At 41.7% G+C, this 144,179-nt stretch overlaps 1 protein-coding gene across 1 annotated transcript; it reads left to right on the top strand.

The window, feature by feature from the left end:
* Window positions 1-291: 291 nt before the first annotated feature.
* Window positions 292-102,104, top strand: MYOM2 (myomesin 2; the record flags this gene model as incomplete). Its single annotated transcript, XM_084624909.1, has 36 exons — window positions 292-402; window positions 3,084-3,217; window positions 7,750-7,888; window positions 8,084-8,241; window positions 10,696-10,788; window positions 24,966-25,054; window positions 26,781-26,831; window positions 27,123-27,287; window positions 32,493-32,654; window positions 36,448-36,589; window positions 37,617-37,816; window positions 39,087-39,140; window positions 44,387-44,514; window positions 50,949-51,132; window positions 53,353-53,527; window positions 53,959-54,080; window positions 56,909-57,096; window positions 60,302-60,428; window positions 64,318-64,496; window positions 64,727-64,841; window positions 65,780-65,936; window positions 66,051-66,157; window positions 69,912-69,956; window positions 70,342-70,478; window positions 74,656-74,800; window positions 74,912-74,971; window positions 76,826-76,893; window positions 83,197-83,310; window positions 84,701-84,788; window positions 85,584-85,622; window positions 86,345-86,450; window positions 89,254-89,417; window positions 89,745-89,781; window positions 89,882-89,904; window positions 90,646-90,701; window positions 101,427-102,104. 36 exons carry the CDS (start codon window positions 292-294, stop codon window positions 101,790-101,792), a joined length of 4,428 nt encoding a protein of 1,475 aa, XP_084481035.1. The 3' UTR covers window positions 101,793-102,104.
* Window positions 102,105-144,179: the final 42,075 nt, after the last annotated feature.

Genomic DNA, 144,179 nt, shown 5'->3' on the forward strand with positions numbered 1-144,179 from the left:
GTGAGGATCTGCATTCGAGCTGGTTGGCCATTTGTGTTTATATTCTATATAAAGTTTGGACAAACACTTTAGAATGTCTGAACCCTAATTATGAGGAAGTCTAGGAATTGAGCCATTTGGAATAAAGGGAAAGAGATACACTTCTCTGAAAAGTTAATTTTGTTTTTAGAAGAGAATTATGAACTTCAAAGTAGCAAAACCTGATCCACCAGCCACATGCATCTGATTCTGCTGACGTACATTTGGTCTCAGTAGGAGTTACATGCATAGAAAGTATAAGAATCTGGGACCATGTGGGTTCTGGGCCACCAATGCTTCTGCATCACCATTGGAAGCTTAGGCTATGTTCTGCTGGAGGATCCTGTGAAACTAGACCCTCCAGGAAGTACTGCCCAGCAGGATGTAAGTGGCAGCCTTCTGCAGGCCACTGATTGGCTCATGTTGGTATATAAACCAGGAAGCCATCATGGGCAGCTGTCTGAGGAATGATACAGACTAGCTGCTTGCTTCTGCTCCAAACCTTGCCTTGCTGTGACTTAGACTGTGCTTAGACTCTGGCTTCTGACCCTGATTTGTCCCTGATTCTGCGACTTTTCTGCTGTCTGTAATCTTGTGCCTGGCCCTGACTCCCTGGTATCCTGACCTGGCTCAATCCCAACTCTGCCACTTGCCTCCCACCTGCAACTTGGTGCCTGGTATCCTGACCAGGTTTCACCCTGATCCTGCTGCTTATTTCCTGACCACATCTTGATAGCTGACTGGTGCACACAAGCTGCCCACTGCCTGACCCTGACAGAAAGGATGCAGGATTGGGTGCATGACAAAGAGCATGTGGGGATATTCACAAAATAGCTTAATTGGACAAATGTAGCCTGAAAGCAAACACAGGTTGATCTTAACACAGCTGTGTCAATAGTGGAAGTGAGGGGATCCAGGAGCTTGTTTGTTTGCACCTACATGTCTCTGTAGAAACTAATTGTAAAAAGAGCTAGAGACATCAATCAGAGACTTACTAGAGTAAGAACTGCAGGACGGACTCCTTTTATCCTTTGCTTCCGGAAAAGCTCATATGCTACCTGAGAATTCTAATTCTATTTTTCCAAGACTTTGTTGCTGCAATTAAACAGTTATAATGATTTCTTCAACAAATGAATGAATGAATAAAATAAAAATAAAAATACTTAAACAAGGTATTATTAGAGCTGCTTGAAAATTTTCATAAGTGTCAATTTTTTATAAAAATGTTATCAAATTTTTGTTTACCATTTATTTTCCATTTTCAAACTAAGACATTTTTACACATGAATTTTTACAAATTTGAAATAATTAAAAACAATCTTACCATGTATTGAAACTGGCAAAATCAAAATCATTTTGTTTAAAATGAAAAAAGAGAAACAAATGTTTTCAACAAATATTTATATTAATGCATTTTGTGTGAAAAAATTAAAAAAAATGAAACTAACATTTGTTTTTGTTTTTAATTGTGATTTTCATTTTATTTTTGGCTTGCTCTAAGTTACAGGACTCCTGTATTTTTCTTGAGATATAATATCCAGTTAAGTTGAATAGATGTATTATTCATTTCAGTTCTAAAATATAGCTTTGCCTGATAGTTGATACATTTCCTGATCTACAATGTGAAACAGAACATGGATTAAAATATGTCCCTACCACTGCCTTTGATTTAAATAAGAAGTTATTTTGATGCGAGTATCTGAAGGAGTTTACAAGATGCATCTATTTCTATTTGACCTCCTTTGAGTTTTGTACTCTATATACGCAGTAATAATGGCTACTTGTTAGATCTTCTTGAAGTTGGGGAAAATAATTGATTATGATAGGTGGAAACCTGAGGACCATACCTGGGGACAGAATTTGCTGGTCCTGGTGTGGGCACAGTGAAGATGAGGAAGGTGCAAGGAGTCTTCTTCCCCACCTCATATGGCCCACAAAAGACCCAGTCCCTCTGTACGCCTTCGGGGCAGGAAGGAGGTGGACCAGCATACTGTGGAGGAGCAGGCTGGACCCCACAAAGGGATGTAATGGCTGGCACATTCCCCCTGTACTCCAGGGATCTAGTCCTTACTAAGGCAAATACTCACTGACCTCACTGGGAATTTGCCTGACTAAGGACCTCAGGATTTGGCCCAAAGTGCTTTGCAAACTTTATATATAGGAATTGCTCCACTCACCACTGAAATGCAACCACCTCTACTGTGGAATGTGGCAGCTGTTCAGCTGCTTGCAGCAATCCTGTGTGACCATTTAGGGTAGGAGAACAGGAAGTGAAGAATCCCTGTCCAACTGAAACTGCAAGAGGAATTTAGGCAGGCAGATTATAATTATGCTATCTGTAATATAGCATATTTATCCAGGACACTGGATAAATATATTTATCCAGGACACTGGTGGTAACATCCCTACTTTTTCAAAAAGGTGTCATTGGATTTTTAGTGAATACAAATGGATAATACCTCTGGGAGCACAATAGCTTTTCCTGACTCCATGCATGGGAATTACTTTAGTTTTGAGTTAGTGGGAAGTATGTCATATGAGGTCTCCCATCCAAGTACTGATCATATCCAGCCAGACTTAGGGCTGGTCTACAGTGCGGGGGGATTGATCTAAGTTATGCAACTTCAGCTATATGAATAACGTAGCTGAAGTCGACGTACTTAAATCTACTTATTGCAGTGTCTTCACTGCGGTGTGTCGATGGGAGAGCGTCTCCCATCAATTTCCCTTGCGCTTCTCACTGAGGTGGAGTACCAGAGTCGATGCTAGAGTGACCAGCAGTCGATTTATCGCATCTATACTAGACACGATAAATTGACCCCCGCTGGATGGATCGCTGCCCGTAGATCTGGCTGGTAGCGTAGACATGCCTTTAGTTAGTGAGATCACAGCCTGAGGTGGCTATATTAATCAGATATGACTTTGTCATTCATAAAATGGAATTGCTCAGGCCATAGTAAAATCACAAATACTTCAGCAAATAACAGTATTGTAAGGTTCTCAGGAAAGCATCATAATGGGTTGAAAGCCTTGGCTAAATATGACTGCCACTACTTATTTTGTAGGAGTTGGGGCCTGGAGGAAATTGCAGCATGTCATCGAAGAGAGCTCCATTTTACCAGAGAAGGCATAAACACTTTGATCAGTCCTACCGCAACATTCAGACAAGATACTTGCTCCAAGAATATGCAGCAAGAAAGTAAGTATCACACATTTCCCATCAGTGTAGAGGAGCTTTTGTTGCAGAGGAATCCATTTCAAAATGTAGAATTTTGTAAAAGAAAAAAAAGTGACTTTGTTCTGAATTTCAGGCGTATGGAGAGCAATGGTTCTCAATACTTTTTCATACTGTGAATTCTCTGTCCCATGATCTCCCTGCTATCTAGCTGGGACCCTCTTCTATTTAGCAATATGGAATGGTCATGGCTCCCTGATAGCTGTTCATTACTTCCAGGTTGGAAACTCCTTCCGGAAAGCAAAGTAATGACTCGTAAAAACTCTCTTTGATTTTAGGGATGACCATTGCTCTAGCATATATCTAAGCATGGGTGCTGTGTTTTTGTTTTTAAAATTCTTCCTGCCAAATCTGTTCCTTGAAGATGTTCACTGCCTTGAAGGGGGCCTCATGCATTATGGGCTATTCCAGGTTGTGGTCCTTGGGATTCTTATTTCCCCTTTTATACCAAGTTACAATTTCTCCCATGTTCAAAATGCCTTTTCTTACCCATGGGTTCAAGGAACCATATGCCTCAAGTTCTGTTGCTAGGGCTACCTGAGATCACCTTTCTCCCAGGGTGTTACTGCAGCACTTCAGATCATCTGAGATGCTTGAGTTGATTGGCCCCACCTGCTATAAATGGAAGGGGGGCTACTGTAAGAGTGTTCACTGTAAGGGGTACATGCTCCTGGAATACATTTCATTCCCTGGTTAATCAAGCCATTTGGTGGCCTTCAGAACATGCCACAAGACTAGCATGAAGGGTTAGAAAAGTGGGGTTGGGAGTTGTTTAGAGGTAGGAAGATACTGTAGGAGGCCTATGCTCTCTGTTGGATGTTTCATAGGAGGGCTTATTGGCCCTGATATTTTACTGAAATTGTTTTTATAAAATTGTGCAATATGGTCAGAGTTTGGGATGGGCACAGTGAATAAAGACACTGTATTAAATTACATAAAAGGGCTGACAGCCTCCACTGAGATGATAACACTACTAGGCATTAGATACTAAGGATGCATGGGAGTGAATGTAACCCAACTTCAGTGTGTGAGACCCCATGTGTAGCTTAAAGTGTAAGTTTCTCACACAACACCGCACAGTTCCATTCAGCTGCTTGAATATAATTTCTTTGAACTTTGTAATTCCATGCTTTATCCGTATAGCCATTTTACAGTAATTTCTTTTTGTTTGGAAGGGTCGCTTCTAGACAGGCAGCTTCTTTTAAGTCCTCTGCCAGTACAGAAAGAACTACATGTAGGCTCTGTGCCAGGAGGTTGCACACCTCAGCCGAAGAAGAGTCACAAGAATACAGGAAAAGGTAAACTTGCATTGGCGCCTTTAAATCACTTTGTTGGGTCAAATGCCATGGAACAGACACTTTTTTTTGTCAGTATACTCTAAGGGAAAATTCCTGGCATTGTTGAAGTCAAGGTCAAAATTTCCACTGTCCTCAGTGGAACCAGGAATTCACCATGAAAGTTTATTGTAAGACACAGCACTAAATTTGCAGTTCAGTAACAAGACAGTCACACGTTTTCATGACTGTTGACAAAAAGCTACCCAGGAACCTCTGAAAGGTAGCAAGGTGGCAAAGTAGGTTCACTGACAGAGCTGTCAACAAGGTGGGAGCCTTCTATGACACTAGGTTCTTCATTAATGTCTCATGGCTAGAATACCAAAGGGCTGTGTGTCTCTTACATTTTATATTTCTTAGACCTTCAGTCCAGGATTTTACTCCAAGTTGGCTGTGAAAACAGACTTAAAACAAGAAGAAATTGAAAACTACACTGAATCTGGCACTTTAAAAATAAGAGAAAATATACTGTGCCCTTACTGAATACTAAGATTACGTGTTGAGGACAGCTTAATTGTATTAGAGTCATCTCCCTAACATCCTATTTATCAAGAGGATAACTTGCCTCAGTTACAGCATTGATATGAAGTCCTATAATAAATGTGCTGACAACTATATTCCATTTCATCAATTTGAGTGGCTGTATATGTCCTGACGTACTCCACAGTAAATACACCAAAGACTCAGCCAATGTCTGTTATGAAGGCTATAGATAGTGGAATGCATTCTTCTTTTTCCTTTGAAGATAATGTGAAGGATTACAAGCTATCCCTTTGATGCCAGTTTTGCCATCATCAAGAGACATGTGCCCTGGAAGCAGGGTGCAGTTTAGAAAAAAATCTTAATCTGTTTTGAATTTTTAACCTATTTCATTATTTAAAGAGATACAGCACATGCTGAACAGTACAAGGCAGAATAATCCTGGAGCTCACATTATGAAGAAATTATACAAAGAAATAGCTTAAACAACCACACAAATAAGGGCTGGATTCAATATTCATTGAAGTAAATGGGAGTCATAGAGTTGAAGGTCAGAAGGGACCACTGGATCATCTCGTATGACCTTCTTTGTATCACAGACCACAAACACCACCCAGCACCCACACGCTAAGAAAACTGAAATGAGACCAAAGTATTACAACCCACAGGAGATTAGACTTTTATGTGCCACAGGCAGAGAATAGGAGGGACAGAGGTACACCAGTGCTCAAGGTCCCTGCATTGGCAGGGAAATGACTAAGTGAGATATACTCAGATAATCCCAGGAAGTGACACACTCCCCAAACTACAGAGGAAGGTAAAAAACTTCTAAGTTCACTGCCAGTCTGACCTCACATAAGGTGATGAGCATGTGAGCTAGAACCAGCCAGCCAAGCACCTGAGAGAGAGATTGCTTGAGGCTGCCTCAGATCTCTGGCTCTCCCCCAACAATGTTCCATCTCCTGCCATGGCCATTCCTGATGGTTCAAGGGAAGGAGGTGTGTGTGTGTTTGTGAAACGCTCCTAGAATACATTGGATCCCTGCTGGTGGCTGGCTGAAACCCTGAAACATGAGCTTTAGGAACATAAGACATAAACCAGAAGTGAGCCCTAGGGCTGTTGAGGAGTTTTTTCATGGGTGGTGGATTGGGTCCTAAGTTCTTATTTTCTGTCGTGAAAGTCATGGAAGGGGCACATTATGTCATACACTTTGTGAAGTTCACCTTGTTGGAATTTCCCTTGAATCAGCCCATTGGCAAGGCAAGCAGGTGTGGATTGCTTCCTGGACCATAACCATCAACAAAGAGGAAGGGGCTCCTCCTCCTAAACATGTTGATGATCTAAGATAATGAGGAGTCTTGGGAAACCTACTGAGAACCAGTGCCTCCACATTGCTCACCACCACTCCCCATTATTCTCCATGGAGGCCTGGCTGCTTCAGGAGCCTTACTCTCTACTGGTGGTTTCTCCCAACACCCTTTTCTGAGATCAGCATTATCAAGGGGGAGATGGGGGGGGAAGGAGAAGAGAGAGGTGCAGAATGACAAGCCTTCTCCTGACCTGGGGTGCCAACACCCCGGTTCCACAGTAGGGACATTCTTACAGCTATTCCTGACAGGTTATGCTAGGTTTGCCCCTCCTGCTCACACTCCTTCAGAGGAGAATATGGTTCAGAATACTTGTATCTTAGGCGTGAAGTGGGAGTGTGAACATGGCCCTCCTCCCTGTGTCTGAAGGACTGCCGGGCGGGGGGTAGTTCATGCTACACCTTTTTACAAAGGTGCATAAGGGCCACTGTTGAGCACATTACTCCTCATGACCTGGCGGCATTATGCTCACTCTTGGTTTATACGGGCAAAATGTCTCCAGCCACTGGTGTACCTCCCTAATTCACTAATCCAGCCTGAGCTATTATGGTTTTAAAGGGTCTCTTGGCCTAGATGCTGGTACACATTCCCTGCATGGTGTGTGGACTCATTCTGCATGAGCTCCTTACACAGCAGCAGAGGATAGGGCAGAGGATCTGTGCAGGGAGCCTGCAGAAACCGCTTCTGCCACGGGGGTGAGGCAGCCTCTACTGTGTGCTTCACTGCCTGAGGGGAGGATACTGCTGCTTTTTCCCCCCTTGGTATTTGAACAGGGTAGTGGCCCAGGATTTGATCTCCAGTTCTTAGAGTTACATGTTGGTGGTTTTTGTCTTCTACAAAATATGGGGTATAGATAATGATACAAATAAGAACAAACAGAAACTGAGAGAGGGGAAACCAATAATACACAAACCACAAAAGGGTAGAGAAAGGAAGGAAAGAGCCTGGATAGTCTTAGGAAATTTGGTATTTGATTTCTGTAGATTTTGTTCTTATAACTTAACTCTATTTGCAGAATCCCTGGGCCACCTCCTCAGCTGGGGTAAATCAGCAGAGTTCCCCTGACTTCAGTTAATTCCCACTGAAGATCTGGCCTCATATGCTCACAGGGAAGAGAAAGCAAACAGAAGGCTCATTCATTTGCAGTTTTTAAGATGTTTGTTTTGAGATCGGGAAATGGTTCACATGATCGAATCTGTATCTGTGTAATGCTGCTAATAGGACTTCCAAGCCCTCATCTGCCTGCTGTGTATCAGTGACAATAATAAAGCCTTGACGCTGGGCTAATCCTAAATAGTTTTCTCTTACCATACAGGACTCATGAGCAAAAGTCTGATATAAGTGAAGAGAAGAGGATCCGGTTTGCTGCCAATTTGGCTGATGTGGAAGAAGAGCTTCGTTCAGCCAGGCTCCTTGCAAGAGAACAGCTGGATAGAGTTACCATACAAAGGATGGTACTGTACCAGAACAATTTAATTTCTTTTCCAAGCAGAACTGTAAACTCAACTGCAGTTTAGAACTGTGCTTCACAGAGCCAAACAGCGGGTTGCATCTGTTAATATTTGAAGATAGCTTTCAGACTAAATCTCTGACTCTGGTGCTAGATGATGCCCCTTCTCTCTGCTTTTTATTTCTATCCTGTGCAATAGGTAGAAGAACAAATGGCCTTGGAAAGATACACCATTGAAGAAAGTATAAGTCGAGCTCCTGAAATTTTGGTACGACTGAGGTCTCATACTGTTTGGGAAAAAATGTCTGTGAGGCTTTACTTCACAGTACAAGGATTTCCTACCCCTGTTGTACAATGGTAAGAGTTTGGCCTTTCCAGTCCTCTAAAACTGGTGTTAAGCTTGTTTTCCATTTGGTAGCTCTGACAGAACTATTCAGTGTCATGTACATAATGGTCATATTAAAAACCCTTCATAATTCTCATAGATATGTGGATAGTAGTTGTGGATACTGCAGTTAAAGGACAAACTTTTTGTAGTGTATCAAGTAAATATATATTTCAGAATGCTAACTGCAAAAAATGGTCATTAATTTAATTGATAATAACCTAGCAAGTGGTAAAATACACTGAGTTTTGCTAAATGTTTTATAACAAGACAATAATATCTAGTATCAGGGGGTAGCTGTGTTAGTCTATATCCACAAAAACAACAAGGAGTCTGGTGGCACCTTAAAGACTAACAGATTTATTTGAGCGTAAGCTTTCGTGGGTAAAAACCACACTTCTTCAGATGCATAGAGTGAAAATTACAGATGCAGACATAAATATACTGACACATGAAGAGAAGGGAGTTACCTCACAAGTGGAGAACCAGTGCTGACAGGGCCAATTCAATCAGAGTGGATGTAGTCCACTCCCAATAACAGATGAGGAGGTGTCAATTCCAGGAGAGGCAAAACTGCTTTTGTAATGAGCCAGCCACTTCCAGTCCCTATTCAAGCCCAAATTAATGGTGTAAATTTGCAAATGAATATATGAAAATATCTAGTCGTTAAACATTGGACATTGAGAGAGAATGCCTATGCTTGATGAGATGGGAGTGCATTCTTCTGTCAGTTACATGGTGCAACCTCACTAATGGGATTAAAACGATACAACTGGCAGGAGAATTTGGCCTTTGAAATTTATCATCAAAAGTGTTGTAGCTGGGGTAAGTTATCAGGGGTCTTGTCAAGAATCAGAAACCACAATAAGAGGCAAATTTCCACAAAAATCTGAGAATCGTGTTATTCTTAGGCTACAATTCAAAACAGATTTTTAGACCTTTTTGTCAACAGAAGAAAGTTGGGATCTCTTTCTCTGTCTCTAGAAATCCTTATTGAAAGGAAGAGTCAGGTTAACTGGTGGATTTAAAATGATAAAGACGATATCCTAGATGACATAGCCATTTTCAGCACTTGAAAGAAACTCAGGCACATATTTTAAAAATTGGAAATGTAGCTGATAAAATATTTATTCCCCTATGTCTAACATCCCCTACCACTGACTGAGCTAGAAATATGGAGTCTGATTCTTAGCTCCCCTTAAGTTTCTTTTGCACCACTCCAACAGTGCAAAGGGTACTCAAAGTAATTTCAGTCTGCAGCTGAGGATTCCCCTAGAACAGATGAATCATGAGCAGGTCTAGGCTTGGAATAGCCAGACATATGTCAACCCCTCCTGGCACTCCTTCACCAGCATCGTGTGTGTGTGTGTGCCATGGTGGGCTGAAAGCATGCCAGAGTGGGAAGGGCAAAATTAGAGCATCATGCTCTCAGGTGATCCTGGCCAGTACAGCAGCCCTTAGGGGACCATTATCTAGCAGTGCAAGTTGTTCTAACTCATGCAAGGGATCAGTTTGACTGCGCGGACTGAGGAGGGGCACATAAATGGCATGAAGCCACCTCTGTCCTCTTTGCTAGGTACCCAAAATTGCTACTCTGTGGATCTGAGAGCAGAGTGTACTAATTGGGCCCAATTCTGACCTCATTCACAGTAGTGTAAATCAGAAGTCACTCTGATGAAGATATCAGACTGTTGTGAGAACAAAATTAGGACCATAGTTTTTCTGCACTCAGCCCACCCTGTAACCCTCGCCCGCCCCATCACCTCCCTTCCATACTGTGCAAGGCATTTTTTTTTATTTGCATGTGGCAGTAATGACCACGCACACCCTGTCTGGGGCTTTCACTACTTCTGAGTTATGTGGCCAACCTTCGCTCACGTGAATAAAAAATAACATTATGGTACCTAACCTCATATATTATCTATGTGTACAGCATACACAGAGAGATAGCTGTAAGATTTCTAGACTGGGCTAGACTGAACTGTAAGGTTCAGGCCTGAGAAAGGGGTGGCAAATTCTGTCCTAGGGGAAGCCCGGGGGAGAATTGTCTCAGTCACAATTCTGTCCCTGCTGCTCACCCTTTTTACATGAAGTGACTTATAGAGCTAATGAGGATGCAGCTTACTTCTGTTTATGCCAGTTAGCTCTGACGGCTAGTGGGCTGGGGAGTTCAACACACTTTCTCTCATCTCTATCCCCTCCCCACTCACCTGCTCAGGGTGGGTGTGTAGCTTCACATGCCACCCCTGCCCAAACGATAACTACTTCCTTTCATTCCATTGCATGACCATGTATGGGCAGGTCATGGTCAGGCTCTCTGTATCTGTTTATGTATACAGAGAGAGCTCAGTTATTAATACATGACATCCTGTTGGAATAATCTATAACTTTTACTGTGGTTTATTTATTTTTTTCTTGATTGTTAGGTATAAAAATGAGGAATTGATTTCGCCTGCAAGTGAACCGGGAAAGTACAGCATTGAAAGCAAATATGGAGTGCATATGCTGGAGATACACAGGTATATTATTCTGATGAATAACAGAATGTTATTTAGATTATGACTTTTAACTGAAATAATTTCCTGCAAATACATCTGAAAATTTCTATAATGTATTACAAAAGAGTCACAAAATACAGCACACTTAACTTCTGCTTAGCTGTTACTTTGGTTTAGGTGGCAAGATACTTCCCAAGTAGTCTGGATATGGGGTCAGTGTAATGAAAAGCTAGGGATTTCTATCACAGCACCCAAACTGTCAGCAAGAAAAAAACAAATCTAGAGGTAAGTGAACAGAAAAAAAAAGGATCAATTTAAAAAAACCCCTCATTATAATATTTTAATCTCATCATTCTGGCAGCTAGAGTGGCACAGTTTGTTTTTCTTTAATAGTCTATTCCACCATGGCAGCAACTCTTTGTTCAGAGCTTGAAGCTTAGAAAAGTTTAGCTAGTCGTGGCTAGAAAATTCAACGGACGGTATTTGGCTCTGTTAGCAGGTTGTCATGTTTTACTTACCTTATATATTTGTTTTCCTGTGGTTGGGAATGGGAGAGTCCAATGGTTTCTTTAAAAGGTTTTAAGTTCTGAAAATCTATATTTATCTATTTTAAACCATTATGTCTTGAAGACAATTTAAAAGTCATGGCATGAAAGAAAAACAAATGTCGTAACAGGTGTCAGCACTCAAAACCAACCTTCACTAAACCTCAGCTAGGACACAGAGTTGCAATACTGTATTTCACATATAATATATGACTTGGTACAAGTTTAAAAAAAAACAAAAGCAACAACAGTGTGGATGGAACAATGGTGTCAAGACAGAAAAATAAGGGTCTAAATATTTTCATCTGTCCTTACTAATTTACCAAAAATCTGACCGCAGGCTACATTCAAACAGTTCAAATATTTGTGTGTGATATTTGGCTGGCCACATATTCACTCACCCATCCTGTCTCCAGCTGTCAGCCATAGCCCTGAGCTAGGCCAGCCAGAAGTAGAGGAACAGTAGTGCACCATTCCTTCTGCTTGAAGCAGGAAGCCCTGTCCCCAAATCTTTGGCTTCTGTGGAAAGGGATAGCTAATCCCTAACCTCCTTCCTTTGGCTCCAGTGGATAGTGGAGAAATTTATTCCTGTCTAGGAGACTTCCACAATAGTCACTGGGCTCTGCCCCACTTATCTTTATTCTTTACTCCCCTTCCTGGATGAGGGAGGAAACTATTAGCCTCTTCCCACATCTTCAGAATTCAGTTTGCTGGCCACTTCCCGCACCCTTTAAGGGCTCAGATCATGGCTGACTCATACCATCTGTCCTGGCCCTTTGGGTGTCAGGAAAGGCTGGTGAGAGACAGCCTGTTCAGAAGTGAGAATGGAAAAACTCTTCCATTGCTATTTGGGAGGGTGAGAGTGGTTGCTAGTGGGTGATGTTTGGGTGACTGAGTCCCAGTGGGTGGCACCTCGGGTGAGTGTGATGGTACCTGGGTGCCTTTGTTGGTGCCAGCAGGTGGCTGTGTGCATGAATGTGGGTATGGTTGCCTGTGAGTAGCATGGGGGCGAGTGGAGTAGTTTTGTGAGTGTCTTTTGTTGTGCCGGTGGATGGATGTCCAGGGGAATATGGGTGGACGTGTTGATGCCTGGCTGGGAGGGTGCTTGTTGCTGATCCCCTCCCCAAATATTTCCCCCCTCTCCTCCCTACCAGGCACCCACACTTGCCTAGATAGCCACCCACTCCCCCATAGGCATCCATACCTACTCACACTCACCCAGACACCCCAACAGAGTCATTGACTGGCACCCACAAACGCTCCCACACCCTCTGGCATTCCCCCTTGCCTAGCCACCACCCACTGGAACCTATGCCCATCCATACTCACCCAGACACACCCACACTTATCCAAACAGCTAACCCCTGGCACCCATACACTCACTTCATCTTTCCTATTCTCTGCCAATACATTCTTTTCCAAGTGAAGCTTCCCAACTTCTTCCTGAATTATTCACCTTTTCCTTGTTTAACAGTTGTTTGCCAAAACGATCCTGTCTAATTGGGGCAGCTTCATGACTGATTCTAACTCCGAGGCATACATTGTCTTGAACTAATATTTTTAAACTCCACTAAGCCACTTTATTACCGCTTTCTTTCATGTGAAACTGGTTTGTGGACTGTATGAAAATGATAGAAATATGACATGCACAAGGCCCTTCTTGAATAGTGAGATGATTGTCATAAAATTGTGGCTGAGGTACGGACAAGCCATGGAAAATTGTGGAAAAGTAATAATGGACCTTGTTATATGTGGTAATAAAAGTCCATTATTACTTTTCTGTTATTTTCTGCTGTTGGCCACCCGAGGCTGAGAGTGGGGGCTCCCGCTGTCAAAATTCAGTGGAAGTCTAATATTGCAGAATACGCAGTTTCTGCAATATTGTAAGTTAAGTAGGGCCTTAGACATGCAAGAAATAAAAGCCCACTTTGATATTACTAGCTATACCTTTTTAATACAAAAAAAATCCTGCCTATTTCTTGTATTTGGAAGGAGAAAAAAAGATGTGGTGTAGTCCTTAAAATGGATGATCCAACTATCTGAAATGTGCTTATATTATTTTTTGGATATAGAACAGCTAAGATCATTTACCTAGCCACTTCTGTACTCTTCTCAGCTGTCCATACCAAAGTGCTGAGCTACATGTCATCTGAGCTGTGGACAGTTTTAAAATGGCTTTGGAATTTCTTGGCTGTCTTCTTAGCACTTCTCCGAAGCTTATGTAGTGAACTTTTACTTATGATGCAAGTGTGATATTTATTCCTATGAATATACTGGGTGTTTCTTGTCCCCAAATAGAAAAATTCTTGAGATGCCAAAAACAGAGCATCACCTCATTTTAAAATTGTAACTGGAAACTTTCATCTGCCCATTTATGTCAGAGGACTCACAACCTGTACAGTAACCCAGATCACCTTCATAGCTCCGTCTCAGATTTTTAAGACATCCTTTGGTCAATTTACCATATCTTCTGGATTCACATGACACAACCCTTTTCATATACTGTTGATTTCTGGCTGCTTGGAGGGGTCTTATGCTAGCCTTTCACCATTGGGGACCTGAGTTCAAGTTCTGTCTTGAGTAGTAACGACAAATGGTGTTGATGTTTGCATTGTAATTCTGACTTGTGCACTTCCCCAAATCCCATTTCACAATTCTCAGAAACATAGGAATTGCCATACTGCATCAGGCTACTGGTTCCTCTAGTCCAGTATCCTGTCTCTGACAGCGAGCAATAGCAGATGTTTTAGAAGAAGGTGCAATAAACTGGGAAGAGAGGTAGATACGCTGGAGGGTAGGGATAGGGTACAGAGGGACCTAGACAAATTAGAGGATTGGGCCAAAAGAAATCTGATGAGGTTCAACAAGGACAAGTGCAGAGTCCTGCACTTAGGACGGAAGAACCCCATGCACCGCTACAGACTAGGGACCGAATGGTTCGGCAGCAGTTCTGCAGAAAAGGACCTAGGGGTTACAGTGGACGAGAAGCTGGATATAAATCAACAGTGTGCCCTTGTTGTCAAGAAGGCCAATGGCATTTTGGGATGTATATGTAGGGGCATTGCTAGCAGATCGAGGGATGTGCTCGTTCCCCTCTATTCGACATTGGTCAGGCCTCATCTGGAGTACTGTGTCCAGTTTTGGGCCTCACACTACAAGAAGGATGTGGAAAAATTGCAAAATGTCCAGGGGAGGGCAACAAAACTGATTAGGGGTCTGGAACACATGAGTTATGAGGAGAGGCTGAGGGAGCTGGGATTGTTTAGCCTGCAGAAGAGAAGAATGAGGGGGGATTTGATAGCTGCTTTCAACTACCTGAAAGGGGGTTCCAAAGAGGATGGCTCTAGACTGTTCTCAATGGTAGCAGATGACAGAACAAGGAGTAATGGTCTCAAGTTGCAGTGGGGGAGGTTTAGGTTGGATATTAGGAAAAACTTTTTCACTAGGAGGGTGGTGAAACACTGGAATGCGTTACCTAGGGAGGTGGTAGAATCTCCTTCCTTAGATATTTTTAAGGTCAGGCTTGACAAAGCCCTGGCTGGGATGATTTAGTTGGGGATTGGTCCTGCTTTGAGCAGGGGGTTGGACTAGATGACCTCCTGAGGTCCCTTCCATCCCTGATATTCTATGATTCTATGAAATGGTTTAGGGGACCATTGGAATAGCCTACCTTTAAGGGAAATTTCTTCTTTACCCAAACCAATTAGAAACTGCAGTATGCCTTGGAGCATACAGGTTTATATCCCTTCTATTTCTGTAACTGATCTAATGTAAGTGTGGATGTTCTCAATTACCAGTATAAATGTCCTATTCTTGTGTTCATCTGATTAAGCTTCAGTGATATCACATAGCAATGTGTTCCCATGGTCATTATAAAGTATTTTCTTTTCACTCTTTAAACTTCTGCTTTTTTCTTTCATTGAATGTCCCCTTGTTCTTGCAATAGAAGAAATAGGATCATTTCCCTATACTAGTCACTAATTTTATGTCTTTATTCCCCCCTAGATGGGCTTCCTTAGTTAAGACAGAAGGCCAATCTTTTCAATATTTCTTCATATGGAAGCCTTTCCTGGCCTCTGATGATTCTTTTCTCCTGGCTCTAAACAGGCTCTATTTCTGTTCTATTCATTTGAGCTAGGATGAACACAGTATTCCAGATGCAGGTGTACCACTGATTTATATAATGGCAGACTATATTTTCTGTATTATTTCTATCCCATTCCTTATACATTCTTTTTTACTGCTGTTGCACCTTTACTTCTACTGATCAGTGGTTTTTGTTATTGTCCACAGTAACATTTAGTCTCTCCTCTAACTGTTTACAGTTAATTTAGACACCGCAATGTTTGTGACTAGGTCAAAAGATTTCTTCCAGCATGGATGCTTTTGTCAAGACTACAAAAAGAAAAGGAATACTAGTGGCACCTAAGAGACTAACCAATTTATTTGAGCATAAGCTTTCGTGAGGTACAGCTCACTTCATCGGATGCATTCAGTGGAAAATACAGTGAGGAGATTTATATACACACAGAACATGAAAAAATGGGTGTTATCATACACACTGTAAGGAGAGCGATCACTTAAGATGAGCTATTACCAGCAGGAGAGTGGGGGTGTGGGGGGAGAAAAACTTTTGTAGTGATAATCAAGGTGGGCCATTTCCAGCAGTTAACAGGAACGTCCGAGGAGCAGTGGGGGGTGGGGGAAATAAACATGGGGAAATAGTTTTACTTTGTGTAATGACACATCCACTCCCAGTCTCTATTCAAGTCTAAGTTAATTGTATCCAGTTTGCAAATTAATTCCAATTCAGCAGTCTCTCGTTGGAGTCTGTTTTTGAAGTCTTTTTGTTCTAATATTGCGACCTGTAGGTCTGAAATCGAGTGACCAGAGAGATTGAAGTGTTCTCCGACTGGTTTATGAATGTTATAATTCTTGACATCTGATTTGTCTCCATTTATTCTTTTACGTAGAGACTGTCCAGTTTGACCAATGTACATGGCAGAGGGGCATTGCTGGCACATGATGACATATATCACATTGGTAGATGTGCAGGTGAACGAGCCTCTGATAGTGTGGCTGATGTGATTAGGCCCTATGATGGTGTCCCCTGAATAGATATGTGGACACAGTTGGCAACGGGCTTTGTTGCAAGGATAGGTTCCTGGGTTAGTGGTTCTGTTGTGTGGTGTATGGTTGCAGGTGAGTATTTGCTTCAGGTTGGGGGGCTGTCAGTAGGCAACGACTGGCCTGTCTCCCAAGATTTGTGAGAGTGATGGGTTGTCCTTCAGGATAGGCTGTAGATCCTTGATGATGCCTTGGAGAGGTTTTAGTTGGGGGCTGAAGGTGGTGGCTAGTGGCGTTCTGTTATTATCTTTGTTGGGCCTGTCCTGTAGTAGGTGACTTCTGGGTACTCTTCTGGCTCTGTCAATTTGTTTCTTCACTTCAGCAGGTGGGTATTGTAGTTGTAAGAATGCTTGATAGAGATCTTGTAGGTGTTTGTCTCTGTCTGAGGGGTTGGAGCAAATGCGGTTGTATTGTAGAGCTTGATTGTAGACGATGGATCGTGTGGTGTGGTCTGGGTGAAAGCTGGAGGCATGTAGGTAGGAATAGCGGTCAGTGGGTTTCCGGTATAGGGTGGTGTTTATGTGACCATTGTTTATTAGCACTGTAGTGTCCAGGAAGTGGATCTCTTGTGTGGACTGGTCCAGGCTGAGGTTGATGTGGGGATGGAAATTGTTGAAATCATGGTGGAATTCCTCAAGGGCTTCTTTTCCATGGGTCCAGATGATGAAGATGTCATCAATGTAGCGCAAGTAGAGTAGGGGCGTTAGGGGACGAGAGCTGAGGAAGCGTTGTTCTAAGTCAGCCATAAAAATGTTGGCATACTGTGGGGCCATGTGGGTACCCATAGCAGTGCCGCTGATTTGAAGGTATACATTGTCCTCAAATGTGAAATAGTTATGGGTGAGGATAAAGTCACAAAGTTCAGCCACCAGGTTTGCCGTGACATTATCGGGGATACTGTTCCTGACGGCTTGTAGTCCATCTTTGTGTCGAATGTTGGTGTAGAGGGCTTCTACATCCATAGTGGCTTCCATTGGTCAAACTGGACAGTCTCTACGTAAAAGAATAAATGGACACAAATCAGATGTCAAGAATTATAACATTCATAAACCAGTCGGAGAACACTTCAGTCTCTCTGGTCACTCGATTTCAGACCTACAGGTCGCAATATTAGAACAAAAAGACTTCAAAAACAGGCTCCAACGAGAGACTGCTGAATTGGAATGGAATTAATTTGCAAACTGGATATAATTAACTTAGGCTTGAATAGAGACTGGGAGTGGATGTGTCATTACACAAAGTAAAACTATTTCCCCATGTTTATTTCCTCCACCCCTCACTGCTCCTCAGACGTTCCTGTTAACTGCTGGAAATGGCCCATCCTAGGAGTTCCCATCCTAGCACATACAAGCTGAGCTGCAAGAGCTAAGAAATATGGAGTGAGGTAAAAGACAAAATGACTGACCAAGGACCATGTGTTGTGGCTACTCCTGCAGTGAAAGAAGGACAGAAGGACTATGAAACTTCATGAGTTCAATTTGGTAGCATTTCTGACAAAAATCTTCCTTCATGAGGGAGGCAGTTAGTGGAGGAGGCTATAGAGGGGACTGCAAACACCATAGGGGCTGTTATGCACTCCAGCCACACCCCTTCTCACACCCTCCCCCAGCACAGCACTGACATGCCTCCTAAACTGGGAGCATGGATAAAGCTGTTCTACTGGCAGAGCAAAACTGAAACATTAAGCACCCCAGCTATGGCCCCTCCGACCCTCAGCCACCCCTACCAGGCCACCTATACTAGGAAGCAGGTGTCAAAATCTTACGCTGGGTCTGCGCTGACTGGAGAACCATCCGTTTCCCCAGCTCCATACTAGAGGAAGAGCTGATTAAAATAAAGCGTGTGTGTGTGTGTGTGTGCGTGTGTGGGGGGGAGTCAGGAAAAATTTTTGGGGAAAAATCTCCATGGTCCACATTTTGAAAGTTAGCAAAACTTTGACCATCTCTACCAGAGGGTATCCCCTGGGGATCATCTACAGCCTTTTATGCCCAGGCAATGGAAAAGGTCCTCAGCATAGGAGAGACTCAGGACAACTGAATTCATACCGAAAGTGGGTGTCTTTAACCAAATGCGTGGTTACTACAGTCTCCATTCTGTTTTTGACATGGGTTGAAATGAATGCCAATTCAGGCAAAAATGTTATTTCACTCTGCACTCCTGTGGCGCAATCTATGCTAGCCAGACGGATGAACATGTGCATTTTAAATGTACGTATCTGCCAGTGTAAAGGTCCCAGTGCAAATATTAACACTCAAGAACATGATAAAGATTCAGGGCAGTTTTACCTTCACACAAACTATCATTATCTTGGGACAGACCTAATTCTGCATTCCCATCTCATGCTATTGAAGATAAACTGTATGCATTTCATCTGACCTTTTCAAAGTTTAGGAAACACATTCTTGACCAGAATATTAGGATAACTGATGAAGAAACCACTCCCCAGCCTCTGTAGACACCAAGAATCCACCATAATTTTTACACAAGATCCCGTATACCTTGGACTATCACTTAGGAAATTTAGTTTTGTTCAGATGTCCAACCAGAATAGATGCATTCAATAAAATTGATAGTTTGCTCACTGATATTGAATCTTAGGGCCTTATTCAAAGGCGAATCATTAGGAGCTGGTATAATCTGCACCTTTTTCTGGCCTCCCTCAAAGTACAAGTTAAACCAACATGATATGTAACTTACACCCACTGACCACGTTACACATTACCTTGATTTTGGCCCACTGAATCTAAAGACATTCAAAGGTCTCTCTGCACTGCATTCAGCTGTGTGATTGCAGCTGCTTTAGCTTTAATCTACTAGCCCGGCTGAAAATAGCAGTGAAGACGTGGCAGTATAGGCTTTGGCACAGGCTAGGGAATGCGTGTATGTATTCAATATCATGGACAGGCATGTACAGTCCATGCTGAAGTCCATGCCACTGTGTCTTCACTGCTATAGTTTTAGCCATGCTAACCAGATTAAAGCTAGCACGGTTATACCTAGCTGAGTTGCAATCACATCTTCACTTGCAGTGTAGACGTATCCTAAACTGGTGTAACGCATATGAGGCAGAACTAGATTAGAGAGACATAGCCGGAAATGGTCAATTGTCAAATTTCAAAGTAGTAGTCTCTAGCAAATGTGTAGACCTTATCTTCAAGTTACAAATTGCACAGAAGCCGGATTGTGTCACAAACCACTCATATTTATATTAATATAAATATGTCTTTTGCATGTTTACATACAACTGAAGAAACCTGTATGTACATATAAGCTCAAATAGCTTCCCTCCTCTGGGGGTATGTCTACACTTTGAACTGGAAGTGTAAATTCTGGCTCAAGGAGACTTACCCACTGTAGCTCTGAGCGATCATACTAAAAATAGAGCGTAGCTTTGGCAGGGCAAGCAGTAGGTGGGGCTAGTCACCTGAGGTACATCCCTACTGTCTTGGACAGGATCGTACTCGGGGTGGCTAGCCCCTTCCACCGCTTGTGTAGCCGTGGCTACACTGTAATTGTTGTGGGCTAGCTCAATCACAGCTCACATGGGTATGTATCCTTGAGCCGAGAGTTGCACCCCCAGCTATAAGTGTAGATTTATTCTAATCTAATGGAAATTTGTCAGCTTGAAATCTAACCAGTTTAAAAAATTGAATGATTCGTAGAGCTAGTGAATAACCAGCTTTTTGGATCAGTGGCTGAACTGCTGAATAGGAAAAAACCAAACCAAACCAAAAAGCAGTTTAGATCTATCTAAAATAAGCCCTGTTCAATTTTTCAGGCATAATGAAAAAGTTGAAAATTTTTGTTTTGGGGTCAAGCAAAACATTTTCTTTGACCCTAAATGTTTATTTGCCAAGGTTGTTTACCTTTATAAAGTGTATTTTAAAATAAAATTGAGTGAAATTCCAAAATAAATCATCTTTACAAACAAGAAGTTGAAATGACTTGTGTCAGAAATCCTAAATGAACCAGTTTGACATTTCTTAATTTTTTTGTGTTTGACTGACACAGTTTGCCAAAATTGACTTGAATTTGAGAGTTGTTTTGGTGGAACCAATGGAAAAAATGATTTTTACAATTTTTTTTGCCCAGCTCTAATTATTAGTAGTAAAAATACTTCACCCACCCAAATTCCCTACCAATACTACTGATTTTAAATCACATTATGCTATTTTTATAAATGTTTTTTCTGTCCTTTTGTTGTGTGAAAGACTTTCACAAACAGGAGAAACTACTATGGGCCAAATTCTTATCACTTATAACAGAATAAGCCAATCAACTGGGGGTTGCACATGTGTAACCGAGAGCAGAATTTGAGACAGTACGTTTATATATTCGTTTGACAAATTAATCGAACATCTCACTGTGCTTTCTTATTTCATGGAAACAATCCTGCATTTCTTGCATTCTGATTTGAGTCAAACAAAGGTTTGAGTGGCAAAGGAAGACAGGATGGGGCCCTACATCAGTTTAAAAAAGACATTTCTACAGTTTCCTGATTACTTGCATGCCATATGGTGGTAACTAAATAAATCATGGTTCTGAATACTGTGTAATTTTGATAACTAGCAATGTTTATTAACTGGTTACCAGTAATCAAATACATCCCACTAATACAGCGGTTCTCAAACTGTGGGTTGGGACCCCAAAGTGGGTTGGGACCCCATTTTCATTGCGTTGCCAGGGCTGGTTTAGACTTGCTGGGACCCGGGGTCAAAGCCCAAACCCCACTGCCTAGGGCCGAAGCTCGAGGGCTTCAGCCCTGGGTGGTGGGGCTCAGGTTACAGGCTTCAGCTTTGCCCCCACGCCTGCTTGGTGCAGCAGGACTCGGGCTTTGCCCCCCCTCCCCCCGACCCAGGACAACGGGGCTCGGTGAGCTCAGGCTTCAGTCCCCCCTCCTGGGGTTGTGTAGTAATTTTTGTTGTCAGAAGGGAGTCTCCGTGCAGTGAAATTTGAGAACCTCTGCACTAATAGGTATGAAAGCAAATGCTGAGTAAAGATGACGAATCCACTATTTTTAAAGTGGTATTTGGTTAAAAGTTATCCTTTTGATATATTATTATTTGATCCTCCCGTTATCAGTACTAAGTCAAGTAAAAATGTTTAAATAATAATGAAAGCAAAGAAATCTAAGATTAAAGCTCTCAGTTCATTCTTTGCTTGTTTCATTATACCAAGGCATTTTGGCGGTGGGTTGTGAAAAGAGTGTGAATCCTATATCCCATGTATGTTTCAATGCTTAGGCATTATTGGGTGGGTTAAGAAGAGAGTGGAAAACTTACTGCAGGTTTTCCTTGCTTTTGACATTTTGCATCACACTGTTAATGTTATTTTATACTGATAATTTTATATTATATTTTTTCCTGTGTTTCTTATAAAGTCTAAGTACAGAAATATCATATTAACAAGCTAAGAATTAATGTCCAAAGTTTCGTGAGACCAGATACCATAGCAAAGGATCAGTTAAACTTTAGATATATTTGTGAACAATTATTGGTTTATATTTTGAGCGTGTATTAAAAAAGCATCTATTGTGAGTTAAAATTTGCTTAATTTGTTTTCCCAGCATACAATATTTCACCGTAACCCTATAGCGCTGTCATGTTTTTAGGGCACTATCCTGGGCTTTTGTGGTAACACAAGCCAGTCTCGGGGTTGTTGTTGTGTCTTTGATAATTAATTGTAAAATATACTCTGTATTATTCCACTTTGTTTTGTAAAATGCATGGCTGAAGATCTGCCTTTAGGGGGTGCTGTGAGCCCTGTACATTTATAGTGATGTAATTCCATTGCTTGACCCATCATCTGGTCATGTTTACTCTCACGAAAAGGCAAATTTTCTGAAAATAAGCGGGATGGGTTGTTCCACTTTGTGGCATGTCACAGTCCAGAGTATATGACAAGGCTCAAAAGCAAGTGTGTGACATGCCTGCTATGTGAGCAACACCCATGCTGTATGCCACAAAATCTGCAATCCTTTTGGGTATTTTGCATCAAACTTTTTTCAGTTTGTTCTGTTCTTTCACACTTGGTGTCCATCATCTTGTAGCCATATTTTTATCTATTTCATCTGTGAGTTTCCAGGATGATGCCAAATTATTCTTCTGAGATGAAAGTGAATGCAGGCATGTGCAGGGTTGCTTCTTAAAAGTCATGGTCTCCAATAAATGGAGAGAGCTTCTCTTAAATTGCACAAAGTCCTCAGATCATGAACCTACTCACGTGTCATGTATATTTACATAAAATTTATTTTTACGCAACCAAAATACAAAGAGCTATTCTCTTTTCCCGTACCACAACTTTACATCAGTGTAACTCCAGGGGAGTTACTCCTGTTTGAACTCGGTGTAAAAAGAATCAGGCCCATTGTCCTTGGATGTGGAAGTTTGCACTGGAATCTTAACACGAACAGATATGCAAACATGTTGCCAGTTCCACACCAAAGAAGGCTCTGAAGAGTGAGTTATTCCACCATTGGACCCTCTGCTGCTGCACTAAGGATCCTTTAAAAAATAAAGTTGGTTGGTCCTTAATCAACTTCTTTTCTTAAATAAAAAAATATCAGGTCAAACCCATTTGTCTATAGCAATATTAGGCCAGATTCCCTGGACTGCTCTGTTACCTATGTGTTGCCTGAGTGGTACAAAGGGAAAAGAAACGGCTTGCAATTTCCTGCAATGTGATATATGCCATCATGTGCCAGAAATGCCCCTCTGCCATGTACATTGGTCAAACCGGACAATCTCTATGCAAAAGAATAAATGGACACAAATCTGACATCAGGAATTATAACATTCAAAAACCAGTCGGACAACACTTCAGTCTCACTTGTCACTCAATAACAGACCTAAAAGTGGCAATTCTTCAACAGAGCTTGGAGTGGTGGTCATGGAACCCCTATCCCTAGGACAATGCATCTCATGCCTTCTGGTTGATGAGGTTTCTTTCTGATACCTTCCCTCAGAGGGCTCTTCCAAATCCTTCTCCACAGTAGTACCTGTGGAGAGAGCCTCAAAACAGTTTCGCCCCTCTATCTGCATTGGGGGTACATAGGTTCTCCTCTTTCTTCTGGAGGTCACCTGCTGCCAATACTCTTCCCCGTTCTGTACTGCACACTCTGATTCTTTGGCATGTTTTGCTTCCAGAACCAAACACTGACTTCTATCCAGAAAATCTTGATTTTCTCTGATGTAATGGAGGGTTGATACCTGGTTCTCTAGTCCTCTAACCTTCTCTTCCAATATACAGACCAGCTTGCACTTTGTACATACGAAGTCGCTTCTGTCCTCTGGGAGAAAGACAAACATGGCACATTCTGTGCAGGTCACAACAGCTGATCGCTCACTATCCATGTCTTCCTTCTAAGAGGCTCCTCAGGTGTTGTATGTACTATTCACAGGAGCCTGAAAGGCAGAAACACTCTGCGAACTCCCCCCAGGCAAACTCCCTCTGTTTGCCTGACCTCGGTTTGCTGCTTATTCGTTCACAACTGACTGCCTTTTTATAAGGCTGCTGGCTTGAAGCAGGTGGTCTGGCTCAAAGCCTTTCCTCCAATCAACCACTCAAGGCCCACCTGGAACAAAGCACTCCCAATTCACACTTTTCAATCAAACACCCACACGGTAAAACAGTCACACTATTAGAACAAACAAACACATGATCAAACAGTCACACTATCTGAACAAACAAGCACGGGGTCAAACAAATGTTCTGCAGAAAAAAACAAGCACACAGTCAAACAGTCACACTGTTCAAACAAACAAGCACAAGGTCAAACAAATGCAGAAAAGGACCTGGGGATTACAGTGAACAAGAAGCTGGATATGAGTCACCAGTGTGCCCTTGTTGCCAAGAAGGTCCATGGCATATTGGGCTGTATTAGTAGGAGCATTGCCAGTAGATCAAGGGAAGTGATTATTCCCCTCTATTCGGCACTGGTGAGGCCACACCTGGAGTATTGCATCCAGTTTTGGTCCCTCCACTACAGAAGGGATGTGGACAAATTGGAGAGAGTCCAGCAGAGGGCAACAAAAATGATTAGGGGACTGGAACACATGACTTACGAGGAGAGGCTGAGGGAACTGGGGTTATTTAGTCTGCAGAAGAGAAGCGTGAGGGGGGATTTGATAGCAGCCTTCAATTACCTGAAGGGGGGTTCCAAAGAGGATGGAGCTCGGCCGTTCTCAGTGGTGGCAGATGACAGAACAAGAAGCAGTGGTCTCAAATTGCAGTAGGGGAGGTGTAGGTTGGATATTAGGAAACACCATTTCACTAGGAAGGTGGTGAAGCACTGGAATGGGTTACCTAGGGAGGTGGTGGAATCTCCATCCTTAAAGGTTTTTAAGGCCCAGCTTGACAAATCCCCAGCTGAGATGATTTAGTTGGTGTTGGTCCTGCTTTGAGCAGGGGGTTGGACTAGATGACCTCCTGAGGTCTCTTCCAACCCTAGTATTCTATGATTCTATGATCTTTACTTATGAATTTTGTTTATATTAACAGTACTTTATTTTCCTCTTTTCCCCACAGAGCTAATTTTGATGATACTGCTACCTATACAGCAGTTGCAACAAATATCCATGGGCAGGTGTCAACCAATGCTGCTGTGGTTGTGAGGAGTAAGTCCTATATAGCAATTAAACCTGGAATAAATATAATAAAAAAATCAGTCCTCATCCTCAAAGGAAACCTGCATAGCACCCTCAAAAGATGAGCCTGGGGACAAACATTCTTAACTCTGCTAGACACTAAAAACCACGGACTTAATAGAGACACTGTTTTTATGGCTTGCTACAACATTTTGTAGCACACACTACTGCCTGCCAACCCTTGATTGTCCACGTTATGCGTGAAACCCTTATGCTCATGTAAGCGGGGGAATAGTCCCGCTATTGTGGGGAACTTTCCTGGCTTCTGCACTACCCCGGTGAAGTGGGCTAGTGAAAGGATCCGAGTCCTCACTCCCACTTCTTTTACCCAGTGGCCTCCCTGCCCTTGAGGACTCCCCTTCCACTCTCCTGTCTGGCAGAGGCCTCGTAACCCCAACAAGGCTGGGCCCAGGATTCCTGGGGGGCTCGACCCCCAACCCTGCTGTGGTCACCTAGGACAGGAGCTAGGGTGTCCCCACTCCGGGGTACTTTCTCTGCACTTGGCACTTCTCTGACCCACTGACCATTATATACAAGTTAAAGGAAATGCAAGTTATTTAATCAACAATTAATTTTAAAAAGAATAAGGAAAAATGGGAAAGGTTAAAGGAAACACATCAACCCGCTCTGTGGCAGGGAATATCACAAACGGTGTCTCTGGAACGTCAGGGCAGTTCACAGTCTGTTCCTTGTAAGTCCCAGGCCTACTTCTCAGGCCCTGGCTGTGCTGCAGGGATGCTGTGGGTTGGACGCTTGCTCTGGTGGTGGCCACACGCTCTCAGGCTCTAAGTGGTAGGACCCTTCTTCCCAGTGTCGCCCCCACCCTGTTGGGGTTACGATCCAAGCGTGGCCTGCAGAGCCTCTTGGCTGAGGCGTCTCCCTGTGCTGGGCCCACTGCCCAGGGTCCCCCTCGCTCTCCCCAGCTGCTCACCGCACCCAGCTCCGGACTGCTCCAGTCCCAGCTCCACCACTCTCTCTCTGCTACTCTGCCTCCAGCTCCCTGGGCTGCTTCTCTGGCCCCTTTGCCTCTGGTTGCTGCAGCTCTGCTCCCAGGACAGGTCTGCTCTGCAGGCTGCTTCTGTGACTCTGCTCCCAGCACTGACCTGCTTCGTGGGCTGCTTTTCTGGTCCCTCTGGATCTGGCACAGCTCTGCTCCCCAGCTTAGCTTGGGCCCCTGCTTTCTCCTTAGCTCGGCCCCACTCCGTCTGACCCAGGCAAATCCAGCTCACACGGAGAACGGGACCTCCTTTGCTTCCTGACCCTCTGATTAGCCCGCCCGCCCTGTCATTCAGGCTGACCTGAGAACATTGGCCTCTCCCCATTGTTCCTGGGGACCATCCGTCTCAGGGTCCTGGTTTCCCATAGACCTTTCCCCTTTTAGTACTGGGAGCTAGCCAACCAAAACACCGCCACTGAATGTTAGTAAGAGGTCAACAGTCCCCTTACACTCAGTAATCTGTTCTACCTTGTATTGAGTTCAGACACTCTGGTTATTTTCTCCAGAACTGAAGAAAAGTGCTGTCTGAATCTTGAAAGCTTGTGCCTTCCACCGACAGAAGTTGGTCTAACAAAAGATATTACCTAACCTACCTTGTCTCTTTCATATGCTGGTACCAGCATGGCTACAATACTGCTACAAATAAGAAATAAATATCACACTCGTTTGGGTTGGATCTTAACTGTCCTTGTTTTACAGGGTTCAGAGGGGATGAAGAGCCATACCCTGCTGGGATATTACCCATCAATTGTAAGTATGTTTTCCTGTTTGTGAGAAAAAGTAGACACGTTATGCAATCTTATCATTGTCAGGAGTCCGAGGAATATTTTTTCAGCTCAGAATAATAAATATTGCCTCTGGCTTTGCTTAAGATGTCACAATGTAAGATGTCCATATGCTTTTAACTTTCCAGCTACAAGTATTGACCAGCAGTATGTATCAGCTTTGGATTCAATCTACTGCTTTTATCTGGACAATAATCCTTTAGTGCCAAGTATCATGTACTAGTGCTCAATAGTCTCCTGATTTCTCTGTGTGCAGTGCCCCTGCCATCAGAAGTTTGCTTCACCCATATTGATGTTCAGTTTTTGGAGAAGTTTGGTGTCACGTTTGGGATGGAAGGTGAAACAGTTACCCTCAAATGTGCTCTGCTGATCACTCCAGATCTGACAAGGCTTCGACCTCGCGCTGAATGGTACAGAGATGGTAAGTGGATTTGCACTGAGATAATGTACATGCCTCTATGTAACTGAGTTTTAATTGTTCAGGTGTGGATTCTCTCCCTCAAGTCTGTATGTAGGCTTAGAATTCACCTTCCTAAGAGAAAAAAGATTGATTGTAACACAGTTCCCAATATATCTCCTTTTACCTCCTGTCATTATCTCAGATGAGAGATATTTTCCTTCATAGTCCAACTCTTCTGGAGTGAGTGTTGTCCAAAATGACCATGTTTGAAGAGTAAGAAGAAGTAGATGCCAAAATAACTTGGTAAGGGACACAGAGTGTTATGGAGAAGCTAACCGGGCAGTTTGAAGGAATCTGAACTTAGTGTCAACTGTCGAGACACAGATTCATCTCCTGAGGATTTGCATAGGTACAGTAGAACCTCAGAGTCACGAACACCTCGAGAATGGAGGTTGTTCGTAACTCTGAAGAAAACATTATGGTTGTTCTTTCAAAGTTTACCACTGAACATTGACTTAATATGGCTCTCAAACTTTACTATGCAGAAGAAAAATGCTGCTTTTAACCATCTTAATTTAAATGAAACAAGCACAGAACCAGTTTCCTGACCTTGTCAGATCTTTATTTAAACTTTCCCTTTATTTTTTTAATAGTTTACATTTAGTACAGTAGTGTACTATACAGCGTTTGCTTTTTTCTTTTTGTCTCTGCTGCCTGATTGCGTACTTCTGGTTCCAAATGAGGTGTGTGGTTGACCAGTCAGTTCGTAACTCTGGTGTTCGTAACTCTGAGGTTCTACTGTGCCTGTAGGTAGTGCCAACCACACATCATTTGACAGAGGCATCTATCATATTAATTGTTTCAGAAGTGTGGAGATTTACAAAGGCCCTAATAAGCCCCCCCCTCACCCAGAATATCATTGGTCTCTTGATGGCCCCCTCCTCCTAACTCCATTCTGTTGCTTTCATCTGCATTAAAATGTGGGGATGTTGGGTGGAGGATTTATCTGCTGTCATAGTTAATCGGACTTCTTCCCGCTAAACTCTTGACATACATGTGGACACAGAAAACAGCCTCTCATCCACCCAAAGAAACGTTATAAGCAAACAAATATACCTGTGAAATAATAATTCCATTTCTCCTACAAGCTAGGAAGGAAGAGACACAGAATGATTTTATTGTTATTTCTATTTTTAAATACTTGGGAGGTGATCACATACTATAGTGATGGAGTCATGTAAGTACATAGAAGAAACCTGGTTATTGGAGAAGGACATTTGTGGAACAACAGCCCCATGTGCTCAGAGAAACATAACCACAAAGGCATTCAAATGTTTTGTATTACTGTACTGTCACTTCAGTAGCCAAGAATTCCCATTGGGCACTCCAGGCTGAAATTCTTTGGGTGGCTGTGTGTTAGAAACCTACAGGAACACTCTTTAATTTATACCTATTAGTGTAATTTTAGGTATTTTTTGGGAGGGAGGAGGAAGGGGAGGATATTTATTTGTAAGTAAATCATTCATAAAACATAAAAGTAACTAATACAAATATGTTCATTGGCTGTTAGGAGGGATCACTAGAGATTTCTCTTGCCAACGTACCTAGATACCCTCAAGCAGGACTCTGAAGAGGACATCTTGGATGTAGTGAGATGTAGTGAGAATATGGATCATTTGTCACGATCACTTGGGGCAGCCTCTCTCTGAAGTGCCCACATTTTGGAGGGAGGATTCCCACACAACTGTTGCTGGAATTGTGCCCCTGCCAGTCTGATGGAAATACTCACAATCACCAAGGTGTATGTGTGAAAGTGACAAACAACAATGGGGCAAACAAGATAGATAGGAAAAATACAAGACTATTTGTTTACATAAAGCAGGAATGGATTTTGGCTGGAAATGCCACTTTTTAATTTCAGATCTATGCTACGTATATATCTATTCTTGTCTGATCCTTTGGGGCAGGGACTGCTTTTTTGTTCTGGGTTTGTCAATGCTTAGCACAAGGGGTCCTGGTCCAAGACTGGAGCTCCTAGGTGCTACCACAATACAAATAATAAACAATAACTACAGTTTTATTCACTGTGAGCCAAACCCTGATGCCTGTATTCTGGGTGCTGAACCTGCTCCCACTGGGAGCTCGTTTCAGCCATCAGTTTTCACATTGTTGTTAGTCAGGCAAAACTCTGACTGGGCCCAATCCAGAAAGGTGCTGAAATATATAGCAGTTGCCACTGAAGCTAAACGGAATTGCAGGTATCCAACAGATGTCCAATTGTACTCAATTTTTAGTTCAATGGGAATTTTCCTTGGATTATGAAAAGTGGAAAAGGACTTCAAGATTTGGGCCTGTAGGTTTAGTCCCTAAGGACACCAACATATTCTCATTAAGATACGTGAAGATTTGTACGGTTGGTGTAACTTCCTCAAGCACTGGGATGAGAATATCCTCACTGAGGTGAAGATTGGGGGTGAAATCCTGGCCCCACTGAAGTCAATAGGTGTCTTGCCATTGACTTGAATGAGGCTAGGATTTCAGTCCAATATCCAAATGATTTAATGAAAAATAAAACGGTATTGTTCTCTTGAACACTAGCGGTAAAAACTGACCTGCGCACATGCGTATCACACTGACATCATGGGGAAGCTTACGTGGCGAGATTTCCTCAAAGAATAGCAGGGATTAATGTGATTATTATATTATTGTAGTGAACACCTGCTATATGCTTCAAATTGTGGCAGTGACAGGAGACCCACTGCATAAATTTTTGGGGGCAAGAAGGTTAATAATGGAACTAACATGATGACTGTCTTTTAAAGTGCTCTAGTTTCAGAGGGACTCTGGCCTTGAACTCAAATCTTGGACTAACATTTATTATTTCAGACAATTTATATTTAATTTTGGTTTGGTACTAAAATAATTTCTATTTTTCTTAAACGTTTACTGATTTTATTATGCAAATGATATACAACTAAAGACACGAGATGGCTCTCTGTGGTTTACTTATATTAATTATACGCAAGAGAATGTTGTGTTTATTCAAAATTAATAAACTTCAGAGTAGTTGTTGGTCACTAAACTCTAGGAGATATGTAAATCTATTGAATCAAATCCTCTGAAATGGTTTCAAGGTTCTGACACTATAAGCAGTACATATAAAATTCCTACCTTAATTTAAACCGGTTTAAGATGCTAAAGAAACTGAAATGAAATTATTATTGAAGATTGTACATCTAAGTCCAGTTTGGATATGATTTTGTCTGGTTGCAGATTTTTTTAAAAAAAATTCTAAAGTAATAAATGCATTATAAAGATGTAGGGTCAGATTCTTCACTCATTTGTATGGGTATCTGAAGAACTCCATGGAGGTCCAAGGAGTTACATCAGATTTACGCAAAAGTGAGTGAGTGCAGAATTTGGCTGATGTTTTAACATAACATAATATGTAACATGGGAAATTAATGTGAGGGAAAAACCCGAAACACAGTAATTTCTATCAATGCATATATGATTTAAATAGAAACAAGCTGCAACTTTTAGGGAATGTTTGGCCTAATTAACACATGGCAGAGTTCTGAGTTTTCAGGGTACCTTGAGTGAGTCAAGATCCCTGGCACTTCCAGACTCATTCTCTAGCAGATTCTCGAGGAATTGATAGCATATAGTACATGGAGAAAGAGGCACATTCGAGTAGTTTGAGAACAGAACGGAGAGCCTGGAACTCAGATATTATGGTCATAGCAGACCACATAACTGCCTAGACAGACAGAACTCCTGAGTCCTATTCTAGGCTCCAAAGCTGACTCCCTTTCTGGCCTTGCTTGGGAAGTCACTGAAGCCCCTATATTTTCAAACTTGAATGCCTAAAGAAAGGAACCCATATCCACATTCAGGCACCTAAGTAAGTGGCCTGATTTTCAGAGGAGCTGAGCACTCAGTCTTGAACTTCATTGTGATCACTTTGCTCCAAGTTTTTCATAAACTGGAAATAAATTAAAAAGAAAATGCAAAAGTTCTAGCTGCAGGGGGCTTTCAGCTTTCATCGCAGACTGTTCACACAGCTCTATACAATGCAGTGAGCACAAACTGTGCAAGATGCAATAGAAAGGGGAATTGTAGGTATGTCATATAAGGAGCCCATGATTAAGAGCTGGAAAGAGATCTCACTGCAATTACCTTGTACAAATCCTGAAAAATTCCCTTAAGAATCAGGCTTGCAGGAAATACCTGGGTAATGGTATAACTTATTGCTTCAATTTATGTAGTCAGATGGCCAGATATTCATTACCTGGTCCTTTACTGTCAGCTTTATCATCTGAAGATTTGTCACATTTTTTTCCACCCCCTGTGCTTCACCACTGTGGAGCTCTGTCTTCAATATATATATTCATTGGCTAAAATAATTTGTCTGCAACCTTTTGAACATCTACTCCAAGTGTATTTGAGCAACAGGGTAATAACCAAGCATAGCGCTGTGGCTGAACTTTGAATGTAGTGCTGCTGCGTTGATTTGAATAGCACTCAGTGGGTTAAAAATCAAAAGTTCTCCAATCAATGATTAAAAGAAAAGAAGACAGAGGGACTTTCTTGGCCATCATAAAATATTCTGCTCATTCCATTGCTCCCAGCTCACTAGTCAATCAGACTAATTTACATTAATCGTGGGGCGCCACCTCTGACCTGTGAGAAATTCAGATTTAATTGGATTCGCTGCTCAGCAGGCATGTCTGGAGGGTTTAAGAGTCAGTGGATCTTTACAGCAAGGCTTCAGATTAAGCCTTTAAAGTTAAAGAAAGAAATCTGACTAATCTGACATTTGACCTGAATAGGTAGAAAAGGGTATTTAAAAGCATAAACATTACACATTGCTGTCGTTATTGTGTACTTTAGATTTTCAGCATTGTTTCAAAATGGGGCTTAAAATATTTTCTTTTCAGTCTATTAAAAATGATGGTGAAGGGAAGTCATTCCCTTTGCTGTAGCAGGTACAGCACAGAATAGCTAAATTGTACACTCCTCTACCCATACTCATTGGTCAAATGAGTTTTCATGGGCACAGCTTAGTTCTTGTAGATAAATATTTTCATAGCATACTAATACTACCATGTTGAGTAAAGCTGGCATAAACAGCAGTCCATGCCACTGATTAACACAGAAGTGAGCTTGGATGAAGATTGCTATTGCTAATTCAGTGACACATGCTTGATCACAATTCTCTTCCAGGTGTGCTAATAAAAGACTCCAAGTGGACAAAAACGTACTTTGGAGAAGGCCAGGCAGCACTGTCTTTCACGCACCTGAACAAGGATGATGAAGGCTTATACACCCTGCGCATAATCACAAAAGGCGGGGTGACCGAATACAGTGCATTCATGTTTGTCAGAGGTATGCTTTTCATTCTTCGTTGGGAGAAGACTTAGCAAATGCAATTAGGAAAAGTCACTTAATTTAGTACCATAGTATAATAAAGGAAGCCTAAAAGAAGTCCAAAGCATGGCATTATATAGATGTGAAATTTATCCACTGGTCTCTGTCAGGGACAATATAGTCACACTGCACCAGGAGAAGCTCAAGGTGTGATTGTGCTCCTGAAAATATGATCCTTTCTAGAGACCCAAGGAGGCCATTCTTCATGATGGTGCAGCCTACTCCTTTCTTCACAGAGGGCCATCTTTTCTGACTGGCACGCTACAGCGTAACAGGGTGCTGTCTGCTCCTGCCTCCTCGCACCACAGAAACTTGCTCAGACTCCATGGTTGTGTACCCACACCATGCCATTTGTTTACATTCCTTCCCCATGCTTATGGGACTTTCGGGACTCGAGAGGAGCACAGGTCTCCCTTTTATGAGATCTCTGAGACTGGCCTCAGTTAGGTCTGTTCCTCTCTCCCCCTCACTTCCTTCCTGTGCCTTTCTTATCAGTCTCCAGCTGATGGGCTATTTGACTCTTTAGCTCACCCACCCCTCACACCTGATTAGATAATTAACTTCAATTGCACCAGTCTACCTTCGCTGGGGGAACTAATTGGTGTAGAATGATCAGCATGTAGGATCACTGGTTAATTCCCTACACTCTGTCACATAGAGCCTTGAACGTGCCTGCACCAAACCCCTCCTCTTTGTGCTGGCTTTTGCTACTGGGCTCACTTGGCTGGGTCAGGCCATTTACGTTCTCAAGTTCAGGGACTGTTATGCCTGACCCTTGCACAGAGGGTGGGGGGGGAGGGGGGAAGAAAGATTCCAGTACCCTCCCTTCAGTGTATCAGAGCCAGTCACAGCCTAGCACTTTGTTTAACACTTGGGGAAGAGACAGAAAAAGTTGGCTTGCCAAAGGACTGTGTTTTTCACAAGAGACATAGATGAAAAACAGAGGAACATATTAAAATAGAATACAGGTCAGAGTTTGCCCTCATATTTGCATTCACAACTCCCACTGAATCAGCCTGAGCTCCCACATGCATCTGTGGGCAGAGCATGGCTCTACATTTCTTTTGTTTTTAAAAATGAGTATGTTTCTGTCTGTGCGGTTCTTTAATTCTGATCCTCAGCACTGGTAAATTGGTGCAGCTCCACTGAAGTCAAGGAAGCTATGCTGATATACTCCCACTGAGGATCTGGCCTGTTCTGTTTACAAGTGTACCAGCGTGTGCATATGGTCTTCCTCACAAAGATTTCATCCAGACAGTTCCATTTGTTTGGTGGGGTATGGGTGGTGGCTCAGTGTTCATCATTTCCTGTGGGGCTAGCGCACAAACTGCATTGGCTCTATGGCTACACTGCATTTTAACCCCCACACGGTGCGAGTCTCAGAGCCTGATTCTACTGACTCGAGGTCTCACTATAGCACTAAAAACTGTGTAGACATTCAGGCTCAGACTCTGAGGCCAGGGAGTAGGTGTGTTCTAGAGCCCAAGCTCCAGTCTGTGCCTGAATATACACACAGCTATTTTTAGTGCCATAGCATGACCTACGTGAGCCTGAGTCTGTAAACCCAGTCTCTGAGACTCAGCCCCATGGGTTTTAAAATGTAGTATAGACGTACCATCTGTCCCTGGCAGCCACACTCCCTGCTCTCACTAGAGCCAGGCTACTAGGCTTTCCTTGTTCCTAGTCCACTCCCTTGGAGGGAGAATCCCACTTGAAAAGGTCATGGAAAGCATATTAGCATTCTTGGGGAATCTCCGCTGTGCAGGTAGGTGAATAATGAGCATATCCTTTCCCCACCTACACTTTGACCCCTTCTCACTCACAGGTCCCTGGATTTGTGGAGAGCCCTCCATGAGATCCATATCAAGGGGAGACAAAGTGCTAAAGTGGTACCTGATCCCCGTTTTCATGTGGGCCGTGATCTGAAGGTAGAGGGTAACCTCTGTGTATATAACATAAGAGTTCAATCAGGCCCATAGTTCTGAAATTTCAAAGGGTGGGATCATATAGGGGCCTGGCCCTGAGCATCTACCTCTCAACACCATTGTCATTGCAATAGGATGGCAAGTTGTGGACAGAGATACAGGACTTCTCTGACTCACCCTAAACTCAGGGGCTAGAATCCTGCATAAAGATACAGCATAAAAACTTCAGCAGGTGGATGTTTCTTGAGGTGCAGTATGTCTCTGAGAATACGCAGAGTAAGCCTTAGGAACAGTCAAGACTTGGGAAGAAGCTTTGTCATAAATAGAAAGGGTAACCACCTTTCTGTATACAGTGCTATACAATCCCTCCTGGCCAGAGACAAAGTCCTTTTACCTGTAATGGGTTAAGAAGCTAAGGTAACCTCGCTGGCATCCGACCCAAAATAACCAATGGGGACAAGATACTTTCAAATCTGGAGGGGGGGGGGAAGGCTTTTGTCTGTCTGTGTGATACCTTTGCCAGGAACAGATCAAGGATGCAAGCCCTCCAACTCCTGTAAAGTTAGTAAGTAATCTAGCTAGAAAATGCATTAGGTTTTCTTTGTTTTGGCTTGTGAAATTTGCAGTGCTGGAGGAAATGTGTATTCCTGTTTTTGTGTCTTTTTGTAACTTAAGGTTTTGCCTCGAGGGATTCTCTATGTTTTGAATCTGACTGCCTGTAAGATTATCTTCCATTCTGATCTTACAGAGTTGTTCTCTTATCTTTTTTTGTTCTTCTAATAAAGTTCTGTTTTTTAAGAATCTGATTGGGTTTTTTGGGTCTTAAAAATCCAAGGCTGGTTTGTGCTCATCTTGTTTATTCTCAAGCCTCCCCTGGAAAGGGGGTGTATGGGCTTGGGGGGATATTTTGGGGAAATAGGAACTCCCAGTGGTCCTTTCCTTGTTCTTTGTCTAAATCACTTGGTGGTAGCAGCATACTGTTCAAAGACAAGGTGAAATTTATGCCTTGGGAAAGTTTTTAACCTAAAGGTGGTAAAAATAAGCGTAGGGGTTTTTTCATGCGGGTCCCCACATCAGTACCCTAGAGTTCAGAGTGGGGAGGGAACCTTGACAAGTTTAGATTGAGGTTTCTGTTGGGTGGTGGTTGTTTCTGTCAACAGTAGAGACAAAACCAGGAAAGACGAAGTTTGGAATTTATCCAATAGCTGTATATGCCTTTCCAAGCAGAATGAAAACTCCACCTGTTAATAGTCTTCATTAGGAGTTGTGGGCACTCAACACTTCTTAGGATCAGGCCACATATAGGTGTCTCATCTGAGAAACATTAATTACTTATCGGTGTCTGTATCTCAAGGTTTGAATTAGGAGGTACCCTTAGAAATATAGCAAATGCTCCCACGCCAAATAGCCTTAGGAAATGTCTTTTTGATGACCACATGATCTTCAGTGAGTGCCTCTCTCTGACTAAGGAATGAATGAAATCCATCTTTCTGAGGGGTGACATTTTCAGAAGCACAAAGGGAAGTTAGTTGTTCAACTCCTATTGAAAGACAGTGAGAATTTGGTGCCTATTATCTATTTCAACCCTCCAAAATTTTCAGCCAGGTTTCTAAACCTATAGATAGACCTCACTGGGCTTGCTTCACCACTGTGTTATTCCAGTGTAACCTCAGGGAAATCACTGGAGTCTCACTGGGATAAAACAGGAGTAGTAGATGGATTGGGCAATCTGTGTAATTCATCTTTGTTGTGCTATACAACGGAGTCTCTCTCCAAACCTGAGAAGTATTGTAGTCAAATCTGATTTGATTTTTTTTCTGATCTAGATGCTGACGCATTAATTGCTGGGGCACCTGGGGCACCAATGGATGTTAAATGCTATGATGCTAACAGAGATTATGTCATTGTAACCTGGAAACCACCAAATACAGCCAGTGAGAGTCCAGTCATAGGATATTTTGTCGACAGGTGTGTGTAAATTTGTTTTTGTGTATCAACCTGTATGTACTGAAAAAAGTCACTATTTTTATGCCCTGCATCCCAATACTGAGTCTATTTGGGGCCACTGTAGTTCCTGGAACAAGTTAGAGCAGCCTTAGGGCTGTTCTGATTTGCATCCTATGGGAGCAGCCCTCAAGGGGTTGTTCCAGTTGCTGGGGAGCATTACGTGAAGCAGTGTTCCAACCATACCCTCTTCTCCTTCACGTTATCTTAAACTGGTGTTTGTGTACTCCAGACAGTGATTCATCCAAACCAAGGGACTACTCAGCTGGCAGTTTAAGCCAAATTATAGCCCTTTTGTTCCTGAAATCTGCTCTAAATTATGTTGGAGGTCCTGCACAGGACAGGAAAGTCAGGATTAGGGGAATCCAAGGCCACCTTTGCACTCCTCTTGACCTGCAAGGAGTGCTCCTCAGCTGTAGTCAAAGCCCAGTATCTCATCCTTAATATTTAAAATGAGCAATGTACTATACACACAAATATTACTGATATAATTTCAGGATATATAGTATTCTATATTAAAAATAACAATGTACCCACTGTTGCTACATTGTTGTATCTGATACACTGTAGTTATGTCCTATCTCCCAGACTTCTGGGAACTGTAGGTAAATGTTGATTTTAAAATGGCATTCACTAGGGTGAAATTCACCACTCTGTTGAGGGCTTTACTATGTCTATGGACTATTTAAGTTCCATTTAAACAATCAAAATAAGGCTTTACATAGTGCGTGGACCATGGGTAAATTTCACCCATTAAGTGTATAATCTAGTGTATCGTTCCTTTTGATATAACACAACAAATTTTCTCTCCGTAATAAAGTATTATGGGCCATATACCCAGCTGACATCAATCGGGGTTTCTCCATGAAAGTCAATGAAGCTACACCGATTTACGTCAGCTGTGGATCTGGCTCTCTGTTAGTAGGCACAATACTAATTGCGCATGTTCACTTTGGCACCCTGATAAATGATCTCCTTTTCTTACTCCTAGATGTGAAGTGGGTACTGAAAACTGGGTCCAGTGCAATGATGCTCCAGTAAAAATCTGCAAATACCCTGTAACTGGACTGTTTGAGGGACGGTCTTACACATTCCGTGTGAGAGCAGTGAACAAGTCAGGTATTAGCAGGCCATCTAGAGTCTCTGAAGCAGTTGCAGCTCTTGATCCTGTTGACCTGGACAGATTACAAAGTACGTAATGCAACCACGAAGAAGCTGTTCCACATTTACACTGTAATTTTTGAAAGAAAGGTTTTATTTTCTGGTTCTGTTGGTGGGTAACCAAATGGGCAGTGCCAACCTCTTCATTTTAGATCTGCTTTTCAGCTTCCATTCTTTCCCAGAGCTCATCCACTTGCTAATTATAACAAGGACACTCCCACTGTGACAGCAAGGTCCACACTAGCAACTTGCCAAGAGCCCAAGGGTGCCAATTCATTTACATATATTTGCACAATTTTTAAATGTAAAAGAAATGCTTAAAGTCATAATGGATAACATTTTCAAAGGCACATAAAGGCCAGATTTTGAAAGGTATTTAGATATTGTTCTGCTCTGTGTTGCAACACATAAGGGCCAGGCTTTGGAAGGTATTTAGGGGCCTATTCAAAATCTGGTCCTATGTTTCATTTTCAAAGGTACTGTGATGCTGAGTGGAACAGTGCCTAAATGCCTTTAAAAATCAGGACCAAAGTCACTTTTGAAAATATTACTCTATGTCTGTGTTAGCTGAATGGAATTTGCTTGTTTGTATTCACTAGCAGTAAAAACCTACAGTCTATCATCTATTTTTTCACATGCAGTTGTTACAGGAAGAGGCCAGCCATTGGCTGCATATTGCTCATCTATCACACCCTGGGCACCCTTGATATTCTGGTCTGTAAGGAACACTGTCAGTGCTGCTCAAGGTCTAGGCTATGGTACCTGCTGGAGAGCAGTTAGATGGACATTCACTTTGACTGAAATTTAACACTATGCAAAGGGTCAGCATAAAGGCTATGGATTTGTGACACCCTACTTAAGCTCTGTTTTGTGCTGGCCTTCTGTCCAGGGGTGAATTTCACCCATTATGAAGACCAAAAATTCACTTGTTCCTTGTAACATGTTGTGCCTCAGTTAGCTCACTCACGTACCTTCATGTCCAGTCCTCAAAAGTCCAGTTGATAACACACATTGCCATGGCACTGATTTCATCAATTAACAATAGGATTCTTTTTTTCAGTTAATCTTTAAATGGTCCCTTACTGTTTGTGAGTGAGTACTAGTCAGTGTGAATAAAGGTGGAAGAATCAGTGTGTAACAATGAATGAGAATCCATATGTACAAAGCTGCAATACCGGCGTTGAGATAGCAGACACTACAGAAAAGTGTTTGTCAGCACTGATAAAAGAGAGTCTTCAAAATCTGTAAATACTCTTTATTGCACAGAGAACTAACTGTAAATGAATGTTTTGGTCTACAGCTGTTCATCTGGATGGAGGCAGAGAAATTGTAATATATCAGGATGACCTTGAAGGTATGTAGCGCTACCATGATTTCATTTCATCTTTTTATATCCAAGGAATTTAAGATTATAATTAGAAACATGAGATCTTGAAAAAAAAATCCACCCCTTAAGAAAATTAAATAAATGCAAAAGTCTGAGGGGTAGCATAGATTCATAATTTTGATTGTGCCATTTTCATTATGCATTTCTCCTTCTTTCTTTCAGTAGTCATGATCTGAGATTAAAACAGACGAAACTCGTGTTTGATTATTGCTAATTTATTTCTTATCCCTGTCCTATGAGCCTAGTGTGGCTTTTTGGTCAAAGTTTGAAGCTTTGGTAAACATTGCGTTTGCCATTTTTAATAGAAGTACATTAATTCCATCTTTATTCAAAGATATACTTTTCCTGAGAAGTGCTAAGTGTTTGCCACAGCCAGCGATGCCCGGAAGAGTTAGCGATTCTAAAAGTAATTCTCAGGATGAGATCCTAGATGCCTTCTACCTTTAATTTTGTTCTGGTAGAGTATTTGTGCTGCTTACTTTGCCTAGCAAGATACAAATGTTAACTAGGATAGCGAGTACTGTTAAAGATAAAAGGGTCTGATTAACCACTCTCACATCAGTATTAAAGTGGTGGAACTGCACTAATAGTGTGACATAGTGGAGTTTATACCTGTAATGGAATGCAGAGGCTGGCTAAGAGATTTGTGATGCCTTTGTCTGTAGGCATTCTGAACTGCAGAATGGAAAACTTTAAAGGTCCTTGATCTTGACAATGTTTGTTACTAATGAAATGACAGTGCTACTAGACCGTCCAATGTTTAAAAATAATCACAATTAATAGCAATTTTAATTGCAGTGTTAATAATAGAATAATAATTATTTAAATTTATCATAAATATTTTGGGATGTTTTTCTACATTTTCAAATATATTGACTTCAATTACAACACAGAATACAAAGTGTACAGTGCTCACTTTATATTATTTTTGATGGCACTGTAAAAATTATAAACAAAAGAAATAGTATTTTTCAATTCACCTCGTACAAGTATGGTAGTGCAATCTCTTTATCGTGAAAGTGCAATTTACAAAATGTAGAATTTTTTTGCTACAGAACTGCACTAAAAAACAAAACAATGTAAAAGTTTAGAGACTACAGTTCCACTCAGTCCTACTTCTTGTTCAGCCAACTGCTAAGGCAAACAAATTTCTTTACGTTTACAGGAGATAATGCGCGCTTCTTATTGAAAATGTCGTCTGAAAGTGAGAACAGGTGTTCGCATGGCACTTTTGTAGCCAGCATTGCAAGGTACTTATGTGCCAGATATGCTAAACATTTGTATGCCCCTTCATGCTTCAGCCACCGTTCCAGAGGACATCCTTCCATGCTGATGATGCTCATTAAAAAAATAATGTGTTAATTAAATTTGTGACTGAAATCCTTGGAGAGATTTGTATGCCTCCTGCTCTGTTTTACCTGCATTCTGCCATATATTTCATGTTGTAGCAGTCTCGGATGGTGACCCAGTGCATGTTGTTCATTTTAAGAACACTTTCATTGCAGATTTGACAAAACCAATGTGAGATTTCTAAGGATAGATACAGCACTCTACCCAAGGTTTAAGAATCTGAAGTGCCTTCCAAAATCTGAGAAGGACGAGGTATGGAGCATGCTTTCAGATATCTTAAAAGAGAAACATGCTGATGCAGAAACTACAGAACCTGAACCACGAAAAAAGAAAATCAACCTTCTGCTGGTGGCATCTGACTCAGATGATGAAAATGAACATGCATTGGTCTGCACTGTTTTGAATCATTGGTTGAAGCAGGAAGGGACTTATGAATCTTTAGCTCATGTAGCACATAGATATCTTGCAATGCCAGCTATGACAGTGCCATGCGAATGCCTGTTCTAACTTTCAGGTGACATTGTAAACGAGAAGTGGGCAGCATTATTGCCTGCAAATGTAAACAAACTTGTTTGTCTGAGCGATTAGCTGAACAAGAAGTAGGACTGATTGGACTTGTAGGTTCTAAAGTTTTACATTTTTTAAATACAGTTTTTTTGTTACATAATTCAACATTTGCAAGTTCAACTTTCATGATAAAGAGATTGCACTACAGTACTTGTAATGGGGGAACTGAAAAATACAATTTCTTTTGTTTTTTACAGTGCAAATATTTGTCATAAAAATAAAGTGAGCACTGTACATTTTGTATTCTGTGTTGTAATTGAAATCAATATATTTGAAAATGTAGAAAAAGATCCAAATATATTTATAATAAATTTAAATTGGTATTCTATTATTGTTTAACAGTATGATTAAACTGTGATTAATTATGACTATTTTTTTAAATCTAGTTAATTTGTTTTATGTTAATTGCTTGAGTTAACCGTGATTAATTTACAGCCCTAACTGTTACACAAGATCACATAATCAGAGGGTTCTCCTCACTTATACTGGTTTTACATGGGTGCAATTCCAGTTACTTCAATGTACATCCATGTGAGAAGTGAATCAAGCCCAGGGCTTTGTATTTTGAATTTTTCAGGCACCAGCAAGGGTATTTAGATTTCTAAATACCCGACTTGTGGGTACTAGCCAGGAATATAGATATCTAAATGCTATTAATTATAAACCTATTTACTTAAATCGGCAAAATTGGAGGCTAGCTTTAAAAATGTTGGCTCCTTAGATCACATAATTTATCTCTGTCACGGTTCCTCCCCCACTCTGAACTCTAGGGTACAGATGTGGGGACCTGCATGAAAAACCTCCTAAGCTTATCTTTACCAGCTTAGGTCAAAACTTCCCCAAGGTACAAAATATTACACCTTGGACTGGCCGCTACCACCACCCAAACTAATACTGGTTACTGGGGAAGAGCTGTTTGGACGCGTCCTTCCCCCCAAAATACTTCCCAAAACCTTGCACCCCACTTCCTGGACAAGGTTTGGTAAAAAGCCTCACCAATTTGCCTAGGTGACTACAGACCCAAACCCTTGGATCTGAGAACAATGAAAAAGCATTCAGTGTTTTACAAGAAGACTTTTAATAAAAAATAGAAGTAAATAGAAATAAAGAAATCCCCCCTGTAAAATCAGGATGGTAGATATCTTACAGGGTAATTAGATTCAAAAACATAGAGAACCCCTCTAGGCAAAACCTTAAGTTACAAAAAAGATACACAGACAGAAGTAGTTATTCTATTCAGCACAATTCTTTTCTCAGCCATTTAAAGAAATCATAATCTAACACATACCTAGCTAGATTACTTACTAAAAGTTCTAAGACTCCATTCCTGGTCTATTCCCGGCCAAGACGACTACAGACAGACACAGACCCTTTGTTTCTCTCCCTCCTCCCAGCTTTTGAAAGTATCTTGTCTCCTCATTGGTCATTTTGGTCAGGTGCCAGCGAGGTTACCTTTAGCTTCTTAACCCTTTACAGGTGAGAGGAGCTTTCCCCTGGCCAGGAGGGATTTCAAAGGGGTTTACCCTTCCCTTTATATTTATGACAATCTCCCTACCAGTGTCAGATGACCTTGCAATCTGTAAGAAGAGGTTGTTAATTGTACCAGTACAATATTACATTATATATGATGTCATCTTTGGAATTCTAAGGGGTGAATATTTACCACACACTGTGGGGATTTAGCTATGTGAATTCTCCTGATGTTCATGGGAGCCTCTTGGCTCAATCCTGATTCATTCTGCTGAAAATAGATCTTTTAGAGCTTAAAATAATTTTATTTATGATACTTCAGCAAGTGTCTTAAACTCAACAGATCAATGTGTTTATCCAAAGAACGCACGTGCCATTTGCAGAGGATCAAACAAATAAAAAATACATTATGAACGACAATAAATGATGTCAATTGTTAGATGCAAACTTCAAAGCTTCTGATTTTGATTGGGGAAAAAAGTATCATAAAAGAAAATAACTTCAACTACATAGCAGGCTGGCTCACGGATCTATTGACATTGCTTAGAATCATCTAAAGATTCATTTTCATGATTAATATTGTCATCTGGAAGAGACATTTTCTCTCTTTTTTTAATTTCAAATTCTAAGCATTTATCTATGCACTGTGCTTGCACTTAGAAAAAGAAAAATGACAAAATTACCTTAAAAACCACAAACAAAAGCTACGTCACACTGTATGTTTTAAACCAGGAGAACAGGATGTGCACAGACCTATGTTGAATTACCATTTCTGAAAATTACCATTTTTGCCTGTTGACATCTTATTCAGAGCCAGACAAATATGATTGAAGGTGACGTTGCTAGGCCCTAATCCTGCTCCTCATTACACCAGCGTGTAACTCCATTGAGACAGATCCTAGCCCGTTTGTATCCCTACAGTGACAGAGTGGCCCTAAAGCTGCCCTAACTGGGCAATGTAGGATTCTCTCAGGTTGGCACAGAGCTATACTGGCTCTATGCTACCATCCTTGCAGCCATTGGTGTGGCAATGGAAAGGGGTGAGGCCAGACCACTGCTGCACCCAGTTGATCCCCAGGAGGCATAATGGCCTGTGAAGGTAGGATCAAGGTGGCTGTGCAATGCATTTGCACTCCTCTGATCCTGAGCCTGTATGGCTGCTCTAAATTATATTGGCTGGTCATGTCACCCATATGGTAGGAGATATCATGAATACCTTTTTCCTGCCCACTTTACAGTAAGCTCCTTTTGTGTTTAAATGCTCCAGTCTTTTGAGTGAATCCTCCTTCTAGTTCAGTTTTCTATAGTAACTCTTGGACTCATCAGTTTTGATCAAACATGCAGGGCCCGCTCCAGGTACCGGCGGCAAGTCGGCGGTGAGCCCTGCAGTCCCTCTCTTTCTCTTCGGCGGCAGCTCAACCAGGCTTGTTTATTTTTTTTTCCCCCTTCGCTGCTTGGGGCGGCAAAAAAGCTGGAGCTGGCCCTGCAAACATGTCTTTTATATGCATATAGTGAGTAGGTTTTGCCAAGGCATTTGGCACATCAGATTAAAGTAATTCAAACGTGATCAAGGAAAAATCACGTGAGACAAATGAAAAGCTTCTATCTATGTGCTATTGAATATGTTACTTTGGTTGTGAAAATAAATACCCTGCTTGTAATTTGCATGCTTAGTGCTTCAAAATAGAAATGACGCAAACCATTAAACTGTAAAGCGGATACTTTAGCCCTTAATAGGCTCGAGTTTGGAAAGATGAGCTGTAGCATAAATGCTGACCTGGGGTTAATCTCTGGTTTAACACTGACTAAGTTTATTACTCCTCCAGGCGATGTTCAGATTCCAGGACCTCCCACCAATGTACATGCTTCAGAAACCAGCAAAACATATGTTGTACTCAGCTGGGAGCCACCTGTTCCCCGTGGCAAAGAGCCATTAATGTATTTCATTGAGAAGGTACTGTATAGTTGCATTGAGCTGTAAGCCATATACAATTTAATTCAAATAATTTTCAGAGCTGCAAAATGAACAATAAGACTAGCACTCACTGAGGTCTCGCAGGACTTGACCGTGGGACTTTAGAGAAGGCATTGACAATCGAATAAGTTCAAGAGCCATAAAAAATTGCCGCTGTGCTATTTTGTTACTGCTATCAAAAATGATAACAAAACTACAATGTATTGTAACAATTTAATAGAGAGCAGCACCTTAATCTTCTCCTCCCTCAAGGCTGGATTGGTACTTTGCAGTCTGCCCTTATTAAGGGGCAGCACATAGTTTCCCTTCCCCAGCAGCACAGCAGAGATTGAATTGTGGCTCACAGTTTGGTCCCTGGTTTCCCTTTTCTCCATGGAGGAAGTAAGCTGTGCCAGCTCCTTTCCTGGTGCAACTTATTTCCCCCTCTGCAGTGGCTGAACTATGCTAGCCTGTACATTGAAGCTCCACCCACTCCCCATTCCTGCATGTTCACTCCCTGTCCACCAGAGCAGGAGGAGATTTTGCTACCTGGTAGTGGTTGCTCTCCTTCCTGCTCTGTTACTCGTGATACAGATAGCCTGTGCTGGTAAGCAAAGGATGATCACCCCCAACATCTGCTTCTTTTGCTCCTGTTGTCTAACTGGGAGACATCTCTGGTGGAATTCCCATGACCAGGTTGTCTTCCTCCACTACAAATTCAGTCTCTCCTCCTTCAGTTCTGCCATCTTCCTAACAAAACAGCTCTCCTTCTCCAACTTTAACTGAATCTAATGTCAAAAATCCTAGCCATATTTCACCACTTTTGCCTCACGCCACACACCCTGCCCTCCTCCTGACTCCATTTCTGTCTCCACACAGGATCTCATTGGTGAAAACTGAGAAAATAATATGCGACCTGCCTTCCCTTCTCCTCCAACTCTCGCCCCCCTCTTCCCTGTCATTGGCACAAACATTTCTCATATGCTGTCCTCCCCTAACTCCTCCACTTGCTCCAGTGACCCCATCCCAACCCATTTCCTGATATCCCTTGTGCCCAATCTCATCCCCATTTTACTCATCCCATTAACTTTCACTCTGCTCTGGCTTTTTCTCTTCATGATACATGCATGCTTTGGTCTCTCACAGTTAAAGAAAAATGCCCACACTCTTGACCCCACTTGCCTCTCCAACTAGTATTCCAGCTCTCTTCTCCCTTTCATCTGTAAGCTCAGTGAACATGCTGTCTACAATCACTGTCTGGAATGTCTTCTCCAATTACATGCTAGACCCTGTCCAATCTGGATTTTGCCCCTTGGACTCCATTGAAACTATCCTCCCCAAAGTCTCTATTGAGCTCTTCTTAAGTAAAGCTCAGAACCAGGACTCCAGCTACATCCTTCTTGACCTGCTGGCTGCCTTCAACATCATCAGCCATGCTCCTTTTCTTGAAATCTTCTCTTCCTTTGGCTTCTGTGATGCTATCCTTTCCTGATTCTCTTCCTACCTCTCTAATCGTTCCTTAACATCTCTTTTGGAAGATCCTTCTCATTTTCCCTCCAACTTTCTGTGGAGTTCTACAGGAATCTGTCTTTTGTCCCCTTCTCTTCTTCCTCTACACCTTATCTCTGGGTAATCCCATCAACACACACAATTTCAGCTATCATCTCTGCGCTTTCAACTCTCAGATTTACCTCTCTACTCCAGACCTGTCTCCTTTTGTCCAAATTAAAATCTCAGCCTGTCTTTGACATCTCCTTGTGGATGTCTAGCCACCAGCTCAGACTCAACATGGCTACAGCAGAACTCTTAATCTTCTGTCCCTGCTTCTGTTCCAAGCTGTCCCTGCTACCTCCTTTCTCAATCACTGTGGACCATACCACCATTCGGCCTATCACCGAAGCCTGTAACCAAAGCATCATTTTCAACTTCGAGCTCTTTAGATCAGTGGTTCTCAACGTGTGGTCTGCAGACCCTTAGGGATACGCCACTATAATCAAGGGGAGGGTCTGGAAACTGATTGGTCCCTCCCAGAGGTGATGTGTGGTGGTGGGGGGAAGCATGCAGAGTCATGACCCCCCAGATTTCTGCCTTCTTAGGGGACCCAGCCAGAGGGACTGCCACAGACTCTGCCTCACAGGGCATTGGGGGTGGGCAAGGCCTTGGGCAACCTCTCGCCAGATTGCCCAGCAGTGAATAGGCAGCGGCTCTCCCAGTGGCCAGTCACTGCGAGTCCATGCAGTGCAGGAAGAAGGGAAGCAACAGGACAGCTGTCTGGGGGCTGAGGACCCCTTTCCTTGCTACACGGGGCTGCTTCTCCTTCCCTGCTACTGGAGCCCACTGAGATGAGTCGGGGTGGAGGTGGTGCTCTCTCCCTGAGCCCCACCATGCGGGGCTGGCCAGCCCTGCCCCAGAACATTTCTCTGCAGTTGCCTCTGGTCCCTCCGCTGCAGCTGCAGCTACCAGATCCTGCCCACCCTAGCCCGCTAGGTAAGCGGAGCTGGCAAACACCTCTTGCAGGGCCTCAGAGTCCGCCTGGGAAGGGCGACAGGGCCAGGGGAGGGGAAGAGGCCCACAGGGAGGTGCTGACTGACGGATTGGCACTGAATTCTGGGCTTTTGTCAGCTGCCCTGCCCCTGTGACAAGGAGTGTGACATTGTTCCTCACCCCCTCCAACACTCCCCAGGGACCGCCTCCCCATATACAAACACTCCTTCAGCATCCTCCCAGTACACAGACACCCCTCCAACATCTCCCAGATATCCACATATATCACCTAGCAATGCTGTAGTTTATCATTAGTATCTGGTAAGCTGTTAATATTTTAATTTGCAATGTTTTTGGTTGATCTGTTCAAATAATAATAATTTCTCTACAGAAGTATTTGAGATAACTATTAAAGTAACATAAAGAACCAAAAATTGTGAACAACAAAATAATGAGAGGAGAGTGGGGGGGTGGGGTGTCCACAGGTTTGTCTATTTAAGTTTAGGTGTCCCTGTGTAAAAAATGGTTGAGAACCACTGCTCTAGGTCATCACAACCAGACGGTCTAAATCTTGCAGATTTTTCTGCATAACAGCTCTAAGATACGGCCTTTGCTGTCCATCCACACTGCTAAAACTCTCATTCAAGGTCAAGGTCTCATCTTGTATCTTAATTACTGCAACATCTTTTCCCTCTGTCCTTGAAAAATGCTATCTTGCCCTGCTCGTAGCCCATTCAGAATACTGATGCAAAGATCATTTTTTGAGCCCATTGCTTTGACCATGTTATGCCTCTGTATGCATCTCTCCACTGGCTCCTCCTTCTCTATTGCATCAAACATAAGCTGCTTGTCTTCATTTGCAACACCCTTCACACCCTATTTCCATCCTATCTATCATCTCTCATTTACTGTTGAGATGTCGACTCCCACCTTGGATTGACCCGTCATGCCAGCTTTCATCACCCACTTGTTAAATATTCAAACAAGCATCTTTATGCTTTCTTTCATGCTGTCCCTTGTGCTTGGGAAAAGATCCCCATAAATAGAGCCCTGCAAATCTGCAGACCATTTTGTGGGATTTGATGTGGATACAAATTTTATATCCGCACAGGGCTCTACTGATAAATAGCTGCAAATCTAACTCATTATCCTCTTTCAAAACCCTCTTTAAAACTCTCCTTTGCTGTGATGCCTACAAAAAACTTGACAACTTTTAGGCCGCTGGTACTCTTATACCAATATTGTTGCTTTTTGTTTCAGTGTAATCTCCCATTGGTCTGTCCGTACACATCTGTTGTCTCTTGCCTTATACTTAAGTTGTAAGCTATGCAAATTCAAATAATATGAAGAGTCATAACCCCTCTATGCTAGAGTGTACCCACAATCTTGCCCTAAATGTCGACGTGGTCATATTCATATGCACAAGATTTACTGAAGGTGTTTTACAAGTACAGAAACAACATACATGAACAGATACCAGGCAATAGGACAAATGAACAATTCATTAAATACAAAACTTACTAAAGAAAAGCAAGACTGAGAACTAAAAAGTTAATAGAACAAGGTTTCTTTATGCAAATGAATGCCCAACCCTGCAAATCCTTACTCTTGTGAGTAGTTCTTACTTATGTGAGTAATCCACTCATTGCAAACAGGAATCTTTATCCTTTATATAGCATAGACTTCTATTAAATTAATTTTAAAGTTCATATATCTAACCTATCATAATAATCAACAGTGAAAAAGAATGTTTAAAGGTCTAACGAAACACAAAACCCAGGTGGGGTTCTCCCAGCTGTATAACTATAAGGAAAAGCAGTACCAGCTGCCAAGTACACAAGAAATGCTGAGACAGATTAAATCCAGTGCAGAGTAAAATTTAAAAGATTCAATAAAATATATCTGGATTTTAAATTTTAACTAAATATAAAACAGTACATTGATTTTTGTCTTGTCAGTCACACTGAAGCATGCACAGTTAAATTCCTTCAAGTCCAGGCTTGATACTAATATATCAAATATAGAGCATAACAACATTCTTTCCATATTTTTCACCTTTTCATTAAAGAAAAAAAGTTATTTTTTTTTCTATAGAGAACAATGTGCAAGTTCGGTATCCACTAAAAAGATTTACAAATATAGATTTGGGGTATTTTACCTTTTTTATTATTCATTTGTGGTCGTGCCCATTTTATATAAGGTGCTTTCCAAACGGTCACAAAAGACTATCTAGGCTTCAAGGAGTTTACAGTCTAAGTGGTTTTTCTTTTTAAATCTTCTGTTCATATAATCCCATGAAAAAAAAAATCACATTTATGCACCCGTCGGTGAGTGTCCTAAGAAAAATCAAACTGTCGACTGGACAATTCAGTTTTCCCTAAAGCCACTGAAATAATCTGTGACTCAGTTTATTCTGGGTCAACAGTTTATTTTAAGAAATTAATGGAGAGAAAAGTTCTCAGAGTGCTTGCTTCCTGGAGCTTTGTCTGGGCTCTCTTCCATATGCAATAAAGACAGTAGTTGAGCTTGTCACAGTTCAGGGCAACTGTACCTGTATTTCCCCCGGTGATGGTGCACCAAGGGAACCTACACTCAGGTTTCTGTCTCCCCAGCCATCCACCCCTCTGTTCAAAGACATGAATTTTTCTCTCTCCTAACCAGGGTATTTCCAGGCTGCACAGGTCTCTGCGGGCACTGTGAATTCTCCAGCCAAGTCAGACTGCGGAATCAGTCCTGCTCTGCTTTTCTCCTCAGAGGCTATAAAAAGTGTAATCACCCACAGTTAAGTTACCACACAGCTCTTTCTAAGCAGGCCCATTTATTCTTGAGGTAAAAGCATTACAGAAAAAACTATAAAAAAAACCCTACAGGCATGCTAATAAGCTTACCAAAGATCACCCCAACTCCAGGACTCTGGTCAGTGTCAGACATTACAACTCTTTCCTGTTGGTCCTGTTGAAGGTCCTGTCCATTTACTAGATCAGAAAGAAGACCCCGAGTCAGTTTAAACTCCAGTTAACTGATCCAAAGTGTCCTTTCTTTGTTTGCCGGGCTCTAGAGAATCCAGTCTGAATCAGTGTGTGTAAATCTTTCCAAGTTGTGGTGCCCTTTGGGAGGTGTTACAACCTGAGTGAATTTGCCACTGTTCTTAGTTCCCAGAGGACTGTGCTCTCTCTCCCCACACAATCCTGGGCCACAGTGATACATAAACTTAATAAGAGTGAGATCTAACTCAACTCAATAAGAGCTGTCCAGGGTATTGCAAGAAATTGCCGCCTGTCACAGAGCTCAGCTAATATTCTATTGAATTATTCAAAACTAGTTTGGTCATTTTGTGAAAGTCTAGAAGAACGCAGGGTGTGGTTGTGACCTGATTCTATAGAGTGTGCAAAGGTGTGGTAGGGAGTAAGAAATCCCACAGCCCTTTTGCAGATTCTCTATTGGGGCTACTTGCATTGCAGCTGAGCTCTGTGTGCTCAAAGGATTGTAGGGGCTGCACCTGAGATGCGATGGACTTGCCTTTGTGGCCCCCTCTACCCCAAACAACTGAGCTGCATGGCAATGCAGGGTTTATGTTGCATTCCATAAAATATATCACTATTCCCCCAGTGCAACAAGGGCCCTAAGAAAAATTAAGTTTCTCTTTTAGGCACAGTGCCACCCAATGCTCCCCCTGGGACTATGCACTCATGTTCTATCGCCTACTCTGGACATGCAAATAGCACAATCTAGTCCTTAACTAAAAAACTCAGATACCATAGCGTTCTGCATACTGTAAATGCCTAGCTAGATCAGCAGACACAGACAGGCTGTCAGTCAGAACTCAAGAAAGCATGAGCCATTCCAAAACTATTCTGTGGTTTAATTTCTTACATCAGATTCATGAATGCATCCAATATGCCCACTTTTTTAACAATTCTGAAGTAATCATCATCTTTATTTTTTGGTAGTCTGCGGTTGGCAGTGGAAGCTGGCAAAGGGTCAATGCCCAGGTTGCAGTGAGATCTCCTCGCTATGCAGTGTTTGATCTTTCAGAAGGAAAATCATATGTTTTCCGAGTCTTGTCAGCAAACAAGCATGGCATTAGCGATCCTTCTGAAACAACACCACCAATTCAAGCACAAGAGACCATTGGTAAGACAGCATAGTAAATGCCACTGATACTTAAAAAAATGCAAATAAAGTATGCTTTTAAAAATTAAAGTGTGCATTATAATCAAATTGAATTGTATGAACAGGTGTATTTTTCAAGGGCAACCAACTTGCCACATTTTTGTTGCATTTGGGATTCTGCATAGCTATTGCATCTCCTTTTGCTGTGTAATGGAAGTGTTAAAATGTTAAATTAATTTCAGTTGGTCGTTCTTCAATGGCGCTTATTAATGTGAATTTTTACAAAAGTAGGACTAGATATCCTGGCCAGACTCCAGTTTAGGTAATTATAGGCTACCTTAATTTCCCTGTAGCTTCAGTTAGATGAAATAGCCTTTCCTTCCCTTCCTAATAACCCTGTTGAGGATTGTTGCTGGTGCAGAATTCCAATTTTTCACAGGTGGCTGCATTTCAGTGATAATTGAAGATATGTCTGCACACACAGTGGCTACTTTTCAAAATTCACCTAAATTGTATACTTGGATCCCACATGTACACATGCAAATGGGAATTTAGGGGAGCAATTACCTACTTTGTGTTCAAAAGTGTGGTTGTGTACTCAGTTTAACAGTGGTCACAAACAGAAAGCACCAGTTGCCACATTATGGAACTCAGATATCACAGTATTTCAATATACTTACTAAAGAATAAGAAACAACTATATTATTTAATATGGCACAATATATAAAATGCTAATAGATACTGACTTATATCAACCAGGGTTTTAAAAATTCAACTCACCACCTATAAGGTAATTTGAGATCATTTGGGATGAAATAAAAATATTTTGTGTTTGTACTTCTATAGTAGCTTTGATTTATACCTACTTAATAAACATAAAATACTTAAATTGTTTCCCTGACATTACGGGGGCCTCGGGCCCTGGTGCATCTCGGGTCCTTTCTATCTTCTGCCTGTGGCACAAAATAGTCTAGTGTTCTGTGAGCTGTAATACCATGGTCTAATTTTGATTATTGGGTCTATTGTGTGGGTGCTGGGTGGTGTTGATGGCCTGTGATGTACAGGAGATCAGTCTTGGTCCCTTCTGGCCTTAAACTCTGACTCTAAATCGCAGAACACTCCACTTAGGTAGGCAATAAAAATACTGGATTTATTTTACCCAGCTCTAAAAATCAGCCACACCTAGGAACAGCTGAACATGGCACAGTGACAACTTGGGACAGGAAGTGAAAGATACCATTTCAATTGAAACTGCAAGAACATTTTAGGTAGGGAGAATTTAATTACCTGAGCTGGAATTTATGGTTAACCTTCCTACCATTCAAGCTGCAGTACCAGGTAAATGTGCAGTACCGTGTAAGGTATTATTATTATATTTAAATAGTAACAGACCAGAAATTGTGTCCATCTTCTTTCTTTAGTTTTGTGCTGCTTGCTACAGTTCCGGCTACAGTCACTTGATCCTTTTACTGATATAGCTTTGTGAGCTATTATTCACTGCTGGGTGAAATTTACTCCTGTGCACAAGCTCCATGCACCACTTATGTCCCGTATTTTGAGGCCATAAGTGGAAGTTACTTGGTGCATAGACCTTGTACAGACCTTCAGCACAGAGGTGAATTTCTCCTCACTATAAAGATATTCAGGCCCCCATTCAGGATTTAAGTCTATCTATATTCAGGGAATCCATCCCCCTTTAACTAAGTTCAGTTAAGACTTGCTTAACTTCACACATGTGCTTAACTGCTGTAATGAATAGCAATGCTTTCCTAAATCAGGGCCTTATCAGTTGTTTTGAAAGTAGTTTTTCCTACTGTTTTTTTAGTTTTGTAGTCTTTGTACTTTTGTAAGTTTCATTTGCTTCTGATAGGTTCAAGAATACTATAGTGGGTGCATTTAAAACATTTCTTCTGCTAGTATTCATTGTAAGGGCAAGCGTTCGTTCTCATACTGAGATACTCTTTCAAAGAGAAGAAACTTTAAGTGAGTCTACTTTATATAATGTAAGTAAAATCAATAAAGCCCTGCAGTATGTAACAGGAATAGCCAGACATATGAATCACTTATAGTACAGCAACTATGCCAATGTATCACATAACAAAATGAATAGAAAAAGTCACAGCTAGTAAGATTTAAATCCTGGAAAGTATACAATGCTGTATCTAGTTGAATTAGTCACTACTTGTTTATATATCCGTTACTATAAACCTAGTGAACATTTCTGATATCTCTTTTGCATAGGTGTCCCATCTGCTCCTGGTCGCATACTGGCAACAAGAAATACAAAAACATCAGTTGTAGTACAGTGGGACAAGCCAAAACATGAAGAAGATCTGTTTGGCTATTATATTGATACTTCTGTGGTTGGAACAAACCACTGGGAACCTTGCAATCATAAACCTATTAAATATAATAGGTACTGGTAATACCTCTGTGTATCCAGATAGTTTGAAATCTATTGCATATTAATATGCTGTACAGAGCTAGTTGGAAGCTTTCTAACAAAATGTTTTCTATGAAAATGTCTATTTTCAGGAAATTGAAGTTTTTATGGGAAATGTCCATCTTTGATGATAGGGGGCGAGGGGAGGGATTTTCACCAAGCAACCAAAACCTTGAAAGCTGAAAAAGAATTCAGATGGTGTAGCAAAAATTCGTTTTCATTGACATGTTCCTGTGGAGGAAAAAGGCATTTTCTGACCATATCTAATAATATACCCCACCCTTTCATCAGAAATCTATGTCTATCCCACCCGTAGTAAGTGGCTCAGAACATTAAAGAATCTGTTAAGGATACATGATTTAAAATGAACAACAAATATTTGATGGTTTTTTTTTTAAAATCAGGTTTGTGGTTCATGGTCTGACAACTGGAGAGAATTACATCTTCCGTGTGAAAGCTGCGAATGCTGTGGGGGTCAGTGAAAATTCTCAAGAATCTGAACCTATAACAGTACAGGCAGCCCTCAGTAAGTGTGGTTCTGGGCAGCTCTGCTTTGCATTTGTTTTGTGGGTTAAAATTTTGATACCAACTAACTCCTATGGTCTTATTTAGACTAAGAGTACCCTTTTCAGACATGGAACATCTGTCAGCGTGTTAAAGTTTACTATCATGCATTTGGCTACTGTGCAGGGAAAAGACAGTGTAAAGGAAGAAAGTTTTTTTTATGAAAGACATTTTAGAAATCCAGGGCCAGATTTACCCCTATTCCCAGGCTGCTTTGTGTTGTTAAACTTGCCTGTGACAGATTTCTAATGCTCATTTAGGGCAAATCAGTTTACTAGTCAATCTGGTGCACCAAGAAGACTTTCAGGTACTACCAGGCTACACCCAACAGAAAATTGTTTGATTGCTGGAACAGTCAAGGCAAATGCCTTTCCTGTCTCTCACAAACAGCCTTGGATGCCTTCTAGTTGGTTATTATTTATTTATTACCCTTACCTAACCACCATCACAGTCATATGCAGCAAGTCTATTTACAGCTTTTCCTAATCCTCAGCCTTTTCTCCTGAAAGAGAAAGAACTCTTACCATCCTGAGATCCTCTTTCTGAGCTTTGCTAGCCTTTTCCTTTGGACTTCCTTTCGGTGCTTTTAACTAGCCTCTCCACCAGGTGGGATAATTTAGCTCTTTAGCTAATAAACCCCCAGTCTGCTTAGGCAATTAAGTCCTCTCCTCTTCCATCAGGCCTTTCCTAGTAAAGCTAATGAATGCTTAACTGATCAGAGTGCTGGATCAGCTACTGGCTGTCACAATTAGATCAGTAGGTTTGATGGAAACCCAGATTTCCTTTTAATACAAAATATAGTCGGGAAGATCCGCATCTTCCAGCATTCTGCAAGCAAAGCCTCAATCTAAGCAATCCATTTCTGCCCTTAGTTGCATGCTCCATTGGCTTGAATAGGCATCATACAGGCTTATTGGAGGGCATAATGGTTCCTAGGGCCACAATGCACACACACAGGTAAAGTATAATCTCTATTTCTATTCTGCCTTTGATTCCCCAATTGCATTCACAGCCTTGAGACTTGAATGAAAAGTAACAAAAATGTCCTGCACTTGGAAGATCAGTTTGATTTAATAGTGTATTCTTTCAGTAAGAAAAATTTTCAATTAAATATTTGAATGTGTTCTCTTTCAAAGTTGCAGAGGAAGGGCAATCAACATTGCTTTCAGAAATATTTTTTTAAAAGATTTGGATATTAGAAGACTTTTCCTTAACCTTTGATATTTTATTATTGAAAAAAATCTATTCTATTTGATTGTTTTAGGAGGGAGTGTACCTCATATCGGTAGGTAGTAGGAAAGTATGCTTACATTTGTTTACCTTTAGATTCTAATACACCTGCACTTTTTAACGTTGCAGCATCTCTTCTCAGGCACCATTGCAGTCACTTAGTCAGTTGGAAGGCATCAAAATAAAATAAAAATAACAGATTTTTTGGAATTTGTCTTCACATTTTATTTGAAGTTGTTGGTTGCATGGGGCTGCATCATTTAACACTGCACCGTCTTATGGCCCAACCTTGCAAACCCATACACCTGTGAGTAGTGCTTATCCATATCAGCAGTCATAACTGGGAACTTAATGGGAGCACTCACATAGCTGAAGTGACTGACATGTGTGGGTTTGCAGGATCGAGGCTTTCCACCGGTAAGAATTCACTGGTGCTCACTACTATTTAACTTGACGGGGTAATAGCAGAAAAGCCCAGGCTGTTTAACAAAAGCTAGACCCACTCTGAGGTGCTGAGATACATTTCACATGCTTTATTACAGCTGGCTGTGAATGGTGCTCTGGAGTTTCACCCGTGTTTGGAAAGGAACAATGCCTGTCTTTGCTGATTGCTGTCAGTACTTCATGCTGATCGTAAATACAGCTCTAAAAGCAGAGACTATATTGGGCCTCGGGTAGATTTTTTTTTCTAGTCTTTTAAATGTGATGGGCCAAATTCTATGCAGGAAGACCCAGTAACTCAGCTGAAATGCTCTGGGGAGCTCCAGGGGAGGGAACCTAGCTAGCACTGCTTAGAGAACTACAGATACAGGAAGGGGCACCTTTAGCGAAGGTTATGATCACAGATGGCAAATGCAAGATAGTGCTGGGGGAAGTGCATGTTAGGCCTGTTGAATAGGAGTAACAAGCAGCACAGGAAAACAATCTTACAAACCCTCTTGCAAGCTCTGGAGATATGCCTTCTCCTGGCTTTAGCAGGTATAATGTCTTCGGGGAAAACTCACAAAGAACATTATTCTTCCTGGTTCAATGTAGCTTAGGCTTGTGGCATCTTAACAAAGCTCACAGCAGTGAACATAGCAACCTCGGTTTGAAGTACATGCTAGAAGATTTCAGAAGCCTTGGTCAGGAGGTATTTTCATTAACATCAACACTGCTGAAGACCCTTTAGTGTTGAGTGAGACATCCTTGCACCTATTTGAACATTTCAGCGTATTAGGAATGTGTTGATCCAGACAGCCTTCTGTTCCATTCCATTCCAGCCATTTTATAACTTGCATTGTCAGCATTATTGCCAAAGAATGCAAAATCTGATAATATTGGGCAGACATAGCAGCAAAAACTCTTTTGGCAAAGGGTCTCTTACTTGCTTGCTGTTGTTCACCAAGGTATTAGTCATCTCAAAGTGAATTTTTATTACTATTCTTACAGACCATTGCGTAGATGCAGTAACCTGTAGCCATATGTTATAGAAGAGAAGAGGGGGAAAATGACTGTATTTCTTCTAGCTGTTGTGTTTTGAACACTGTACTAATACTCAGTATGCTTATTTTCTTGTAGCCTGTCCATCACATCCTTATGGCATCACACTCCTTAACTGTGATGGTCACTCAATGACTCTCGGGTGGAAACTGCCAAAGTTCAGCGGAGGATCACCAGTCCTTGGTTATTATATAGATAAGAGGGAGGCTCATCACCATAACTGGCATGAAGTCAATTCTTCCCCTGTTAAGGAGAGAATTTATACGGTTGGTATTATTTTACTCTTGGACAATTGGCAAAGTTTTACTTGTTTGAAGGGACACTACTAAAAATGGCTCAGTCCCCTCAACTGTGTGTTGTGGAGAGCTACAAAGTGTGACAAACTTGAGAATTGGGGTGGAGAGGCATGCAGAGGGAAAGACAGCAATGCAGTACAATCCACTGCCCCCCTAGACCTAGAGAAGTATGGCTGGTTGATGAGGGAGATTTGAGGAATAGATTGGAAGCATGTTTCCTATTCAGGGCAGAGTAACTTGTGATCTAAAAAGGTGTCATACACCAGGTCTTTAACATATGGTGGGAGGGCAGACGAATATGGCTGAGCAGGCTACTATGCTGCCTGTAGTGTGGGAGGGCTGGAGAGAGAACAGAGATGGGCCAAGATCAAAGGAAGCAGGCCTGCCCTTTCTGTGGCTCTCTCCCCTCAGCTAAAAAGAAAATCATGCTCCAGCCCTACCACTTTGCCTCTGGTCCAGCTTCCAGTGGAGAGCAAACTCTGTTCTAGAGCAACAGAGGGTCATTATGGATTGATTGATGGTACTTCACATAATTTATGAGGTGCTTTCCAAACAGAGAATAGGGCATGGCTCTTGCCCCAAGGAATTTACAATCTGAAGACACAGAGAGAGATTGGGTGGAAGGGATACAACCATTTAGTAGTGAAGGTGGTGCTTCACCACGTTGGGGTAAAATTAGGTTAAATTATTACATTTTTATTTATTTTTCAAATTTTCTTTCATTTGAAGCATCAAGGATTGGCTACAACTAGAGATCAGACACCTGGTGTCTTGGTCACGTGCTTAGGGGGTTAACCTGCTTGGCATATTTCAGGATGGTAGGGACCTTTCCTCAGGGTCAGATTGGCAGGGACCAGGAGATGGGAGGTTGCCTTCTTCCAGCATGGGGCATGGATCACCTGCTAGGATTGTCTGGGCATGCCTCATCTAATCAATTCTCTGCCATGGCAGGGGAGTCAAGCATTGGTGGCAGCTCAGTCTCTCCTGTTCTCTGCCCGTGGCACACAATGGTGTAGGACTGAACTGCTTTAGTCTAACCCAAGATACTGGACTCCATATAAGGGTAACTGGATGGAATGTAATAGGGGAAGTCAGATTAGATGATTTAATGGTCCCTTCTGGCCTTGAACTCTATAAAACTATAAATTAGAAATTATTCACAAATACTCCTCAGAATTATCAGTATGAGTCCCCTAATTTCCCCATAAGCCTCGCAGCAGGAGTGAGTCTTTAGGAGAGATTTTAATGCAAAGGAGGCAATATTCTTGCTGATGAGCTCATGCACAGGAGCCAGCATGGAAGACACAGGGATGTATGTGTGAGAGCTGACAACTGAAAGGAAAGGCGGGCATTACTGGCTGAGCAGCTGGAGCAGGGGGCATTGGGGAATGAAAGAAGGGCGGATAAGTATGAAAGGGCAGAGTTAGTCAGGGTGTTAAGTTTTTTCTTCTATGCCTTTGTAAACAAATAATGCAAATTAAGAAAAACAAATTAGTCTTTAATTCATTTGGTATCTAAGATCACAGTCCTCCAAGTGGCTGTGCTTGGATGCAGGAGTGTATCTGCTTGCAGTCATCTGAAGGATCGAAGCCTGAAATACTGATTGAAATAAACAAAACAAAGCTTTTAGGCACATAACATATTTTATGATGTCTGGTAAGCATACTAGGCCCTCTGATACACAGTATTAGAACATAAATAGATAGAGAGAAACCAGGAAATCTATGGAGATTCATCCTTTTCCTAAATTAAATAATTGTACCTTACTCCATAAATATGTTTTCCCCTTAACTGGTGGAGGGTTAAACCATTTTTACTGGCTGCACTAAGTTCTTATGTTGTTAGTTAGTTTATATTTTAAGAAATTCTGGCTAAATTCTTTTAGTGCCTGGCATTCTCCTAGCTCAGTTTGGTTTTGCTTTGATCTTGTATTTGACGCTAGTTCAGAAAAACTTTCAAGCATAAATCTCTCTATTCCCATCAAAAATTAAATACTACATTAAGATCCTTCTATTATCTCCTTTTTCTCAAAGACTACTGACCTAGTTTCTCTAACATTTGTGAACATCTAAGATCCTCCAGGCCCTCCACAGTGGTGCCTGTGATTAGCTGAGCCTTCCCTTTCACAATTTTAACAGAAAATAAAACGGGAAGGAAATCTGCAGAGTCTGTGGAGGGTCCAAATGCAGAACCACCACAGTGATTGTGCTGCTCAAGGGGCCAGGCCACAAATAGGCCCTGGGACTTTATGGTCTCCATAAGCTGCAAAGCTGAGCTCAAATAGTGACGCGCTCACCATAAAGAGCCAGGAGAATGACAGATGTGACTAGTGGCTCTGGCTTGGATCTACTGGCCACCAGCTGTGCCCTGCTGATCTCATCCCCAGTGCTATCTCCTCCCTTTCTAGTGTCTATAATATTTAAAGAAAAGAAATAAAAGTCCTACACAACTAAGTACAACAACTGAGAAAAAGCACCCAAACAAGACAAATGCAGGATCTGAGTTATTTAAATATACTCCTCTCCCAAGGGGTTTATTTCCTTTCCCCTTAGATTTCTGTTATCCACCCTTCTTCCCCTTCCACTCCTCAGGATGTGTCATTATTTCCTGTTATGACCTAGGTTGTGCCCTTGTCTTATTCAGCCGAGAAGTACGGCCTCTCTAACACCCCCGGCTCAGTCAATAAGGCCTACATGTATCTGGGCTCTGATTGAACACAGCTCCTGCTCTTCAGATATACCCCCTTGTGAGCAATTGGTTGGGGAGGGGATAGAAGAGTAGAGAGTGGGCATAGGTGATGGAGATGATCCTCTAAGTAGCTGGTCACTCATGAGGTCAAAGTAAGCTCCACCTTTTCCAGAGTGCAAAAATGTATTTCCCACTGCAGCAAGAGGAGGGAAGAGGAGGAACTGTGACTTGAAGGGGTGTGTGTGAGGGACATTACTAAGGCTGATTGTGTGATGGCGAAAGCTGTGCCTATATGAGCTCTCTTGTTTAGACTGTAAGATCCTTGGAGCAGGATCTTGTTTTACTTCCTTGTACAATCTATAGTGCTTAATAATGATTACATCAATCAGTGAATAAATGAAGGTTTTTATTATTAAATTTCCAAGGCCTTGAATAAAAAGTAATACATTTTCATGTATATTAATTTGTCCTTGGCTGTTTTGAAAAGGTAGAGGATTTGACAGAAAACTCCTTCTATGAATTCAAAGTTGCTGCTACAAACCTGGCTGGTATAGGACTTCCCTCAGATCCCAGCGAGCACTTTATGTGTAAAGCCTGGACCATGCCAGAACCTGGTAAGTCTATTAGTTCCTCATAATACTCAATTTAATGCAAATTCCTTGCAACACAGTCAGTTTGAAATCCCAGTGTGAATATAGAAGGAAGCTGTAATTTTCTTACAAGAGTTCCTGTCAAATTGCTTCAGTAGGATGTGTCTGATTTTCAAAAAGCTAAACTAGAAGTGTACTAAATTTGCTGTTACACTGTGAGTGGATGAGATGGCCCAGGTGATATGAAGTGTGTTGGGGGGAGGGATAGCTCAGTGGTTTGAGCATTGACCTGCTAAACCCAGGGTTGTGAGTTCAATCTTTGAGGGGGCCAGTTAGGGATCTGGGCCAAAAATTGGGGGATTGGTCCTGCTTTGAGCAGGGGGTTGGATAGATGACCTCCTGAGGTCCCTTCCAACGCAGATATTCTATGTTAAGGTTTGAATCAGACGCTTATTAGTGGTGAACAAAAGTCATTGTCACTGGATGGCTCTGTGTCCTGTGTGAAATGAATTGATGCCTTCAGTCAATTGCAAGTGAACTGATATATCCATAGCACAATATACACCCTTACAGTTGCACCCATTACTGGCAGTCCCAACAATGTAAGTGATCTCTAATAAGGCAGTTTATAAATAGGCTGACACAGGAAACAAGCCACTACTAGGAAGGCTATTAGCAGTGTCTAGCAAAGACTAAGGGAATGATCTATATCCCACTGAAGTCAGTCAGGGTATGTCTATGCTACAAAGAAACCGCAGCACCAAGTCTTGAGCCCTAGTCAACTGACTCAGGCTCACAGGGCTACAGCCCAGGCTCTGAAACCCTGTGTGTGTGTGTCTCAGAGCTCAGGCTCCAGCATCAACCAAGCAATTTTAGCCAAGCAGCCGGAGTCAATTAGCCTGGACTCTGAAAATCGGTGCTGTGGATTTTTTTATTGTAGTGTAGATGTACCCCTACACTCTTCCCATTGACTTCAGTGGGAGTTGTGTTGGGCCCTAAACAAACAGAGAGGTAAAAGCCCTATTTGTAGTCCCAACAGGACAGCGTTATGGCCCATTAGCATATTGCGAGGGAAAACTGCAGTTCTGCTCTCCATCCTCCTCAAGCTTCAGGCTTCAGGACTGTTAATCACAAGCACTAAATTTACTTTTAAAAAATGTTAAATGAGAAAATGTTACTGGCCCAAGATTCACAGATCACAAATGCTTAACCCGTGTAGGATTGTAAAAAGTAACTCTTCTTTGGTTATTATTGGGGAGCATTCAGAGCGATAATTTTGACTCCAATTTTATTTAATTTCAGGTTCTTTAGTAAAGGGCACATTTTGATGCCCTCATTCACCTTAAGTAGCACCTTTCTTCATGAATGGTCCCATTGACTTCAATGGATCTATTCATGTCTGCTTCCTGAACCAAATGCCTTATTGCATTAATTTTCTCTGGGGAAATTTAAACTGCTTTTCCTACAACTAGATAAAAGTTCTCCCTGACTCCAGTGTGGCTTGATGGGGTTTTAAGTCAGAGGATAATTTTATGATTCTTTTTATTTTATATATGGAAAATAACTTTGGACTGGAATGAGAAACATTTAGCGAAATTCTCCATTGAGTTATACAAGTCCTATCTGTTGGCTTCTATGATATTACAATGGTGTAAGTAAGAGAAATTGACCTGCTGTCCATTATCACATGTGAGATTTTCACATTCTTTTGTAAGTACTGAGGATCAAAATGACATCAAGGGGTAGTTACTCTTCTGAATGGGCCAAGTACTGCACTGATTTTCTCCCTCTGAAATCTTCCACAAAGTCAGTGGAATTACCCAGTGTGTGAACAAGCAAGGATTTTGCCCTTTTGAGTTTATGTCTAAAAATAAAATAAAAGGTGTCTTCAGGAGACAAAGAGGAAATAGCTTTCATTTCCATGATGAACTGCTTGATCTTTTGCGCTCCGCAGTCTGATTGCATTGTTCTCATTTATGCAGTTAACTGAACAGGTGGTATTAAATTTCTTCCTGCTAGAAAAAAAGCTGTTAAAATGTTCTCCAAATGTTCTTTGAAAGTAGTGTTAGAAAATGGCTTAGCAACAACCAAAAGGAGGAAGTGTGATTTGAATTAGGATGGAGTGAAAGTCTGAGCCTTTTATGCTTATTACATAAAGAAATTCCATAAAAACATACATGTCTACCACACACCTGTAATTGCTGTGGATATTGGAAGAGCTCTTACACATTTTGGTACAGAAGTGAGGTTCTTCTACAGGTAGGCCAAAACCCAATGCAAGGTTTCCAATTTCTAATCCAGTGTGTAGGGGAATAGCTGGTGTCCATTTTTTTTCCTGCAAAGCCCCAATCTTAGGTATATCTGTGAGCCTCTATGAGTTTACAATGTCAGCTAATGAATTAGTATTCTACATGAATTAGAACGACAAAAGATTGCACTGTTTACTAGTAGTATAGAGTCCTCTTCATCAAATCTCGGACTACATTTTTCTTCCACCTTCTAGGACTTTAGCAAATACATCTGCCTATAGGAAATTTAACTATTAGTGGCCATAAAGACATTGAGCTTGGGATTTTCAAAGGACCCTAAGACAGTTAGGAATCGAACTTCAGCTCCTTTAGGCTCCTTTGGCAATCTCAGCCTTACATTTACATGAGAAATCTCTTACCTGTACTCATTGGTCTGAAAAAGTGCACAGGTTTATAAAGAAAACTCACTGGTAAATTTATGAATGGAATTGTATGACAAGGTTGCCTGAGACAGCAGGGGACTAGACTTGATGAACAAAGAGGTCCCTTCCAATCCTATGTTCTGTATTTTATATCCAATGGAGAATCACCCCTTTATTGCTCACTAATGATATCCTTATGCATGTCTGCAGAATTATATCCATTATAGCATTTCATGTTGGTTATTTATCATTATTGAAAGTCAGATGGAATGGAGGGAAACACTAATTTATTCAAAAGAACCTGTTTTTGTTCTGTATTTTTGAATGATAGCTGTATACTATTGTAGGTTTGTTCTGTGTGATAGAAATCTGATGTGATTCCTGTTTTGTACTCTGTTAATAAAACTGAGTTTGAACATTTTCATATATAAAGAAATATTGTAAATTGTGTGGTACCAGAACAATTTCAGTGAAAGAAAAAGAAGATGTGGTGGTGAGAATATAAGCCTTCAATATACAAAGACACAAGAACACACATATACTACTTACAGTGTCAGGGGAATTTGAGTGCCTACTATTTTAATAGTTCTTTGTCTAAATGTCCTCTTGAATTCCCTTCCTCTAGGGTGATCTACACCCATCCTCAGACTGAAAAGTGATCTTCTGTCAATGCATATAGAGCCTGATCAAAATCCGATCAAATACATGCAAAATCTCCCACTGACTTCAGTGGGCTTTGGATCAGGCCAGTGGCTCCTGTTTCATACTCACCAATAAAATAGAAACAATAAAACTGAAAATGGAAGTATTGATGCTTAGTCACCAATTTGATTCCAAACTCAATGGAGCAGCCTTGAATTTGAAATAGTGAATTAAAATAACAATAAAAAGAAGCACCTATCCCTCCTCAGAATATTTTAGAGTGCCTGGATTTTCCAGATGAATAATTTAACCTCAAAATTAAACAACTGGGATCCAGCTAACAATGTACGCTTTGGAATACTAATGTTATTCTTGCATAAGGGAGGTGGTGCAGTAAACAGTTTTTGTGAGTTGACATAGACATAGGCATTTTAACCTGAGAAAGTATTGCAATATATACAACTTCTTTTTCTAAAGGGGGGGAATTGAAACAAAACAAAACAAAAAAAAATAAATTGTACATTCCTCCCCCGTCCAAAAGGGCCAGGTTATAAAACGTTATTAAGTTTGACTAATTTTTCAATATTCAAAATATTTTAGGGCCTGCCTATGATCTGACATTCTGTGAAGTTAGGAATACATCACTGGTACTTCTATGGAAAGCACCTGTGTACATTGGTGACAGTCCTGTTACTGGGTATTTTGTGGACTATAAGGAAGTAGATTCAGAAGAGTGGACCACTGCTAATGAAAATCAAATATCACACTGTTACTTAGAGGTAACACTTCATTTACTACAAGGTTGTTGTAGTTATTGTTGTTTCAATGAAAAAGTGACCAAGCAAGAAAACCTGGAGGTGAAAACCTGGCCCCATTGAAATGAATAAAAGTTTTACCATTGATTTCAATGGGGCTAGGATATCACCCTTGGACTTCTGCTAACAAATTCTTATTACTCAGTTATACAAATTTATGTAATTAACACAAACTTCACTCTGTCCTTTTCAAGGTCAATGATTTACATGAGGGCAAAACCTATGTTTTCAAAGTCCGTGCAGTGAATAAAGCCGGTGTAGGCAAATCATCTGATATTTCTGAGCCAGTGCTTGTCGAGGCAAAACCAGGTATGAACTAAATTATGTTATCCCCCAAACATAAAATGTAGATATAATTTAGAAAATGGTGTAAACACTACTGTAGCAGAAATAAGTATTCCAGGAACTCAGGAGAGTTTAATGTTGGTACTGAAAAACTTGTCAGTTTTAACTGAGATAACTATATCTGCTGATATGGTTATCAAAATATTGGCAGTGTGTCCTTGTAATTTCTTTTACTTACTGAGGGAAAATACCTGGATTAATACAAATGCTGAGATTAGCTAACTGTAAATCTTATTTAGTTATTTAAAGCAACTGGAAAGTTTTTAAGCATTGCCTTTTCCGTTAAATCTAATTAGGAACAAGACATTTACAACAACCACTGTCAGTGCTATCTACTGTGGTAGGTGTTGAAAGGACATGTATTATACACAAGGGTATTAAAAAAAAAATTTTGTTACCATGTTGCTAAATAATTAATAAGGCCTCATTTTGCCACCCTTATTCACACTGAGTAGTACTCCACAACTAGTCTCGCTGATTTCAGTGAGTCTGCTGATACAGTAAAGTATTGCCTAATTTGAGTGTGAGAGGCATAACCTGGTATGCTGATTGTTAACACTGCAAGAATTTTTAAATAATTCAGTTTGTGTTATAATTTATGTTACTAGTTTACTTTTCAAGTTTACAGTTAGTTTTTTTTCATAGCTTAGTATCACTAAGCATTTTTTAGACTTCTGTTTCCTTGTACATTATAAGAAACCCCGTTCTAGGATGTTAAGCAAATCACTTCAATGCATGCTTAAAGTTAGGAATGTGCTGAAGCCCGTTTTAATGTGCTTAAGACACATTGCTGAAGAAGAATGGATTTAAGTACCTGCTTAAGTGCTTTGCTGAACTGGGGCCTTGAAGAATAAATGCTGTTTATTGACTGCTGTGTTTGTGAACTGATTCTTAATTTTCAGGAACTAAGGAAATTACTGCAGATGTGGATGAAGAAGGTAACATTTACCTAGCTTTTGATTGCCCAGAAGTTACAGAGGCATCAGATTTTACTTGGTCTAAATCCTATGAAGAGATTACTGATCTTGACAAATTTAACGTTGAAACAACTGGAGAGCAGTAAGTTCTGCAACTCTGTATAAAGGCACTAGAAGTTTGTTCTTGTAAAACTTTGCCCACTTGTGACAAAGCCACTAACTGTGTATATATATATATTTTTAATGATTTCTTTAGTTCTAAGTTGTACTTCAAAAATCCTGATAAAATGGACTTGGGAACCTATTCTGTAGCTGTTAGTGACACAGATGGCATCTCATCCAGCTTTAAAATGGATGAGAAAGGTAAGAGCACTATTATTTAAGCACTGCCTCTCTTTATTTGTGGGGCTATATTAAGAAAACCAGATGTACAAGCAAACTAGGTAATTTCATAAGAAGTTACTTATGGTTCCTGACACTAAAGCACCCATTCTATTTTGTGCAGAAGAGCAAAATAAATATGAATGAACAGGCATTCTGGGAGTGGCTGTCTATTTTCCTGGTTAGCATACAAGTGAAATTTCAGCATTGTGTACGTAAGGAAATAGTTAATTAAAAAAAAGATAAAGGTTGTACACAATTAGTATTAATTTTCAAATTTACTGTAATGCAAGGATGCAATAAAATCTGCAAGAAAACAAAACAAAAAAACACTACCAAAAAAAATCTGGTAGTTTCAATTGCATGAGCAATTCAGTTAAGCTTCTGAAAATCCAATTAGCTGTGTGCACTATTTGGTGAACTTATGTCCCTAATTCTACAGTTAACATGCTCTGAAAAGCTGGCCCATAGTATGTGTCTTTAATAATCAACCATGTAACAGCTAATTAACCTAAATTCAAAATCCTATACACTATCCAAAGTGACTTAAATAGTTTGAAAAATACAGATACAACCTCTGGAGTTAAATGTATAGAACTAGGTTATAAGTCTAAGATGCAGAGCTGTAATGGGAAGGAAGGAGGAAGAACTATATTAGTTGAATAGCAGTGTCTTGAGATATTAGGCCAAATTCTTCTCTCAGTTACCTTGACATAAATCTGGAGTAGCTATGCTCTACTTCACTGGGGTTGCCATTATTTAGTGTGCCCATCACCATCCAAGGGAAGCTGGGAGGGTGAGGGTATTGGAGAGGTTCACTTGCTACATTTTAGCAAGGGTCACACCCATGCTCCCTCCAGTGATCTCCTGGCAGTTGTTGCGGTACTTAGAGGGTGGTGATCTGGTCACACCCTTCCCTGTCACCCTTTTATGCCATCAGCAGCTACAGACAGCTCTGGTTGTTGTCCTCCCAAATAGACGTTGTATTTTATGGCTGCCTCTTGTGTGGCTGCATCTATATACGACCCAGCATAATTTGGCCCATTAATTTTGGATTAGATCTAGACTTCTTCCTACTTTAAGGCAGGCTTTACTATTCAGGGAACCTTCCTATCTTCCTCCCAATTATATTTTTTTATTCATCTACATTCATCTTTTCCTTCAAATATTATCTGCCTACTTTCTAATAACTGATTCGTAATGCATCTTGTGATCTAACCCAAACCTCACATTTTACAGCTTTCAATTATTGTCACATAATGTATATGCTTTCTTTTAAGCATCTAAAGCTGACCCAAAGCCCATAGAATTCAACTGGAAACTTGATTTACACTCAAAATAAATTAAAGGTGGGTGGAATCAAGTATTAGAGGTGGGACATTCAATGGGACTTGTGCTCCAAGGACTTGAGCTAAGTGACTTAGCTCATGTGTACACTGCAATCAGAGGGGCAATTGCAGCTCAGGTAGATGTACTCACACCTGCATTAATCTAGCTAGCATTGAAGCCAGGATAGCACAGGCTAGGAACACAAGTACGTGCCTAGGTGGATGAAGCGTGCTTGCACTGCATTTTGTGAAACAGACTGAAAGATGATCTCATTACAATTTCAGAAGATATGAAAAAATCTAGGGATGGGATTTTCAAAAGTGCCTAAATGACTTAGGCCCATTGAATGTAACTGAATATCAGCAGGACTTGTGCTCCTAAGTCAGACACTGAAAATCCCACTCCTGGATTTTTTTTTCTTTTCCTATGAAACTGTAATGAGGTCACCTTGTAGACTTATTTATTCCATGAGAAACACACTTGAACCCTTTCAAGAGATCTTTCATACCATACATTAACTTTCCCTTCTCTGTTCGCCCAATCCTTGATTACTGCGGGACAGTAGCATCACTGTAGTGAGGCTGAGACCAATTTACTCTAAGAGCTGATTTTTCTAAGTATTCTGCAATCCACATAATTATTCAGATGTTTAAAAAATTGTTGTGCCTGTATTCAACCGCTTCATGTACTTTGCACAAACTACCCCAGAGATGCCAGATTCTACTGTCCCTTGACCCTTGTCCTAACTATTCACTCTGGAATGTCACTTGCACTTACTTATGTCCTGTAGTACACTGTAATGTATGCCAGTGGACTGCTACAGATTGCCGTGGCAAGAGTAGACTGTTATGCCCCTGTACTTGTATTACCAATCTAACTCAGCACAGAAATGAGGGGTCCATGATCCTTTTGGGTGTAGATGCACCTCTTCTCCTATCATAGTGTGAACTGTGGCAACCTGCTGTAAGTAAGCTTAGATCAATCAATATAGCTGTCCCTAAAACTGTGAAGGGCAGCTGGAATCCACACAGATGAGTGAGAGAGCACAATTCTGTAGATCACAGCCCACTGCGTAATAAGTCACATTTACTGTGTCTTACTCATTATAGGGCAGTTTTTCTTACACCTACTCATTATAGGACAGTTTTTCTGAAACCTAGTTATAGTGTATCCCTAGTAGTGCTTGGCAGGATTAAGGTTTAGGGGCAGGACTGGTGTGTACCTTAACTCTGTATTTCCTGGTATTCACAGGCTTAGATCTAGGTGCACTTGATGCTCTAAAGGCATTGATGGTCAACCTTCACTCTGAGTTAATGAAGTTTTGGGGCACTGAATAGCCATTATTAATCTGTCTAGTCTTAGACAACCCCATCTGTACATACTAAAGATGTGGCTTTTAAAGGCCTTTAAAGCCTTTAAAGGCTTTGTCTAGAATATTTAATTTATCATTGTTATTATTAGTTTTAAGTTAACACATATCACTGATCCATCTGTGCATCCAATTGTATTTTTAGTGGGCCCATCACCATAGCATCTGTGTGCCACCCTAACACATTCCTAGTCTTTTTTTGCTGAAAGCCATGCACTGTGACCCAACCCTGGTAGTATTTCCCCCACTAAACTTAAATCCTTTCTTCCTCTGCCATGACTAACACATGGAATGATCATTTTACTTTTTGTCTGCTCTTCCCATACGTATTTTGTCTGCTCTTCCCCTTACTTATTCCACCATTGAAAATAATCTCTTAGCTATCCAGACATTTCCCAAAACTAGATCAAATCCTCTGCAACTTTTTTAAATCCTCCACTGTGTCCTAAAATCCTGGATCGTTTCCTCTTGTCTTTGTATTATCTGTAAATTTTGAAATGATGCACTTAGTTTCTTCCTCCAAGTCCCTACCAGTAATAAATATGTTAAGTAGGATTAGTCCTATTTCCCAGCTATGTGGAACCTAGCCTGGTACACAGTCTTCATAAGGATTTACTGCTATTTGAACTTTTCCTACCAACCAGCTCTCAATCTAGCTGTTTTAGCAAAGAAACCTTTTGGAAATGATACGTCAGTGAGCCAGGTCAGCAGATAAAGAGGGTGTTAGATGCAGGTTAGGTGCATAATGCCTATATATCTTTAGTGTAAATCCCATAGAATGAGTTTTAGCTCCATGCTTACATTCTCATACATTTTAAATATGAAAACTTACTAACTCCATGGGCCAGAATTTTAAGTTTTTCCTGTCTTCTGAAATTTAGCTTTTGAGACCTGAATTTTCAGAGACTTTTGGAGTATTTTTCCCACAAGCCATAAGCAGATTATTTATGCATTGATGCTGATTTGTACACTGTTTTAACAGTTGCATTTTAACTCTGTCAGAATAAATTAATACCTCAAACTTTTTAACAATTTCAGAGCTTGAACGTCTGATGACACTAAGCCATGATATAAAGAACCCAAGTAAGTAGAACTTCTGAATTTAATAGACAGTTCATGAAACAATTACACATTGATGGCTGTGCTTCCCAAGGACAATGACAGTCTCATTTTTCACAGCAAAATTTGCTTGCTTATCTTTTGATTAATTTAAAACAAATTTTAGCTCTTATCTGATAGCAATCTTCATCACTCAAGAGTCCTTCGATGTTGTCCATACTGGCAGGGTGTCTATTATGCAAAATCCTCAAACACTGCGTTAAGGGTGTAGTGGAGATCGTGCTCTGACTCCTAGAAAGAAGGTTTAAAATGCATAACAAGGGTACAGGAGAGTTTTGTTTTTTATTCCTCTCTTCTTGCTCACAAGGGTTCATGCATTATTGACTTTTGCTTGCTTTTATTCTTGTAGCAATTCCTCTGAAATCAGAATTAGCTTATGAGATGTTTGATAAAGGAGAGGTTCGTTTCTGGGTTCAAGCTGAGAGCTTGTCACCGAATGCCAGCTTCAGATTTGTTATTAATGATAAAGAAGTTGTAAACAGTGATGTAAGTACATGTGGAAGGCTATAGTTGCCTTTACGTCACTTTTGCATGTGAATTACTTAAATCTGCATTGTCTACCCTATTATTAATGTTGATGTATTGGTAGTGCCTGGAAGGAATGCCACTGTGCTAAGTACTATATACACAACTCATAAAGTGACAGGCCCTGCCCCCAAAGGTCTTATAATTTAAGCATATTCTGAGATATGGAAGCTAGGGATAATTGGACAAACAAGTGATGGGGAGAACAAAGTAACACTGAGATAACCATACTTGGTGTAATAAGCATCAGTCATGGTATGCCTACTGCTCAGCCGTTGCCAAATATTTTGTAGGCATCACAGTACAAGTATGATTTAAGAAGGGATTTGAAGGAGGATAATGTGGTGGCTATGCAGGTTTTTATGGGGAGCTCTTCCCATGTGTTGGAATTTTTATTATTTATGCAGAGTATTATCAGAACAATAATCTGCAGGGCTGCCTTGCCACTAGAAGGGTAAGGCAGGAGCTTCCCCTACATTTGCACTGCTGCACTAAGACCATTCACTGCAATGGACCCTGTAAAGGGATCAGGGAAGGATAAGGGTAAGGATAAGCACCATGCTCTTTCCCCTGCCCACCCCCCCAACCATCAGGTCGCAGTGCAGGGCCAGCACACCGGGGGGAGCACATTGCTCACCCTCTGTACATAAAGAGCAGCATTCAGAGAGTCTGTGCCTGTCTGCCACACAATCCCCGCAGTAATCTTTCTGGGGTGGGGTGCTTTCACACTGCTCCCTCAGCATGGCTATGGCTTCAAAGTGATTAATCTGTCCCTTAGGTTGCAGAAAACATTTTTGATAAGAGAAGTTTGTCTGCATTTTTTGCAAACCCTAGAGAGCAAAGAGCATTCCCCTGGATTACATATTGACAGGATTAAGAGAGAATATTTCTCTGTTAGAATAATAAATTTCTTTCCCCCTTATAGCTTTTCTTGAGAAGTAATAAACTGTAACATTGAAAACATGAATAAAAGATGACTCGCATCTATTGAAGTTTCAATATTCTGGATTTGGAACTGTTTACAGAACTGATTCATCTATTTTTAGTGTGCATCTGTTTTGAAAGAGTTGACATCATAGATAGCCTCTTGCAGTCGAGCTGTATTATTTCACCATTTTAATTAGTAATCCACAGGTGACATTTACTTGTGGAGATTGATGATATTTTTGTGGAAAGTCACATAAAAGTCTTGTATTTATGGTACCCATAAAATCATTGAACTTCATCTTGCTGCATAATGGCAACAGCTCGAAGCCTAATTATTTTCCAAAACCTGCCTAGAGACTGGACTGCAGTCAGTGAACATGTTCAATAGACCATTGTGCTGGTGAGAATGTAGTTTGATTCTGGTCATTGATGAGAATGAAATAACTTTCTTCTGGGCCCTAATTGGGAAAACTTCCTTTGGTCCCACTTCTGAAAGATGTTTGAAATATAGTAATGTGAAAATGGAATTAACTGGCACTGTTTAGTCATTTTAATCTTGCTCCCTGTGCCCAAAAGTAAGAAATATAACAAATTCAAGAAGCAAGAAAAAGGACAAGATTGAGCCTTTTTATTTTCCCTTTTCTAATTTCCTTTCTACTGCTGGAAACACCAATTTAGTTTTCTCTCTTGGGTCTGTTTCTGTACCATTGAAATCAGTGGGCATTTTGCCATTGACTTCAATGAGTACAGGGTCTGGAATCAGAGACCAAGAGAAATGTTTTCTTGATTTAGTTGTACTGCTTGATACTTAATTTAATGCATAACATGTAGCTTCTCTTCATTTCACACACAAATCCCTCTTTTTAATCATGACCACCAACTCTTTTGTACCTTCTTTACCTACAGACTTTGATTATATATGCCAATGTCCTGTTTAATGTGGTGACTGAGCCAATTCTCCTTTATCCTGTGATATTACTTTACTATGTATGTTCAAAGAAAGAAGTCAACATCCAGATTTTATGACCACATCTCCATTGTAATTATGTGCAAATAATGTACATATTCTCCTCTCTGTATGTCATTCCATTAATAAATACTCTAGTTATCATACTGGTTCTTTCTTTACTTCTCCCTTCATTATTTTTTCCCATGACATTCATTTCATAGTTGCTTCCTTGATATTTTAAATTAAACCTTCAGATTTCAGTACCAGTAATCTATTTTTCAAAATGGCCTCTTGTTCTTAACAAGTAAAGGCCTGATCCTGCTAACTCTTCTTGACACAAGTTGTTATTGATACTAGTAGGCACATTGATTTTAGTGGAACTCTTCACATAAGTAAGGACTTTATATGGGAAATTAATCTGAACCTATCTTTCTTTTCTATTTCTGTTAGCAGCTCTTCCATCCTTTCTGTTCCTCAGGATTCTGTAATTTGTAGACCCATGCTCTCTTTCTCACTCCACGTCAAACCCACCAGTTTTTTCTCAACGGTACCTCCAAGATCGTCACCTTGACTACTGTAACCTCTTCCCATCGTGCCCGTGATCCTGGCACCTTACCTCTCTTCAATCCATCCAAAACGCTGACACAAAATCATCTCCCTCACTTGTTGCTCCAAACTTGTCCAGCTCTCTTTGGATTCCTTCATATTGTTTGGCAGTAGTTGATTCCCCTTTTGTTAATGTGCTTTCCATGCCTGTTTGTTTATTTTTTTTTGCATTTCATTTATTCTGCTATAACTTTTTTATGTTTCATATCAAATAATGTAGCTTCTTATTTTGCTTTATTTATTGCATTTATAATTTTGTTCATATTTTCAGTTTCCCTCTATTTATTTTTAGATCTTTATTTTCTTTATTGAATGGCATATGTGCTCACTATTGTTTATATGTTTAAGACCTGTTTCTGTGAGCCACTTGATTCCACTGGAAGTTGAGAGAGCTCAGCTCTTTACCACAACATGCCATAAGTATTTCCCTTGTATAATTTGTACTTTTGAAAATGTCAGTAATGATTATTAAAAATACAGGGTCTAATACTGCTCCCATTCAGTATTGAAAGGCCACTCCATTTAACTGGACCAAGATCCATCTCATAATGAGTGTAATGTAATAATCTAATCTGTAGTAGGGTACATCTGTACTGCAATCATGAGGTATAATAGTATCTTGAGTAGACATGTCTGAGCTCACTTTAATCTAGCGAGCTCAGGTACTGGAACAGTGAAGCCATGGCCACATGACTGCAGTATAGACATACCCTTAATCTCATGTACACAGTTTTCTTTCCAAAATGATGCCATCTTGTTTCCTTTCCCACATCTTCTTTGCAGCCTATGGAAGAATTCACTCACTGCCTCCTCGTGGCCAGTCGTAACATAGCAGCTCTCTCCCCATCTGGTAGCCCCCTGCAGACCATTGCTTCTTCACTGCAGTGGTGTCTTTTCCTGTAACTCAACCCTCTGGCCAGGTCATGATTTAGTCTATCCCTTCCGGGGTATCAGAAAAATACTACAAAAAAAGTCCAACACTTTGTATCAGACCTTTGGCTCTGACTCTGGGCCTTGTGGTCCTCAGTGTCTTTTCTCAGGGCTCTCTGTTATCCTTGCCCCCTTCTTCATGCTAGCTTCCTTGGTGGCTGGTAGGGGAACCCAGGGCTTCTCACTGCATGGGGTTCCAGCCCAGGGACCCTACAACCAACTGCCAAGTTCTGCTCTTTGGATTGGTTATAGTAGTTCTATCTACAGTGTGAAGATATTTCTCTTAACCTCGACCTTCCAGCTGGCCTCAGTGGAACTCTACTCAGGAATAAAGCTCCATGCTGGCTGATATCTTTGCAGTATTGAAGCCAGTAGTAGACTTCATAGTATCCACTCTGTGGGCCAACTACTCATTCACACGAAGCCAGCATGGTCCATTACACTTAGATTTATAAGTGGTGAAAAAAGAATTGTTGTTACGATTATTGAACATTCATATCATAGTAGCAGAGAGGCCCCATTGTACTGGGTACTGTACAAAAACAAATAAAGAGACAGGGCCTGCCCCAGAAAGCTTCATAGTAAGAGGTGAAGAATAGGCAATTGGGACATAAAATCAGCAAATGAATATGGTAATGACTGGTATGTTAGGGAATTATAAATAAATTGCATTACACATCGCGTTGTGTAGCTATACTTACCTACTGTAATGCTATGTAATTCCAGCACCATAGAATTAAGTGTGACTATTCAAATGGCATTATTGAGATGCTGATGGACCAATTTACAATTGAAAATGAAGGAACTTACACTGTACAAATTGAAGATGGAAATGCCAAGAACCAGTCTTCATTAGTTCTCATTGGAGATGGTAAGTTCCCTGAAACATTTGGCTCAGCCTATGAAAAATAAAGCACTTCAATTATTCTTTTGAGTTCTTCAGCAACTAACATTTTTTAATACTTTTCTACCATTAATTTAGCATTCAAGGCTGTATTGGCTGAGGCTGAGCTCCAGAGAAAGGAGTATCTCCGGAAACAAGGTAAGAGAGGAAGGGCTGGTGACTTAGGGCTGAATTTTTGCAGCTAACGGAGCACCTCTTGTGAATGATGAGTGTCCTCAACTCCCCTTGACATCAATAGGAGTTGAGAACACCATGCAGGACATACTGAACACTTTGCATTCTATTTCCTAAGAAGTCTATATTACACACACTATTTCCCAAGAAGTCTGCTTTAAACACATTTGCACACACTATCAGAAACCATGATTATGCTTTCTTAGGGTCATTTACTGCTCTCAGTTTGTGGTAGAGCTTCCACTATGTGATGATCACACAAGTGCAGGGCAGGTAAAGTTGGGGACCTTATAAGAAGTTCTCTTCTGAATTAACGGGTGTGGGATCCTACTGTAGGCTCTGTCTGATCCAGCAAAGCATTTCAGTATGTGCTTAATTTTAAGCATGCAAGTAGTTCCATTGATATCATTGATCAGTATCTGTGTGTGGGGTGGGGGGGGAGAGAGGGGTGTATTCATATGTGCAAAGTGTAGTGTCAAATTCATCCTGTAGTCCTTGGATAGGCAAAACTCCAACAAAGAATAGAGGACTGGGCCCCAAATGTGCACCTATTATTTTCTTTGTATAAAGTTCAGTCTACATTTTATTAGAATTCAAATCAAGAATAATTTTTGCAGTTCAAGGAAATTAGCATACTAGTTAGATGTCTAATTCAGAATACATAGCTGTTAAATCCTTCTTTTAAAATATTTTCATTCTAGTTGTAATTTATAATTATAATTTATTAAGTGTATGTTATTTAGAATGTTTGAAAAAATATTGCTTATTTTATTTGCTCCAAAGTTTGCATAAGTACCTTTGTATAAGTACTAATCTCAGGACACCAGCTAGCAGAATCACAAAAATTAGAGATGGCAAAAACCTATTAGTTCATCCTGTCATCTCCCTGCTAATCCACCTATTTTTATTGATATCCCTAGTATATCTGCATAAATAATGTAATTTTGTATTTTCTGTGTTGGTTTATCTAAAGTCTTATGAACGAAGATACAAAATATTCCCTTCAATGCACAAGCTCCAAGGATTTTTTCCTGTGAGGAGCTGAGCACTGCCAACCCTCATTGATTTCAGTGGGAGTTGTAGGGACTCAACATCTCATAGGATCAGACATTAAATTTATGTTGTTAGGTTCTGATCTTGCAAACACTTAAACATATGCATAACTTTATTCACATGAGTCATCCCACTGACTTCAAAGGAAGGGACTGTGCCTGTCAGGAAAGCTACTCATTGGCATGCCTATTTGCAGGATTGGAGTAGATTATGGGGGAACACAAGTAGTTCAGATTTCTCTTTAGCAATATTAGAACATTATTTAAATAATGTTTCATTTAATGTAATTTGGAAAAATAATGTTTGGTCAAGGATTTTTGCTTTGAACATATAATTGGGTGAGCATTTTGAGACACTTGTTTATTCTCCAATTCCCTCTCCAGTAAATATTTCATCTGGACATTTATTGGTAACCCTATTCTATCTCTTTCGTATGCTTAGTTGGCAACTGGGTAATATCAAATTTAAGGACTTTATTTGTCTCACTCAGTAAGCTGTAGTGCATTTGGGAATGGTACATCTCCTCAGCTGCAAACTAAGATGGGTCCCACTTTTTTTTTCCCTTCTGTATCCCACATCAATAAGACAAACACCCATTGAAAGGTTTCTCCTTTAGGAAATATGTAGTTCATGAACGACTGGGACCAAGGCTCCTGGATCTACTTTCTATTGGATCAACATCTACTTTCCCCTGCTCACACTGAAGTGAGAAGTGTTCCCTTGTAGGTTCCATAGCATATGTTTTATATTCATTTTGTTTCCCAGGTCCTCATTTTCTGGAGTATTTATACTGGGAAGTTACAGAAGATTGTGAGGTTTTACTTGTCTGTAAGGTGAGAAAACATATTTGGAAACATTTTCCAGGCAGTTTTATAAATCTCACAATAATATGTGAGATAACAGTAACTTGCTGGAGGATTCTCTGCTCCTTGAAGTCTTTAAACCATGCTTTGAGAACTTCTGTAGCTCAGATATAGGTTAGAGGTTTGTTACAGGAGTCGGTGGGTGAGATTCTGTGGCCTGCGTCGTGCAGGAGGTCGGACTAGATGATCATAATGGTCCCTTCTGACCTTAATATCTATGAATCTATCTATGAATCTATGTAGATGATGCATTTTTAAATATTATTTGTTTTTGATAGTGAGCTAAGCAAACAAATATTTCTTGTATGAATTTAGATGACAAAACAGGACTTCTCATATTTTCAGTCAATGGTTTTGAAAAAGTAACATCTTAATTTCAAAGTAATGTATACGGAGTTCTGAGAAAGCTCTTACTGTCATTAATTGTCCTTATATGCTGTTCTAGGAGGCTTGACTATTCTAGTTGCTTTACTTTTTATAAGAACTCATAATGAGAGTAATGAATAATTAAAAGGATTTAATTTGGGAAACATCAAACTCAGGATGTTCACTGCTTTTTGAGCAGCGCAGACACTTTTGTATTAGTTTTAACTACTCATTTTTAATAGGTTTTGGGTTTCTAATTAGAGTTGATTGAATAATTCATTATGAGTAATTTATCTTACACATTTAGTAGCTTTTTTTTCTGTTCACAAATTATCTGTGAACACACATAGGACTTTAGCTTCAGCTCCTGCCCAGCATAACTGTGTGGGGAGGCAAAAGTGCCTCTAAACCGCCATTCTGCTTCTCCCAGTCCTGGAGCTGAACTGCCCTCTGGTACAAATTAGAGCAGCCACATGCCTGTCTCTAACATATATTGGCTAGCACAGCACCCTAAGGACCATTCCTCTAGCCAGAGATAGCTGAAGTGTGCCATGATCCACTCACACCTTCTCCCACCCAAGTCATGCTCTGAGCTATGTCCTCTATATATACTGAGCGAAGCAGGTGCCATCGAGTACACTACACTCACTTTAAACCCTTACAATAGGGTAGTACCAGAAGGACGGAGTTAATTTCTAGGCTCTCATAGAAGAAGGCAAGATGGTTGCCAGGGCTACTTTTCCATCAGTGGTAGATAGAGCTGATACATCTCCAAGGGTGATGGCTTCTGCCTTTATAATGTAGTGCAGGGAATCAAGGTTTCATGCTTCAGTGGTTCCAGAGAGGTTCAGAACACCAACTGAAGACCTGCCCCTTGATGAGACTCATCTGTTTAGCCAGAAGAGAGATGTGTCTTTGCACACCCTGAAGAATTCCAGAGACACCTTTCACTACCTGGATATATATACTCCTGCCCCCAACAGAAAAATTCATAGGCAATCATACAAGCCTAGACCAATGACTCAATTCTACCACCAGAGACCTTATGAGCCACCCCAAAAGAGACACAGGGTTCAAAAGCCCCACATCTTCCACAGCAGATTCTTCATCCCAATCCCAACCCCAACCCTCAGCTAAGTGTTATTTTTTGATGGGAGATCAAGAGCTGCAAACCACTAAGTTCAACACCCGCTGATCCCCATGCACTTGTTTGGGTTTGTCTAGCACTATTTTTCAACACCTAGAGTGAAATAACAATGGATAAATAGGTTCTGAATGTCATGCATTCTGGCTATACAATAGAGTTTACATCTGTACTACCTCCAATATCTCCTTTCCCACCCCCTTTTGGGGGCTACTCTCCTGAGAAGATTCTTAAACAAGAAGTAGAATCCCTCTTACAGCAAGGAGCAATAGAGTGGGTTCCTTTCGAGTACCAAATGTGGGGTTTTCACTCAATGTACTTCCTAGTACCCAAAAGAAGAGCAGTTGGAGACCCGTTCTTGATCCTTGCCATCTCAACAGTTGTATTCTCAGACTAAAGTTTCAGATGGTCATATTGGCATCTATAATTCCATCCCTGGAGAAAGACGTGGTTTTCAGCTCTTGATATGAATGGCGCCTACATTCACATGGACATCCACCCCGCTCTTGGGAGGTTTCTCAGATTCATGGTGTGCACCAACCACTTTCATTACAGAGTACTCCCTTTTGCCTCCCCCAGGGTCTTTACCAAGGTGTTCTCTGAGGTAGCAGTCTATATCAGATGCCATGGTTTCATGTTTGTCTCCTGTCTCAACGTCTGGCTTCTTGTTGCCAGGACATGCGAAGAGCCTGTGAGTTGACGTTGCCAATGCTGCAACTTCTTTTCTCTTTAGGGGTCAATGCAAACTCCAAAAAGTCCATCCTCACCCTAACACAGACTTTAGACTTTATTGGGATGTCCTTAAATACAATCACAGCAAGGGCTTACCTGCCTATGGACAGGTTTCAGGCAATGAACAATCTCATAGACCAGGTCATAAGAAACTCTTTAGAACTTGTCAAGAGTTGTCTCTCTTTCTCTCCTGGATCATATGGCTTCATGCACTTAGGTCATGCTTTTTGCCAAGTTCCACATTGGTTGCCTGCAAGCCTGGCCTCAAACAGTGTACTTACCAAATCTGCAGTCCAGGAGCACCATAGTTACTGTTCCCACCAAACTAATATCCCTGCTATGGTAGAAAAATCCCCACTGGGTATGTGTGGGCGTTTCATTCCTTGCCTCCTCACCACATAGGATGACCATTACAGATGCCTCCCTGTTGGGTTGGGGAGCCCACACGAACACTGTACAGCACAGAGCACCTGGACATCCCAAAAGTCCAAGATGTACATCAATATTCTGGAATTGCAAGCAGTTCAAAGGGCTTGAGAAGCCTTTCACCCATTCATTTAAGGTCACCAGGCCCTCATAATGTCAGACATCACACAATCGGATCACCCTATTGGCAGTCTGCCTCTCAGGGAACCTAGTGTACTCTCTCAGCAAACATTTTGCTGTTGATCACAAGTTGGAGCTACACGACTCTGTGATGAATAATATTTTTACTTAGTGGGGGACCCCCACCAGAAACCTGTTTGCCTCCCAAAATGAACAGGAAGTGTGGCATATACTGCTCCAGAGGTGATGCTCTACTTCTTTCATGGTCAGATCACTTGAACGATACCTTCCTTCCACTACCACTCCTATGTTGGGTCTTACAAATAATTCAGCAGGACAGAACATGAGTCATTCTCCTTGCCCCCAACTGGCCCAGACAATTTTGGTTTCTGAGCCTCCCATGCATGTTATCTTGGGCACCGATCATATTTCTGATATTTTCCTGTCTCCTGATGCAGTGAAACAGCAAATTCAAGCATCCCAACCACCTTCTGCTTCATTTCAGGGCTTGGTTTTTGGATGGGCATTATCCTCAGAATGATCATGCGGTGAAACTGTACTGAACATCTTTTCTAATAGTAAAAGGATTCCACTAGAAAATGTTACCTAGCCAACTGGAGACATTTTTCTATCTGGGTGCATCAAATATACACCCAGAAGCTGCCTATATGACTCTTATTTTTGTCTATATACTTTCCTTAAGATTTGTCTATCAACTCCTTATGAGTCCACTTGGTAGCAATCAATGCATACCATCCACCTTCACAGGGTATCTTGATCTTTGCACAGCCACTGAATTGCAGATTCTGGAAAGGCCTAATCAAAGCCTTCTGCCAATAAAAAAAGCCAGGTCCTTGCTAAGCCTCCCTTTGAACCATTAGGTTCTGGCTCCATGTCTCTCCTTTCCATTCAAGTTGTATTCCTGGTAGCGATCACCTCAGCCAGGAGGATTGGTGAGCTTGGAGTCCTGATGACAGATTTACTATATTCCATAGGGACAAAGTTTCATTAAATTCACCCCCAATGTAGTTTGCATTTCACCTGCACCAGTAAATTCCAGAATGTCATGCATATTCAGAAGAAAGGAGGCTCCGTTCTCTTGATGTTCAGTCAGCCATGGCCTTTTACCTGCAGAGAACATAAACAATCAGAAAGTCTCCTAGACTATCTGTCACCACAGCAGAAAGAGTTTCGGGTTAGACTATATTCTCTCAAACTGGATCTTGGGCTGTATTTTGCTCTGCTGTCAGCTGACTGATTTCCCCCTTCTCTTGGGATAAGGGCTCATTCCACAAGAGTGCACATCAGTGGCATCAATTCAAAAAGTGCCTCTACTTGATAGCTGCAAAACAGTTACATGGAGTTTTATCCACACGTTTGTGAGACATTGTGCCAGGGTACAGGACTCTGCTGATGCATCTTTTGGAATAGTGGTCCTTCATTTGGCTGTGCCACCTTAATCCTCACACCCTCCTTCTACTTGAGTGCTGCTTGTCATTCACCCATAGTGGAATACACATTGGGACCAGCACTCAAAGAAGAAGAGAAAGTATTTACTTTATAGCAATTAAAAGTTCTTCGAGATGTGTGGTTCCCATATATATTTCACTCCTGACCTCCTTCCCTTCTGCTTCGGGTTGTATTTTGGTTCATGGTAGAGAAGGAGCTGAAGAGGTAGTCAGTCTGCCCTGTCCTTTATCTCCTTGATCAGAGGCACAAGGTGTGCAAGAGTGCATATTCAGACCAATGATTCTCTGGCTCTGGGTGTATGGAGTGCATGCACACCCAGAGTGGAATACAGATAGGGACCACATATCTCAAAGAACCTCCAGTTACTATAAGGTAAATAACTTTCTCTCATTAGTAGCTCAGCAACAACCAACACTCACATCTTCCAGTGATTAACAAAAGAATAAAGAAAATGCAAGAAAAATTTACTACATTTCACACATCGTTTGTATCCCATTCACTCACTGAGATCATGAATTAGACACTATGTAGCGAATAAACCACTCTTGCAGGCCGCCAAGAAGACTTCCAAACAGTGGGCCAAATGCTTAGCTGGGGTAAGCTGGCATTGCCCCACTGACTTTGCAAGAAATTCATTGCAGTAATCATTGCCCACAACTTGTGCAATTAGTACAAAAAAATCAAAACCAACTTTAAGAACTAGGCATGCAATTGTAGGTCCTGTTTGTTCAGGGGCACAGGAAAGAGATGTACAAATACACAATAAAGAGAAGTCACAAGCTTGCTTTTATAATCATAGATTTTTTTATTACCATATTATTACCAGATTATTTTATAACCATAGATTTGAATTATCAGTTTCTCTTTCATTTTATCTTCTAAGCTCTGAACTCAGGGTTCCTTGCTGTCTTAGTTTAGCTCTCCAAAATGTGCCCAGGTTGAATGCTTAACCGTGTTAGGTAAGAGTGCATCTGCTGAAACCCAGCAACCTTTTATTAGACCTACCTTTAATTTTATGACACTGGTGTGTCTTTATTTAGTATGTGAATGCAACCAACATGAAACAGTGCAGCTTGCAAAACTCTGAGTGACAAATCTTTTAGTGAGAGACCTGCGAAATGACATAAAACAACATCAAAATTACATTGGCAGCACCTCTAAAGAGTGCTGAACTTCTGCTTCTAGTCACTCTCCTTTTAACTGCTTCTTTGAAATCACACATTAAACTCGCCCATCCAGCAGTATTCTAAGTGTCACCTGATACACAGCTATATTTCAAACATAAAGCAACGCTGAAACCGCAGCTGTAGTCTCTTTCTCCATTGTTACTGCTGAAAGGCCACTGCTGCTTCAAGGTCACTCCAACCTCCTGAGCCTTCCTCCCAGCTGCCATTGGATAATTTTGTAGCCAGAACAACCAGAGCACAAAATGATCCAGCCACTTCCCCTTCCACCCATAACTGCCCCTTCTCATCCCTGGCTACTCCCCCAGCATGACCCTAGCAGGTTGATGTATGGCTGCACATGTTGCCCCTGAGTCAACCCAGCCTGGGGGAATTATTTTGGCACTGCCCCTGCTGCCTTTAAGACCCCTGCCAAAGCAATGTAAGTGGGCCTTGGTGGGGATTGGACTCTGCCACATAATGTACATAGGCCCGAAAGAATTGTACCAGACTCTGCCTCCTAGGCAGAGAGTAGAAATTAGTGCTGATGTGGAATGGGTGCAGCTCTGGAATGCCCATTGGGATTCTGTAGTGCTATGTAACCAGAGTCAGGACAGGCCGTGGAACTCAGGCCACAGAATCTGTATGCTACAGATGTGTTAGGACAAAGATTTGGCCCAATGCAATTTGATTGTAATGGTTCCATACTCTGCTTATCTGATCTACACAATAGATAATAGCAAAATGTATCCTCTTGTATTGCAAATACAGTTAAATGGAGATATATTTATATATCTATGATATATATATTTATGTCAACATATAATAATATATGCTTTTTCTGTTGTGCAGGTGGCAAACACTAAGAAGGAGACATTTTTCAAATGGTACAAGGATGGTTCTGGGCTTGAGGTTAAAGAGTTGCCTGATTTACAGAAAGGAGTGTGCCAGCTAGCTATTCCAAGGGTATGATATAATCTACCAATTAGCAGTGACAATTTCTGCATAGCATTTTACCAGGTTGAGTCCTAAGACAAGTGTCACTATAGTATTTCTATGGACCATTTTGAATGAAGGTACATTTGCTACTCTCTAGTTTGCTGGCATAAGAGCTAGCGCTAATAAGAGATTGCCCATTTTTATTATCTGCTCAACCAGTTCCTTCAGGACTCGTGTATGAATATGATGTGGTCCTGATGACTTGTTGCTCCTTAATTTATCAATTTGGTCAAACCTCTCATCTCTGACAGTGTCTCATTTTTACTGCCTGAAATGAATAGGTCTGAGGTAGGAATCTCCCCAGCATCCATTACAGTGAAGACTCATGTAAAAAGATTATGTTTGCTTCTCTGTAATGGCCTCATCCTCCTTAATTGCCCCCACTGCTCCCTAGTAGTCCAGAAGACCCAGTGATCCCTTGCACATTTCCTGCTTTGATTGCGTTCCCTGTCACTTTATTTTATCTTTGGTTATTTGCCCTTCAAAGTCCCCATTAGCTTTTCTAATTTCCAACTTACAATTTATATGCAATAGTTTATGTGCTTTCTCTTGGCTTCAATTGTGCTGGGTTAATACTTCCTGAAGGATATCTGTTTGGCTTGAATAACTTCTTGTGCCTTGACATTTAGATACACTTTGATTTTCCTCCTGTTTTCCTGCTTCTGTTTTTGTTTAGGACTTATGATTCTATTATGTAACCTCCATGCTAAGTCCAAATATTTAGATTTCCCCACTTTTGACTTTGACCAGCTTCCTCATTTAAAAAAAAAATCCCCCTTTCTAAATCATAGTGTAACTTCTCTGGGGATATTGAATTTATTTATACTGTGGTCGCTATTGCTTAGCTATTATTCAACTACAGTTATTCAACAACAGTTACTTCTTGAACCAAATGTGGGGTGCTAATGGGACTAAATCAGGAATATTGAGGCCTCTTACGTGCTCTAGAATGAAATGTTCCTAAAAGCAATAATTTTGTCTGAAGAGAAGTTGTGTCTCTAAACTTCGTCCCAATGATGTGTCCCATTTGACTAGTTTATACATCAATAATTGAAGTTACCCATTATTAGTATCTTTTTTAGACTTGATTGACTTTTGGATCTCACTAAACTACTCTTGGTTTACACTGATCAGAATCAGGCCATATGTATTTGTTTATATGGAACATCAGAGAGAAGCAACCTTTTGATAGATAATTGAGCTAACTTTGTTTATAGTATAGCATTAGTGATTTAGCACATGTGAATGTTGAAACAATTCAAAATAAGATCCTTGATATAGAAAATGGTCTAGTACTTGCTTATATCTCCAGCTCTAATTTCAGTTATACAGTAAATGTGCCATGTTTTATTTCTAGTTGTCTAAAAAGAATCAAGGTGAATATAAGGCAACAGTGTCAGATGACAGAGGTCAGGATGTGACTACTCTTGATATATCAGGAAAAGGTAAAGCTCAATTTTTTATAGTGAAGTAATGCATGACTAACAATTCTTCAAAAGATGGTAAGGCATCTTCCCTTGCAAATGGATAACACAGGAAACTCTTGTGCTCTGTCTAATTTCAAAGCTTTTGCTGTTTTTTAGAGGACTCAGAAACCATATAGGCTCTGGACCAAATTCCTTCAATCTTGGACTGAGCCAAGCATTCTTCCTCAAGTAGATTTCCTCAACTATTCTTGGAGGGAAATACGCATTAATAAAGGAGGCAGAATCATAGACTATCAGGGTTGGAAGGGACCTCGGGAGGTCATCTAGTCCAACCCCCTGCTCAAAGCAGGACCAATCCCCAACCAAATCATCCCAGCCAGGGCTTTGTCAAGCCTGACCTTAAAAACTTCTAAAGAAGGAGATTCCACCACCTTCCTAGGTAACACATTCCAGTGTTTCACCACCCTCCTAGTGAAAAAGTTTTGGTCCAAAAATCTGGTCCAAAATACCAGCTTAGATCACAGGCAGCAAAAGAAGGGTTTATATGTCATGAAAAATGATTGAGATAGTGGTGGACTGTTCCAGTTTAATGTGTATTCCCACACATTGCTCAGTAAAATGGTGTCAGAGTTAGTTAAAATATGTGAGTAATATAGAATGATTTATTGCCAACATAAATGTTTCTACATAACTACTACAATTTCTTTTTTTCCCCTAATATGGTGATTTTCCATATCACTTTAAACATAGCAAGGCTATATTCTGAAAAAAATTTACAGTTTGTTGGTATGTTTCCTTTTTTCTTCTCCTCAGTGTTTGATGATATAATCCTGGCAATGAGCAGAGTCATTGGTAAGTAAATGCTGTCTCTGACTTTCATGTAATATTTTGATATTAAAATTATGAGAGCCTGGGGCAAGCAGGAAATCTCTGGGAGTCACAATGCATATCCTATTATGGGCACATTATTAAGTTTCTAAATAGGGATATGATTTTGCTAATTGACTTTATTAAAGGGGAACAAAGTATTATTCCACCTGGCTTGTATTGTTTAATTACTATAAATGTCTTAGGACTATAGTTTATAGTTTTCTTCACATTAGACTCAGGTAAACAAATGACCATTTATACAATATAGAGAGGGTCTGATTCTGATCCTACTAACACTGATGCAACTCTGGAGTTACTCCAAGGTTCCAACAGAGCTGCATCTGTGTAAAATAGGTGTGAAATCAGTATCAGATCAATATTATTTAATGATCTTTATACAAATAGTTTATTACTTTTAAAATAATCATATTAGTAATAAACTTAATAAACGGCAACAGAAGAATGATACTGGACCAGACCCTGAGCAGGTGTAAATTAGCATAGCTCCATTGAAATCAACAAACTATGCCAGTCTACACCAGTTGAGGACCTTGACCCCAAGATAATAACTATTTCCTAATTATAATTGTAGTTTTTGTAGGTGAACCCATGTGTCGAGAGGGCAAGTATTATGAAAGCCCGATTTGTCTCTTTGCACTACAATACACTGTGTTCTTTATCGGAATATGTTTTATTTTATGCAGGTAAATCTGCTTCTCCACTGAAGGTCCACTGCACTCCAGAAGGAATAAGACTTCAATGTTTCCTGAAGTACTATGCAGATGAAATGAAAGCTAATTGGTATCAGAAGTAAGTGAGAGTGGCTGGCCAGACCCTGAATTCAGTGGGAGATTTAAATAGATGCTAAGTCTGCAGGGTTTATTTTTATTTATTATCCTTTTTATGACATTCAGATAGCACCTCCCATACCATTGATCATCCCAATGCTCCTGTAAGAGAAGAAAGTGTTATCATTCCCATTTTACAGAGGGGGAAACGAAGGTACAGAGATATCAAGTGGCTTGCCCAAGGTCACAAAGGATGTCTGTTGCAGAGCCAGGAACAGAAGGTCTCCAAAGTTCCGGTCAATTGTTTTATCCACAGAAAAGGAGGGTTTGCAGGACAGCATTTTTAAACGCAGTAATTCCTTGATATTCACCAAAGGGTGTGTAGGAAATTAAGTAGTTTGAATTGGACAGAAAGGGCCTTAGTCAGCAACACATTACCCCAGTTTTATGCTCATGTAAAGCCATTGATTTTCATTAAGAAACACAGCCACACAATGGGAGTAACAGTACTGAATTGGGTTCAAGGAGCACAAGGAGAGCATCTATAAAGACTGTTCATAAGGTGAGCTTAGTAACAAATAAGTTTCACCCTTTGAACAAATGTGTTGTTCATATGACTTAAAAAGCAGAAAAACTATTTGCCTATTCACCTTGGCTCATGCTACAGGTACTTAAGATTTAAGGCAGTTTACGCCAAACCCTTATCCAGTGCATATGGGTAGAAGTCCAGAAAACAGAACACTGGCAAAGTGGAGGCATCAACAGACTTATATATATATATACACACATATTAGAAATGTGCCCAATTGCATAATATGCTTTGCGCACAATTTTGTCTTTTAAAATAAAAAAGTAGCTATAGCTAAGCCAGAAAGGAAATTGCAATCCTGCTATGAACAGAATTATTATAAATCAGAATTATTTAGAGTTAAATCAAAGACTGAAAAAATACTGACTTTCTATTTTAAATTAAATTCCAGCTACCCATTCTTAGAAGGAGGGTAAACAATCTTTGTTTTTCATCAGCCCAGCACATAGCATAGCATGCAAATTCCCAGTCAGCACTGAATCATCCACCACACTGCATACAAATCCTAAAGCCAGCATGCAATCATCCGCTCATTGCTCAGTGGGGAGCATAACATAGTTTCTTGGCAGATATCTATCTGGTCTAGTGAGCTAAAGCTAGTTCTCTTCCGAAATGGTAAGAGTGCTGAAAAAATTCCTTTTCTCATCAAGGTAGCTCTTTGTAGGTATGAGGCCAAATCAATCCTGTTTGGACAAATTATTTATTCAGTCAAAGAGAGGATAATCCTGACTTTATCAATTTAAAAATTAATCCAGGGCAAATATGATTGAGGAGAAGGAAGGAAGGATAGACTATGTTAAATTAAGTTTGGCTAATGGGAGACAAGAGAAAGTTTAGGAAATAGTCTGGAGCAATATAATTACATCAATATTTTTTAAGACCTCCTTATTGATTTATTGTAATTGGGAAGTTTTCTTAAAAGGAATGGCACAACATGGCCTCTGATATGTAGTGTAGTTTCCTAGTGTATATTTCTCTGCCTTTCCCTGTTCATTGGCAGTATAACTATCTGGTTGCAATAGGAGAGTATAACTGAATGTTTTTGCAAGCCATATATGAAGTTCAGCTCTTTTTGAAATACTTTGTTCGCACAAAATTTTTGTACTTTTCTTTGTTATTTTTGAGTGGAAAATATCTACTTTTAAAAAAATGCACTGACAACTAACAGCTGAAAAAAAAGTCTTTGTACTTTCCCCCAAGCCCTTCAGCTTTGGGATGATAGCATGGAGAGATTCAGCCCCCCAAAAGAGGATTTTTTCTGAGGAGGTTAAGATGAAAGTCATACTGCAACCTTAACTATAGCAAAGAAAAAATAGACTCGCACAGGCTCAAGGCCACCAGTGATTGCTCTCGATGATACACAAGACTCTGCACATCCAAAAACCTCTCTGAACATACACTCATCTGAGCTCCAGGCACCTCTAGAAACAAATAAATAGAAATAAATAGAAATCTGACTCAATGACAGAGTATTATATTGAGCCCCCAGAGTCCCATCCCATCTCTGATAGTCGTGTAGCAAAGCATAGGCTGGATTCCCTAAGCACCCTATCCAGACTTTACTTTAGAAATTTGCACTTCACCTTTGCTTCTTGATCCACAAACACAGATCACCAAAAGCCATGGAACTTTACAAATAAGTGAGGAAAAAAGATGTCTCAACCTGAGGGGCCAAAGGCACAAAGACACCACAGGATGTATGAGTTATGGATACCTGTAGGTGGGAGCCATCTGGTCATAAAAGGAGAAGAAGATAGATGGAACCCAACAGATATTTCTTCTCATAGATCCATGGGAAAATCAAAATGGCCTGGATTAGGATTGTGAAACCTCCCAGTTTCACCAGGAGTTTCCCAGAGTCGGGCTCTATCTCCTGGAGGATACTGAAGCCAATTTCAGAGATTTTAGGCCATTAAATGTCCAGCAGCGCAGAGGGGCTAAGGCAGGATTGTGGGGGTGGGGGATGTAGGGGCTCTGCGAGCTGCCCCTACCCCGAGTGCCGACTCCGCAGCTCCCATTGCTCCCCAGAATTGATATTTTAACTTTAATGGTTCAGAAATGTTTCATATCCATATTGGGAAGAAAAAAAGAATCCACTGTGAAATTGTTCTCAGTAATTGTAGTTTATTTGTAATTTTAAGTGCATTATGTTATCCTTTATAAATTTAATAGCCAAATATTTTATGCAGAATGTACATCAAAGGATTTTCAAACCTATTTTTGTTCATTTTTCAAGGGAGTCTAAGGTTTCTTCTAGTGAAAAGATGAGGATTGGAGGTAGTGAAGAGGTTGCCTGGCTGCAGATATTTGAGCCCACTGAAAAGGACAAAGGGAAATACACCTTTGAAATTTTTGATGGCAAAGAATCCCATAAGCGCATGCTTGATCTATCTGGACAAGGTAGAATACTGAATATATTGTAGTTATAAGACATGATGCATTTTCATTAACTGGATTAAGTGGAAGAATCACTATAAAAATGGAAAGCTATCAGCCAAATTCAGCTATGCTGTAAGTGGACCCAACTTTTCTGGATACCTTAGAGTTGAGACCATTTCCACCGAGGCTGATTTTGATCCCATATGTTCAGTTTTCATTTGATATGTTGTAATTTTATGAGAGGTTTTAAAAGAACATTAACATAGGAATGAGTGACAACATTTATGTTTACTTGTAGATAAGAACTACATTACATTTTATATAATGCACTGAAATATTTCATTACAGCTTTTGATGATGCATATGCAGAATTCCAGCGACTCAAGTAAGCCATACATTTTTTATTTAGATCCTGTAGTTAGTGCCTTAATTATACAGTAAAATATTAATTTATTTCTGTTCTTTCCCACCATTTCCAACTATAGGGCAGTGGCTTTTGCTGAGAAGAGTAAGTATATTTTACATATTTTAAGAGACAATCTACTTCTAATCTTGTGATTTTTTTTTTATTTAAAGGCAAACCTAATTCCAAGTTCCCATGTTTTCCATAGTTCCATGACAGCAGAATCAGCACATTGCTGCAGAATTCAGCCACAGGATTTGCTGTCATTTTTCAAAAGTTGTGCGTCTAATTTTCTTTAGTTGCAAAGAAAACCTGCCAAATGAGAACTGGGTGGGTGAATCACTGCTATGCTGTCTTAGAGAGCCTGAAACAATAATTTAAGAGTTGTGAACTTTCTTCATCACACTGCAATGTTGACTCTGAAACATAATGATAGCTACCACCTGGATGCTAAAAGCCTAAATCGCTCTTGCTTTGTTGTGTTCCAAAAGCTTATATTGTTCCAAAACCTCTCTAACAACTTCAAGGCAATTGTATGTTTGGTACAAAAATCTGTGGCACATTTGAGGGAAGCATAAAATATTTGATATCAAAATAAATAATATCAGGAATACTGTAGGGATTGTATTATTTATTTTCATATTTCATTTAATAAAAATTCCTATTTTTAAGATACTGCTTCTAAATGCTTGAAACTGCCCAAGAATTTCCTTTTGTTCTGAAGTCACCAACTTATTGCTAATACTACATCAGGATTTATAAAGATGAACATATTTAGTGAGTAATAAATTCTTTCAGACTTTGTGATGATTTGTTGTAGTATGATTATTATTTTTTAATTCCTAGATCGTGGTAAAGTGATAGGTGGTTTGCCCGATGTGGTGACTATAATGGAAGGCAAGGTAAGGATGACTTTTGTCATTGAGTCATGTTCGTATGTTAGGATTTCTGTGTTAGTGGGGAGGAGGCAGCGGTGCAGAGAAGTAGAGAACCATGCAGTGTAGCCTTTTGGATGGAGAATGTATTAATTATTATGATTAAGATTTTCAAAGTCGACCTGGGATTTAATGACAAAGTTCCCACTAATTTCAGTGGGAGTTTTGTGGTAAATGCCCCGTCAGCTTTTATTAATCTCCACCCATTATTTAATTTCAATTATTTCTTTTATTATTTACTTGGATGTTTACTGTTCTATGTGTAGCACCCCCCTGCAGCACACCAGATCTGCAAGGGTGGCAAAGTCCCTTATTCGTCCATTTCAGGGGCTTGGTGACCCCTACTTATGGTCAAGTGGGCCCAGGGTCCTGTGCGCTTGTGGCTGGGTTCATAAAATAGCAGACAACTGATAACCCTTACAACCACTAGGAGATTACAATTTATTATTGCAGTGGATGACACTTATTAATAACCTCTCAGTTCCCCACAGGAAGTTGCTATTAACTGAAGGTTGCCAATCAGTGACAGGCAGTTTTGCGGGACTGCAGCCAGGAAAGGAAGCACTGGAATGTGTATAGCCTGGGCCCTTGAGGCCAGGGCAGGATATAGCTTTGAGAACACAGGGAGAGGTACAATGAAGCCACATGAGGCCGCAGCTCTCTGTGCTGCAGCCCTCTTGTCTTCTGGAGTCTTGGTGCTGTGGGCTGGGAGGGGCAGCAGCAGGCCAGCCAGTAGTAAAGAGAAGGGCTGCTAAGGCTTTCCACAGGGACTGAAGGCACGTGCTGCATGGAACCTCTCCTTGCACTCTCTGGGCTGTGCCCTGCCCTGGCATAGTTGTTAATAAGCAGCACGCCTGTTGCCAACATCTCTATCCCATTAACATTAAAGTCAATGGGATGGGATCAGTTCCTGGCAAAATGCTGCTATTAACTGAATGTTGTTAATATTGGGGTTGCTATTAATTGGCATCCACTGTTGAGGAAATCAATGACCAACAGATATTTTTCTTCTTCTTCTTTGAGTAGTGTCCCTGTGGGAGCTCCACTTTTGGTGCGCATGCGCCTCTCAAGCCCTGGATCAGAGATTTTTCTGCTAGCAGTGCCCATTTGGACCAGGCACATGCCCTGTGCCTCCTTGTGGCAGACAAAGGCCGTATAGGGATGCGTAGACAAGCCATCCTTAGTTCCTTCTCTATTGCTTGGCCTGAGCTCTAACATGCCCACCTTGAGCATGTCTCAGCTATTTCATATTCTTCTTATGGTAATATTAATTAGTGTAGTTAGTTGTTAACCTTACTAACTACAACTATTTCTATGTCTACACTAGAGAACTTACAGCGGCACAGCTGTACTGATGCAGCTGCATTGCTGTAAGATCTGTTGTGTAGTCATTCTATGACGATGGGAGAACTCTCCCGTTGATGTAATTAAACTACGCTCAAAGAGCGACGTCAGCAGGAGAAGTTCTGCCGCCAACATTGTGCAGTGCACATAGCCACTTATGCCGACGCTGCTGCATCAATGGCAGTGGCGCTGACTTAGTGTGGTAGTGAAGACAAGCTCTCAGTGTGGTGAACAAAATTAGATGGGACAAGACCAGGGTAATCCTTATAGTACCAACCCAGCCGAGACAAGCTTGGAACCCTTACCTATCTCATCTATGCATCCATCCACAGCTCAAGATACCGATCACTCCGTGTCTCATCTCACAGGATGTGGGACTCATGTTTCACCCCAGGCTAGGGGTTCTCTGCCTGCAGGCATGGTCCCTTAATAATTCAAGGGGCTAGAATCCTCCTGCTCTGACGAAGTGCAACAGGTGTTACTGAATGGTAGGAAGAAGTCAAACCGTACTGCTTATCTGCAGAAATGAAAGAGAATCTCCCATTGGTGCTGTCATTGCTACTTCCCACCTGGATCTGTGCCTCTTTCAGTCATCCTGGATTATCTCCTGGATCTGACGATATCAGGGTCATCAATTAGCTCAGTTAAGGTCCATTTGGCTGCAATATCAGCCTTTCATCTGACTATAGAGGAGTTTTCCATATTTGCTCATCCTGTATTATCTAGATTTATTAAGGGTTTAGGAAATCTCTACCTCCAGCTTAGAGACCCCACTCTGACTTGGGACCTCAACCAAGTACTCAGTTACCCTTATTAACATCCATTTGGAGCTATGGCAACCTGTTCTTTACTCCCTTTATCTATGAAGACGACCTTTCTAGTAGCCATCATGCCATTGCGTAGAGTTGGGAAGATTGGTGCCTTGATGGCAGATTCCCCCCTTTAAGGTAGTCTTTAAGGATAAGTAAAAGCGGCAAAGAGTCCTGTTGCACCTTATAGACTAACAGACATATTGGAGCATAAGCTTTTGTGGGTGAATGCCCACTTCGTTGGATGGTTTCTTTACACCCACATCCTAAATTCTTACCTAAGTTTCTCTTGGAGTTCCACCTTAACCCATCTATTCATATACCAGTGTTTCTCCTGAAGCTCTCTCTTCAGGAGTCTTGTTTTCGTACCCTGGATATTAGAAGGGCACTGGCCTTCTTCTTGGATAGGACCAAGCAATTTTGAGGGTCATCCAGGCTGTTCATCTCCTTCATAGATAGATCCAAAGGATCCATGATTTCTGCTCAGAGACTATTGAGATGGATATCTGGATGTATTGTCACTTGTTATAAGACCGCAGGGGTTCATCCTCCTGAAAAGGTGATAGCACATTCTATCAAGTCACATGCAACATCCACAGTATTGCTTAAGAATGTACCTGTGTCTGAGATATGTAGGCCGCTGTGTGGTCTTCAGTACATACATTTGCAAAGCACTATGATTTTATCCATGCCATCAAATCCTATTCAGCACTAGGTACTGCAATTCTGTCCTCAGTTCTGGACTCAGTTCCGAAGATCCCTTCTCCCTCTGGGGAAACTGCTTAGAAGTCGCTTAAAGTTGAACACCCACAAGGACACGACTCAAAGAAGAAGAGGTTACTTACCTCATTCAGTAACTGCATTTCATCGAGATGTGTCCCCCTAAGGGTACTCCACCACTCACCCTTCCTTCCCCTCTGTTTTGGACAGTTCTCTGTGGAGATGTTCAAGTGGAGAAGGAACTGAGGGTGGTTCACCTATGCATCCCTATATAGACTCAGTGTCAGGCATGAGGAGGCACAAGCTGCATGCATGGGCCAAATGGGTACTGCTAGCAGAAAAATCTCCCATCAAGGGCTTGAGAGGCACATATGCACCTGAAATGGAGCATCCATAAGGACACACATCTCGAACTGTAGTTACCATACAGGGTGAGTAACCTCTTATATGATTTTGTGTGTGTGTGTGTGTGTGTGTGTGTATGAAAAACAGAACTGCCCCCAAGTTTTCCAACAGGCCTTACCTACTTAGTGCTATAGAAACCTGATGAGAAGGGCTGTTGTCCACGGTGGGAAGTCAATAGTTCTCTCCTTTTGAATGGAGTGGATCTCATGGTCTCCAGCCTTGTCCATCCTCCAGCTCTGGATGCTGGAGAGGCCTGCCAGGCTCATCTGGCAGCTAGTCCTCACAGAAGCAGGGGAGTGTGGGGGTTCAGACTCTCCATCATGAAACTGGTGGCTCTAGATCAGTCTCGAGCGCCAGCGCATAATTTGTAAAGAAAGAGGCGGCAGGGCTCAAAATAGCATCCTCCACACAGCGTGACCTTGCATGCACCGTACGTGCAAGGTCACACCTTCCGCCACTGAGAGAAGAGCGGCCAGAGCTGAAAGTGCAATCAAGTTATAAAAAGCAGTTACAACAAAAGGATGGAACATTTTCTTAGTATGAGGATATATACACATACATATGTGCATATAGGATAACTGACACTTCTAAAGGGACAGTAGGGAATCATAGAAATGTAGGGCTGGAAGGGGCCTTGAGAGGTCATTCGGTATAACCCTCTGTGCTGAGGCAGGACCAAGTAAACTTAGCCCATCCCTGACAGGTGTTTGTACAGCCTGTTTTTAAAAACCTCCAACGACAGGTGTCAGGTTAGTCACATAGAAACAGAGGCATGATGGATGCTAGCAACAACAGCTTTATTGTAAAAAGAATGTGTACTGTCTCTAGCTCTCGATAAAGATGTGCTGCACTATTCTTCACATACCACCACCTAGTGACTAAACGTAATGCAATTGAAACTTTCCATCACCTCTTTTCTTTTCTGCATTTTAACAATTTTTAAAACTATACAATTGTTTTTTTCAAACTAACTTTACATCTCAACACATGTCCATCTGTTAATTATCCCTAAATCACACTGTTTTTTCAACTCTGTGGACAGAACAGATAACTTAGTGAATAGGCTGTCTTTTTATTTGCAAGTTTCAGAGTAGCAGCCGTGTTAGTCTGTATCTGCAAAACTAAAAGGAGTACTTGTGGCACCTTAGAGACGAACAAATGTATTTGAGCATAGACTTTCGTGAGCTACAGCAAGGGCTCTCTCAAGCAGGTTTGGAGTAGGTGAATCTTCTCTTGGTTCTTCATCTGCAGTTTGTAGAGTTTGTTCAGTTGATTGTTCATTCTCTGGAAAAAACTGAAGATGTTGATGGTTCCTGTTGAACTCTCCACCATCTGTCTCAATAGCAGTCTGTTTTCTTTACTACAGCAGGAGTTGTCCATCCTTTACCTCCATCCAGTTTTGACACAAACATTATTACCAGGTTCCAGATCAGGCAATTATCTGAGTGATATAGGCTATAGAAGTGTTCATAAGATCTTTTTGCCTTTTGATCCAATTTGGCTACTCTTCTTAGGTCTGGCCACTTTGGGGCTGAATTCTTTTCCAGGGTTGGAACAGTAATCCTGACTTGCCTTCCCATTAGTAATGATTAACAGTGTAGATCAGAAGAGCAAGGAATGGATCTTCCTGGTTCAATATTTTCTTGGCTGTCTGAACAGCCCTCTCAGCCTCTCCATTTGCTTTTGGGTAACGTGAGCTGCTAGTGATGTGTTCAAAATCATATTTTGTGTAGAATGACTTAGCTGTGGTGAATTGTGGTCCCCATTGCCCATCAGTAGTTGTTCTGGAACAGCACAGTGGATGAATGTGCTCTTTAATTTCTTGGTAACACTGTTACATGTTGCATCTTTCAGATATATTGTTTCAATATCTAAAAAAGTAATCCACTATAATTTGGTAACGGTGTCCTCCGAATTCGTATAAATCTTCTGCTAGCCTCTCCCGGTGTCTGTCTGGTAGAGGTATTATTAGAGGTGCTTTGCGTTGTGTTGGTCTGTTAGTACTGCAATGTTTGCATGAAAATACTTCATTCTTCATATCCTTGCTGATTTCAGGCCACTACACTGACTGACTGGCTCATTCACAGCATTTACTTAGTCTTTGATGTCCTTCATGGATGTGATTTAGAATTTCTCCTCTCAAAGATGGCAATGTGATCACCTTTAATCATTAGTCCGTTGGACTCACTTAATTGTCTTCATACAACAAAATAGTCTTGTGCCATGGCTATAGTGTTCTTGAGATACTTGAGCCATCCTGTTTGAATATAACTAAAAACTTATTTGAATTTGCTTATATGCCCAGGTAGCTTTTTGTAGCAGGTATGGTCATGCACCTCACACTGGGCTGGAAGCTTCCAATTAACAGTCTTTCCATAAATATCCAGTTTCACCCTCCACGCTGGCTATGTGTCATTACACGTGCTTAAACCCAGAAAAAATGGCTCTTGATTCTCGGTGGTCACTTCCTATACTGCCTTTGTTAGGCAGAAAGCTGCAAAATGTCCAATTTTTGTGCATTTATGGCATTTGGCTCCTTTATGTGAGCAATCTTGGACTGTGATCTTTCCCACATCTTGTGCATTTAATCTGAAAAGTGTTATGTCTTACCTGGGGCTTACCCCACATTGCCTTTGAGGATTACTGCAGTTGCTTTTTGCAGCTGTGCTATATGTCCTGTTGTGACCCTGTTTGTAAGTCACTTCTAGGTTTCTTTCTGGCAGTCACTCGTCTCTGTTTTGATTTTTGATGATCTCTGATTGTCTTGCCATTTCTATTTCTGTGTGAAGGGTTAAATCTCTCTTCATTTGCAGTTTATCTGCAGTCCCTGTCGAAAATGCCAATCGGTATTCTGTCTCTAATATGCTCTTTCTTTTTGTCTTCAAAATCACAGTTTTCTGCCCTGTCAGGCAAGTCTCTTATAAAAGGTTCCACAGATTCCCCAGGATTTTGGACCTGCTGGTAGAAAAACGCTTAGTTATAAACCACATTATGCTGAGGTATAAATTGCTCATCAAACATAGCCAGGACCACAGCGTAACTGTTCTTGTGGCTTTCCTCTCCAAAGGCAAAGGACTTAAAGATATAATCAGCTTTCCTGTCCATGGCATAGACTAAGTAATGTGCACCTCCCTGAGATTACTTGTGATGCAAAAACATGGAAACTACTCTTTCCAAACAGCCACTCTGATGGCCCGTCGAAGTGAAGCTCTCTGGGGAGTGAAACTTTGGCATTTTGATGAAATTCTGCAGTTTCTTTTGTTTTTCTTCTAACACCATGTCAGGTTAATGACAAAGAGACAAAGACAAAATGGATGCTAGCAACCACAACAACTTTATTGTAAAAAGAATGTAGACTGTCTCCAGCACTCAGTAAAGGTGTGCTGCAGTATTCTTCATAAAGTTAGTGACAAAATAGTATACTGTAACCTATTCCAGTACTTAACTATTCTTATAGTTAGAAAATTTATTCTAATATCTAACCTTAATCTCCCTTGCTGCAGATTAAGATGATTACTTCTTGTCCTGCCTTCAATGGACATGGATCATCCTCCTCCTTTTAACAGCCCTTAGTGTATTTGAACACTGTTATCATATGCATGGTCTTTAAGGTGACCACTGTAGTTCAGTAAACCAGAGCAGCCCCAAATACGCAAGAGTGACAATTTGGGATATATACATGCATCCTAGGTATCGGCACTCTGATTCATTCTCAATATTGACAGATTAAAAAATCTTCAATATTGATGGGTGTTGAGGGCAAAGTGGTGACATTTAGACATTATGTTCTCTCTCAAATGCTGCAGTTTACATAATTATTGCTTAAGCAAATAGTCACTTTTAAAAACTGCTCTTTTATTTTAATAAAGTATAAGGCCTGATCTTACTCATATGGGTAACTTTATCCATAAGAATAGTTCTATTGATATTGAAGTTACTCAGAAGTATTAATGTTTACAGGATTGGGCCCACAGTTGGGGAGTCCTCTGACATGGGAAGCATGTGGTACCCATAACTGCTTGTTTTTTCAATGTGCAGCATTTAAATGTACAGCAGTTCTGAGCACATTTAATAAGCCACTCCCTACATTCTGAATTGTTTTAATAGATCCTGTGGTCTTGAATAATTTAAATGGAGTTCAAGAAAACAATTAATTGTGTACATGCGTGCACACACACAGACAATTACCTTTCTGGGTCCTGAGAGTTTGTAATTGGGAGGCTGAAGTCAGGGTGGAGGAGCAGGGAGTATATCTGTGGAAGAGGCTGGGGTTTTTTAGTAAAATGGTGGATGTCTGAAGCAGTTCAGTGGCCTGAAATGTTAGAAATAACTCCATTAGAGTGCGATTTGTGGGCAGAATGAAAGGGAGGCAGTCAAAGGTGCATTATATTTGAAATGAACCACATGACTATACACTGTCTCATGTAGGTCTTCCATTTATTGTACTGATATCATCACCACATATATAGTGCATAGACAGGCATATATATTATATAAATATATCTGACATAAATTTCTCTGTCTTATACTTGTAAACTGTACTGTGTATAAAGACATATTCTCCTTAAAGTGTTATTTAACCATTAAACAGAGCCTAGATGACTGGAGAGTCTATAATATTAATTGCTTTCACTGTGAATTTAAACATCTCCAGTAATATTCTTGGGAGGCTCGCAGCTGAAGTAGTTTGCTCAGCTCTTCCAATGGTGCGTAAGTAGAAACTTCAAGGATGTTTTTAAATGTATCATTGTCTGAACATCATGTTAGACTAATGGCTTGCCAGGAGTCTGCTGCAGGCAAGACTGCAGTGACAGTCCAACTTACCATCGTCAGACAATGTTACCCTGGGGCTATTATTGAATCACAGTCACTGGTAAGATGGTGGAAAGCTTGTGTCAAAAACAAGGAAAGTTAAAAATATACTTTATGTATCTGTATTTTCAGTCTTCACAAGTCTAAATATATGTATATTAGCCTCCGCTTGATGAGTGAAGCTAAAGTTACACCTCAAAAGGAACCCTTAAACAAGTGTGATCCTTATATATATTGTGGATTCCTTCTCTCCCTCTTCCCAGAAGACCATAGGATCATAGAAATGTGGGGTGTAAGGTACTTTGAAAAGACAACTAGCCCAGTCCCCTGCACTGAGGTAGGACCAAGGATACCTAGGCCATCCCTGACGGGTGTTTATGTAACCTGCTCTTAAAAAACTTTCAGTGAATGGGATTCCACAACCTCCCCTGGAAGCCTATTCCAGCACTTAACACTGTACTTATATTTAGAAAGCTTTTCCTAATATCTAACCTAAATCTCCCTTGCTGCAGATTAAGCTGATTACTTTTTATCCTACTTTCAGTGGACATAGAGAATAATTGATTACCATTCTCTTGATAACAACCCTTAATATATTTGAAAACTGTTATCCAATCTCCGCCCTCAATCTTCTTTTCTCAAGACTAAATGTGCCCAATTTTTTTAACCTTTCCTGAGAAGTCAGGTTTTCTAAACCTTCTATTATTTTTGTTGCTCTCCTCCATACTCTCTCCAGATTGTCCATATCTTTCTTAAAGTGTGGTGCCCAGAACTGGACATAGTACTGCAAGTGAGCCTCACCAGTGATGAGTAGTGGGACAATCACTTCCCTCGTCTCACGTACAATACTCCAGTTAATACAATCCAGAATTACTTTAGCCTTTTTAGCAACTTCATCACCTTGTTGAACCAATGGAACAGACTGCCTAGGGAGGTTGTGGAAGCTCCTTCCCTGGAGGTTTTCAAAAGGTGGCCGAAGAGCCATCTGTCTTGGGTAGTTTAGAGACAACAAATCCTGCACCTTGGCAGGCGGTTAGACTAGATGATCCTTGCTGTCCCTCCCAACCAATGATTCTATGATTCTATATTCCATTTCTGATCCACTATAAACCACAAATCCTTTTCTGCAGTATTACTGCCTAGCTAGATATTTGCCATATTGTAGTTAGGCACTTGATTTTTCCTTCCTAAGTGTATAGTACTGTGTTCTTGTTGAATTCAGACTAATTCTCTAATTTGTCAAGGTCATTCTGAATTCTAATTTTATCCTTCCAAGTGCTTTAGACCTCTCCCAGCTTGGTGTTATTTATCTGCAAATTGTATACTCTCCTCTCCATTACTGGAGTCACTAATGAAAATATTGAACCAGACCTAGGACAGACCCCTGCAGGACCCTACTAGATATGTCCTCCCAGTCTGACAGTGAATCACTGATAACTACTCTCTGAGTACAATCTTTCAACCAGTTATGCACCCACCTTACAGTGATTTCATTTAGACCACCTTTTCCCAGTTGGCTTATGAGAATGTCATGTGAGACTGTGTGAAAAGCCTTACTAAAATCAAGATATATCACATTTACAGCTTCTCCCCATCCAGTTGGCCAATATTCTGTCAAATAAGGAAATTAGGTTGGTTTGGTATGATTTGTTCATGACAAATCTACTCTGGTTATTCATTATGTAGCCCTATTATCCTTTAGGTGCTTACAAATTGATTGCTTAATAATTTGTTCCAGTATCTTTCCAGATATTGAAGTTAGGCTGTCTGGTCTATAATTCCCCAGATCATCTTTCCCCGGATCCCCTTTTAAAGATAGGTACTATATTTGTCCTTTTCTAGTGCTCTGGGACCTCAGCCATCCTCTGAGTTCTCAAAGATAATCACTAAAGGTTCTAAGACTGCTTCAGCTAGTTCCTTAAGCACAGTAGGGTGGATTTCATCCGGCTCTGCTGACTTGAATATGTCTAATGCAGGGGTTGGCAACCTTTCGCACGCAGCCCATCAGGGTAATCTGCTGGTGGGCCATGAGACATTTTGTTTATGTTGACTGTCTGCAGGCATGGCCCCCCGCAGCTCCCAGTGGCCGTGGTTCACCATTCCCGACCAGTGGGAGCTGCGGGAAGCGGCATGGGCCGCAGTGACGGGCTGGCTGTTGCTTCCCGCAGCTGCAATTGGCCGGGAACAGTGAACCATGGCCACTGGGAGCTGTGGGGAGCCAGGCCTGCAGACAATCAATGTAAACAAAATGTCTTACGACCTGCCAGTGGATTACCCTGATGGGCTGCGTGCCGAAGGTTGCTGACCACTAGTCTAATGTACCTAAATATTTTGGCTTGCAGTCCTTCCCCTTTGTTGCTAATATTAATTGTGTTAAATATCTGGTCACAATTTACCTTTTTACTGAAGACTGATGCAAAATAGGCATTAAACTCCTCAGCCTTCTTGACGTTGCCCATTGTTGGCTCTGCTGAGTAGAAGACCTACACTTTCCTTTGTCTTTTTCTCTTGTTCCTAATGTATAATAAGTGTGGTGACAACCAGCATGCTCAAATAAACCTTCTGTTTCACTGATGCCTAAAATGACTTTTCTTTTCCTTAGACTTTGAATCTGACCTGTTCTGTATTTGGAAATCCTGATCCTGAAGTGGTGTGGCTTTGGAATGACAAGAAATTTGAACTTAATGAACATTATTTAGTTGCACTGGAGCATGGAAATGTTGCCAGCTTTACAATCAAGGGAGTGTCCTCAGAGGACTCAGGCAAATATAGCATCAATGTCAAGAACAAGTATGGTGGGGAAACAGTGGATGTCACTGTAAGTGTGTACAAACATGGTGAAGAGATGCCTGACATTAAACTTTCCCAGTTTGCTAAACCACGGATAATACCACCACCAGCACAAGCCACAGAACCTCCAGAAAAAGCAAAAACAACCTCCACAGCTGAGAAATCCAGTAGGAAATAAAGTTTGAAAACCGTGTTTGACATACAAAACCATATAGATGAGCTGTAGTTGAAGTGTTGCTGCAAATAGGTAACTGCCAGTGTCCAAGGAGATGAGCTTTTAAAGCAGAGGTGGGCAGACTACAACCCAGGGGCCACATCCTCCAGCCTGTTTAATCTGACCGTTGAGCTCCCACTGTGGAGCGGGATTTGGGGCTTGCCCTGCTCCCACGCTCCAGCTGGGAAGCAGGGTCGGAGACTGTTCCGCATGTGTGTGCCGAGGCTCCTGGAAGCAGCAGCATGTCCACCCTCCGGCTCCTACGTTTAGAGGTATCCAGGGGGCTCTGCGCACTGCCCCGACCCCAAGCGCCACCCCTGCAGCTCCCATTGGCCGGGAACTGCGGCAAATGGGAATTACAGGGGCGGTGCCTGCAGAAGGGGCAGCATGCGGAGCTGCCTGGCCACACCTCCACATAGGAGCTGGAGGGGGGACATGCCGCTGCTTCCAAGAGCTGCTTGATGTAAGCGCTGCCCGGAGGTTGCACCCTTGACTTCCTCCCATGCCCCAACCTCCTGCCCCAGCCCTGATCCCTCTCCTGCACCCCAACCCCCTGTCCCAGCCTGGAGTCCCCTCCTGCACCCTGAACTCCTCATTTATGGCCTAACCTCAGAGACTGCACCCCAGATAGAGCCCTCACCCCCTCCTGTACCCCAATCCCAATTTCATGAGCCACCACACAATTTCCATACCCAGATGTGGCCCTTGGGCCAAAAAGTTTCCTCACACCTGTTTTAAAGGCATGCAGTTGTGCAACAGTATTGTACATTTGTGCAATTATATCTTTATGAAAAAATACAATATGGCACGACTTACAAATAGCAACAGGCCCAATATCTGCCATTGGTTTAATTATCAATGGCAGTTTCTATAAAGTTACAGTGATATAAATTTTCTTCGCTGAGAATCAGTTCCCCAGCAACAAAAGTAGCATGCTGTAGTTAAATATGCATTCAGAGCTGCACTTACTCATTACTCACTTGTGGAGTCTCTTTGACTTTGAAGGTGCTCCTCATATGAGTAAGGGAAACTGAGATGGCCACTGTAGTCTGTATTTAGTAGCATTGTTATTCTGTACTGCAAGCTGATCTTTGGTAGTGCTCTACAGATGATCACAGTGGACTTGTTAAAGCATAAGTTACATGGTTGTATTTTGTTTTTCTTGCTTTGTGCTGATAAAACTTAAAAAGTCACCTTGTGCTTCTCACTGCACCAAATCACACCTAACTAATTTGGTTTATTCTCTTTCATTGTTTAATTATGGCTTATTGCATAGTTTCACAGCTGGTAGCATGCAGACAATTGATTTTCAATAAAGAAAACAAACTATGGTTAATCACCGTCACTGTGTGGCACTTACAACATTACATTTGCTCTTTATGGTATGGGTCAAGATGCAAATTTAAATTGGAAAAACAAGACATGTATACAATTGTGCAGCTTTCTAGGGTTATTATGGGTCAGATCCTGCTTTTGCTAAAACCAATGGCAAGACTCTGATGTCTATGGAGCAGGAGCTTAATATTAGACCCTGATTCTGCAGATACTTAAGCATGTGCTTACCTTGAAGCATGTGAGTAGTCCCATTGCATCAATTTTAGTGGGACTACTCAAGTGCACTTGAATGTTGGCAGGACTGGGGTTTTAGGGCCAGATTATCTATACAATTACAGCCCCATTGTCCATGCAGGCTCTAATCTGTTCATAAATGCCCAGCAGAGAATTCCCCTCTTGGAGGGTAACTTCCTGCTTATACAAGTATGCTGGATCCAGGCCCTGCACCTGTGGCCTCCCCTCCCCGGAGTAGGGTAAGTATCGGGGAGGAAGGAGAGGGGAGGGCATGGTGCAATGGAACTATGCTATTCAAAAACTTCATTGGGTAGGCTCCTATGGCAGTGGTGCAACTCAGCGAAGCCAGCTGCAGCCGTAAGTCATGTTGGGGGTCACAGCTGGCCCCTGAGAATCAGGGAGCCATAACCAGCTGCCTGATGGACACCTCCTACATCAAGTAGTGCTCAGGTGCAGGAGAGAATTGACCTTTAGTGTCCTCCACACAACTGGAAATCCAAGGGTGGACTAGAAATCATGGCCCAAGTCCACAAAGGTATTTAGCCTCCTAGCTCCTATTGAAATCAACAGGAGTTAGGTGCCTAAATACCTTTGAGGATCTGCGCTTAAATACCTAATCCTGCCTCCCTTCCTCATATAAGTATTAGACCTCTACAGCAGTGGGACTACTAGTGTGACTAAGGCAAGCAGGATTTGGTTTGATATTACAGTACCATCTGAACAGCTTTGTGATTAAAAGGAAAACTGATTGACAACAAAATTCTCTTTTAAATGGGGCTACTTTTCCACAGTACCAAATAATGAAGTATGGTGTTATTGAAGAAAAAATCTGCTCTTGAAACCATTATCAACTGTGAGTAGCCAGTGTAAAAATAAGCATAGAAGCTCTGGGAATTAAATATTTTTATAGTATATGTATTAAAATGTATGTAATTCTTTTTGAACCATTTCATTTAACAAACTGCTCTTTTAGGAGCTGTGTATCCTTACAGTTATGAAATGGAGAGGTGAAACGTATGGATGATACAAACAATGTAGAAAAATGTTAGGCAATGGTCAGAAATGGCTATTCCTGTGTGAATCAGACCTGTATTTATGGACTCAGCATATCTAGTCATTAACTGGGATGACCTAAGAGGAAACACCTGCATTTAACATGAGATCATTTGATCTGAGGGGTTTTATAGAAGACAAAAGCAAAGCAAGGATTTATCACTAGAATACCTGACACAGTAAGAAAATGAAATGTTTTATTTGAATTTGACATCACAAGGACGAGACTGACCCTCTTAGTGAAATAAAATAACCCAGTTTTTCAATTATTATTCCAATTTAGTATTTAAGACCTTTTCACTAAACATCAGAGCCAGACTCCACAGCATACAAAGTGAGCATCAGCAAGAATTTAATATTATTCTTATCTCCTTCTACCGTACACAAGTTAAATGTAGTTGAGACTATCAAATTATTGCATGTTATGGCAGCTTTTCAGAGGTATCCTTGGGCACAGCAGACAAGGTTAGACTCATCTCAGTTGTACCTTTTAGCTGGCTCTTTTAGTTAAGCAAGCTTCAGTTATTTCCTTTCAGGCAGAGGGAAATAATTTCTGTACTTCAGCAGAAGATTAACTGTCATAATAAATTATCATTCACTGAAATATTATATTCAAAAGACCTAGGATTTCTTATAAGATGTTTCATCTTTTTCAATGTGGCTACACCTGTTTTCTTTGTACACAGTGATCTCATTTTAAAACCAGTAGTACGAAAATCAGGTGAGCATTCCGTTAAAAGAGATTTTTCAAAGCAGACTTGCATTGAATTGTCCACAGGGATTTTAAGGTCTAATGGGTATTAGAGAGGCAGATAGGGTAGCTTAGTAATCAAGTCAAATTGAATTCATGATTAGGTATGTTAGCATTTGCATGTACCCTTTATAAGCTTAATTTCCCTTTTAGTTTAATTGAATTACATTTTAGGACGGGGTGAGACAAAACTGTATGTTTACTGAGCCAGATCCTTAGCTGGTACAAGTCAGTGGAAGTCAATGAAGTGATACCACTTTACACAGTTTAGGATCTGGCTTGTAATTTTTACAAAGCCAGGGTCCCATTAAAGTTAGCCATACCTCCTAGAAATACTTTTATTACAGTGCGGGCTTGTCTACACTACAAAATTAAGTTGACTTTATCTAATGCGACCTTGAGCCCCCAAATTAATGAAGTCGATTGTGCATGGCCATACCATGGCCATTGTCTCAATGGAGTGCATCCTCACTCTCAGCTCCTGCATCAATGCACAAAGCAGTGCATCATGGGTAGCTATCCCAAAGTGCAACTTGCCACAGTGTGCTTTGGGAAGTTTGTGCAATGCCACATGGGACCAAAACATTGTCACAGGGGAGAATGGGAACATTGCATCGGCATCCCATGATGCACTGTGCTCCCTCCCTCACATCAATGGCAAACAATCCAGTGGTTTTCGTGCCTTTAAACCACTGTGCATATGCCATACACCAGAAGCCTGGAGCCTGCTCACCTGTGCACTCTTGCTGTGAGCATCTCAAACACCTCATGTCTTCGCCTGCAGTATTTCCAGAGCCAAAGTAGGGTCTGCCACGTGGAACATAGCGATGTCCTGCAAGCAGCCCCGCTGCAAGCCATTTAAAAAAGCAATTCACAATTACTGATGGCAGTCACAGAGCAGCTGCACTCTGTTGAGTGCTGTTTCTGGTCCCATGAAACAAGCACTGACTGGTGGGACTGCATCACTTTGCAGGTATGGGACGATGAGCAGTGGCTGCAGAACTTTCAAATGTGGAAGGCCACCTTCCAGGGACTTTGTGCAGAGCTTTCTCCTGACATGCAGTTCAGCAACACAAAAATGAGAGCTGCTCTGACAGTGGAGAAGCGAGTGGTGATCGCTATTTGGAAGCTTGCAACAGCAGACAGTTCCGGTCAGTGAGAAATCAATTTGGAGTAGGTAAATCAACCATGGGAGCTGCTGTACTCCAAGTGTGCAGGGCCATTAATTGACTTCTACTATGAAGAGTAGTGAGTCTGGGAAATGTGCAGGACATAGTGGATGAAAGGGATAATGGACTTTTCGCCCACCCCTGATGCAATGCTTTGGGGAGGGTGATTCTGCACCCGGTGATGCTGGCTGGCTGTCCACCAGGATCTGCAGAGGGACTCTACCCTCCTGCTTCTGTTCCTGCAGTTCAATCAGACGCCTCAACATGTCTGCTTGTTCCTTCATAATCCGAAGCATATCATCCTGCACTGCATGCTCTCGCTCATTGGAAGCTTTCCTGCTCTCCATGTCCCTGTCTAACTTCTCGGACAGTGAAATCCTCCATGCTCTCAGCTCTGTGTCAGCTGTCCTGGAAGCGTTCATTATTTCAGTGAACATGTCCTCCTGCGTTCTTTCTCTCCTCCTTCTAATCAGCAAAAGTCTGCTTTCAGGTGTTGATGACATGCAGAAGGACACATTTCGAGCTGTCAGGGGAAAAAATAAAGGAGCCATTGTACATGAATAAAATGTTTCCATAGTAAGGCAGTTTTCATAAAAAAACAACAACTCCTTATTATACTATGTACATATATACAAGCCATAACATAATCCGAATCCGTAACCGTTCATTATGCTGCTTTGTTGCTCCAGCCATGGTGAGTAGGTCCTCCCCGGGTCACAGGTGACCTCACAGGTGGTCTACATGCCCTTTTTTCCCCATGTAAGAGCACTTTTAATGAGAACCTCCTGCACTTCCCCTAGACGACCCTATGTGATATCAGTTTCCTGAGGGTAACAGAGGTGTAAAGGAAGGAGATGCTGCAGGCGTCTGGGAATAGACCTGGTCCTTATGCTGCTATGCTGTGTACCACAATGATGCCAGCAGAATTAATTCAGGAGTTGCATGGGAAGTGTCCTACCATGGTGGAAGAAATAAGACTGCCCTGCCCAGAAACTTTCTGCAAAGATTGCAGAGTACCTCCATGAAAGTTTCCTAAACATGCAATACCACCGAATGTGTGTGCCCACTAAAGTTTAACTGGACTTTCATTTTAAATGTTTACTCGTGAGAGGTGCCTTCCCCAGCATCATGGTTGGCCACCGTGCTGTCCTATGATCCACTGGGTTCCAGGGTTCAAAATATTTCCTGGCTCTCAGGGAGAATGGATCCACTGCTTACCTGTCTCCCGTTATCCTCCTCTTCCTTATCCACCATATCATCCTCCTTGTTGTCCCTAGACTCACACACCTGTGAGGTGTCCGTGTTGCTCGTGGGGGTGCTGGTAGGGTTCCCCCCCGCCGAGAATTGCATGGAGTTCATTGTAGAATCGGCATGTGTGGGGTTTAGCACCAGAACAACTGTTTGCCTTCCTTGTCTTCTGATACGCTTGGCGAAGTTCTTTTATTTTCACGCAGCACTGCTGTGTGTCCCTCGTGTGTCCTTCTCCCCCATTCCATGAGCGATCTTTGCATAGATGTCAGCATTTCTTCTGCTGGATCAGCACTCTGCCTGCACAGACTCTTCTCCCCACACAGCGATGAGATCCACCACCTCCTGTGCAGACCAGGCTGGAGCGTCTTTCGGGTGTGTCGTCTCCATGATCAGCTGTGCTCAAGCTGGCATGCTTCCAGTGATCAAACAGGAAATAGGAATTCAAAAGTTCCCAGGGCTTTAGCAGGGGAGGGGCTGTTTCCTGTGTACCTGGCTGCAGTGCAGCAGAGTTGAGAATGATCTCCAGAGCGGCCATAGATGAGCATTGTGGGACACCACCTGGAGGTCAAGTAAGTCATATTACACAACGCTGCATCTGCACTACCTTGCAGTCGGCCCATGAAAATTGAACTAAGCAGTACGCCTCTCGCAGAGGTGGATTACAGAAGTCGACATTGGAGGTGACTTAGGTCGATGTAAAGGACCAGGTAGTGTAGACACATATATTAAAGGTCGACTTAAAGCGGCCTCCTTCGACCTAACTTTGTAGCGTAGACCAGGCCTGATTTTCTCTCATTTTATGTTTTGAGAGTTGTGCTTTTCTAGGCAATCCTAGAATAATGCAGCATAACTGGATTTTCACGAATCTGCATGTCATCCTTGTGCAGGGGCCATGCTAATCTTCTCTGTATCATTCCAAATTTAGTATATGTGCTGCTAAGATATCAGCCAGTTGTGCTGATAAGCCTGAAGTTGCTGCTGGATCTGTCATGTTGGCAGACTGTTGCAAGGCTGGCTGGGCTGCCTTTCCTCTGTGCACCTGCTTCCTTGGAATCGTCTTTGATTTGTACGCTGTTTACTTGCTTGAATACAAGACCTATGAAAATTCCTCTCAAGATCAATTTACAGGTGTTTTTTATGGGGAAAAGATTTTTTTGTCATGGCTGTATTTGCCTTTAGTGTAACACTTTCTCCAGCCCATAGGGTTCTCTCATATCCCACAGCCCAAACATACGCACACACTACATTCATCTGCTCACATATGGAGAAAGAGTTTCTGAGATAATAGCACCCTAAGTGCTGTTAACCCACAGATTGTTTTTCAAGGAAACTTCTGAAAAATAACAAAAACCCTTCTTTCCCACTTTGCAGGAGAAGAATTAATCCTCTAGGTGGCACCAAAAGAACAAGATAAAAATGAACAGGTCTTAAAAAAATTCCGCCAACTCTAGCATATCCATCTTTTTGAGGCAAACACATCACTTATGGAATGGGAGATTATTAAAAGCATTATGCTTATGCCTGTGACAAGGACAGGTCCAGCAAATTCTATTTCCAGGAAATAGCAGATGATTTTGCGGGCAATAATGCTGCCTCTTAATCTTTTCATGATACACTTTAGGAGGAATAAAACATTCCTTGCAAGGTATTACAAGACTCTTCTGACATTAAGTGTTCCTTATGATGTGAAACATACAGAACATGCGCTCTACCTGAGCAGTGTAATTTGAAGATGAAGTTTAAATGAATACTTATCAAACCTCGCTGTCTCAGCAGGTTTTCAAAGCACTGTCTCAAAGCTCTGAACGTTTTGCACAGAGGACCCAAGTCCTGCTGTTCTTATTCTGTCCTTACCCAGACAAGACTCCTTTTGAAATTAATGGTTACAGAGTAGCAACCGTGTTAGTCTGTATTCGCAAAAAGCAAAGGAGTACTTGTGGCACCTTAGAGACTAACCAATTTATTTGAGCATAAGCATAATGCATCCGATGAAGTGAGCTGTAGCTCACGAAAGCTTATGCTCAAATAAATTGGTTAGTCTCTAAGGTGCCACAAGTCCTCCTTTTCTTTTTGAAATTAATGTGAGCTTGGCAGGAGTGAAGACTGCAGGATCTGGCTCTAAGCACTGACATTGCAAGATTCAGTGATGTCAAGATCTGTAACAAACTACTAGGAGTATACATTAATATTTCACTCCTCCTTGGAATGTGCAGTGGCTCAGTGCCTATGCTGTCCTTGGATATTAGCTCAGGATTTATCAGCCTGCTACATTTTAAAAATAGCATACTTGACCTCCGAACGTTTTGTTTATGAACATTTGAACTGTGTGGCTGAGCGTTAGAGCATTGTTACCCAGGAATACACTTCTCATTGTTTAAATTAACATCGCCTGATTTCCTGTTTTTGCTGCTACTTTGTTTTATGGTAATTTGCTAAGTTTTATACTCTGCCATTGGTGTGGGTGGAAGAAACAGGACACAGACACTCTAATCTGGTTAATGTGGAACCTGCAACTTTATTTAAAACTATCACCTAGCTGAGCTGGAGAAGCTAACCAGCAGGGTTTTTTCTTCTCAACTGGCACCAGGAAGGTGACTGAAAGGCCATGCTCTCTCTGTACCCTCAGGCCTGCCATAAGTCCCTGACTAGAAGCTTGAATCCCAGACTGCTCCCTTCCTGCATGCTGGAGGTGGGAGACATGAGATGAGGGAAGCCACAAGCTGTCTACAAGCTGCACGCTTTTTTTGGTGGCATGTACGTAGTGTACAAAGTCATGTAGCCCTAGCGTGGGTATAAATAGCATTGTAGATGGTGAGGCATGGCTTAGTTGAGTAGCATAAAGGCATGCCTGAAAGGGGTGGGTATGTATGCAAATACACGCTCAACAACTCTCTACTTTCCCAAGCAGTGCCTCCCAGTCTACACTGATATTTTTAGCAAAGGAGTGTTTTGCTGCCTCCTCGCTGCCAGAGCCTTTCCTTGCTGCTGTGAAAGGCTCTGGCAGCAGGGTGCTGCTGAAGGCTTTCCCCACTAACTCCCCTTTGCCAGAGCCTTTCACTGACACATGTAGCTACACACCACATTGTGGAAGCTGCCTGCTTTTCACTTTGGTGTGTAGCTATGCATACCATACTCGCTACCACCAAGACAACCCCCTTATAAGCAATGCTGTGCTCAGAACCAATGCCCAAAAGCCCAGTGGATTACAAGAACCACATGTGGGGCCAGATTTTCCAAGGATCTCAGCTCCCATTTAGGCATCTAAATAAGGATAGGATTTTTAAAGGCACACAACACTTACCTACCACCTGGCAGAACTCCAGCACCTCAGCTTTCACCCGATGTGCTGGGCACTTCTGAAAATCTGGCCACTTATTTAGGTGCCTAAATGCACCTGAGCAATCTTGAAAATCCAGCCCCAAGCAATGGGCTGAGTCCTTCTGAAAATTGTGGCCAGAAACACTTATATGACATCCCCCACCCAGTGTAGGATTGATCTGTGCTCATCACAAAGAGCCTCACAGTGCCCATGTGAGCTAGGCAAGAAGGGTTATCCCCATTTCACAGAGAGGGAAATGAGGCACACAGAGATTAAGGGAGAGATTTTAAAGGCACAAATGGAAGTTAGACATCCAACTCACATTGATTTCCAATGGTGCCTATCTCCCATTTGTACCTCTGGAAATCTCCAAGTGACTTGCCCAAGGTCAAGCAGGAAGTCAGTAGTAAAGCTAACAATAGCACAGAGATCACTAGAAACCCAGCTCTGTGCCTTAGTCACAGACCATCCTTCCTCCCTACTCAAAACATTTCATAATTCAAAACAAAACAAAATTAGATTTAAAAAGAAGAGGTGTTTTTGTTTTTTTACAAAAGATAATTGGGAAGTACTATATCAGAATTGCTAATGGAATACTAGTTGAAACTTAAAGTTAACAAATTTAGAACTCAGAGGACTCAATTGCCATGGAGTGTAGAAGGTACTGTGTATAATCATGTTATTATTCTAAAGGGATAGACACTGTTCCCATGACCTCTGATCCATCAGATTTGTGATACAATTTATGTATTGACAGACAAACTTGGAAATAATTCTGTCTAGCAAGCAGGATCCTCTTCTCTTTAAAAGCTGTCCAAGCTCACAAGCCTGAAGAGAGATTAACTTTCTACTATGCTACCACTTGTGCTGCTGGACTGCTGCATGCTCTGTTTTATAATGAGCTTCGCTCCCTTCCCTCTCCCTCATCTTACATGGTATTGAAATAGAACAGGGGAGACGGAGAGGGGACGCAGTGGCTGTTCCCAGTTGCTGATATAAGTCTCTCTACTTGAACTCCATGTGGCTGGGTCTTTGCAATCGTGGAGGGGATACATAGTGAAGGGTAGAGCAAGGAAGCAGGCTCTCTGACTGCCATGTTCAGCATATTTCTATGGTAGTTAATGCTGCTCAAACCAACCCAGCACTGTTTCTCCAACTACAGCTCCTACTTCCATGAGAAAGGCAGACTGACTAGTTCTGGGGAAAGGACATTATAGAATCACCATTCCTGGTGGCAGGCTCTGAGCACAAGCAAAAGCATGGAGAAAAGCTGTAGCCGTTGCTAGATAACACATATTTTTGCTGGATATTATTGTTTTCAACTTGCCACAAAAAGTTCTGCAGAGGTGTAGAAACTCCACTTTGACTGCACTGTGGGTTAGAAGTACCCTGGAATACTGCCCAAGTAAACAAGGCTTGGAAAAGCTTTTGCACCATTCCAAAGCGTCCAGCTGCCTTCTTGATCTCTCAGAATACCTTTTCACGCACGCTCAGTCCTCCCTTGACTTTTTCCTTCTCAGCTATCTCTTGCACTGTAGCTGTTCGTTGCCACAACTAAGCGTAAGTACTTTACATATCTTCCTTTCCCAGTGTCAAACGACTTAAAAATAAATTGGCCAGATTCTGTTCTTGGCTAGATCAATAAAAAAATCAGGGTAAGTGCACTTAAGCCAACAGAGTCCCTCTGGATTGCCACTGGTGTAAATGAGAGCAGAATCTGGTGCAACCTCTTTACAGGGGTATGCTACCATAGGGGCTGATCCAAAATCTACTGAAGTCAATGGAAAGACACCCATTGACTTCAGTGGGCTTTGGATCACGTCCTTAGTACTAGAATGAGCCTTCAGACTTAGCTCTGAATGTGGCTGGCATGTAGCTGCACTGCCCCAAGAGGAATACCAGGAATGAATTCCAACCCAGAGAGAAAGAGAATTCCTCTCCAGGCTCCCCTTTTGCATCAAGACGGGGCAAGGGGAGAGGAGTAGTTTATTTCAGACTTTAAGGGATAGCATACTCCTCCCTGCACATCTGGTTAGCTAATTTATTCAGTGCACACTCTCTGCCCATCTCCACCCACTCACAACCCATTTGCTCCTGGTGCAGGGAGCAATATTGGGTATGCAGACCCTGCTTTCCCTGATGACTAGAGCAGGAGTGGCCAATCTGCGGCTCTTCAGAATTTAATATGCGGCTCCTTGTATAAGCACCGTCTCTGGGGCTGGAGCTACAGACGCCAACTTTCCAATGTGCTGGCGTATGCTCTCTGCTCAACCCCTGGCTCTGCCACAGGCCCTGTCCCTACTCCACCCCTTCCTGGCCCCTCCCCTCAGCCTGCTTGCTCCTCCCCTCCCACCCAAAAGCCTCCTGCACACCACGAAACAGCTGATTAGGAGGGATGGGGAGGAGCTGATTGGCAGGGCTGCTGGTGGGTGGGAGGCACTGGGAGCGGGGTGGGGGAGCTGACGGGGGGCTGCTGACATATTACTGTGGCTCCTTGGCAATGTACATTGGTAAATTCTGGCTCCTTTTCAGGCGTAGGTTGGCCATTCCTGGACGAGAGCCTTCTTCTCCCACGTAATTCTGCATTGCACCAGGACACAATCTCAGTGTTATTTTCTATAAACAACAATTGTCAGATAGCAAATTCATAGGGAGAGGCATTTAATTTTCAAATTTCTAATTGCAGAAGTATGGGAAATAAAAATTACATCTTGAAAAAAAAGTCTAGGTTGTTTGGCTCAAATTTGGTTTTGTAATAACACACTTAATCTACAAAACCTACTAGAAATGTTTCCACTTTTAAAAAATTCCAATGTACAGAGAGATTTTAGAAAAGCAAATATACATCATCTGCAGGGTTTGCAATCCAAATATTGTAGAATTGGGCTAGGGCCTGAGAAACTGAAATGGACTCCAAACAGACCACAAACAGAATTGAAATTGACTAGTCTATATTCATTGTGCAAACTGAAAGGCAAAAAAAGTAAAAGTAATAAAAGAGCATAAACAATGAAAAGTACATTTGATTGCTAAATTCTTCTGCGTGGAATAGTCTGTGGCATTATTTGTTATACACATAAGGAAGTTCTATTTTCTAAACAAACAAAAACCCTGTTATTTCTCAATATGTCCTATACTTATTGTCATTTAAATTGTGTTTGTGTTTGGAAAGTATTTTAACTGAATTGTTTGTTTTTCTCCAGTGAGCCAGCTAGACTAATTGTCTAGCAAGCGGACTAAGACAGGGACTGCAGACTGATGCAGCAAAGGAAAAAGCATCAGCATGCAATAAATACCATGAAATATATATCTGCAAGTGTACATTATTGATATTATTATCACAGGCATTATTTGAACCCCAGTCACTGTGTACAGAGAGAAATGGGTAATAGGGGAAAGTAGTTTTAACTCCTGAACAAGATGTCAATCTAAGACTTTTTTTCTTGAAAATACTTAAAATGGCTCACAAGCGACTATTCCCATTTCAGTGGCACTACTCATATGAGTAAAGTTACCGGTTCATATGCACACATTTGAAGATGGGTACTAAGGCCCAGATCCTCAAAAGTATTTATGTATCTTACTTCCATTGATTTAAATAGGAGTTATACCAGTCTAAGGCCCATTCTTGTTCCCATTGAAGTCAGTGCTAACATTTCCACTGGCTAATTGTTATAAGTGGGGCTGGTAGTACTGCCTACTATTAAGATTTCCTGACATTGCTCATTATAAGACTCTGTTTTCAGTTGCTTATAACTTTGCCAACCTTTGCCATTTGGTCTGAAATGATCCAGGCCAGCTGTCTGCCTCAGAAGGCTATTTTGTTTGTTTGTAGCTCAGTTAAAACGGTGCATCCATTTCCATGAAACAGGCTTAGGAAAATACATTGTTTTGAAAAGGTTAAATAATTCTGGTGACCTTTTCTAGAGAATGCCTGACTTGAAATTTGGAAGGGGAGTTGCATTTGTGTCAGGGACATGCCTTGTGCCAGCCCTGTTAAAATCCATCCAAATTTGGCCAAGTGAAAAATCACAGGTCACAAGCTCTAGATTTGCTAGAGTTTAACAGCTAAAATCTGTGATAAGTCTGTATGCACTGGGAATACTCCAGATCAGGGCTGAGAAGGGTGTTCCATGCAATTGCAGTTTCAGGCTGCTGGGTGCCATGCAAAGTCCAGGTCCAGGCCCAGGCTCCAGAATTGAGAGCAGGAAGCCTGTCTCTCCTATGTTTCATGATTAAGGCAGCTGAGTTCTGCCCCGGAGAACTGGATTATATCCCTGCTTTGACACACAGTTCCTAAGAGATGCCTGTCAAGTCACTTAAACCAAAATTTTTCACAGCTAGTCACTAACTCATTTTCTGGGTGCCTGACTTGAGACCATGGGGGTCTGATTTGTGGAAGCGCTGAGCACTCACAACTGCAGCTGAAGTCAAAGGCAGTTGCATTTTGAGCATTTAAAGCGCTACATAAAGCCAAGTATCCTGAAAAATCAGATGCTCACCTCTCACGTTAGGCACCCAAATTTAGTGGATACTTTTGATATTAATCTCTCTGTGTCTAAGTTCCCTGTATGTAAAATGGAGATAATACTATCTCCTAACCTCGCAGGGTGTTGTGAAAATAAAGTAATTAGTCTTTCTTATATTAGATAGCACAATTCAGGCAAAATACGTTATAGGACACTAGATGAAAGTGCAGTAGCAAACTAATAGTCAGGTTTTAGTTTTTTAACGGCAAATAAGCTAGTTCCTTAGTAGTAGGTTCAGATCATACTTTTGAGGCTGCCTTTGAGGAGTTAAGCCTTATTATTTAAAATGGTCACCGAGAAAGTGGGAATGAAAGGGGTGAGTAGTGCACAAGAAGCGGTAGACTGTTCCCTTCAGAATGAACAGCCCGGAGGAAGGATGCAAATGGAGTTATTAAGAAGTTTGGAGTGACCTAAGGGAGGGAGTGGGGAGATGGGAAGAGAGGAGAGCAGAGCTGTGAATAGGAACAGCTTTGTGTAAAGACTTGATGATTAAGACAAGAACATTCAGAAAGTGCTGGGAAGCTGGTGAAGGGGAATGACAGGGCTAGAATGGCAGGAGACAAAGCTATTTTAAGCAGTAGCATTTTGGATAGGCTGGGGGGCAGAAACAGAGGGGAAGATGTGGCAGTAACCAAGGTAGACAAAGACCAAGGTATGGACAAGCATTGGAGTGATACAGAGGGGGAGGAACTGAAAGTGAATTGAGTTCTGAGATGTTGTAAAGAAAGAACCAGCAGGATATGGCATGGACAATAGCCAGAGTTAGTAGGGAGAAGAGAGGAGAATCAAATATGGCACCAACCATGTAAGCCTCACAATGGGAACGATAGTGGAGATTTTGATAGTGGTAGAAAGGGGAGTTTTCAGGGGAAAGATCAGGACTTCTGTGTTCAGCACTTGGAGTTTTAGTTGGTAGCAGATGTGGGAGATACAGTCATAGAGACGAGACTGGGCAGAGGAAGAAGGGTCAGGGTAGATAGCTAGATCTCAGAGCTGTTGGCTTATAGGTGGTAGCTAAGTTCATGAGGGTGGGTGAAGTCACCCAGGGTTGACCTGTAAAGGAAAAGGGGGAAGGGTGGAAAGTTTCTGGATAAACTGCTAACTAACTTGCATCCAGGCGGCCCAGGGATATATCCACTGTGCAAGTATGTGTGTGTGTGTTGATGTCTCCCACAGTATTCTTGTCAGCAAGTTAAGGAAGTATGGGCTGGATGAATGCACTACAAGGTGGGTAGAAAGCTGGCTAGATTGTCGGGCTCAACGGGTAGTGATCAATGGCTCCATGTCTAGTTGGCAGCCGGTATCAAGTGGAGTGCCCCAAGGGTCGGTCCTGGGGCCGGTTTTGTTCAATATCTTCATAAATGATCTGGAGGATGGTGTGGATTGCACTCTCAGCAAATTTGCGGATGATACTAAACTGGGAGGAGTGGTAGATACACTGGAGGGGAGGGATAGGATACAGAAGGACCTAGACAAATTGGAGGATTGGGCCAAAGGAAATCTGATGAGGTTCAATAAGGATAAGTGCAGGGTCCTGCACTTAGGACGGAAGAACCCAATGCACAGCTACAGACTAGGGACCGAATGGCTAGGCAGCAGTTCTGCGGAAAAGGACCTAGGGGTGACAGTGGATGAGAAGCTGGATATGAGTCAGCAGTGTGCCCTTGTTGCCAAGAAGGCCAATGGCATTTTGGGATGTATAAGTAGGGGCATAGCGAGCAGATCGAGGGACGTGATCGTTCCCCTCTATTCGACATTGGTGAGGCCTCATCTGGAGTACTGTGTCCAGTTTTGGGCCCCACACTTCAAGAAGGATGTGGATAAATTGGAGAGAGTCCAGCAAAGGGCAACAAAAATGATTAGGGGTCTGGAACACATGACTTATGAGGAAAGGCTGAGGGAGCTGGGATTGTTTAGCCTGCAGAAGAGAAGAATGAGGGGGGATTTGATAGCTGCTTTCAACTACCTGAAAGGGGGTTCCAAAGAGGATGGCTCTAGACTGTTCTCAATGGTAGCAGATGACAGAACGAGGAGTAATGGTCTCAAGTTGAAGTGGGGGAGGTTTAGATTGGATATTAGGAAAAACTTTTTCACTAAGAGGGTGGTGAAACACTGGAATGCGTTACCTAGGGAGGTGGTAGAATCTCCTTCCTTAGAGGTTTTTAAGGTCAGGCTTGACAAAGCCCTGGCTGGGATGATTTAACTGGGAATTGGTCCTGCTTCGAGCAGGGTGTTGGACTAGATGACCTTCTGGGGTCCCTTCCAACCCTGATATTCTATGATTCTATGTACTATATAGCACAGCACATAACATAAAGCTCTGTACAGATGAAAATATCCCCAAGAGCAGGAAAGCCTTATTTAAACATCATAATGCTGATTTAGCATCTCACTAAATTAATGGGAGCTGTGAGGCTAAATCCTCGAGTCAGCTTTGAAAATCTTAGCCCAGGGGTTCTCAAACTTTTACATTGGTGACCCCTTTTACACAGCAAACCTCTAAATGCCACCCCCCTTATAAATTAAAAACCTCTTTTTTATATTTAGTACTATTATAAATGCTGGAGGAAAAGTGGGATTTGGGGTTGAAGGCTGACAGCTTGCGACCCCCATGTAATAGTCTCAGGCCCCCCTGAAGAGTCACAACCCCAAGTTTGAGAACCCCTATCTTAGCCTGAAACTCCCTCTGTTCGGTCCACCTGTTCCCCATCTCTGGAGCTGTATAGGGCATGGGACCTGATACAATCTTAGGGGTGGACTAATTTCAGCATAATCTTTATCACAAGTCGTGGAATGTTCCTACACACCTCACTGCTGTGTGGAACTAGCTTTCCCAAGTGCAGTAGGGCTCATTTTCTTCCATCTTATGGGCCACTGCAAGGAAGCAGACTTCATCCCTGTGGGCTCCATTGCCTTTCCCCATCAAAGTGCCACATCAGCACTGTGGGCAAGGGAGTGTTCACCTTCAGGCTGCGCAGCCCCTTTAAATTTCCTTCCCTGGTTGGCTGATAGCAGGATAGATCTCAACTAGAGCACAGCAGTAATTGCACAGCTATCAGAATTCTCTGTGCAGTGATTTCATACATCAGAGCGTATACAGCTCGCTGCTTTGGTTCTGCAAACCCAATAATACCTTTAATAGAAAGAAAAGAAGAACTACTGTGCAGCGTCAGATTTACTGATGTGCTGAGGTGCTCTGCACCACTCGAGTGATGCAACACAGCCATAAACCTGGTTTAAGCCAGCTTTATGGCTGCTCTGCATTGCTAGAGTGGTACAAAGCAGCCAGAGCAAACCGGTGAATGTGGCCCTATATTTTTGTGGAAGTTCTTTCTGTAGACACCCTGAGCAAGAATTTCTGATGGTTTCATTTCATTGCCCTGGTATTAGATATTGACTGAGCAGTTGCTACATTCCAGTACTTGGCAAAAAAGAAAGCAAAGTCATATATTTTATCTTCTATTTCCTAGTTTTAAAAAAAATCCTGCCCTGTTAGGCACCTTTTATTTTGCTTCATTGTAACAAACTGCTTCCATGCAAAAACTGCCTTGCAAGAGTCATGGGAAGCTACTTCATTAGCTCTCACTTTAATTTTTGCCCTATTTTATTTTTGGTGAGTACTGCTAGCTCAGCGGAGCCTCATGGCTTTTCAGCATGGGTTATGAATATATCACAAAGCATAAAACATAAAATGAAACAGGGAAAGTTACAATAAAGTCGCTTGTCCTGGGGCACAGGATCAACAAAAGGCTTGTGCACCACTTAAGTCTTGCTCTGAAGGTTTAACTGGGGCTGGTGCTCTGACCGGGGTGAACTGCAACCATGCTATGCAGATACTTCTAGGATGTTAAGCAAGCTGCTTGCACCTCTTCGCCCCCTTCCCCCTGACCCCCACCTGCTGCTCACACCCCTTCACCCCCTCCCCGAGCCATTCACTGCTTGCATGCGTCTCCTTGCCCCTTCCCCTGAGACTGCCTGCCCATCACAAGCACCTCTTTGCCCCCTTCCCGAAGGCCCCCATGAAGAAGGAAGAGGCAGAGGGAGGGCGGGGCCTGAGAGGGGGAAGAGGATGAGTGGGAGCAGGGCCTCGGGGTGCACTCCAAAGGCGATGGGCTGGCTGTTTGGGGAGGCTTTGCCTCCCCTGGCCTCTCATGCCTGCCACCTATGAAAGTGTCCTCACTCATGTTGAGCCTCTTTCTGTTTTGAAGGTCACGAATCCAATCAGGCAAGATTTCACGTCTTTCATTTCTTCTGTGGCAGTATCTGCTGCCAGTAAATGATAATCAGATGAGCAGGACAGGAAATATGCAGCAGTTCTGGTTTCTGATTGAGTTTAATCTCCTGTGTAAATTTAGCCACGTAGGAAGCAGAATGTGTGTTAGTTGTGGCTACATTTTCCCAAGTTAGCTGGTACATCTCAAACATGTCATTTATTGCTGCGGCTGTAAACAGAGGGGATGAATGTCACGTCAGTGCAAAATAAATGTGGGTCTGTTTGCTTTAAAATAAAAAAAACCCCTGCAAACAGAAGGCCAAGAATTGGACAGTGCAAAGCATCTAGTCAAAAAACAGACTAGACACCACATTTCTATCTATTCCTTCAATCAGTTTAGATCTGAAAGCATCATCATTCTCTTGCAGATACTTACGAAGGGGATGCCAGAACAGGGGAGCCAGGGGGACATGGCCTCATGACTTTTTACTGGCCATAAGGGTGAGCGATGAGGGGAGGGGCAGAGAGGAGCAAGCAGGGGACAGGGTTTTGGGGGGAAGAGCTGGCACGAGGGTGGGGCTATGGGAGAAGGGGTGGTGTGAGGGCGGGGGAAGTGGCACTATGGAAGTGGGGCATCAGGGGAATTGGCGGCACGGGGTGGAATGTAGGGGGAAGGGGCTCCACAAGGGCAGGGACATGAAGGAAAGGGGCGGCGTGAGGGGGTGGGGCACAGTTCCCACATTTAGGGAGCTTCCATCGCTCCTGACTTATGAGTGAGGTTGTCTGCATTAGGAAGGGTTTTTGCTGCTGGACAGTATTGTCACACAAAGTCATCAATAGGCCCTTCTGCTATAAACAAGTGGTTGTCCAGCAAAACAAAGAGCAAGCACAGATTCATTGACACAATCACGCTGTGTCCTCTCTTTCATCAAAACCCTGGTGAAAGCTCCTGATATTGACTGTTTATCCCGAAGCTCACTTTCTTCTTTAAGCTTCGTGTGTTGCTTGCTTTCAACATGCTCCTTTATTCTGTCAGCGTGAGCACTGACCTTAATGCTGCAGTACTTCCAGCGCAATGCATCCTCTTCGCTCCCGTCTTTACTTCTCTTGAAAATTTCTAAGCACTGATTTTCTTGTTGGTATTCAGGCATATCTTTGCCACATGTTTACCATTTTACCATATCTATCTGTAACCCCCAAGGAGTCTACCTAGGTTCCTGGGGCTCTGTGTGCTGGTAGCTCAAGAAGAGGCACACTGTTCCTGGTGGGGAGTGTGGGGGACGAGGGGAAGGGCAAGGGCAGACTCAGTCTGCTTGGCAACCCAGAGAGAGAGAGGAGAGGCACTATCTGGAAAACAAGGGCCTCTGTTGATTTGGGGAAGGATAGCAGGCATACCTGCTCAGAGGAAGGGGTAGAGTCAAAGGATTGACAAGAGAAACCCTGGGAAGAAGAGCTAGCCTGACCAATAGGGAGTGAGATGCCCTCCCCTAGTGTCCCTGGAGGAGGGAGAAGCCATTTTTTTGGGTGTCTGGAGCCAGCCACAGAAAGAGCAAGACTGGCTGTGTGGGATCAAGAGGAATCCAGGCCTGTACATCCAAATCCAGAAGGAGACTGGCACTAAAGGAGGTATCCGGGTGAATAGGGAGCATTACACATCTTTATCTGGGGAGGATTGATTGTTTAAATTCAGCACCACAGTAAATGGACAAAAAGAAATAGGTGGGCCCTGTATCTTTGTGAGCCAATCATAGCACAATATTAACATTTGATTTTCTAACCTCCCATGCATGTGTGTTCTGTGTTTTATACTGTGGAACTGCTTCAGTCTCAGAGCTGTAGGACACAACAATTGTGTAAAACTTTAGTGTTTAACAAAAATAAGTACCTAGAAAAATACTCAGTCGATTGATAAATGGGTGTAAATCAGTAAAAACTGAACTCCTTTAATAAAAAAAACCTGGTAATTTATCAGTGAAAATCAATAAAAACTGAAATGCGTAACACTAAGAATTCACCAACCCTTGGATCAGCAAATGACGATTGGGCATCTTCCTAAAAGAGATGCCCTAGATCAACCATAAATTATGGATCTTGATTCAAGAATTACTGGGTAAATTTTATAGCCTGTGTTACACAGGATGTCAAAATTGGAGATAATTCACTTCTAGCCTTAAAATCTACGAATCAATAACAACGGCCCTGTGACAGGTTTCAGTCGGTCCTCCGAGCCCCTAGGGGGCGATGGAGAGCTATGATCCCACAGGCAGGCTTTAGTCACACCTTTCGGGTGCTGGGGAATTAGCGGAAAAGGTGTGCCAGCCGGAGTCAGCAGCGCGCCGCTCAAGCGCCGGGGAGCACCGGCACGAGTCGGCAGCGCGCGATTCTGCTACCCAAGGCGGGCTGGCCGGGGTAGGGGAACGCAGGCCCACCCAACTCCACTGCGTTCCAGCCCAGGGCCCTGACCGTGGCGGGAGGAGAAGGTCCCACCACTGGGTCAGCGGGGGACTATCCGCGCCCCGCTGACCACATACACCCATCACACGGTGCAGTTCTGCCCCTGGGCTACTTCCTACCCGGTCTCTCCAGCGGGCCTCTCCGGTCCCTCCAGCTTGTCCGGGTATTCAGCTGCTGGCAGCTCCAGCTCCCTCTCTGTGTCGGGCTCACGCTGGCCCAGGTTACAGCCTGACCCCTCCAGGTTCTCCGGGTGCTCAGCGGCTGGCAGTCCTGGTCGCCACAGGCCTTCCTCCCGGTCAGGTTCCTCCGGGCCCAGGGCCTCCCCTGGCTCAGCAGCAGGGTCTGGAGGGAGCAGCCTGTGTTTTTCTCCCTCCCTGGTGCTGCTCTCACTGGGCAAAGGGCCCTGCCCTTTGTACTTCCTGTCCCACCCCTCCCCTTCTGGGGGTTGGCGTAAACTTGATCTGGCCCCGCCCACTCAGGCTGAGAGGGTGGCTCTTTACCCTCTGGTTCGGAGGAGAACCACCCTGGCTCTCTACAGGCCCCATAACAATCCAGCGTCATTAACTGAAACCTTTGAGTATGCCCTAGACCAGTGGTTCTCAAACTTTTCTACCGGTGACCCCTTTCACATAGCAAGCCTCTGAGTGCAACCTCCCCTTATAAAGTAAAAACACTTTTAAATATATTTAACAGAATTATAAATGCTGGAGACAAAACAGGGTTTGGGGTGGAGTCCGACAGCTCGTGATCCCTCCCCTCCATGTAATAACCTCGTGACTCCCTGCGGGGTCCCAATCTCCCATTTGAGAACCCCTGCCTTAGACCGTGCAATACAGGAAAAAAAGGATAAGAAACTGTGTCCGTTAAAGGAAATATTAATGACAATTTAATAATAATTAAAAGTAGAAGACAGGGGATGTGTTTCCTGATCTCGCTGCAAGATAACTTGTATCTAGTGAGGATGTGTGAAACTTTTCCCAGAGTCACAGATATGTGTCATGCTATTCGCAATCTTTGCAGCAAAAGTGAGACAATTAACAGTAATGAGTTATGTGCAACCTCTCACGTATCAGGCTGAAATTTTGATTCACACTGACTTGCCAAGTCATTGAAAATAATGGGTTCATGTTAAATGACAGTTCCTTGGGCATTCTGTGAGTTGTGGCTCCCAAGGGATTAATTATCTCTTATGCTACTTTGAGCACTATTACTTCATTTCTATGGTGATTCTGCTGATACTCAACATGTAGTTCACATTTAATCCTGAGACTAAAATATTCTTGCAGGGGAATCTTAATTTGGGAGCCCATTGTATGCTCTGCAGGCTAATGAAGCAAAACAGCGTTGATATTGCCCTTTTAGTATTGCTCCTACAAGGGAAAGTCTCATAAAAAAAGAGTTCACAGCAATGTACCTCACTTGATTGTTTTTCATTTCAGCCATAAAAAAACTTACTTCCATAAGCTTTGTATTTGTGGTACAGGAAGAATTATATAGAAATAATAAATACATTATTATTATTAGGGCTGTCAAGTGATTAAAATATTTGTGATTAATCACATGATTACTTGTGCTGTTAAACAATAATATAATATCATTTATTTAAATATTTTTGGATGTTTTCTACATTTTCAAATATATTGATATCAATTACAACACAGAATACATCGTGTACAGTGCTCACTTTATATTTATTTTTTATTACAAATATTTGCACTGTAAAAAAGAAACAAAAGAAACAGTATTTTTCAATTCACCTAATACAAGTAGTGTAGTGCAATCTCTTTATCATTAAAATTGAACTTAGAAATGTAGAATTATGTACAAAAAATTGCACTCAAAATAAAACAGTGTAAAACTTTAGAGCCTACAAGTCCACTCAGTCCTACTTCTTGTTCAGCCAATCGCTCAGACCAATGGGAAGGTAGAACTTTTTCAAATTGGGAAAGAAACTTTCCCTTTGTCTGTTCTCTCTGGGCTGCAAGGACATGGAGAAGCAATGCTTTAAGCATATTTAAGCCTGGTATGATTACAGATTATCAGTTCATACCTTGAACCTACTTATCCGAAGCCTCAGATATGTAAGTAAATTAGGGAATGTGTAGAAAGACATGATTAGGGTTATTTCTTTTATTTCTCATTGGCTTGTGGACTCCTCTGTCCTAACACCAGATGCTTTTGTTTGCTTGTAACCTTTAAGCTGAACCCCCAAGAAAGCTATTTTGGGTGCTTGATTTTTGGAATTGTTCTTTTAAAATCTAGCAAATGCCTAAGTTCCAGAGGTATTTTCTTTCTTTTTGGTTTTAATAAAATTCACCTTTTTTAAGAACAGGATTGAATTTTGGTGTCCTAAGAAGTTTGTGCATATGTTGTCTAATTAGCTGGTGTTAACAGCTAATTTCCTTTGTTTTCTTTCTCAGCTCTTCCCTGGAGGGGTGGTGGTGGTGGAAGGGCTTGAGGGTACCCCACAGGAAGGAATTCCCAAGTGCGTCTTCCTGGGATCTAAAAGGAGTTTTGCATTTGGGCGGTGGCAGCGTTTACCAAGCCAAGGTCAGAGAGAAACTGTAACCTTGGGAGGTTAATACAAGCCTGGAGTGGCAAGTATTAATTTTTAAAATCCTTGCGGGCCCCCACCTTCTGCACTCAAAGTGCCAGAGTGGGGTATCAGCCTTGACACTATCTTTAGAAATCTCACATTGGTACCTTCTTTGCATTTTCTGAAGTGAAAGTGTTCTTAAATGGAACAACATATGCTGGGGTAGTCATCCGAGACTGCCATAACATGAAATATATGACAGAATGTGGGTAAAGCACAGAGTAGGAGACATACAATTCTCGTCCAAGAAGTTCAGTCTCAAATTTAATTAACTCATTATTTTTTTAACGAGCGTCATCAGCATGGAAGCATGTCCTCTGGAATGGTGGCCAAAGCATGAAGGGGCATAGGAATATTTAGCATACCTAGCACATAAATACCTTGCAATGCCGGCTACAAAACCTTGCCATGCGAACACCTGTTTTCACTTTCAGGTGACATTGTAAATAAGAAGTGGGCAGCATTATCTCCTGTAAATGTAAACAAACTTGTTTGTCTTAGTGATTGGCTGAACAAGAAGTAGGACTAAGTAGACTAGTTGGCTCTAAAGTTTTACATTGTTTTGTTTCTGAGTGCAGTTATATAACAAAAAAATCTACATTTGTAAGTTGTACTTTCATGATAAAGAGATTGCACTACAGTACTTGTATGAGGTGAATTGAAAAATGCTATTTCTTTTATCATTTTTACAATGCAAATATTTGTAATAAAAATAATAATATAAAGTGATCACTGTACACTGTTCTCTGTGTTGTAATTGAAATCAATATATTTGAAAATGTATAAAAACATTCAAAATAGTTAATAAATTTCATTTGGTATTCTGTTGTTCAACAATGTGATTAAAACTGCGATTAATTGCGATTACTTTTTTTGAGTTATTTGCATGAGTTAACTGTGATTAACTGACAGCCCTAATTATTATTACTACTTAAGGCTTATTATTACTAATGAAAAGTTTATGAATGAAGATAATCGAAGAGAACAATGGTGTATGATAAAACCAAAGCTGGGTCTAGGGCAGTGATGCGCTGGAGCCGGTTCATATCCGTTCGCTAGAACCGGTTGTTAAATTTAGAAGCCTTTTTAGACCTGGTTGTCCTGCGAGGGAGAACTGGTTCTAAAAGGGCTTCTAAATTTAAACACCAGCCAAAAGTGGTGCCTTAGGTGCCGACTCCGTGGGTGCTCCGGGGCTGAGAAGCAGGCAGCGGCTTCGCGCTTAGGCCCAGGGAGGCGGAGCGGAGGTGAGCTTGGGCGGGGCACGAGGAGGGTCGCTCACGCCGCAGCAGGTAACCTGGGGAGGGGGAGGAGAGGCGGCGTGCAGGGGAACCGCTCCCCGCCCCAGCTCACCTCCGTCACCCTGGGCCTGAGAGCGAAGCCGCTGCCTGCATCTCAGCCCTCCCTGGCTTCCCGCATGAACAGCTGATTTGCGGGAAGCCGGGTGGGGGGGTGGGGGTGGGGTTAGAAGCAGAGCAGGGCGGCGCATTCAGGGGAGGAGGCAGAGCAGACGTGAGGTGAGCTGGGGTGGGGATGGGGCAGGGAGCTGCTGGTGGGTGCTCTGCACCCACCAAATTTTCCCCGTGGGGGCTCCAGCCCCAGAGCACCCAGGGAGTCGGCACCTAAGGTGCCACTTTTGATGTGATCAGTGGGGGGAGCGGCTGCTCCCCCGTTCCCCCCAGCTATGCTCCCACGCCCCTAGAGCCAGAGGGACCTGCCGGATGCTTCCCGGGAGCTGCCCCAGGTAAGCACCGCCGGGATTCCCCACCTCGCCCTGGCAGGTCCCTCTGGCTCTTAGGGGCGGGGTGGGCACCCACTACAGTGGCCCACGAGACCCTCCTGCCTGGTTCTGGGGGCAGTCAGGGGACGGGGAAAGGGGTAGATGGGGCAGGGGTGCCGAGTGGGGCGTCAAGGAATGCGGGGGGTTGGATGGGGCAGGAGTCCCAGGGGGCGGGGGTGGGCCACAACCCCCTCGTGGGGTGAGGAGGGAACTTGTTGTTAAGATTTTGGCAGCTTATCACTGGTCTAGGGGTACCAGTCCTAGAAGAAGACACTGAAGAAGGATTGAGCAACATGAAAAGTAAGAAAGCTCTTGGCCTCTATTGCCTACCAGCAGAAGTACAGAAAGGAGAGATCACAAAGAAAGTTTTCCAGAGTCTTTGAAAAGTTAGGTTATTTATCCACTGTGTCACTAAATGCTAGCTAGTATCACGAGACAGTGATTACAGTGTCTAGTAAATACTAAAAAAAATCCAAGATTCTTCCCTCTTTTACAACAGTGTAAATCAAGTGTAGAATCTAGTAAAGCAAATGCAGTTACACTTGTATAAAACTGGTGTATGTCAGAAGATCATCTGGACCTCTCCCTCCTATTTCCAAGCCCTGAAAAGTCATGAGTCATGGATGCTGGCTCAGCTACAGGCTAGTTTATTCTGGTGAAAGTTTGGTTAAGTCTCAGAAGCTAAAACACCACACCAACCTATCCCTCAGGAACAGCCAAAAGGGAGTGGAGTGTGCTATACAAACTCTGTGCTTTTCACACTGCTTGTGAAGCCCATGCACTGCTTAGGAGCCCATGGGAGTTATTCCAGCCCTAGAACTCATGTCCTTTACTGTCAGCAGCCAAGGGAAGCTCAGTGAATCCAGGCCTTGAGCTCTTTTGAATTCTTTTCTATCTCACTGCTATTCTATTCAGTGGGGAAGAACCTTCCCCTCACACTGCAAGCTTCACAAATAGGAAGAGAGCTGTTATGAGGTACTCTGTGTCTACTGAACAATCTTCCCGCAGGAAAGTGGAAACATCCTCCTCAGGAGAAGACCTTCCATTGGGCAGATACACTGGTGCTTCCATTTCTGTTGATCTGGAGCTCAGGCTGGTTTGGACCCCAAGGGGTTTCAGTTTGACCACAGAGTCAATGATAGATTAGAGAACCCTAATAAATCTGAAGTCATTTTGCTGACAGTTAATGATGCAGAAAGAAATTGAGCTGAATTTTTGCCCAGCCTGTAATTAAACTTGTGTCAGGACTGAGGTTTATCAGGAAAAATACAACAATGCCATTACTCATACAAGGATCTGCTTTTTGGGCACAACAAGGTGCTTATCTGTGCATGAAGCCTACTTGATCATATTCTCATAATAGTTTACTTACTAGAACATACAGACAAAACAATGATATGATGTACAGCTTTAATGACACACTTTTATCTTTAGGATGTAAACTCATAAATAAGCCTTGTTATCTAGCCAAATGGCTGCCCTTTTTAATCTTTCATCATTTATTGCTGCTACTCTAAAGCAAATTACTTTGTACTAATTAGCATAATTATCAAGTTTCTATGGCAAAAATCTTGACTTGAGAAATGTGTAATAGTAGCCTTCTCTTTTCATTCTGTGGAAATGAATACACTTCCACCACTGCTTTGTAGATATGAAGATCACTGTGAGCAAAATTCACCCCTTCTCTACCTTTTAAATGTATTGTTTAGCGGATTTATGTGGAACTCAGGTGATGTCTAGACCTTATGTTGGCTTTCGCAGTGGAGAGTAAATCCTCTTGTGCCATTTTTGTTGATAAGTAAAAATCTACCAGCATCTAAACTGGTCCAGCTTCATAAAAATGGATGTCCTTTTAGACGAAGGGCCAAAGCAAAAGAAGAAGGAACATAAGTAAAGTCTCTCTGAGAACATGATAAGGCCCATTCCCTTGTTGTGTTCTAGCAAACTGCAGGCACTCAACAACTCAGAAAATCAGGCCACTTATATAGGTGCCTAAAGTGTGAATATTCACCTAAGTCTGAGTATTTTGCCCTGAGTCTGCTCTGTAACATGCTGTATCCTCTCTGCCTCAGAAAATGGCAGCACCCTCTGCAAAGTGCCAAGTGATAGAAGTTGAAACGATGCAGCACACAGAAATCGTAACTTTTACTAGCTATCTACACCCCATCCCCCATCAAAGTGACTAGCTGGTAAGACATAGGCAGAGCTGCTGCTACCTGATTTCTTGTGGCATTCATCTCATTTATCAGTAGTTTATTTCATCACAGTTTTTTATTTCCTTTTGGTAACTTGGGAGCAAAGGCATGTCACCAGCAAGCATTCATACTATAAACATAAGTTAAATGATTTCAATATTAATGGCCCAGATTCTCAGCTGCAGACAAGGAGCACGCACTACTCAGATACTTTAAAATACTTTTGCAACCTCCATCCCGACCTGGGCCAGCTGTGTACCAGGTCAGCCCCCTGGCATAAATTACAGCATCCTAAGCACTGCTCCAAGGACTATCAAGGGGGCTATGGCAGCGATGTGATACCAAGGCTAAGTGAAGTCCCTGCCAGGTCTCTTCTCCCTGGACCGTGCCCTTTACAGTGGCCAGAGGGATGGGGCAGCATAGTAGCTATTATGTCCTCTTTACACCACTAGAAGATTCCCTCACACTGGGGTGATTTTTGTTTTACTCTGCCTGGATGACAGGCTACAAATCATCTGGAACGCAAGGCGCATCTGAGCCAATACAGCCTTCCTTGATTTGCATTTGTTTCTATTTTGCTTTCTATTTTATCCAAAAAGCATGGCTACCAATTTTGTTTTAATTGTAAAGCCCAGATCCAAGAAAACCCTTTTAACAGAATCAAAGAAGTATTCATGTGGGAAAATATGGTAACTGAAAAGAAATGTAATTGGCGAAATTATCCGTCAGTGCAACAGTATCCTCTTTTCAGTTTTTACAGTGTGATCATATTAGTGCACGCGAAAGCTGACTGGCTGCTCTGCTGCCTGTTTTTTGGCGATAAGTATTATCTATTATATTGCAGAGCCTGTGGTCAGAGCTTTGTATATTTTGCAGCTTTCTGAATATACTTCAAGATCTTAACTTTGGCTTTTATCATCTGCAGATAATTGTCACAGACAAACTAGCAGAAACGAAAGAACTGGAAACAACATCTGCAGCCAGGAGCACCAACAAACGAAAGCTCTGAGGTAACAATTGAATCATGCGAAAGTAGGACAGTCCTAGCAGGGAACAGCTACTGTTCATCTGTGCAATAAAACCCATGCAGTGTAAGTCACAATTGTAAAGTTAATGGAGTTTTGGTGAACTGCAGCTCCCCAGGGAGAATATCCAGCATATAAGAAGCCATGCCTCGCTTTCTTATTCTCTTCCTTCCTTATCCATATAGGCTAGACTGTGACAGTCCTTCACATAGGCCTCCCCACCTCTCCTCTGTGGCCTATGCAAGGGGCTGTCACAATGCAGTCACTGAGGTTAGGGGAAGTGTAGAGACTACTCTCTCAGTGTGACCCAAAAAGGGGGTAGGAAGACATAAAGACCCCAAAGGGCTGGGGAAGGGCAGGGAGGAGTCAAGGCCATGGTTTGTCACCCTCTCCAAATAGCCGTCAATGAATGATGCGCACAGTGCAGTTCTAAGGTATTCTGAGCCACTCGCTGAGCTGCCAACAGTGGGTATGAAATTAAAAAATAACAATATTACCTTTTCCTGGCAGCAAGGCCTTTGTATTCCCTACCTGTGAATGAATGCAAAGGCTCTGGTGGGAGATCTTAAAGCTATTTACTGTGACTTTGCTGCTGGATTATTGCTGATTGCTGTGTATATGATTATTAACTGTTGAAAGTGGGGATGACAGAAGGGGTCTATTTTATGACTGTATTGTATGTATTGGGCTTACTCTGTACCCCAACTCCTTAGTATGCCAGTAGCGTGCTTGGGGTACTGCGTCTTGGAGACACCCTCTGTAGGTGCTTCAGCACCAAGTCTTGTTGGCTCGGGGTCCCAATAACCACTCGGACACATGGCAGAGGGAAAGGTTTTTATGAGGGCTGGCAGGAATGGAGAAAGTTTGCAAATATCCTAGGTATAGAGGTTTGAACAGTTACAGTTCAAAGTGAGCAACAGCGGATCCAATTTGGGGCAGTCCAATAGAAAGTCTGGGCTCTTCAGGCCTGGTGCATGGATGGCCCTCTCCAGTCCAGTCTCTATTCAGGCAAATAAGTATGTGCGGGTTTCCAAGCAGGCTCACTTAAGGTCTCTCTCTGGGGCCCCTCTCTAGGGTTGCCACCTTTGTAATGGCACAGGACCCCCTGAGACCACACCCCTGCCCCAAGATCCTGCCCCTGCTCCGCCTCCTCCCTCGAGGCCTCAATCCTGTTCCAACTCTTCTGCACCCCCCTCTCCCCGTCTTCCCCCCCAGACTCCCCACTGCATGCCACATGCCATTGCAAGCCACATGAACAGCTTGGCATTTGAGGCAGCAGTGGCTGCTGCACTCCTTCCTTCCTTTCGCTTAGGGTTGCCACAGATCAAAAGAACAGGACATCAGGGCTTGTCAAATGGCACCCGGACATACAAGTTGAAACCCGGACTGTCTGGATGAAAACTGGACAGATGGCAACCCCTCTCTGCACTGCTTCTTCCCCAGTCACTGCTGCTCCCTCATAAGCCCTGCACAGATCTGTACTCAGATGTGATGAGAAGCAGTTATAAGCCTGTTCCACATGTAGGTCTGCCCATCATTCTCCCCAGCTCCCTGCTGCCATCAGACCCTTCCCACTCCCAGGCAGAGCCTACTGCTGCTTATCTGGTCCGAGGAAGTGCACTGGGGAGGGGACTGATGGGAGTTGTAGTCCCCTCCATAGCAGATACACCTCAATATTTAAAATTGCCAAAGGGCGTCTAGAGAAAGGGATAGATGCTGCTTTGGATATATACTGTATATTTAAATAAAATACTTTCCCCCCCCCAGATGATAGCACTGAGAAGATCACACAGGTGGCTCTCAAAACCTTCCTTTGATGAAAACAAAATTTGATCAGCGATTATATATCAGTTCCACTATGTCTTTCAAGATACTGGGAAAAGATTTCACCATCAACAAACGTGTATTGCTTAGAAATTACACAAGAGCAGTAATTAGCTAGTAACTGTGCAATTATGTTTTTCTTTTCTTGGGTGATGCTAGCACGGGAGTTTAGCACACAAGCCATATTTCTGAGAAGGCCTCTCTAGAAGGCCTCTTCATTCTATAGTTTATGCTGTTTGCCAAGCCAGACTGCTGATCACTTTAACTTGTCTAAATGTTATCAGAACATCTAATTTCTCTTCTGCTGTAGGGTCATGCTAAATAACCAAGTTAGTACAGCTGCTATGATGTTGACAGTTGTAATTTGTTCCACTTGATTGGTTAGTAGGCCTATTGTTTGTTCAAAGTAGATTTTCAGGTTGTGAAATAGATTCTGTATTTGCTGAACACAATGCACTTTGTACTCCTATTGCAGCTTCAGACACTTCCTTGGGGACAAGACCAATGGAAGTTGCTTGATTTTTGTTACCAATTCACAGTCTTCAAATTCTATTTCTTTTCATCTCAAAACACTTAAGCTCCTGCAGTATTAACAGACCTACTCAGGTCTCACATTTTCACCTGGTCTGGTGACCTAACCTCATCTCTTCTCTTCTGCCAGCTAACATCTGAATACCACCTCATCAGCTCTGATAACTGTGTGAGAATTTGTTTTTTCCTTTTACAAATTATTACAACTAATTCACAAATTTAAAGTCGGATTATCATGCTCTAACAAATTGAGTAGCATCTTACACCCTTGGCTTCAGTTAGACTTCTTGTAAAGCAAGGTATTAATCATTGTAAGAAAATGAACCACAATCTGTCTCTTGATCATATAATATTCATTTCAAGGGCTAAAATTTCAGAAATGCTTGGGCAAGTCACTTTGCTTGAGCATTGTGTAGAAACTGCAAATGCAATTCTCCCTAGGAAAAAAATGGTTATATTGTCCATTGTAATAATCATGGAGTAGGTTATGAATAGAATAATATATGTTCATATGCATTTTGCATAATCTTTAATGACACTTGTTAAAGGAGGTAAAGGGTACAGTTGGAAATTTCCACAGAAGCATATTCTGCATAGTATAAAAGGCCCAGATATAATAAGACTGCTGAGTCTAATTCTAGGAAAACAAAAACAAACAAAAATGCATCCGATGGATTACTGTGGGGGTTTACTAACTTGTTTGGTTTCGGCAAGTACTTTAATTCACGTCTTAGATACCCCAAAAAACAAACAAAAAACCTGATACACTCACCCTCCTATAGAACTGGTGTTTTTTGTTTTAACAATATTTTTTGTTTTATTGAAAAATGCCAATACATCAAAACCCAAACGGGATCAGGTTCACCAGAGTTCCCGACTCAACAATATGTTTAGAACAAAAGTTTTCCATTGTCCAAAGACTTCATTTGAATATTTTCTGTTGAAAAAGTTTTTTTTTTCTGGTTTGAAGTGACTTTTCAGTTAGAAATTTAAGTTAAGTAGATTGAAAAAAGTTAAAAAGGTCAAAATTGAAATAAAATGATTAAAAATCATCAAATGAAATGTTTCCATTGACTCAAAATGAAAAAAAAAGTTACATTTTTTGGTTCACAAATATTTTCACAATTTCTATTCTTCATCCTGATTCAACATGGGGAAAAATTCTGAACTCTCAAGATATTCACAGGATGGGAAAATTGTTTCCTGCTCACCTCTCATCTCCCGCACTACTAGGTCTTTTTCTATGTCCTTCTGGACATGACTACAGCTTGCACTGCAGTTCAGGGGAAGTATTATTCATTATGTTAGACTTCACTCTGCATTCATAGCAGAATGAAATTCCTCCTTATTTCAGACCAACTGGCTAGTCATACAAAACACTCTTCCTAGCTAATATCTCTATTCCAGTTCATGTGTTGGCTTCTTCCTATGGCTTTTCCATCAACACACAGCGATGATCGGACACTTCACTTATCACCACCGGACCTCTTCTGTCTGGCATTTAAATGCTTTGTTTTCAGAAATGAATGTATGGGGATTCATATTTCATTACTTATTCGGTGGGAAAAAAGGAGACTGAAGGATAAAGACCACATAGATTGATATAAGTGCAGGATCCTCTGGTTCACCAAGTTCACTCAGAACACTTGGGGATGACCACTGGAGAATTTCCCCTGTGTAGGGGCAGTTTATGATGCAGTAAAGCCAGCTGCCACTCACTCCAGGCATAAAGGGGAGGAGAGGACATATTGGGAGTCGGAGAAGGAGGGGTCATAGCGGAGTCAGACTTCACTGGGCCTAATCCTCCACTAGTGCAGTTTCCTCTACTGGCAGAAATTGGCATAGCCCCTACTTATCCTCTAAATTCTGTTAGAGGATCAGGGGACTGCAACTGGGCCTGTGGCTTCCTCATCTCCATTACATTCAAGAAATAGCAAAGTTGGAAGCAACAGAGATTTGGGCTCAAAGAAGTGTAAAGGAAGTGGAAGTCTAGAGAGAAAATTCACCTGACATACCGCAGGTGCATAAACTGGACATTTTTTTTAATTTTTAAAAGAGATTTCTTTTGGACACAGCTAATGAAATTACCTATTGTATATTTTTATTTTAAAACTTAAGCTCAGAAGACAATGGATAGTTTTTCTAATGCTTCACATACTGAAATATTTAGAGCAATGGTGGGAAACCTGCGGATCGCCGGCTGCACATGGCCCATCAGGGTAATTCACTGGTGGGCCGCAAGACAGTGCTTACATTGACCATCCGCAGGCATGGACGCCCACAGCTCCCAGTGGCTGCGGTTTGCCGTTCCCAGCCAATGGGAGTTGCGGGTGGCCATGCCAGCGGATGGTCAATGTAAATACTGTCTCGCGGCCCGCCAGTGGATTACCCTGACGGGCCGTGTGCAGCCAGCAGGCTGCAGGTTGCCCACCACTGATTTAGAGCATCAGTTTATGTCCCACTTATAACCTAGTCATCTGTATAAAACCATATTTCATTGACTACCATACGTGAAGGACTAACATATTATAAAACCACATTCAGCAGAGATCCACATCAAGTTGTATATTGTTTTGTAAATCTGGGGTTTGTGAAAGTAAAAGACGCATAGCACTTTCTAGAGCCAGGTATAGCAAAAGCAGGCACTAAGCAAATTTATCCACACATTGCTGTCAGTTTACCTCAATTCTGAGCTGCAGGAACCAAGCTAATACATCTGAATCCTGATTTTGCTCTAAGCAGAAACAGACATTTGTGCTGAATCAGGAAATAGTTTTTGATGAAGAAAAACATGAATATTTGGGAGTTAATGTTTCCAAAGTGCTATATGGCAAACAGTTAATTCTCATTAACCCCCTGCAGAGGCAGGCCAGTATATCTTATTGTCCTTATAGATGGTAAGGCCTGGGCCATGGATGGCCATGTCTAATGGTCAGGGTGTAAAGGTGGCCTAATGGTTGGAACAGGAGGCACCAAGTGCAGTGGCCAGAACCCAAATCAGGAGCAGAGTTACTAAGCCCGGGGAGTGACCAGGAGTTGGGAGCCAGGAACTAGGGCCCAATGCCGGGGTTAGAAGCCGTATACCAAGTTTGACATTGTGGGGATCACTCAGACCAGTAAGGGGTTCTGTTACCACCTGCCTTGTAACTTTGGGAGCCTTAATCCTGTGCTGCTATGGCCCAGAGCTCTGACACCAGTAGCCAGTCTGCAAGCGTAAACATCTCACCCTCACTTTCACCCTCAGTACTCTTTGCAGGGTGACCAACAGCCCTTCTAGTTCCAAGTCTCCCCAAATCCACCCCCTGAGTTCTTAAACTACCAGACACTCAGATTTTTCTTTCTTGTTCCTCAACCTCAAAGGAGTGAAACCTGCCCTCAGTTACCAATCCACTTGGGCCGTGCACTCCACCCAGTTTGCACAACAGAGACCTGCTCAGGGGGAAAATAAAAAAAGTTTATTTAATAGAAAAATCATAGATTCAAAGAAGAAATAGTAAGGAAAAGCAAACACACAAAAGTTACACAGAAACTAAACATAAAGTTTCAACCTCAGGCTTTACACTACTATATTATCTAGATTCCCTTTTCTAATACAAGCTAGCTATTGCGTCTGGGCACTTTCTCAGCTTGCCTTCTGTCCTAGAAGGGATCCAGTGTTTCATAGACAGCACCCAGTTTGCATTCTGACCCTCGATTTCTGAATAGCCTTCGCTTCGAAGGTCTTCCCTTTTAACAGGGCTTGCCCTATTGTTTTTCCTTTCTCTCAGACTATGATAATTCATGTTTACACAGAGCAGAGGAAGCTCCCTCCTTCCTTGGTTTTCCAAGGCAAGGGTTTTCTTTTCAGTGTCAATGTCTTTCCATTAACTTTAATGGTGCACAATTATCTTTTCTTGGGTTGTACAATGTTAAGGTTTGGGGTTAGTTTTGTGTAATTAACTTTGTGAGGTGCTCCTGGCTATCTGATTCCTTCCTCGCACTGCTGTGAGGTGATGTTCTACACATAGGGCATGTCTACACTACAGACTTAAGTCAACCTATGTCACTAGGTACGCTTCCACCGAGTTAAGAGCCACAGTGTGGGGGGCTGAGAGCCAGGGCTCTCAGCTCCATGCAGCTCCCCACTGGGAGCCCCAGCTGCCTCCAGAATCTCAGCTCCCTGCTCCCAGCCAGGAGTGGGGGGCAGCTGGACGGCTTCTTGCCTCCCCACTGGGAGTGTGGGGCAGCCGGCCAGGCTTCTCGCATCCCTGAGCAGGGAGTGGGGAGCCAGACAGGCACAGCCCAGTTGGGAGTGGGGAGCTGGAGGCAGCCGGGCTCCAGCTGCTTGGCTTTCTTGTCAATTTCACGGCTCCAGAGTGGAGCCCTAAAAGGAGCTGTGAAATTGACAAGACAGCCAAAAGCCATGTAAGTAATGCAGTGTCTACACAGACACTGTGTCGCCCTAACTACACCTCCATGAGAGGAGTAGGGTTTATTATGTCGGTATAGTAGGGCACTTACATCAGCAGGACAAGGCTGTAGTATGTACACTGACATAGTTAGGTCGATGCAAGCTGCCTTATATCAACCTATGTATTGTAGACCAGACCATAGATAACGTGCATCCATTCATAACCATAACCGGGACACATATCTCCTAATGACCATCAAGTTCATAACACTACATGCTTTCATGAAAGATTTTATTTGACATATATTTATACATAATTACATTGTATACAGCCAAGTGATTCAATTGCTTATTCTGTGAGGTTCAGACCTCCTGTTCTCTCCTTTGGGTGTCTAGACTCTGATTGTCACACCAAGCCCAGGGAGTGAGCCAAATCCAAGAACCAGGAAGCAGGAGCCAAGGTCAGAAGCTGAATGCCAAGTCGAGGGATCGAGCCGAAGCCAGGAGTCAGAGCTTGCAACAAGAGTATCAGATAGAGCAGAGCCAGGAGAAGGAACCAAGAGCCAGAGACCAGGAACAGGATCTAGGAGCAAGGAGAGAGCTGAGAGCAGGAGCAGGAAACAGGAAGTGGAACCAGATACACAGCTGTGGGTGTGGAACACTATTTGAGAAGCCAGGTTCATTAACTGAACTAGCTGAGGGCAATGAACTGAGGCTGGGTTCTGCTGTGGGTCTTTTACAACAGATGGGGAACTGGAACACGTAAAGTTAAATGATTTGCCCATAGTCACAGAGTGAGTCAATGCTAGAGCTAGTAACAGCTTTTATGAGCTCCTGGCTCCTTACCCTTTTACTCACTTAACTAGATAGTGCATCTTAGCCTCTAGAGACTATTATGAGACTTCTAAATTCTTTTCTCTTCTGAACTAATTTAGGATACAAAGTCAGATTTCTAAATGGAAAACAAAATGACCTCTACAAATGTTTCAGAGTGCCCAGTCACTGTCTATTACTTAATGTCAGGTATATAAGATTATACAATAAGAACAGCCATACTGGGCTAGACCAGTGGCCCATTTAGCCCAGTATACTGTCTCTCACAGTGGTCAGTGTCAGAGCTTCAGGGGAGTCTACAGAACAGTGATCTGCCCCTGTCTTCCCCTCCCAGCTTTTGGTAGTCAGAGGTTTAGGGTTGCCCTGAGCATGGGGTTGCATCCCTGGCCATCTTGGCTAATAGCCATTGATGGACCTATCCTCCATGAACTTATCTAGTTCTTTTTTTTAACCCAATGATATTTTTGGCCCTCACAAAATCCCAGGGCAATGAGTTTCACAGGTTAATTGTGTGTTGTGCGGAAAAAAGTACTTTCTGTTGTTTTTATTAAACCTGCTACCTATTAAGTTTATTGGGTGACTTCTGATTTTTGTATTGTGGGAAAAGTAAATAACAATTCTCTATTCACTTTTTCCACACCATTCATGATTTTATAGACCTCTATCATATCCCCCCTTAGTTTTCTCTATTCTAAGCTGAACAGCCCTAATTGTTTTAGTCTTCCCTCATATGGAAGGTACTCCATAGCCTCGATCATCTTTGTTGTCCTTCTTCAAACCTGTTCTAGATCCACTACATCCTTTTTGAGATGGGGTGACCAGAACTGGACACAGTATTCAAGGTGTGGGCATACTATCGATTTATATAGTGCCATAATTAATTTTTCTATTTTATCTATCACTTTCCTTATGGAATTACACCAGTTTACACCAGCTGAATACTTGTCTCTCTAAATTCTAAATATTTATATTTAGAAATATTTTATTATTTTATTATTTTTAAAAATGTTTTTTATAGTAATACATTCCAGTATTTCCCTAAAGTGAAAAGATATTGTGGCATCTCGGATATGATGGTGTGGCAATTCTTGGCAAATATTGCCTTTTTAAGGCAATCACTATAAATCTTTGATAAGATAATATACAGAACCATCTTCAAATATAACACACTTCTGACTTCTAAAGCCTTTCCACTGATGTATATTTTATCCTCTTGGTCACATGAAATTTATGACACTTAAATAAACATGTGAAGGTAAATCTCTTCTTTAAAGAATTCATAGAAACAAACTCTAACCAGACAGTTTGAGAAACATTTTGGACCTCTGTTGTCCAGGAGTAGGCATAGGAAGAGAAACGTTTTCTTCTGGGGAAAATGACCTCTGTTTGAATCACTGGTGGAAAAATACCTCATTGCAATATATATATATATGCAAGCTAAGGTCCTGATTCTGTAATTGAATCCGTCTTAGTGTCCACCTAAATGGCTGCTACATAGGGCTCCTGAAAACTGATGCTATATTATATCAATTTTGATATTTAAACAAATCAAGACTCACTGGGAATGGATGGCATTACTGAAATTAAATCATGCTGTGAAAAATTATCCTGGTTCTGCGCAAGTCTTAACAGATTTTTGCTGGTTGGTGATATTTTTATTAACCTTTTTCTACTGAACTGATCATTCTGCTAATGTGTAAAACAGCCAGACAGAAGTCTAGTTACTGTGAAGTTGAAAAAGATTAAACACAGCAAAGTCTGAGGGAAAATTGTACACTTATTTCCTTGATAGCAAAAGTTTTCAGCAGGGTTTGGGTTGCTCATTTTCCCCTTCAATTCAAACAATTTCCCTCAAGTAAAAAATAATATTTCCATAAAGAATGTTTTATATTTATAGCACATGGTGACTATACTAAGCCTGTCAAGACCATGAGTAGTGTGTTCTATTCACCAAATCCTAGCCACAAGGAAAGAGTAGATTATTTTTTACATCTACTTGCATGAATCAGCAGAATTTAAGAGACTGTTTCTAGCACATAATATAGCCACTGAAACTAGTTAGTATATGCATCTTATTGCTGCATGGTAATCAGAAGTAGCTTCCTTGGTTCATCACCCCAGTTGTGAGGTGTATTACTGGTTTTTTTTACAGCAGAATGACAATGGAGAGTTTATGGTTATAGGTTTTAGATATCACTGAATTTGTAAAAAGCTATTTCCATTTTAGATAGTTTAAAACTGTAACCCTGATTTTTTAATTGAGCAAATCCCCAGAACATCATATTCAAGTTACTAGCTTGCGATTTATTGAAAAATAGTACTGCTTGGCTTTCAGCATCAGCTTTCAGAGAGCTCTGGTGCTGCAGAGGCATCTACATGAATTTAGCACTGTTGATTAAAAGAGAAGGAAATGTTAAAACGCCATTAAAATGGAGCAATAAATCTTTTGCTTAAAAAAAGAGAGAGGGAGGATTTCTCATTGCTCATTAAAGGTAGGGGAGTAATTAGTCTCACTCCAGTTAATAGTTGAGTTACACAGAAGATGGTTGATGCTGTCTGGAATTTTATCCTTTGAACATATGGCAACAAGAAACACTGAAAGAGTTTTCATCTTTCATGTTTGCGCTAGTATCTTCAGATGTGGGGGCTGTCTGGTTGTTGCCCCTTTGGCTGTAAAAAAAGCTATGATTCTACTATTTACAGCAGATAAAGAACTGATGCTGCACCGTCAAAGATAGTGATCTTAACCACCCACATATATTGTTAATTTGAGTTCAGATATGGCTCTTAAAATCCACACTGGGAAGTCTGGGTTTGGGGGAGGGCAATGCATGACAGGAGATGCACAAACCAAGCAATGGTGGCTGGTAGCATTAAGCCAGCATGAGGGATCATGTACACTCATAGCCCTTGTTGTGCTTGAAGCAGGCATGTACCTTGGTCTGTGCCCCAACATAAGGCACTAACTAGCCTCTTTGTATCATGTGAAGAAGGCAGGGCAATGGTTGCATCCTGACCAGCCCTTTCCCTTTTGGAGGAATGTAGGCCCCATTCTGCTCCCTTGAGAGCGGATTTCCTGTGCCATATGCTAATTTGGTTCATGAGATTTTAAACACTATTAGTAGCATAAAGATGTGTGGACTGGATGCACTATCAGTCATTTGTGGGTATATTTTTCTTCCCAGGGCACAGGGATAGAGTAAGAGCAGACTCTCAAACAGTGAGGCTGCCAGGGGCAGGTGTCATATATATATGTCATATATATTTCTCTCTTGCACTTCAGCTTCCTTTCCCGCAAGTCTCTCTTTGTCTCTGCTTGCCCACCACTTCACTTCCCTTCTCTTTTTTTGTTAATTTTTATTCCCTCTGCTCCCAGTAAAAATTCCAGTCCAAATTTGGGCCCTGATTCTCATACACTACTGCCCTTTACACTGCATTTTTAATGCTCCTTTTGACGGCCATAGTTCCTTTGTGTGCTTGTGTTTCTGTTTCCACCTGGGAAAAGTATTTTTACACCCACCTCATGTGAAGTACGTAGCTGTGGCGCACGAGGCTTGTGGAGTCCAATTCATCCCAGCTAGTACAGGCACTGGGCCAGCAACTGCTGGGAGGCCATTTGCATCTTCCCAATTCAAGGATGCAGGGGCTGGTGTGGGCCCTTGCATAGGTTAAAGCAGCCTGAAGGCTGCTCTGAAGTTGCACTCCTGCTATGTTGTCCACTGTGGGCCACTGTAGGAGTGCAGAATTGGGCACAGAGCTGCCTTGGCCATACCTCCTCCTATCCCATATGGGTTTCCCCTCACCCTGGAACATCTTGTGAAGAGGTGCCTCAGAGTTGCCAGAACTGGCACTATGCCAAACATAGGCACTCCCTGGGCCCGAGATACTTCTCTTGGATTGGGAAGGATGAGTCCTCTAGCCCCTTTGTGCCAGTCTGGGGTTTAACAATTGCTTTCAGCCTAGAAAACAGACAACTAAGGAGGACATGATAGAGGTCTATAAAGTCATAGTGGGGAGAAAATAAATAGGGAAGTGTTGATTATCCTTTCCCACAATACAAGAAACAAGGGGTCACCTGATGAAATTAATAGGCAGCAGGCTTAATACAAACAAGGAGAAGCACTTTTTCACACAACACACAATCAACCTGTGAAACTCATTGCCATGGGATGTTGAGAAAAGTACCACTGGGTTAAAAAAACAAAAACTAGATAAGTTCACGAACGATAGGTCCATCAATGGCTATTGGCCAAGATGGTCAGGGATGCAGCCATATGCTTGGGTGATCTTAAACCTCTAACAGTCAGAAGTCAAGAGTGAAAGACAGGAGTGGATCACTCCATCCACCCTGTTCCATACGTTCCTCCGAAGCTCTGGTACTGGCCACTCTCAGACACATGATACTGGACAAGAAGAACCATTGATCTGATGCAGTATGGCATCTCTTATGTCCTTATGTGGGGTCAAAAGATGCGGTCAATTAAGGTCACCCATTCTTAATAATAATAAACAAAATAATTTGAGCAGAATGTTATTAAATGTTAGTTTCATACGTGTTTTTATGCTTTTAACACTATGTAAATTAATCCAATTCCCAATAAAGAAATTAATGTAAATCCAGTATCACAAATGTACTTGTTTATATACCTCGCTCTATGAATATTTTCTACAATAAAGCATATTTTCTGCACTGTTGCACTCAGCTTATCTATGTGTCTCTGCCCCTTTCGGATTTATGCATTTACTTGAGAATGAAACAAGAGAAGGACTTGTCTGCTAGAAGAAGTGAGTTTCATGAATCATGGAAATAGCAAATTACATGTACCCAAAGCACACTATGATTTTTATGGCATAATTTGCATGTTAACAGAACAATTATTAAATTTGCAGATGTAACCTTGAATAACTACTTGGGTTTTTTGCTTCCTCAATGGTTTTTGGTTTTGCAGTAAATATCATAGTGTTGTTTTGATACACTTGAACCAGTAGTCTGTGAACTTTGATTTAATGATGTAGAGAATGAGTTTGATAAAGAACCATGGTCATTTTCACTTTTTACCATGTGCAAAATACTCTTGTCTTGTAAATTACACCTTAAATGGAGTCAGCCTTGCTAGATTTATTTTTTTGTCATGATCTAGTTTTCTTTCGTGGAATGAAATGGGACATTAGGGGGAAGATCTTCAGCTGGTATAGAGGACAATATATTGAGTTTTACACTGTTAAAACTATGTTTCCAGGCTACTAATTCAGGTGAATCAACACACCTATATATTTGCTGTAAAAGTATATTTATATAATGGCATTATGAAAATATTTAGAAAATATCATAATGCCATGCTATAAATTCACCCACACCTTGACTACTGCAAGCAGTCCTTGTCAGCCCATCTTAAAAATGATATATTAACCTTGGAAAAAATAAAGAGAAGGGCAACAAAAATGACTGGGGTATGGAGCAGCTTTCATATGAGGAGAGATTTAAAAGACTGCCATGCCTCTCATTTTGTACCTATTGGTTTCCACTTTACATAACTTGTTTCCCCTGGCCCCTCCACAGAAAGATGGTCATTGCATGTCTCACTACATTGTAAAATTGAGCAATAATTCTCTTATGCTAAATCCAGACTGCGAAGAAAAGAGACAAAGTTGGTCAGAGGATGGAAGTGAGGAAAAGAAAGGGAACAAGAGTTGTTATGTAATACATAGCTAAAAGATAAAAGACACAGAAAAAGACCCAAACAGAAGATTTCAAGAAAGATGAAACCGTATAACAGAATCAGAAAAATGAAAATGAAATGGCAAATGGTAAGGAGACAGAGTAGAATGGAATCAGAAATGTAATAAAAATACGTTTTATTTGTGAGTAACAACAGGAAGAATATTGTATTTTTATATTTTCCTTGTATATTGTCAAATGTTCCTCTACCCAGAGTGGGAAATATCAACAACAGGTATTGTGTTGATTCAGAAAATAAGGGCTAGGGCATTTTAAATTTCTTCTAGCACTAGATCCATGTAGCCACCAATGGTACTTAAACAACTGATTTAATAACTAATGAGTATTAAAAGTATTATTTTATGACACTATGCTATCTACAATAATGAACACTATACTATTAAAATCTTTAAATGCTGTTTTAAACTTCAATTGTATTTCACATATATCAGACTGGTAACTAACAAATCATTAAATGTGATAACCTCTGAAATCAGGAGACAAAGTGACAATATAATTTCTATGCAGCCATATCATCACAGGCTATGATCTTGTTGCACCTCACTAGCTAGATAAGGTCAGCCTGGATCAATACTTGAAAGGAAAATCCCAAAGGAAAATTTCCTGTTGGAGGAAATTCCTATTTGGGATTCAGTACAGTAGGTACCACTCTACTTTCGGAGTCAGTACTGAATCAGTACACTTTTGTGGCACTGGGGTCACTCTGCTGTTGAAGATCACTCTTAAAAGAGAGGTCCTGACCACTTGAAGACATGAAAGATCCCATGCTACCTTTGCAAGTTTTAGCTCCAGTGTTTGATACATAGAGAAATGATCCTTATAAATGTTATCACGTGGAGAGGGGAAAGATGCTGTTGCAGCTAAGGCACTGGCCTGGGGCTGAGCAGATGTGGGCTTTGTTCATGACTCTGCTACAGATGCTGGGGGAGAAGTAGGCATCCAGCTCCTATTGATTTTCAATGGGAGATAGACGCCTAACTTTGTGTGAGGTCTCAGACAAGTAACATGATAATCTCTCCATGCTTCAGTATCCCATTTGTTAAATTTTACTGCTCTCTCTCTCTCTGTCTGTCTCACTCAGTGGTCCTGTATGTCAGACACTGAAACACTACGGTGATAAGCACCACCAAA

This window comes from Lepidochelys olivacea (assembly GCF_965140295.1).
Source record: "Lepidochelys olivacea isolate rLepOli2 genome assembly, chromosome: 3".
Taxonomy (NCBI): Eukaryota; Metazoa; Chordata; order Testudines; family Cheloniidae; genus Lepidochelys; species Lepidochelys olivacea.